Consider the following 144179-nt stretch of genomic DNA (forward strand, 5'->3'; position numbering starts at 1 on the left):
GACAGTGTGCGGGTGCTGCACTCCTCCTGCCATGACAGAACATGCACACATCTTAGCAGACATGCGTGCCGTCAGTGTGACAATAGCTGCACAGTGCACAGTTTTCATTACACTTGCTTTATTTTTATTCTCTGCTGTTGGTTGCAACTAACCTATTTCCCAGTTTTTCTTCCTCATACAAGCAACCTCTAAACATAGCACCGTTTCTATGGGAACATACATTAGCATACAGATTCCAGGAACAAGTTATTTGAAAAAGTTCAAGATCGTCAGATTAATACATCCAAATCTGAGCTGTGACCCAGATTTTATATTTTATGAATTAATTTGACTTAAAAATTGAGATCCTTACAATTGGTTGAAAATTGTTTCTGGGCGTAGTTAGTTTTCTTTTTCTAGCTGAGTTGATTCGGTAAAATTTTTACTTTCTTAATGAGAGCCAAAGTTTTGTCTTTTGTTTAAGTTTTATTCAAATAATTAAGCAGATGGGTCTGTTACAAGTAAATTCAGTTCCTTTATGTCTTCAAAGTGATATGTACTGTTGGACCATTTAGTAGCAGATAGCACAGGTACAGGTGATTTTTTTTCCGAAAGCAATTTGAAAATAGTCTCCACTGATGCTCAAAGGTAGGACATAAATGAGCTTGCCAGACAATAACATCTCCATTGATTTTAGTTTCGGTAGTTGAACCTTGGTATGATTCACAGCAGGTGTGTCTGCAACCATTGAAGGTGTATTGGTCCCTTTTATCTTTCTGTAGTACTAAGTTTACACTTCTTTTACAGTATGTTTCAATGTCTTAAGACAGCTAAGGTTAGAACAGAAGGCAAGACAGCTCGTGAAAAAAGATGGGACCTTTGGAAGAAGCAAACCCTCTGTAGAAGCGACATCAGCAAAAAGGTGGAACTCCAAAAGAATCGCGTTTCCAAAGAGCAGCCTGATCTCTTTGGGAGCGAAGCCTGGGAGAGAGCCTGGGAGAAGGGAGCCCGTGAACAATGGAACGTGAGGTGGCTCCACCAGAGAGAAAGCTATCTAGAAAGTATTTCCTCATACAGTTCTTATTCTGAGTACAGAACATTTGGGGTGGTACCTGAAAGCAGGATGAGAAACAGCGTTGGAAAAATCCCTCTGCGGTTTTCATTTTAACTTTATGAATAAGTCGTTGGCTCTGAAAACAAAATCTCTGTTTGAATCTGCCCCACTGTTGAATCAACGTCAGTCCGTTTGAACTCAGAGGCTTCACTTATCAGGACTCTGCATCTTGGCTGGGCTTCTTGAGCCTTCAGTGCAAGGCTTGAGCTAGTCCCCGCACTGTCGCCACACTGAGGATTGTGTTGGCTGTTGGGCTAGGATAGTCTTGGTTCCAGCAACTGCGTTTACTGCCTGCTTTGATGTAAAACAACAGATGACCACGGGCGCCTTGAGTTTTCCACCAGGATCGATCACAACTGGGAAGAAGCAGGCAGGTACTTTGGATGGCTGTGTTTAGGTTTAGACGATGGAGTCTCTAGAAATCTTGGTGCTTGGTTTAAATGAGCAAAGAAATACACAGAATTCATTATAGGTTTTTGAAGGCTAAGGTTGTGAAATGGGGCTGTGGTCACTAGGTACAATTTTGAGAGAAAATTTAGCAAGTTCCTGAGAAATAACCAAAGGCAGGTTAGGTCTGTCTGAGATGTCAGACAACCTGTTGAATTCTTTTATTTATCAGTTTACTGTTTTCTAAAGTAAGTACACGAAGTTCTGTTTGTTACAATGTTTTCACACATGTGCACCATTATATGGTTCTTATCCATCCCCTCCCATGCTGTGCTAAACCATCTCCTCCACTCACCTCTGTCTGGGCTATCTATCTTCCTTCAAATGTCCACCTTTTAAAATGTAATTCTATTTTTTTCCTTTCTTTTAAGATCTCTTTCTCTATGTCATGCTCTCTTCTAATTTCCAGACTTAGCATACACACATATTACATGCCAACACATAGGTGTATGTATGCACACAGATTATTTTGTGTCTAGGTTCTTCTTGCTGTTCATGTCTGAGTCTTTTCCTGCAAATGTTATGACTTCAATTTACTATACAGATGTAATCCAAGTTAATTCTTGAAGGGAGGCATCATTCGACTTTTTTATAACTAAAGGGAAGTTTAATTACCTGTCCCATTGTTAAAGCAGCTGCTTAACAGCAGAGCTACTTGTCTTTCTCCAAATTTTCTCCTCTGCCTCTGGAGGTGCCCAGCTAAGCTGAGGAACAGCACCATAAAGGAACTGTACCATAATCTAGGCCTAGTTAGTTTCAAATTAAATTCAAATTTTATATAAATTTCAAAACTATTTAATTAGTTTCAATCTTAAATCATATACTTAGATTTGAAAAAAATCTAATTTTAACATAAAATTTTATTGAGGGAAAACTATGCTCTAGTCAACTGAATTTCTTTAAAAGAAAACAGCTATTCTTTTCAAGAAAAATGTTGTATTTGTGGAAAAACTTCAGAATCTTTAGACTTGCCATGCAAATGACTTCTCACTGAGACACAAATAATTCTACTGTGCCTCTTGACAGGTTGGCAAATGACACATGAGGACAAACTTCAGACCCACTCAAGAATCTGGAGCCTCAATGTCTGAGTCTCATAATGTTAAGACAGAGGTCTTGAGAAATTGTTATTGTTTAAAACAGATATTTATTAAATATATATATTTGTGTAGTAATTTAAAATATCGTAATTATCTATCATGACAGAGTAAAGGTCAAGAGCTAAAACTTCCTCTTATGGCTTAATATTAAAAATTATGATTTTTTTTTAAATCATGAGGTCATCTGGAGCCAACTAGCTCACTGAATGTCTAAATAACCATTAACTGCACCCAGCACAGCCTTCCTCCTTCCACAGAAGTTGTTGAAACTGCAGTGGCTCATGTCCCTCCTCAGCCTCAAAATACAGAACTGCACTGTCTAGATTTACTGGATGGCTGCAAGCCACCTCAGTCTTACTGCTGATGGAATGATCTGCCCCTCAAATGCACACTTGAAAAACTTAAGTAACAACCAAGCAAACCATCCTCCAACACCAGTTTACCAAATTGAACACACCAGTGTATGAAAGTAGCCAGGTTTAAGCAGAAAGAGGTCCCGGGATAGGCAAGTGCTAGGGAACTACATGGTCAAAACTGTTGAGGAGTTGGGGGGACTCAAGGTCACATGACACACCTTCCTGTGATAGTGACATGATCTGTCTGAGTTTTCTCTGCATTGTTATAAATTCTTTTGCCTGAAACTTGAGGGGGTCATATTTATAAATCTGATCTGAATGTGCACTGGGTCTACTGATCCCAGCTTCATTTAAATTTGGTTAATTTTTGTATCATGAATATGTTGCCTTTAAATACTATTTATTGGCTGGAAGAGGCTCAGTATAAACAGAAGGATGTGAGTCTGGGTACCCAAGATCCAAATAAAAGCTAGGAATGGACAGAGGCATTTTTCTATAACCCCAATACTGGGAGATAGGAGAAGGGTCTGGAGACAGTCAAATCCCAGGGTGTGGATGGCCAGTTAGGCCATGTGTGTTGAAAAGTTCCAGGAGTCATGAGAAACTCTGTGTCAAAAGTTAAAATGGAGAGCCACTGAGGAAGATAACCTGTTGCTAACAGACCATGGGTGGGCACATGAGTGAGTGTACATACACACAGTGTGAACACACATGTACAACACACACAATTCAATTCAATGATTGAAGAAGTTTGATGCTGTTTTGCATTTGACTGCATCTACACATTTCTCTCTCCCGATAGTGCACTTGTCCTGATATGTATACATGAGCATTATCTGTTTATTGAATATATAAGAGCACAGTTATGGAATTTACATTCAAGCCCACCTAACTTCATTATTTAATTTCACTCACTCTTGTCTTCAGTATGTTTGAATTGCTGGGTGGAATTTACAACAGTACTTCTTTTGTATGGTTTCAAGGTTTTAAAAGACTCCTCAAGGACTGATAAGTTCCATATTTGTACATAATTGCATAGTTTCAGTATGTCAACCATAATTTTGTAAAACTTTTGATTTGACAGTTTCTGATCTGATTTCTTCATGATAAACCATGGATGAGATGAATGTAGCCATTCTGTCAAATGGCTCAAGCGTGGTGATGCCTACAGCAGGGCAAGTCTGTGAAGCCTACTGCAGGGCAATTCTGACAACAGCTTATAGTGTGGTCTTATTTGGAGGCAGCGTTGGCACATTTATGATGTCACACATGATGCTCAAGAGGAAAAGCCAATCAGCGGTTGCCACGATCATCATTAATATCATCGTGCTGCATTCCCTTCTCCTGATTAGTCTACCATTCCGCCTCAGCTACTATATCTCAGCAGTCTGGAAGTTTGGATCTTTTACCTGCCGGATGGTTAGTGGTATTATATACGCTCACATGTACTTTACCTTTGTTTTTTATGTGGCCATTGTTACACTTCGGTTGCTCATCTACTTTAAGAAACTCCAAATGCAACAGTTACAAAAGTTCCATGCCGTGGCTCTGAGTATTATTATTTGGATGGCAGGAAGCTTCATCTTTTTACCAATATTTTTTTTACAGTATGGCACAGATCCGAGTTATACAGAGCAACAACGATGCTTTGAGTTTCATAGATCTCTCAACTGCAAGGACATAATCATCACAAACTACTCTATAATTGTCATTATGATGACAACAGTTCTGGTCCTCTTTCTGACCCAGCTAATTGTCATTCTTCGTTTGATAAAAGCCTATTGGCCTGATATGTGGGCCCATCAAGAGTACAGAGCTCAAATCAAGAGTTTTTTCTTCCTGTTGGTCATAGTTGTCTGCTTTATACCCCACCATGCATTCAGGATATATTTTATTCAAAATTATCCCGAGCAAGAAAATTCTAAGTTAATACTGTACAATGAAATCTGTGTTGCTTTAACAGCCTTCTGCTGCCTGGATATGTTATGTTTCATATGTGGCGTCATCCATTAGACCTTGCCCTGCTCTTTCTGTGATTGGTTTATAGGACATCAGAATGAAAAACACTTCAGCTGAATAGATGGCGTGTTGTTATCATCTTTAAAAGTTTCAAGCTCTCTGCTCTTGAATATTAGATTTTTTTATTTCTCTTAGCCACAGTTGTTTTCTTACAAAAACGTAATCAACCCTAGTCATCTACTTTTCCTTTGAGAATGCTTACAGGCCCCAAATGTATCCCAGAATACATTGGATTTCTTAGTTGTACCAAACACATCACTCCTTCCTCTTGCCACTTCATTCAGTATTCACTTCAGCCAAGCTCATCTATTCATTCTCCCCATACTCCTGAGGCTTTTTAGTCCACCAAGTTTTGCTCTGAATGTGTGTGTGTTCCTCCCATTCCTGTCCACCAAAATGTAGATACCCTATAATTATAAATGGGGCTCTAAAATACCTTAATCTATTCAAATTAAGATTGCCTGATTGTATTGGCATTCTGAGGGGAGTATTTCCTTGAACAGAGAGTGGTTAAGGGAATTAGAAGAAACTCTTCCAAGAGACTGTTCATTGATGTGGTTCATCCTGATGAAGGCACAGAAGGGACTTGGAAGCCAGAGGTTACCTCCTGAGCTATCTTCAATATAAAGTAATAAAGACATTGGAAAAGAGAATAAAACAAACAAAACAAATACAACCACCACCACCAACAACAAAAACTGAACTTGGGCTGAGCTTGCCAACAAACTCTTTGGCCACAAACTTTTAAGGCCATATAGCTCTTTTTATAATTTGTTAAGACATCCTGTGTATTCAAGAACTATCATATAATTAAAAGGAGTACCTGTGTCTGCCACACTCAATAAAAGTAATTAAGATAACTAAGTTGGATTCTGTTTATATCATATAGAGATTGACATGGTACTTATTCTTTGCTTATAAAAATGCATCTTTGAAGAATGTATCTAACTAATACCATAATCACTTAATCCTCTGGTGATTAATAGGTGAACATAGCTAATACAAATGAATTTTGGAGTCATGTGGAGATCTAACAAGGAAAGGTGGAGAACTAACTATGTTTAATAATCATTGAACATTGAATTTAATATTTGCAATCCTCTCCATAGGTTCTGTGATAGAATACTAAACATGTAAGCCTGAGTGTTAGTTTTTTGCTTTCCTAACTTAGTGACATCTTATACAATACAATATTAAGACATGGTTGGCATGGCTTGAAATGGAGCATACCATGACAAGGCTCATTTATTGAAAGTTTGGTCTTTATGTTGATGTTCTAGAAATTTTAGGAAGCAAGACTTACCCAAGATGAGGTAGGTCAGTGGTTCTTCCTCTCTCATTATCTGCTTCTTGTTTCCCATAGATGAAGAAGGCTCTTTGCCACATTCCTTTTACACTTATATTTTACTCAAGTACATAATATCAAACTCTGATATAAAATAAATCCTCCTTTAGCTTGTTCTGTTAATAATTTGCTTATAATAGTATAAAGTGATTAATAAAAATGACTCATTGTTTTTTTTGGAGCTTTGGAACTGATTTATGGGTAGAATTTGGAAGAATGAGGAAATGCAGGCTAGAATGGTTCTACAATACAATACTTAATGGATGCTCTACTGGGAGCTCAGAAGACCAAATATTGATAGAGATATTGACTTTTATGAACAGGCTTATGAAGTTTAGGATGAGACTGGAAACTCCCTGGGAATTGTACCTAATGCCATATTATGCTAGTTATGACAATGCCTACAGTTTTTCTATATCTGGAAATTATGTGCCAGACTATTTAAATATGATGAACTAATAAACTTGGTGAATGAAATGTCAAGACAGTATAGCATTCACACAATGGCATGTTTTTTTCCAAGATGCTTTTAGCCAGTTTATAATGAATATTTTGCAAGCCTCTGGAAAAAAAAAAAGCTATGTGTCTATGAGACTTCTTCCAATAGTCCAAAAGAGGTTCTGGGAGTCCAGTCAATTTGTAACAGGTCAAATTACCTACCAGAAGCTAACTCAAGATGCTTCAAGGTCCAATCTAAGCTCCCATGAAGACCTCTAGATATTGGATAGCCCAGGAAATTTAAATGTATGTCCAGAAAAACTAGACAAAAAGCAAGAGAAGAGTGATGATATGCAGTTAGATGTGTTGCTACATTCTAGGAAGATGTGTTGAAGAGTCCAGAGGCAAGAGGATCACAAGTGCAAGGCCAGACTAGCATGGCCATAACTTTAAACGATCTGACAAAGTGATTTAACATCCACAAACACACACACACACACACACACACACACACACACACACACACACACATATCATAAAACCTCTTACCCTGATCTTGTTTTTTGTTTGTTTGTTTATCAAGAGAAAAAGTATATCCTTTCTATATGCTACTGTCCCCACGTGCTCATCCCAAGTGCATTGGGCCAAGAGACCATGGAGAATTACTTAAACTTGAGAGTCAAAATAAACGTTTCCTCCCTTAAGTTATTGTAGTGGGTATTGGTCACACTGATGCAAAAATGATGTTAAAACAAGAGCCAAAATTCCACAGAATGCTAATTCATGGAGAAATATACTTTAGAGAGTTGAAATCTTGTTGCCCAGTATTTATCTCATGCTTTATTATTAAATCACAATATAGATAAATACTTATTTTGTCCATAAAACTTTCATTATTAATAATCTACTTATCAATTATATTTCAAAATACTATAGTGCAAATGTTTTATAATTTTGTCATAAAACAAGATTGATTGATGTAGTCAGTAACACAGAGACGGCTGTGTTAATTTCATGGGTGTTTTAAATTTGATGGGCAGCCTCTAAGAAGGTCGCTAATGACTACTGCCTGCAAATAGTCCCATCACTACCCAAACTCTTCTTCCTCCTCTATTGACTTGCAAATAAAGTTAACATTGCAAAGGGATATTACTTCCCATGATATCTCATTGGTTTCCATCTTTCTCTTTCTCATTTTGATTGATTTTTTTCTGGCAAAATCCATGTCATAATATAGACCTATGGAAAAGGTCATATGGCAAAAAACCTGAGACTTCTTAGCAGTCCTGTGAGTAAGGATGCTTGTGAATCCTTTCCCATTAAACCATGAAATAACTGTGTATTGAGCTGGCCCATTCACTGTTGCTTCATGAGAGATGCTGACAAGGAATGACTCAGTTAAGCCAATTTTATTCTGGTATAGTACTTTGAGTTTTATAACCCACTTGCTAGTCTCTGCTTTATCAGTTTTGAAAACAAACACATCTTTGCTTAGTCCTCAAGAGAATAAGAAGTACACCTGTTACTGCATCAGAAACATGAATTGCAGAGATGTATGTAAATAGTGACAGTACATGAAAGCAGAGCGTGTTAGTTTTGGAAATACTGAGAAGGGAACAGTTGGGGATTGGATAAGAATTGTTAGTCATCCTATGTATAAACCATTAGATCCTCATATATGGTTCCTGAATCACTATCAGTTATGCTGTGGGTTGCTTCTGTCTAAGTTTGTTTTATGTTACTATAACTGGATACCACATACTGGAAAACTTACAAAACAAATATAATTTTGAGAGACAATAAAACATTCTATTCTTGAGTAATGTGTTATGCAGCAACAGATAATTACCACATATATAACTTAAAAATTTGATGCCATGCATCTAATTCAGTTGATAGCCAAATGGGGCCTTATGGGAATCCCCAAACAATGCAAGCCATTGCCAAAACTATTAGGTTACTCTTAACAAACTGACAGCAAGGCTTCATTGTTGAAGATAATGTCTACTCAGCTTATTAAAAATGAATGTCTTGTTGGTGCCTACAAAAGCTCTCAGTTCTATTTTCTAGTGCCTTTGGTACAGGACTCTTGACAGTCTGAAAAGAGAAACATAAACACCAAGCTAGACATAAACTTTTTATTTAAACTGGTGTATAGCCTGTAAATGTGCCAGGGCAGTGGTGGGACAAAGCTTGTAAAAGTAACCACTAACTGATTTGACTTAAGGTCCATGCCATTAGATGGAACCCATACTCAACACAGCTTTGGTGACTAAGAACCTGAGACTAGGTAGCTCAGAGACCTACAGTCAAACTATGTAGTGGTAAAATAACTCCTAATGAGATTCTGCTATACTCATAGGTCAGTGCCTTGTTCAGCTACCAGCAGAGAAGCTTCTTTCTTCAGTATATGGGAACAAATACAGAGACCCATAATCAGACATTATGCCGAGAATGAGAGACCTTGGAATACTCAGGCCTAAATGGAATGTCTCCATCAAATCCCTCCCCTCATTGCTCAGGGAACTCTGTGGAAGAAAAAAATAGCTTAAGGACCAGAGGAGACCACAAAAACCATGCCCTCTAAATCAACATGAGAAAATCTCATATCAACTCACAGAGACTGAGATAGCATGCAGACAACTGTGTGGATCAGCACTGGCCTTCTGTGTATATATTATGACTTTCAATTTAGCATGTTTATGGGACTCTTGAGTGTCAGAACAAGTGGGCCTCTGACTCTTATGCCTTCTCTTGAGCTCTTTTCCCTTTGTTGGTTTGTCTTGTCCAACTATGACATGACACTTTTTGTTTCATCTTATTGTGTTTTATTTTGTTATACTTTTAAAAATGAATGAGTTAATGGATGAATGAATGAATGAATGAATGAATGAAAATCTAGATACTAGGGTAAAAGTTAACAACTGAATTGTCACTTATACCTTTTGGAAGAGGAACGGTCACTTTTCTCCAATAGAGTGACACTAAGTATATCAACCACTCCAGGACAGAATTCATACTAAGGACTAGGTGACCAACATATAACTGAACTACAGAATTGTTTTTTGCATGTGCTTTTATTTGGTTACAGTTTACTGGGTTTTGTATGTTTGTGCATTCTTTCTTTTTGAATGTGGTTTTATTTTGTTTTCTTGATTTTTTTTGAGGGGGAGTGTATTGTCATATTGAGATTTTGTGTTTTTTGAGAAAGAACTTAAACTTGGGTGGGTAGGAATGGGGGAGACAATCTGGAAGTACTTGGGGAAGGGGAGGAACATGATCAAAATAATTTGAATTTGAAAATTGTTTTGAGAATAATGACAAAATATAATCATAAATAATAATCAAAAATAAAAAGACAACATTTTATTAATTCACTTGATAAAATACTTTTACTTGAAGAGATAATCAATATCCATGAGATACTTTATAATCTTTTATTTATTTATACTAAAGTCTTCAAAGTCTATATGTTTAATAAATATAGCATAACCTGACTCAGTAGTCATGTGTCTTAGTTAGGGTTTTACTGCTGTGAACAGACACCATGACCAAGGAAACTTTTATAAGGACAACATTTCATTGTGGCTGGTTCAGAGATTCAAAGGTTCTGTCCATTATTATCAAGGCAAGAGCATTGCATCTTTCAGATAGGCATGCTCCAGGAGAAGCTGAGAGTTCTACATCTTCATCTGAAGGCTGCTAGGAGAAGACTGACTTCCAGGCAGCTAGGATGAGATTCTTAAAGCCCATGCCCACAGTAACACACTTACTTCAAGAAGGCCACATCTCCTAATAGTGTTACTCTCTGGGCCAAGCATATACAAACCATCACACCATGTTTTAGTATCAAAGACAGCCCATCCTCAATATATAAAACATTGGTGCAATTATCTAGCGATCATCGAGACATAAGCTCAAAAAACTTTCTCTACAGAAAGTCTTTGGTTGTCTTATTGTCCCCTCACCCAACACTGTGCCGAATAAATACATCAGATAACTGAGATAAAAATGGTATGATTATACATGGTACAAATAGCAGTGGCCAGCACATCACAAAGGCTCTATAAGTTTCCTATGACTTTTACTCTTTGTATCCTACTTAGTTTTTAGTACTGTGTATAGAGCACTGGCAAAACAACTAGCAGAGGCAAGGGTCTATTTGGCTTACCCTGACACATCACATTCTATCACTGAAGGAAGTCCTGGAAAGGACTTCCAAGTATTCTCATTCTCATGCGGATATGAGCCTGGCTCTGTAGAGGATTTCACATATGGTTATATGGTACTGGTTAAGAATACAGTGACTATAGATATCATAGGATCTAGAGGAATCTAGTATTGATGAATGATCATACTGTCAAATTGCCTTCGAATTTTTTGTTTATATTCATAGATTTTTGATGAAAGAAGCTTCTTTTTGCAGGAGATAGTTGTTAGTGAAGGGACTTATAACTTGTCAACATGTCATATAAGTAGCTGTGAGTGCTCAGCTGTGGATTGGGGCATCTTTATCAATCTCCCTCTATCCAAGGCTCATGGAACATCTCAAAAGTAAGGAAAGAAAGAATGTAAGAACTATGGCCATGGAGAGGACCTATGAAATAGTGACTTATTCTGGATATGACACAACTACTATACACTCACAACAACTATTGTTATCTGAACAAAATTTGCACAAGATCAAGACAGTCAAAGTTCCAGTATGGGTGAGATGGGAGCTTTCAAGACTCCATCCTTGGCTGATTCGGCAGTTGATGGCTGCTAAAGAAGAATCACTCTACTCTAGTGATATGGCTGCTGTTAGATTGCTCATATTCTATTTCATCACCTGTCCTTCCGTACATATGAGCATCACTAGCTGGAATCATTGTGTTACAATTTAAAACAACAAGCAAGGGGGCATAAAGTTGCAAGAGTGTTGGGTGAGGAACACTAAAGGAAGTTAGATGGAGGTAGTGGTAAATGGATAACATCAATATAAAAATAAAAACTTAAAATATTAAAGTACCCTAATACCAAGGTAATTGTTTGGCCAGGTTGATTGCCATTCTACACAGAATAGATTCAAAATGGAAGAAGCAGCGCTGTCAGGCAGCTGGTGCACAGATGAAGAAACTATTGTCCATATGCAGTAGGGTTTTATTCAACTGTAAGGAAATAAGAAATCATGAAATGTTCAGTTAAATGGATGGATTGGAAAATATCACACTGAGTGAGGTAACCCAGAACCGGAAAGACAAATGTCACAATCTCTTTCTTATTTGTAGATTTTTAACTCTGAATCCTGAGATTGAAATGTGTAACTTGGAGTAAGCACAGAAATGAGAGACTGTGGGCTAGATGAGGGGAGAAAGAGCTCTTGAATGGGGCACAGAAGGATACAGGTGCTGTGAAGAGGGATGGTGGGGACAGAGGAGACAACTGAGGACCAGGAGGAGGGAAGATAGCATTGAAGAAGGAGGAGGATGGATAAATAACACTAACAATGTTTGAAAAAGCCATTGTGTAACATTTTACAGGCTTATTTGAAAAAAATATATAATAAACCTGGAGAGGTAGCTCAGCAGTTAAAGCACTAATTGGATTCAATCAGCTATAGATTTTACACACACACACAGAGAGAGAGAGAGAGAGAGAGAGAGAGAGAGAGAGAGAGAGAGAGAGAGAGAGAGAGAGAACATAAACATATATACACCCCTCTTTGGTATGTGTGTGTTTGTAATATAGTAATTATAAAAGGTCACAGATTTGAGAGGAGCTCTTGAAGGACTTGGGGTGAGAATGGGGAATGATACGAAGAAAAGATGGGTAGGGCAGCTAGCACAGTAACCACAAGCTTCTGATTTACCACGGGAGCATGATGAACGGTTTCCTTTTCCAAAATCTTTGGCTGAGCTCCAAAGCAGTTCTGTTTGGCCCAGGAGTCTCATAAGCTTGTTTTTCAGAGTCATTAGCTTTTGACCTTCATCCCATGGGCAGAATATCAGTCAGTCTCTTGATGAGTGTGCTTGAATTGTTCTGATTTTAAGTCTTCTAACCATAATTGCTGTTCCTTTCCTCTATGCAATATTTCTGTCCTGCCTTGCTATGAGCAAGAGCCTGCCCTTCATGCCTGTGTTAGGGGCTCTTTTTCTAGCTGGCATCTTGTTGGATTTGACCACTGTCAGGAGGTGCCATCTAGTGGGAGGAGAAGGACTGAGAATTCTTCTTGGTCCTTACAGTTCAGATGCTGCCTACATCCTTTTCAGAAAACAGCTCCAACTGGCTCTCGTTGGGTTCTTTTACCACTGTGCCTTATCATATCTCTTCAGATCAGATGGTGCTAATCTCAAGATACATCATGTCCCTTGGTGGCTTCCTTATTCACATTTACATCTCTAGAAAAAGCACCATCCTCAAGTTTATCTAATTTATACTATTAATATAATCTACATTGTACTTTTTCTAAAGAAGCAATTCGAATTTTACAGAGTTTAAACCTATGTCTTAAGACAGAAGAAATAGAGAAACAGTTGCCACTCTCTGCATATATGCATGCTCTTCCCTTTCTCCTGCACATAAAGCTGCAAACGGGACTGCATTTAAACAAGGAACAGGACCGGGAGAGGAGCTGAATTTTCTCTGGTTATGAACTCTTGGTACTAGATAAAAGATAGCACGGTCTTTTATGCCTGCCTTGAAGAGGCATCACTTGCTTCTTCCCCTCCCCCAGGGTACAAGACTCTAAAGCTTTAAATCTAGGGTAAATTACAGAGCACTGAAGAATCTAGCATGAAGTTCTGAACTGTCTCAAATATGTCTTCACTCCTGTCTCAGTTTCTTCTTTTTAAAAAACACAGGTAATGAGGGACAGCTTTCTCTCTGAAAGCATTTTACTGTAAAAATGCACATATATTTTATAACTCATTTAAGTTCATCTTTTTAAAATTACAACCTTCTGTTTTAATACTAAATATCTCCACATATCTTAGTTTATGAACTGAGTGCTATTTCCCTCTTTATACTACTACTTTTGCCAAGAGTCCCTTTAAATTACACTTGGGGAATAGTCTTTTAACTTTGGTTTTGAAGAAATCTAAGAAGACATTCTGCTGAGCTCAAGAGACAGGTCGGAGGTTAAAAGCAAGTACTGCTCTTGTAGAGAACCCGAGTTTGACGCCCAGTACAGATGTCAGGTGGCTCACAGACTCAATGCCTCTGCCCACAGATGCAGTTACTCACCTACATGTGCCCACACACACACACACACACACACACACACACACACACACAGAATGAAAATCTATTTTTAAGAGAAAACTTGTTGCATTTACCTTTCAAATGAGCAAGTGGTTTTAGACGTTCTATTTCCATAAGATTTCTCCACTGAGCTCATCAAGCAGGAAGGCCACATAGGTTTAAAAAGAGAAAAACTGCAATAGGAAAACATGCAAGGGCCCAACGTGCACCACAAATGATGTCAACACCACATTCCTGTTGCACGGAGCACGGGAGCATACAAAAGAATGATTCGTTGCTGTGCCAAGGCAGTAGCAAAGAAGGACAGACATTCCAGAGAAAGACACTTGTGTCCCTTCTTTAAACTGCCCAACTATTGAAGCAGTGGTCTTCAAGGAATTGGAATTTACCCAGGAACCTCAAGCTGAGGGAAGGGAGAAACTGAACACGTGCCAGCCACCTGCTTCTCTAAATGAGATTTCACACTGTTCTGGCAACATGTCAGACCACCTTGCAGAAGAGTTTGTAACAAGACAGTAATAGGTCAGTGGTCAGCAGGACCACACTGTGAACAGGACTGCTTAGCTGTGCACACCTCGTGCCCTGTGTTTAAACCTCAGACTCTTTCATGGCCATGACAGTAAACTTGGAGTCATCCAACCTCTATTTTCTCCTCCTCATGTGGCTACATTAAATACATTTCCCTTTTATGCTTTTCTCTCATTGATTACTGGGGGTGGCTAGGCAGACCAAGTTGTAGGGCTGCCAGAACCCAGGTGTTGACCTGAGCAAGTCTGGTGACAGCATGGTACTAATACTATATATGTGGGATATCATCAGCATGAGAATATAAACTATAAGTAACCATATTTATTCATAGTGGGATTGCTTGGTAAAATTCAATGATAAAGATACATGGTAGTTTACTATGAATCCCTTCATTCTAGACGATTTGTAGCAGTGATATTATTCTCTATGAAAATCTTTTCTCAACAACTGTCCTCAGTTTAGTTTAAATATCTTGATGGAAGGTAGCGATACAGAAAGTATCTGACTTTGTCAGTTAGCTTAGATGAAGTTGGAAGTAGTGGACATTTGAATGTTGCCTCTAAAGATTTCAGAAGGTACTTGGGGATGGGATATCAGGGCCAGTGACAATCTACTCAGTGAAGAGGCACCTGCAGTGCTGTTAATGACATACCTGGAAGGAGGACAGTTACAGCACATTATCAGTGAGACATGGGGGTATTTATTCCATATAAATCCCATTTGTTTTATCAGAAATTTGTTTGGAGTCATTTGAGGTTGACAGAAAGCTTGAGGGAGATAGCGGCCCCATTTATCCCTTACTGTCACATATATTCACCCCTCACAACACACCAGCATTCTTCCTCAGAGTGGTACCTTTACTACACCAATGTATCTATACAGCTTTCAGTATTGCTCAAAATCTACAGTTGATATTAGAGTTCCTTCTTGGTTCTATAAATTCTAGGGTTTTTTTTTTTTTTTAACTGTATGATGGCATACATCTGCTGTTATAGCTGCATAGAGAATAGTTTCAATGCAGATAGAGAATCTTCTAGTCCTCTCTATCCATCTCTCCCTTGTCCTAACCCTTGGTCCACTTATCTTTTTTTCGGCCTTAGTAGCTTTGCAGTTGTCAGACTCACATGATTGGAACCATAAAGCCTTATAGAGTATGCTTGAGATTTTTTGGCATCTCTTTGTGGCAGGCAGCTAGTGTCATTCTTTGTTAGTATCAAACAAAAATCTCATCATTTTTTTATGATTATCTACTCACCTTCTGGAGAGTGTCACCTTCCAACCTACTATAGGTATTCTATAAAGGGTTTTATATGGTTGTAATCCTTCAGCTAACCTGAGTACATGCTAAGGAATCTGATTGCTATGTCATATTGTCAAGTGAGTTTTATTTTGCAACAAGCTGCTTACGATGTCTGCAGTTAGCACTTAGAAAGTGACTGTATCATTTCATAGCCCACCAGCAGTGAACGGGAGCTTCTGTAGTCAGAGTCCTGGGTTTTTGCTATTGTAATACTGTGTCCTTGTACCTCATTGTTCCACTAATTTGCATTTTCAGGCTAGCATGTGACACAGAACATTTTTTATTTGTTTGCATTCTAAGTGTCTTTTTATTAAGAGTGTGTATTGAAGTTTTGGGCTCATTTAAGAATAGTTTTATTGTTGATTTCAGAAATTCTTTGAGTATTGAAGTTAAGAATGTTTAATCAATGATATCTAGTATAAATATTTTCCCAAACTTTACTTACCTTTTAATTCTCTTTACAGTAGAAATTTTTTAATTTTTTTTTTTACAGTAGAAATTTTTATGTTACTGAAACCCAGCTTATCAATTTTATTTCCTCTTCCCTTTAGAGACCATCAACTCAGGGCTGCCTGGTTTCTCTCTCATGCTCACCTTCAAGGATCTATTTCTGTGTTTTATGTTTTGGTCTGTGATCTATTTTGAGTTAATATATGTATTAGGTATGGGCTATGGCTCTGCTTTATTTTTTTTTAGTCTAATTGTTCTAGTCTGTTAAAATGCACTCAAAATTTTTGCTTAAGCCATAATAAGCGATCAGGGACATTTTCAATTCTACTTTAGTATTAGAAATTAAGCTTGGGACTATTGTGAAGGGTATTGTTTTTGCTATTTTTTTTCTCAGTTCATTATCATTTTATAAAGGATGGCTACTGATTTGTTTGAGTTAATTTTATATCCGGCCCCTTTGCTGAGATTGTTTATCAGCTGGAGAAGTTCTCTGGTAGAATTGTTAGTGTCGCATATGTATATTCATATCATCTGCAAATCATTAAATGTGGTTACTGTGGGAGGTTGAAATGTTGTACACTCAAAGCCTAATCACAATTTCTCTTTAGACCCTAGATAGCCACCTCTTGCCCATCTCTGTGTTGGACATAGTTGAACATATTGACTAACAGACTAACATACAAAAGCTAATCGGATGTATTAACCTAACAAATGCCTAGTTATCACTAACCCAAAGGCTAACAGTATCATCAGATAGTATTGGGGACCTATAACACAGGCTTCTCCACTTGGCATCAGCCTACATTTCCACAATGTATTTACAGGCAACTTTCATTTATTACCTTGTTGTTCTGTTACTACAAAATTCCACAAGATTATTACTAAATTGGAACATGGAATTTGGGGTAATTTAAATCTGAGTTCCTAGGCAATAGTCAGGACAGTCTAGCATCCTCCAAGCTTCTACCTTCACATTTAACTTTTCTCCGCTCTGTGCCTTGACATTATTCCCTCTTTACTAATACTGGACTTTGCAGAGACATTTTAAGAAACACAGCCATCTTGGAGTTTTATAAGACAAACCTGTGGTAATGACCAAATGAATGATACTGTCTAAAGCCACACACATAAATTTTTAGTTTTGCTTACACGGTGTTCAGAGAGACAGCTAAAAGCAAATGTCACAGGCAATACATTTAATAGATAAGGCACATTGACCACATTGTAAATTATGATTTCACTCAAAGTCCAGGTATTAAAGTTCAGTTGCTCATTTTGAAAGAAATAGATCTCTGTAGGTATGTTTAGTTGAAATTGGAGGCAGACATTTCTATAAAAGTTTTTTCAAAGACATATTTGGAAGAACAGCTCAGCACTGTTCTTCCAGAGGACTCCATTTGACTCCCTGTCTCCACATGGTGGCTCGCAACCACCTGTAACTCCAATTTCAAGCCATCTGACACTTTCTGGCCTCCAAAGGGACCAGGCATGTAAATGGTATATAGACATATGCACATGAATATAATTAAATGTATCTTATTTTATTATAAATAAATACATGAAATAATAAAATAAAATGACCTACAAAGATAAATAGGACCCTCTGCAGTGGCATCTTTGTTGACATCTGGGGCTGCAGAGACTATGTCAAAGGCTAGAAAGAAAGAGAAGCCCAGTCCCAGGCTGAGCTACCAATGTGGCTCTGAGCACCATATTTGCATTGTTAGGTTCTAGAAATTGAAGCCAATTACATATGTGTTTTGTCATGGGATATTCTTGTGGGGTGAAAGTTGTGTCCATGGCTGGACGTTTTAAAGTTACAAAACCTTAGGCTACTGCTACTTTTGGCAAATAAATGCAATAGGGAGAAAGTAGAGTAGAGAGACAGCAAGAACTGACACAGAATGACAATTCTGTGAAGTCTAGAACTTCAAACATAGGCTATCTGAGAAATTATAAAATTCAGGGAAATTTTTTTTTAAGTATTTAAGAAGGTACAGGATTACCAGAGGCTGAGTACAGAAAATAATTGCACCATTTCTTTGGCTGTGCAGTGAAAGAGTGATGCAAAAATGTTGGATAATTTAGATATGAGTAAGTAACTCACTGAATATGAAAGGAGAACAAGAAATATTGCCTTGGAATGCTATATGAGCTCATTTTGTGGCTCTTGCAGATTAGATGGGATATGTTGCAGGGACTCGGTCTCCCGTGTTATCTTACTACATAGTCTTAAAATTTTCCCTTTACCATATTCTTGTCTTTAGAAAGACTTTCTCAGTAGCAATTCACTTTTCTTCTTTTCTTCCCCTTTATTTTCCTGCTCAAGCCAAATAAATACCAATAATAACCTTAACAGCTATATATAAAGTTTAGATTCCAAGCTGTTTTCATCCAAAGAATTCAATGAAGAAAATGAAGTGATTACACACACAGCCAGTTCTGCATGTTCTCAAATCCAAGGGACATCTTACAATTTATTTGACTAAGAATGTAAGAAGGGACGCTATGAGGCTATGCTATTCAAAGAATTGTGTTATCTTCAGCAGACTGACAACATTCAGTTCATGCCACTAATCTGACGGCCTTCTGGTAGACCTCACCTTTTAAAAGTTCCTCCACCTCTTGATAGTAACACTGGCTGAAGGTCAAGGGCTCATCTAATTTGGGGAGGTATTTAAGATCCAAGTTATAGAAATGACCTTATCGGATGAATCTTAGAATGATGTCACTTCAGCTTCTCCTGATAGACTGCTATTCTCATGATGGTCCTTTTCTTCTGATTCAGTCATCTGTCACTTTAAAAAGTGTGTGTGTGTGTGTGTGTGTGTGTGTGTGTGTGTGTGTGTGTGTGTGTGTGGTGGGAGTCTGGGACTATGGGTATGTGGATGTCTATGAAGGCCCAAAGCAAATGTCAGATCTCCTGGGAGCTGGAGTTCCAGACATTTGTGAACCTCCTAATATCAGAGCTGAATTCCAGTCCTCTGGTAGAACTGTAAGTGCTCTTGATTGTTGAACCCTCTCTCCAGCCCCATATCTGTCATTTTTAATTCAGTTGCATTCAGTGGAATTTCTACCTGGTCAGATATTGACTACTCTGTGCCTTTTTTTTTTCTGGGATGTAGTTTGGTCCTTTTAGGTGTTGTGTCTAAGATTTAATAAGCAGGTTCACAGCATTATTTAATTTTGGGTGATTAATTCTCAAGTGTTCATCCAGTGGTATTTGAGTACTCCACCCCACACCCACTAAGTTAAGTATTTCAGTGTGCCTGGTGGGAGTGCACACCACTCTCAGCTCTCTGTGAACTGTGAGTGGAGTTTCTACTACACTTCTGTATTCTCCTTCCTTCAGCTTGCTGGGACCCAGCAAAATGTGAGACTGGAGTAGGGAGGAGTGAAGGGAGAAGTGGAAGGAGAGGAGTGCAGAGGGGATGAGTACAGGAGAGAGGGGCTCATGGAGAGGAATGCAGGGGAGGAGTGCAAGAAAGGAGTGCAGGGAGGAGAAGCACAGCAGGATGAGTGCAGAGGGGTTGAGTGCAGGGGGAGGAGTGCAGAGGAGGGAGTGGAGGAGGAGGAGTGGAGGGGTACACGGGTGGAGTGCAATAGGAGAAATGCAGGGGGAAAAGTGCAGGGCAGGACTGAAAGGGGAGGAAGGTACAGGGATGAGGGCAGGGAGAGGACTTTAGGGGGAAGAGTGAAGGAATGAGGGGCTCATCTTATTTTGAAGCTATCTCTTGTTGATCATCACCCTTCTTTGTTTATATCCATTTAATGTCTTAAAAACCAAGGTTTCTTGCATTTTATCATTGTTTTTAGTAGATTTGTCTAGAGACCAAATTCAACTCTGTTACGCTATCTTTGTGATTACCAAAACAATTTAATACAGAACAATGTGTCATGGGTATTCATGACCTTTTTTTATTCTGTGGAAAGAGCAATTTGTCTTAGATGACATAATGGTGTTAAGATGACCTAAAATCAAAGGCTGTAGTCAAATGTTGTCTTCTTTAGTGACCAGTGATTCAGTGTGACAGGACATTTTCAGCAGCCATCCTCTGAACAAACATCCCCACAGTCTTCTCCCTCTGCCTTACGCCTCACCTCTATTCTAGTTTTACTGGTTGGTATAGAATCCTTTGTGAAATGACGCTCTTGAAAGTTTTTAAAAGAATATAATTGCAAAAAGAAAAACTAATAAAAGTAGTTTAAAGTGATATCTTTGCAAAAAATTGATAATTGCTGAATATTCATCATAAGCTGGGTATTGTAAATTTCAACCAGTTAACCTTCACAGAAGCCACCAGCATTATAATCTGAAGCAAAAATTATTGGTTGATGGAAGGTCAGGAAATTTGACCAAGCTGATAGAGACACTGGACTGGCATTCTATGTGGCCTCACAGCGACATCATAGGAAACATGTCTGGAGGCAGAAAGTTAGCAGAAAGTAACCTCAAATGTATGGAGGTCAAATGATTGGTTAGCATTGTTCCCTACTGAAACAAAAAAGCAAACACCCAACCCTCAAGGTATCTTTAACTTCTACTGGAGCAAAACTCGGCAGGTTTCTTTCTACTAGCAGTATTTGTGTTTTCATCAAATGACACAAACATTGTTGAATTCACCTGATAAATGATGTGTGTATTCAAAATATACAAAACATATGCAGTAGAGACTATATAAATATATACACATAGGAATACTGAAGATACTGTGGGAGGATGAAATTATGAATTGGCAGTCACACTGAGCTGTATCCATTGATGACTGAAATTATTTTTGCTTCACAATTGCACATACAATGTTATTTTTATTTGGTATTTATATGAGCATAATGTGGATGCCTTAATCTTTTAAAATGTATCCTGCCTTTTAAAGTAATTTTTAAATAATTGGGATTATAGATTGGATACAATACAGCTTTTATACACAGATGTGTTTTTAATAGGTAGAATTTGTCTACCACAAGGATCCATCAAGGTATCTTTTAGAGAAAAATTTACACAAATGTAGTAGGAATAGTTACAATGGCTAAGGTAGACTGTAGAGAGGTTGGGTTTTGTTTGTTGCTGTTTTGGATCTTGCTGGAAGAAACGTTTTTCCTCTCATCTGAGGCTGTCCCTCCATCTATGCCCTCTCCTCTCTGGTCTCCTAACTCATCAACGCCTCCTCCAGTGACTGCTAAATCAGCATTCAAAGGGTCAAACTGATGCCACCTTATTAATATCTAGACAAGCCCTCTACCATCTCCTTTCCTTGGCGATGGGTTCTTCTCTCCCTCCCTCCATCACTCTTTAGATTCTAGAAGGCACTGTCCATTCTGGTTCTATTCCCTACCTTTACATTCACTCCCTGGGCAGCTTTCTTGTGTGACTCAGCTGCACACACATCAATGCTGTGACCATTTTGTTCAAGCTACATGGGTCTCACCTTGCTGTATCTGACTAAACTTAACCGTGGACCATTCCTGACCTTCCTAATCCTGTGTCTTTGTTTGACTGTTGCTATCACCTCTTTCTGCTCCTTTTGCTAGCTCTGGTGATTTCTTGTAGTTTTCCTTCACAATTTTTATGGATTCTATCTGTTCCTGAATATTGATGTTCCTGGTTACTCTCCTGCATACCCTCAATCCTCCAACTTCACATTTCACTTCTCTATGCCTTTTACTGCCCTCCCAGGCCATGTCAATTGCTTGCGAGTCTGCAACTTCAGCCTGGACATTTTTAGCTTTGTAAACCTGCTTTCTTCAAATTCTCTGGGCACATAAACCACTCTCCAAAGTTAAAGAAGAAAGTTAAGCTGCTGGAGAAAAGGCTCACTGGTTAAGAGCCAGCATGCTCTTCTATAGGACCAGGGTTCAATGCCCAGCACCCACATGGCAGGCCAACAACACCTGTCATTCCATTTTAAGGATATTTAACACCTTCTGTCCTAGCTGGGAACTAGGCATGCATGTATACTAGGTATAGAGACACACTGGCAGACAAACAGCCATACGCATAAAATATAATAAAAAATTAGATGTTATCATTAATCTCGCTTATCTGAAACATGAGACATTATCACCACATTTGCATATTTATCATAAGTAATGGTCTCCTTGGCATCTTTTTTTTTTGTGAACCAGTGAATTTATTTATTTTTTTTATTAGATATTTTATTTACACTTCAGATGGCATCCCCTTTCCCCATTCCCCCCCACCCCCCTTAGGAAACCCCTATCCCATGCCCCCTTTTCCTTTTTGCATTTATACATTTTTTAAAAATAATGTTAATCATAGGATTTATAAGTTTGGAATTGTTCAATCAGAGGTATAACCCACTGACCAACCTAGGTATAAAAACTATCTTTGACTGGTGGAGATACTTGAACCTCTGCCTCCCTGTCTCCCCCCCTCTTTCTCTCTTTCTTCATCTAGCTTCTCCTCTCTTTCTTCTTCTCCTCTTCTTACTCCTTTTCTTCCTCTCAGTACTCCTCCTACCTTAGCTCCTCCTACACATCACCCTTCCTGTTAAAATGAAACTTTTCTCTCAAAATACAATTAGAACATAATTATGCCAATTTGTACCAGTGAGGTACAAGATAGTCCCAATACCCAGTCCATCCTTTTGTTGACTAACCAGCTCCTCTGTCATCTATTCTAACTAAAACCTGTAGTTCTGAACCTGGCTTTAGGATGAATGTCAGCTGACGACCATCCACTCAACTCTTTTCTCTTAAGGTCAATAGCTATATGTTTTCAACCCCATCAGAAATCCAGAATGACTGAGTTAACTATAATTTTGGGAAGCACAAATCATAGTTTCTAAAACTTAGCCAATTTATAGAGACCTCTGAACACCTGGACACCTGCTCTACTTCAAAACGTTGGAGCATCTGTTCTTCTGCCTTCTGGCCCAGGATCATCTGACAGACCTTAGTGCTGCAGAATTATTAAGGGCTGATTACTCTGTCTAGGCAGATATAATCAGTCGACTATTCTGCAAGTGTGTCCTTTTCTGGACAGTAATTTGTCTGTAGAAGGAAAGTGGCAATTCTTGCCTAGTGGCTGTCTCACCACAACTGGAGTAACTCCAAGGATGCTCAATTTCTTCTTAGAATTCAATATAGGAAGCTGTCCGGAGCAGACAGGTCTCTAATGAAAATGAACATTAATACTGAAATGTTTGTCATGTCAATTCTAAGGATTTCTGATGTTTTGAAAACCAGCTATCCATGTAAGGTAATCTGGACTGTTGCCTGTTAACTCCACTCAGCTATTTCTAAATAAAACATAGAGAACACCCTTATAATAAACTCCAAGCCATGAATTTGCTATAGTCCCTTAACTCACAGGCTGACCATCTCAAATCAGTTAAAAAAGTTAAAGAAGGACTGGGTCTAAGCTTTGTATTCCTAAATGTGTTATACTGGTACAATGCCTATGGGGGTAATAATATTCATCTCACTCTTATATCACTAAGAAGCTCATGCCAATGAAAATCTTAAAATTTGTAAACAAAGTAAATTGGTGCCATTTAAGAATTTATATCTTCATCTTGATATTAATTATACAGATTTCTACTAATAGGTTATGGCTATGCAATAAACCCTAGTTAATCCTCTCTATTCCGACAAAACCACTACTTTTCCCTAGAGAGACAGCCCAACATTTACCACCTTAGTCCCCAAGCCCAGGGAATAGGGGCGCTGACTCATCATTAGCTTCTTCAAGCTGATTATGGGCGTTGAGATATTAGAAGAGGAGTGGGGGGGAAGAGCAAGTTGACAGTCCTCTGATGCTGTGTCTTCACTGCCTCCAGATGGAATTCCCGGACCTCAGAGGTTTGAGCAGGTCTGCCCAGCTTGCTTGTTGAGTAGATACACCAAGGCTGATCATTCTGCAATATACAATTCTCAAGACAACTTTTAGTATCAAGATAGTTTTTTTTGTTAAAGAGGGCTGATATTTTATTAAGAATGTTGGTTCTAACCGCTTTTCTATTTTTTCCCCTCTTTTATTGGATATAATATTTACATTTCAAATTTTATCCCCTTACCATATTTCCCCCACCACCCAGGAACCCCTTATCCCATCCCCCCTCCTCCTGCCTCTATGAAGGTGTTTACCCACCTACTCCCAGCCCCCCTCCCCACCCTCAGATTCCCCCCCCCCCCGGGCTCAGCCTTCAGGGTACCAATGATCTTGTCTCCCACCTATGCCCGACAAGGCCATCCTCCCCTACATATACAGCTGGAGTCATGTGCTCCTTGGCATCTTTATCCTGCCATCTTTGGGTAACAGAAAACATGCTTGTCTCAAGCTCTTCAAACACTACGTGTGCGGAAATACGAGAGGACATTCAATATCTCTTGAATGTCTCTTGTCAGGAGCTTGTCACACAGACACATCCCAGGTGTGCACCTTGTCCTCAAGCCTTCTTCATCCTTTGTTCCAGCAAACTCAGGTGATAGATATTCTAACTAAATTAAATATGATCATACCCAAGCAATGATAACAAATTTGTATGACCCCTTTAAACAAATCACAGTTCTCATCATTGCAGAATATCATTCATCTTTATCTATTCCATGGTGTTAGTCCATCATGACAAATAATGAAAACAGTCCTTGTGTATGCTGTGGTTTCAATACATCCATTCTTTTTTCTATATTGGATATTTTATTTACATTTCAGATGTTATCCCCGTACCCCATTTTTCCCCTACCCAGGAACCCCCTATTCTACTCCCCTCCTATTTCCCCTACCCTATGCCCCCCTCCTGCATTCTATAAGGCTGTGCCCCCACCCACCTCCCACTCCCACCTCCCTACCCTCGAATTCCCGCACACTTGGCGTCCAGCCTTCATGGGACCAAGGATCTCCTCACCCACTTATGCCCAACAAGGCCATCCTCCCCTACATGTACAGCTGGATCCATGGGTCCCTCCCTATGTGCTCCCAGGCTGGTGGTTTAGACCCTGGGAGCTCTGGTTGGTTGGTATTGTTGCCCTCTAGCTCTTACTATATGTCACCTTTGAACCTAGAGGATACGAATGTCCCATTTAGGGCTGAGCATTCCACTCACTCTGTACATTGACCGGTTGAGACTCTCTGAGTCAACTGCTAGGAAAAGCTTTTCTGAGAAAGGTTGAGAGATGCTCTGGTCATCTATGGGCATAGCCATAGGTCATTAGGGGTCATTTTAATACAATGGTCATTTAGCAAAATCATAACATTCAATTTTTTTCCTTAGAGTTATCTAGCCACAGGTACTTGGCTTCTTCAATAGCATCAGGTATAGATTCTATTTCATGGGTTGGAACTTAAGTCCAATCAGAAAGTGACTGGTTACAACTCCCAAAAACATTCATTTCACAAAAAAATTACCATTTATTGACAAGGAGCCATTTCAAATTAAGTGATCCATATTGTTTTTGAAAACATAATTGTTAGCATCAGAAGCTGTTTACAGTCTCTGAATTCAGCAATGATGTCACCCCTACGTGACAAGAACCCTCTTGCATCGGTTCCCATGGCAACCATCACACATTCCCGGCATGTGCCTCACCTGCATGCCTCACTTGTGTGTGGTGGTGCACGTGATTATGTCACAGCCTGAATAAAAGGCTGAGACTCCAACCCCTCACCCCTTCTTTGTTCCCTTCTTTTCTCCTTCTTTTCCCTTATTCTCCCCAATAAACCTCTTCTCATGGAGTTGCAGCGGACTGGTGTGCTCTGTCCGGATATGAGCTGCCTTCTAACACAACAATAATGTTTTTGCATGTTTAATAAACTACAATATATAAACATAATTTTATATGCTTTGGGGAACAAAGGCAAAATTCCAGTAGCTTGTTTTCTTGCAGCAGTCTGGGCTTGGAATGGCACCCTGGCATTTCAGCAACTTGGGGATGCAGCAGGACTCTCTGTTGTCAACTGCTCCCTCTCCTCTGCTGGCACCCCTGTTTTCTACTTTTTGTTACCTACCGCACAGCAAGCAGTCATTCCCAAATCAATCTCTCCCCATTCTCTTCCAACACATTCTCTGGTTCCTAGCCGGAGCAGATTTTTAAACTGCCGAAATCATCACATCACCATAACGTTATGTAATTCTTCACTGGTTTCATTTCTATTAGAGTTTATTCCAGCTCCCTCAAAGGAACTGGTACCTGCTTGCAGATGAGTATCCTGAGGACCTGGTCCCACCCTGGACCACCTCGCCACACCCTGCTGCAGCAACCTGAGCAACATACAGACTTCCAGACATGGCATGGCCTCTCCGTGAAGAGATTCAACATTCCTGCCCTCTTCAGGAAAATGTGGTGTGATCCCTCCCTACCTTCCAGGAGCCACTGAAACACCTAATGGCTTCCTTTAGAAAGCCTTTGCTGAGCCTCCATTTCCTCAACATCTATTGCCAATACCAATCCCAGGCCCCGCCATATTTAATATGTATGTTGATAATTAATCAGAGATAGGGCCACTGAGATCAGAGGCCCCCCCCCCAAAGGAGGAGAAACTGAGTGAGTTGGGTTTTGATGATGTTTTGGGTATGAGCCATCTTTCTTAAGCTGTCTACATCCACACTTCTTTTATCCTGAGAAAAAGAAACTACTACACGTGAAATCATTTTTATTTGGCTTTCGTGTTACAGGCAGAAAAGTGGTATTATGAAACATACAATGAGTCCAAATATTTTGTATTTTATTTTACATATGTGAAGGGGGAAGGATATACTGAGCACCAAAATCATATATATATATATATATATATATATATATATATATATTGGGTTTGCTGTGCTGGGAATGTATTTTCCTCTACACATGAATTAGTCAGCTTGAGTAGAAAATGGTGATCTTTCAAGCAAAATTCCCCATCTCAGCGGCTGAATGTGCTGAAGGTTTGTTTCTCAAACAAAAGCCAACACAACCATGATAGAAGGGCAGAGACACCTTCTGCCTTCTGCTTCCCAAGGGGATAAAAAAGGAGAGACTGTGAAGGGAGCACGATAACATGAACAGATGGAGAAAACAAACATCATTTCTATTTAGACAATCTTATGTGGTCAGATGTCGTGCGGTGTGCAAAATTCGAATTGCTTAGACCCCAGTGTGACCAAGAAGGATTGGACATGTGCTGAAGAGATAGGTCAGTGGTCAAGAGGACGGCTACTCTTCTAGAGAACCTGGATTTGATTTTCAGCACCACATGGTTGCTGGGAATCATCTGTAGCTCTTGTTTCATGGGATTCTGGCTTCCGGGGGCAGTTCATGCTTTGAATGCATAGACATACATGCAGACAAAACTCCCATACACGTGAGGTTAAAAAAATAATTTAAAAAAAAGAACATAAAGGAGTTGGTTCCTTTACCAAGATAACAATAGGGAAACCTAAAGTCACAACAGTGGGAGTTGACTCCGAGGGGAGGCAAGATGCTGTGCCTCTCAACAGCACCTCTTCCCAGGCAGAAGTTGACATGTGAGTAAAGATATGCTTGGTCCAGTGTGAGATAAAGCAGTAAATCTTTCAAACAAATGCTGTTACTTGGACTATTTTCTTGTCAGTTTGGGGTCTCAGTTTCTACAACTATGAGATGTTCTTTGCACTTCTGAGAACTCAATAGCAAAAAATGGCATAGATTCAGAATAACTTTTTCCCATTCAAAAATGCATTCTGAACTTATTTAAGTTAGTAACTCATGTCTCCCAGGGTTGTGGAAGCCATCTTTAAAAACTTTGCTTCCCTAGGCATAAGAGATAATTGAACATAGTTGCTTTTCAAGAACACCCAATGAGGGTCACCGTTAGCAACTTTAATTGATGGTGAGTTTTTAGAAATTGTAATCAAAAAAGTGAGCATGTGTTTGGCGATTCCTACTGAAAGAATATGTGGTATACAGCATAATGGCTAGCTAAGAGCAGTTGAAGAAAGCATTTCTAAATAAACCAGTATATACAATAATAGATTTAAACATAGAGTGTACAGTATATTGCATATTTTGAAGAGAAAAATGATACAAAAAAGACTGATGCCATGAGGCTAACCTGATGAATGTACTGAGACACTCCAGCAAGCAAGCAAACCAACAAAAACTGGGACCCTGGGGCTCAGCATCACTGGGTAAGTGAACTGCTAGAAAGCCTTTCATCCTCCAACTGGTAACGTTATTACCAGAGCCGCAACAGGATAATCAATGCAAAGCGTGGTGTAGAAACTCAGAGCTCTTCACATCTTTGGTATCCCAGGTTGCCAGTGATCTTCAGTGTACTTCTTCAGAGCTCTGGAGGCAGCATGTGGTCAAATATTTGTGGGATTTCCTCCTGGACAGCTTCCGTGTAGCCACAGAAGTGCATGCTGCCACCTGATGGACATCCTGAGAAGTTGCAATTAAGTGTTTCTAAGTGTGACATTCAACCAGAAGAGACAATAAATAGAATGTTTTTACAAACCTGCAAATGTGGAAAATTCATATACAGACTTTAGGAAGAATACATTAAGGTGAAAGGATTGAGATTTTGTTGAATGAGTTAAATAGCATTAGCAAACAGAGAATTCTCAAAGCTCTTACTGTTATAGTTATTTTAGGAACGAGGGGTCCGTGAATCTCTGTGAAAGTTTTGTTAGAATACTCACGTTCAGTTAGCACAATAATTGGTAATCTGAGTTTTTTTCTTATTCCACCAAGATCCAGCCTAGGCTTGCTGCTTCTGTGGACAGTGCTCTGCTGAGCTCTGCACGCCCTCACACACTTTTTATCTTTTGAAGTCATGCTCTGTCACCAGGTTTTGTCTCAAGAGGAAACAACCAAAGAAAATAGGAAAGAAGCAAGCACACATGGCCACTCTAACAGACTTCTTGATTTAGTCCTTTACGATACAGATCTCACAAACATGTGGCTATGGTAGTCACTGGAGCCTGGGGAAGGTATCACTGGGGGGAGAATGCAGAAGTTGGGCAGCACAAAGGGAAGTGGAAAGCTGGTGTTTTATCCTAAATCCTTCCACTTCAAACCTTCTGCCCTTTCTCCAAAGACAGAAAAAAATCTTTTGAAGAAAATTAAGTTAGATCAGTTTTGTTGTTGTTGTTTTTAAAGACACTCACCATGATGTTTCTGGAAAGATGGTGGGAGGGGGCAGTGCTATTAAGTTGGGGGGGGGAAGAGTTCCTGGAAAAGTGAGATGACATGTTGGTGTAGAAGAAAAACGAGGTAAAGTTTATCTTCATGAAGTTAAGATGTACCTGGAAAAGATGTTACGGACAATCACAAAGAGTGGTAGACAATATCAAGATGAACATTTCATAGGCACGCCTTCCACCGCAAAGACAAAATGCTCCTCTTCGGTGTGTACACCACACTTCTAATCTCTAACCACCGCTCAGCAAAAGCACCCTTTAGTGCCACCTTCTTCTCTTTCTGCATCATTTATGTTGCTTTTGATTTGTTTCTTTAGAGGAAATATGATTGATTGCACCAGTAACAGCATCATTTTCTGTGTCACTGTTGCAGATATTGCAGGTCTCAGAAAGGCTTCTCTGACCCATTACTTAGTACGCACTGCAACTCCATATGAAAACTAGATTCCTGCAAACATATGCAGTTACATTTTACTCTATCCATCTTTTGACTTGCTTGGCACATGGAATGTGGGAAAAAGGTATTGAGAGAATAAGTGTATAAATAAATAACACAGTTTTCTAAGGTGAGGCTTGAGTAAGGTATAAATTGAGTACACAAAAATGTCACAGCATCCTCTTCTTCTTCCTTCTTATTTAAAAACATACCTTGGTAGTTTCTTGGTTCAGTACATGCAGATACCATTAGTAGCACGTAGCACTGCACACATATTGGTGTAATACTTAGTGATGTGGAGATACCATGTTTTAATCACTGTTCTCTTGTTGATAATACTGGAATAAGAAATGTTGGAATACATACACCTTTGATAGTACACAGCCTTTGGAATGGATCCTGGTCCAAAGGAAGCTTCATTGGTAGGGAAACTACGGACTTGAGGTAAAGTCTACATAATAATTGAGTACTGGGTTGATGGATCTTAGTCTCCATGATGATTGCATTATGCCTAGAAAATACTTAATCTTGGAACTGAAGAAAGGGTGTATGGGAACCCGAATAGCATTTTAGCAACATATTTGTAAGTCTAAATATTTAAATGGTTAAAATGACAATTCTGAGTCCAGTGCCTCGGTGGGAACAGGAGGAAGGAGCCGATGAGGATGAGATCATCAGTAGATTAGCAAAGGTGGCGAATCATCTCAGTAGGAAGGAAGGAAGGAAGGAAGGAAAGAAGGAAGGAAGGAAGGAAGGAAGGAAGGAAGGAAGGAAGGAAGGAAGGAAAGAAAGAAGGAAGGACTGTTCCTGCTCCAATTTGAGGGATTTGTAGGTTTACTGTAAGACGTGGTTGATCACGCGTGATTCAAAGCCTAGGAGAGAGACTTCCGGTCCGCTTTTCGAAGCCTCCCTGGGAACTTGAAATGCTAAGGTGCACTAAGGTACGTCGATGGGGTCTGGGTAGCGACCCTGCACAGGCTCAGAGACTGCAGCTCAGTAGTGGTCAGCGGAGGGAGGGATCTTAAGGAGGTGGAAACTTTCTTTCCAGAGCTATGCATCAGGAGTGAGGGAGGATTTTTAGGCGCCAACTGCTCTTGCTTGGGCTTGGTGTCCAGTTCTACCTGCTGCGAGCAGGATCCTCGAGCCTCCACCACAAGGAGGGAAGGGCTGGCCGGCCTCGAGGGCTGAACGTTGGCGTCCGTCCTTGCCCTTCATCTTTCAGGGGGTGATGCCAGGCATCCCTCATCCCTTCCTTTAACTGGACCTGCTGGGGAAGAAGGCACAGCAGGAGCCCTGCCACCTTCAGCCCAGGCCTGACCCAGCAGTCCAGGTACTGAATTTCAGAAGGTCAAAATATCAAGGACGATAGACACCAGCAAGAGAGCCCATTTAAATTGTCTTTAAAGATCCCAGTCTACCAGAGAGGGCCCATTTCTCTGTGGTGTATAGCATCTTTGTTGGGATGCAGCCTTAGGAGCTAGTCCTTTCTTTCACTTTAATGTCTTCCACTATGCATCCTTGAGGTTAACATCATCTGCGTTGTGCTCCAGAGAACAGTAGTGATTTTGTTCTAAAACCTTGATAATATTGGAGTAAGCATATCTAAAAGGCATGTTTACCACCAACTAATATGTTCTGCTAAAGGTGTAGGAAACTAACAGGCACACACACACACACACACACACACACACACACACACACGACCGCATGCAGTATGACTAAACAAAAGCCCGCAATATTCTGGCGTTGCTTTGGTTTGTTGAAAAAATCCCTGCCCAGCATGCAATAGTCTGCCTGAGACATTGAGTCCTCTCTAGAGGCTAGGCTGAGCAGGCCAGTGTTTTATAAAGGGAATTGGATAGTACTTTAAGATGTGGTTTGAGTATACAAAGAGAACATTGCTTAAATTCCCCCTATGTTTTGTTTTTCTTTTCCTATTCCATGCAGAAGTAGACAATGGCAAGCAAAAAGCGTGAAGTCCAGCTACAGGTGGGTTCATCGTGTCAGCAAGTCTTCTTCTGGTGCAGTGACACTTGCTACATCTTACTGTATTTTGCTTTTTGCAGTCAGTGGTCAATAGTCAGAACTTGTGGGATGAGATGTTGCTGAACAAAGGCTTAACAGGTATTGGGGCTCTTTGCTGTCAGTGTTCCGGTTTATTTCCAAGCATCTGGAGACCCCTTGCGGAATTCAACTCCCTGTTTCAAAGCTGCCTTCCTGCCTTCCTTCCTGGGTTCTCTCACCTGGGATGGGAATGTGCCAGCCTCCAGATTCTTTGACTCTGCCTTTTGATAAATGTCACCATTTTCCAGTGATTGATGTTTACCAAGCCTGGTGTGGACCCTGCAAAGCCGTGCAAGCTTTATTCAGAAAACTAAAAAATGAACTGAATGAAGATGAGATTCTTCATTTCGTTGTTGTAAGCTTTTTGTTTTTGTTCAACATGTTTGCCATGTTTAAAGATCTCCCTGTACTTTAAGTATTTTCTTAGCTTAAGGAACCTGCCAGTCTTCACTCTAAACAATACTGGCTTGGCAGTTTTACTATATACTTAGTTCTACTAGGTTTGAGAATTAGTATGATTTTCATCTAATTCCCATGATGCTGAGATAACTCATCATGACCAAAAAACTCAGAAAATATAACGATGGACATATGTCTGTTGATAGTGCCACATGGCATGGTAAATATGTGTCTCTGAGTTAAGATTATGGGGGACTATTTCCTGGGTGTCATGGAGTAGACCGCTGGGAACCCATCTATTTACAAGTATTTCAAAATAAGTAATTTCTCTTTCAGCTGTTAGTTATCAAAAGTGACAAGAGAATAAATATCACAGCCAAATTCACTTGACTCAATTGTATTGATTATTCAATCTATACCCAGTAATTATATACAGTTCAATTTATAGCCAGTTAACAATTGGTTAGAATCTTATTGTCCAATATGCCTTTATGCACAAACAGAACACATGAGAACTATCTAGACCAACTGTAGAAATGCATTTTCAATTTTAATTATTTAAATTTGAAAATTGAGGGCTGTTGTAGCTAGTTCAGTGGGCAGTGGTACTTGCTGGCAGAAATGATGATATAAGTTTGATCCTTGGGACTCAAATGATGGAAGCAGAGAAAGATTCTCTCCTTTTCTCTGTCTGTTTGTCTGTCTGTTTGTCTGTATGTGTGCCTGTCTGTCTCTCTCTCTCTTTCTTGGTCTCTTACACACACACATAAATTTTAAAAATTATAAAACTGATGTTACTAAATTAAATTATTGTGAAATTTAGTGTTTGAGACAATTTGGCTATGTGAATCTACATTTTATTGGAGTTCAATTATTGATTAATAATTATTTATTTAATACCAATCATTAAGATATGCTTTGAATATTAAAATTTTATAATATAATCATTTTCAAGATTTACTTTATATTGGTACATATTGAACAGGTAGAGAATACATTTTTACTATATAGATGCATACCTTAGCCAGCTAGCTGTAAACTGCATAAACAGATAACTGGTGTGTGCACTTTTACTCTAGGTCCCTAAACTACATAGTCTATGAGGCAGACACAAAACCTCCACCCGTGGGATCTTATAGGTGTAGGCCTTCTCTGTCTTTTAAGTGACCCTTGTACAGTTTGCTTCCTGACTTCACCTATCAACTAGGCCTCTCCTTCGGCAGAAACATTCTGTTCTTCTTTTCTTTATGTTTTTAAGTTGTGTGGACATGTTAGTCCGAATATATGTATGTCTCTCTGTGTGTCTCTTTGTGTGTATGTGGGTGTGTGTATGTCTCTCGGTGTGTCTATATCTGTCTGTCTTTCTCCCTCTCACCCTCTCTTTCCTTTTGTGTGTGTGTGTGTGCATGAATGTTGACAGCAAGTGTCCCAAAAGGACAGAGGCATTAGAGACCCTAGAGCTGGCATTATGTGTAATTGGAAAATCATTGCTTTCCTAACAAAGCAAGTGAGAAAGTCCCACCCCTGACTGAAGTACATTATTGAAAAAGACATTCTGTTCTGGATGATGGACAGTGACCTGTTGGGGCGGGAGGAGCAACAAACATTCTTTGGATCCAGGATATGTGGGCTGGAAGGGAGGAGTGATGGCAAGACCAGGCAGCAAGGGAGGTAGAAACAGAAGTGAGTTTGACCAAGGAGAGCACTTTGGTAAAAGAGAACACTGAAAGGTACCATTGGCTCCAAATAGCACAGGGCCTGAGTTGCTAATGCATGCTGTTTGATCACATACAACTATCACAAACCCAGAAATGTTGCAGTCCCCAGAAAAGTTGTGCATGTTTCTATTACCATCTGAAAATAGCATACAGAGTAGTGTGGATATTGCTTTCTCATTATTGTATAACATGTTTACGATATCCTTCAGGCTGAAGCTGACAACATTGTGACTCTGCAGCCATTTAGAGATAAATGTGAGCCTGTGTTCCTCTTTAGTCTCGTAAGTATAGCATTCATCATCTCATTATCTGGTCTACATGAAGGAGCAGGTAGCACTGAAAATTACCATGGGGCTGTTTGCTGGTGGTCGTAATTGCACAGTATTTGCCTTATCTCTATTTGTCTAATAAGAAATTTAATAATTCACCTCCCAAGAGCTTGTTAAGACTAGCACAACAAGCTGGTTAGAAAAAAAAAGACAAATAAGACTGCATATACCAGCATGAGGGACCATTCTCAGAGAGCTACAAGAGAGAATTGGTTTTAAGTGTTCATGGATTTGTGCAAAGGTGTCTATCTAGTCATTCTTTCTTATGCATTTTGATTCCATCTGCATGTTCACAAATGTTCAGAAATAGTTTATTCCAGAGCTGGTATCATTGTTTTCTACCTGGGCTGGAGGAGCCATCATTTTTCTTCTTTACACTTCCCTATACTTTACCTATATTTTGTAATAGGTGCACAACTGTAACAGGCAACAATATAGTAAAACTTATTTTTTAAAACCAGTCTAAAGTTAAGTACTCAACCATGTGGTAGTCAAGAGAAACTTCAATGGAAGCATATAACACTCGGGTAACCTTCTGCTGCAGGATACTTATCTTTCGATAGTAGGAATAATTATTAATAACAAATCTTGTGTATAAGCTCTCAATCCTATTGCATAATACACTTGCAGATATTTAAAGAAATGAATCATTGAGTTAGTTGAGTACAAAATGCATCATGTTCTTGCATTATGTTGAATGTATACAGTTTGATGTATAGACTTTTCACCTTTTAAAGACATATGGTCTTTGTAGAGAGTGACAGTTTGATGCCACCTAGCCTCCATGGAGTTTAAGGAAACAGAATAAGAAACTAAGCAAAGGAGAGAATTGCCTAGTTTGGAACCTGCCTGCAGCCTGAAAGTAGCAGGTTTTGGTTTCTTGTTGTGTTTTTGTTTTGTTTTTCAGATTTCATCAGACTCTGGAGCAAAACAGTTGCTCTCTCTTTCTCTTTCTCTTTCTTACTTCCTCTCACTCATAGTTTAGTTGCTTTCTATTCCTTTGTTACTTAGAATCCGTTACTTTTGACAACTTTTCTTTTTCTCCCACCTAAGTCCTGACATTTCATATCTTAGAGCAAATCCTGCTCATAACCGCACAGTTTGGCATGTGGTGCAAAGTCTGATTTCAAACCCAAGCCCTCCTGTTCTCATGGGGGTTTCACACACCCCCATTCTGCCCTGGTTGTGAATTCTTTATTCTCCTTTCCATCAAAGATCTTTCCTTCCAATATAACCTCCATCTACTAAGCTCCATGTTCACACCTCAGACATTTTTTCTCTGAACATACCACACTGATGACCACTTATGGAAGAATAATATTCCCACACCACAAAGCTGTCCTCCAGCTGATTGGTCATTGACTTAAACACTTATATACACACACCTCTTTTATTAGTCAGCTTTTCTAGGTGACAAAAACTTCATTCTAACAAGTGTCAGTGGGAGCAGCTCTTCTCAAGAGAATGATCAGGCTGCTATAGAACTGAGAATGCTTAGACCTATAACTGAATTGCAGACAGAATCTTCTCTTGAACCCTGCAGTCTTTCCCAGAAAGAAAAATACCCTCCACAACTTAATTGGGAAGCTAGAGACAGGGCTCAGCAGTTAAGTCCACATTAATCACCACAGTGCTTCACAACCACCTGTAAATTCCACTCCAGGCTGACTGCGCGTATGTGTGCACATGCATGGATGCACACACACACACACACACATACTAAAATATATGTTCAAAAAAAGAACCTTAGTCATTGGCACAGTATGAATTCCAGTGAAATTATGGAGGAGAGCCTTCACCTTCCAAAGTACCTGAGCCCCTATATGCTCTGCGTTTCTCTGAGTGTTGCAACCATACATGCTGGTTTCAGACACAGCTTCCCAGAGTGTTTCCTCACTTGCCCTGTCTCCTTGAGGTCCTTCACCCTTGGAATCTGTTACTCTTCAGCATATTATTTTTTCATTTCCCCTTCTTGTTTTCTTATTAATCTTCCATATCTTAAAGTAAGAATCATTTACTGATATAGAGTAATACCTCATCTGGTCTCCCTGTTTAGACATGGTCTTATAGAGATTCTGAGTGTTCTAGGCCTCTCTTAGCTGTCAACTCTTAACTGTAGTTGCTATCCCATGTGTCTCTGTACTTTTGTGGGTCTTTGAGTTTTTGATTTGTTATTTAATAGGGATAGATACAAGACTTCTCATTCCATGCCATCAGGTCTGGTCCATGTCCATAAACTGATGTTTTGTACGTACAAGGTGAAAGACAGACAAAAATGATGTGGCATCCGCCTCAGTTTTCATTGTCAGTCTGAGATAACAGTCATCTATCAGGAGAGGCTTAATTGAGGAATTACCTAAAGCAGATTGACTGTGGATGTATTTGTGAGTGCTGGTCTTGATTAATAATTGATGTAGAAGGGTGCAACTCCCTGGAGTTGGCACCATCCTTAGGCATGTGTCCTAGGCTTGCTGGCAAGCCAGCTAGCAGTGTTCCTCTATGGGTTCTACTTCAAGTACCTACCCTGATTTTCCTCAGCGATGGATTATGATAGAGAAGTATAGTCCAGATAAGCCCTTTTCTCTCAAAGTTGCCTTTGATCAGTGTGTTTCATCACAACCAACAGAAAGAAAACCAGAACATCATTTGAGCAAATTAATAGTCCTATATAGAATCCATCACATTTAAAGCAAGGATGAATGAGGCAGGCACTCCTGTTTAGTGGGAACAGGGGACCACTCCTGTAGGATGAAAACTTGCTGTAGGTGATGGAGTACAGCCAAGCTGAGATGCAAGGAGATGGAGACACACCCCTGACCTCCATAGAAGACAAAGTGTGGAACTCTAATTGCTGGAATTAGCAGTCAAAATTCCCACCAGCACTACCTTCAAATGGCTGATTACAGTAGCTGAAAAAGCTGGGGTGGGGGAGTTGGGGGCAAGAGAAGGCAACTTAGTTTGGAGTAAATGATAACTATTGACTTATTATGAAAATGAATCTTTCTTTATACTTCCTCTTGTAGAATGGTAAAATTGTTGCGAAGATTCAGGGTGCAAATGCACCACTTATCAATAGAAAAGTTGTGACCTTGATAGATGAAGAGAGGAAAATTGTAGCAGGCGAAATGGCTCGTCCTCAGGTAATATTCTTGGTGAATGGCTATTATAATGTCCTAAATGCATTGTATTTGATGTTTTCCTAAAGTATTTTCCCTAGCTATATGTGTTAGGCCCCTTTATGTCATTGTGATAAAATACCCCAAATAGTTAGCTGTTAAAGAAGAAGATTGTGTTTTGACTACTGGTGGCAATCCATTGTCTTTCCTTCCTGTTGTTTTAGGGCTGTAGCAAGCTAGCACACCATGACAGGCAGCTTATAGTAGACCATGTTGCTTTACTCGTGGGGGCCATGAAGTGAAAAAGAAGGAGAAGAGGAAGAGATCCTTCAAGGATGTGTCCCCAGTGAACTATGTTTTTCTAATTAGGCTTTACTTTAAAATTTTCCACAACCTCCCAGTACCATCACAGACTGGGGCTTCAGCCTCTGACACAAGAGTCTTCAGTTTTTGTGAAGTATAGCACTCTATAGCTAGCAAGGTGGTGGCATGCATGGTACCAATGTAAAACAAAGGGGTCTTTGTGTTTTACATTCTATTCCCTGCCTTTTGTTTACTAGAAACAAAATTTTTAGACACCCTTCCACTATTCCACTAAAGTAACTGTTTTACTTTAATTTCTCTTTCACAGTATGTTGAAATTCCACTAGTAGATACAACCGATGAAGAATATGGGGAAGTACAGTATGAAAGTACTGGTAAGTAACAATGTAACAGTCCAGCTACTGTTTCTGCACATGCCCCTTCACTACACTACCATAGCAACAAAGAGCTGCTTCATCAGCAGTCAGTCTGTTAGTCAGTACAGGGCTGTTTCAATTCATAATGATTCATACATTGCAAGACATGGCTCCTTTTTTGATTTCTCTTGCCTCCTTTTCTGGTTCAAGACCCGTCAAAGCTTACCCGGGAACATGTGTGTCTATCTCCTGCAACTGATCTGGGCAACCAGTTTCTAGTCCATTTTTCACCTCCTAACTTTTAAAATTTCTCCTTTAAATTCAGTAGTTTTTACTTACATCTCAGTTGAAAATTTTATGACTTTACTGGATTCTCTATGTGTTCAGGTATGTATCTGTTTAACTGTGTGCACGTATTCATGTGCTTGTATTATACTCATGAGAGCTTGCACACTCTTGAGTGCATATGTTTATTTCCTGAGGGGCAGTAAAGGAAAAGAATTACTTACACCCTGTGAACTGATGTGACAATTAGTGTTAACTGTCACTTTGACAGAATCTAGAGTCACCCAGGGCAGAAGTCTTTTTAGACCTGTCCAGGGCTTCCTTGATCAGGTTATCTGAAGTGGGAAGACCACTTGTAGGTAATGCTGTTCCCCAGGTTGGACCCTGAAGTACATAAAAGGGGACCAGTAGCTGAGCAGCAGTGTTCACTCATCACACTCTGCCTCTCAATTCTAGTGTGATATGACCACATGCCACCTTGATTTCTTCGCCATGGGAGCTGGTTTGTTTGATCTGTGAGCCAAAACAAACCCTTTCTGCTAAAAGTTGTTTCTGTCAGGTATTTTACCATAGTAACAGGAGAGGTAACTAAGATACAGGAAGTCTGTGGTAAGAGAGCACTTTTTAAATGGTAGGTCTGTTGGTTCGTCATTTGTATTTGTACAGTGCATAGCTGAAGCTCCAGTCATTGTTAATACTGAGTGGTGGGATATAATTCTAATGTGTGAGAATTATTTCAAATCTACATGCCTATAAATTTAAATTCTGTCTCCTTAAAAACCCAGACATTATTAATTCATATTTTTATGGCCATACCTCTCATTATCTTGTATCTGAACCAAAATAATAATAATAATTAATAATAATAATAAAAAATAATTTTTTAATTTTCTCTTAGTGGAAGTTTACAATATGGCAATTATCAAACCTGATGATGTACTGTTGAGAAAAAATGTAGAAGTTAAAGAAAGAGTAAGTAATACTTATCAAAAGTTATTTAAATTAGTTACAAAATAATAAGATAAGATAGAACTGAATTGCTATTCCTAACTCTTGCTAAAGGAGTTTGATTATTCTGTCTTACAGAGATTCCCATCTATCCCTCCATCTTTCTTGAATTAATTGCTTTGCCACCATCAACCTACAGAAATTGTCAGGATTTTAGATGTTATGTGAAATTGTTATAAATGTTCTTTTTGTTTAGCTATTAGTGACACAATATTGTTGTAAACACACATTAGCTTGCTTTTTACCTTGTACATGGCACTTTAAAATACATGATAGTTTAGAAATTCATTCAGTGCTTTCCTTTAGACACATACTCAAACACACACACACAGTTTATAATATGCATTATATACAGATAACTATAAGATATAATTAGTGACTACTGTCTTTTTTCTAATATTTCTATTTGGTATCTTAAAGTGTACATTGTACTGATATTGTTCCTCCTGTTTGGTTAGATTTTATTTCTATGTGTTTTCTTTTTGTAACAATATAATAAAGTATTGCAGAGCTTTTGTGGATCCCACCAGCAATCCAATAAGACAAGGAGACTTTTATATAATTTAACATTTTAGGACTTTCACTGGGGCAGACTCTCAACTAGCTTACCTAGATTTATTTTCTACAATGTGGCTAGTTCTTTACCTCTCTGATCTACTCTGGTCTCCATTCCCTTCTGTATCTGCTTCAGATCTCTTGTACCAGCTTGTAATCCCACCAACAATGGAGGAGTGTTCCTCTTTCTCCATATCCTCACCAGCATCTACCATCACCTGAGTTTTTTATCTTAGCCATTCTGACTGGTGTGAGGTGGTATCTCCAGGTTGTTTTGATTTGTATTTCCCTGATGACTAAGGATGTTGAGCATTTCTTAAGGTGCTTTTCGGCCATTCGAATTTCCTCAGTTGAGAATTCTTTGTTTAGCTCTGTACCCCATTTTTTAATAGGGTTATTTGGTTGTCTGGAGTATATTTTCTTAAGTTCTTTGTATATATTGGATATTAGCCCTCTATTGGATGTAGGATTGGTAATGATCTTTTCCCAATCTGTTGGTTGCTGTTTTGTCCTATTGACAGTGTCCTTTGCCTTACAGAAGCTTTGCAATTTTATGAGGTCCCATTTGTCAATTCTTGATCTTAGAGCATAAGCCAATTGGTGTTCTGTTCAGGAACTTTCCACTGTCCAATCATAACTAAATTATAAGTATTAGATCCAATATCTACAGTAACTTTAATCCATTCCTAAATAGGTGCAAATCTAGCCTTTTAGGACCTAATGGCTTTTTGCACTCAGCATTCTGAGTGCAATTCTCAAAAGCTAAGAACTCCGATAAAGTTTCTGTGGTATTTGGATATTATATTGCTTTATTTACAGATAAATTAATCTTTGTAAATAGTCAGGAAAAGATTTGTCTGAACCTTGGAATAGCTTTGTCAAAGATACATATTGTTTTCCCTATTGTTCAACCTTATCCAAAGCACTTAAAACTACTATATGACATCGCTCTAAGTGGCATATTTAAACATGATCTGCACTCTTAGTTCAGCATATCGACCTTCACCTAGCACCTGATTTTTGACAATATTCATGCCGCTAGTCCAATTGCATTTCTCCATATCTGAAGCCTCTTCTTTCCACCATGTTAGCCATCGTAGTTGAAGGCCAGCTTTTAGATTGCTGACATTAAATCTTTCCAATCTTTTGGAATTATATGGTTTTGCTTGGCCCAGTTATTAAGTATCTGCTTCACATAAGAGAATGCTTGCCATTGGCCATCACTGCTTTTTAAAATATTTTTAGATCTAGCACTATTATGGGCTTCCAACCAAATTCTTCATAACTTTGTGGATTTATCTCATCGGGAGCTATTCTCTCTCACTGTAACTGGAAAAATCATTGTAGGCTTTCTTAAGGGCCTAGACTGCTATCCTGTAATCGTGCCACAAGGTGGGGGTGTAGGCTGTAGGTTGGATTTTTCTGACATGAGAAAACCCAATTTAAAGATTCTATAATTTTTGTTCTATTGCCTTTAATTTAGCATTCCATCTTTTAGTCATTTTCTTGTCTGAGTCTGCTTTATTTTGACCTTAGAGAGGATATGGAAAACTGTAACTATTACTGAACAAAATATAATCATTTCCAGGGTGATAGTCAAAACAAAACTACATGAGGTTCAAATGCCCTCTGCTTTAGTGTTTTCCATATTTTAACACGAAAATATTTTCTTCTTTAATCTCTGTAACTCTCTCCTTTCTTCAGAGACTTCACATTATTTAATGAAATATTTTCTAGAACTGTTTATAGTCAATTTCTCTCCTTCCTCCAGGGTCTATACAGATATACAAAATGACACTATCTTTTTCTCTTTTGCTTCTTTTAAACTTAATATTCGTTTCCGTATCTAAGTATCTCTAAACTCTGTCCTCCGCTAATTGCACGTTTGTGCAGACATTACCAGTTCAGAAGTCTGCTAGCATTTGCCAGAGTCACTATGAGTTCCAGGTGCTCCTTGCTTCTGCTATCTGGCTTCAGGTCCAGCTCCCCACTGGCCACCTCTGACTCTAAAAAGCAGCAGCCAGCACTTCTGCAGGCAGCATACTGTGCCCTGCCAGACACAGAGACTGTGGTGTCTGAAGGACTGTAGGTCCAGCACCAGACTGCAGCTAGCTAGCTGGCAGCTGTGGTCAAAGCTGCTTCGCAGTGAGCTCAGAGTGAGGTCTCTAGGAAACCATTCAACAACTGCTACTGAACCTGGGGACTCTTGTCTGTCTCCCATGTCTGGAGCTTTTGGCCTGATGCCTGAATCTAGTGCCTAAGCTTAGATTTCAGGCCACACTTTAGTGTGCCAAATAGTGTGGGACTTTCATGGATCTTACCACGGTTCAGTAAGACACAGAGACTTTTATATAATTTAAAGTTTTAGACCTTTCACTGGGTCAGACTCTCAGCTAGTTCACCTAAACTTACCTTAATTTTTCTGCCACGTGGCTAGCTCTTTACCTCTCTGGCCCACTGCCATCTCTCTTCTCTTCTATGTTTGCTTCAAATCTCTCATGTCTGCTTGCCTCCCACACGTCACTCTCTGCCCTAAGTCTCACAGGTACTTTCTATCCAAGCTACTTTGCCATCAGCTCTTTATTACAACTCATCAGCAGCAAGACAACCTCTGATACATCTCTAAATTGCTTTGGGCAGGTGAGGAAGTGTGAATATTTACAAAATAAATGGGCGATAGAAATAACAATATCAACATCCTACCAGCACTAAGCTCCCTGTCAGTACAGAATTAGCAATGGAAAATACAGAGACAAAGCTTCATACAAAGTAAAGAAAGATGATCCCAACATGTTTTCCATGATATTTTGCCAGGTTTGTCATCAGTGTCTAACAGCACTACCGATTTTTATGTTGATTTTGCACACTATGTCTTTGCTGAAGTTCGTCAGCTCTTTATTTTCTAATAGAGTACACAAAGTTGTTTAAGTATAGCATCATGTTATTTACATGACTTCCTTCCTATTTGTATTCCTTTTGTTTCTTTCTCATGTCTTCTTACTTTCTGTAAGATCTCCAGCTGTAGATGCCTAACACGAGGACTGATAATGGATCCTCTTGTATTGTTCCAGAGTTTAAAGGGAATGTTTTTACTCTTGCTGTAGCCGACACACAGTTGGGCTATAGGTTCATCATGGATGGTCCTTATTATGTTTGGATGTGCTCCTTCAGTCTCTAGTTCCTTCAGGGCTTTTCTTTCTGAAGGATTTTCAACTTTGTCAAAACCTTCTCAGCTCCTATTGAAGTGATCATGTCTAGCTTTATTCTATTTCTGTGCTAATTTACACTTACAGATTTGTGTCCATAAAATAAAACTTGTATCCTCCAGTGAAATCAACTTGATCATAATGTGTGTTTTCATAAAGTATTTTTGAATTCTGTTTGCAAGACTTCAATTGAGTATTTTTTTGTTTATAATCACTGGGAAATTATGTAGGCTGGTTTCCATGTTGTGTCCTTATCCTGCTTTGGTATGAGGGCGATGCAGGTTTCAGAGAGTGATTTTACTAACAGCTCCTTCCTTTTCTATTTTATGGAAGAGTTAGAGGGACATTCATATTTGCTCTTCTTTAAAGGTCTGGCAGAATTTAACAGTGAATTCATCTAGACATAAACTTGTATTTTTGAGAGGTTTGTGTGTTCCTGCTTCCACTTTACTGACTTACAGATCTATCTAAATCTTAATTACTAATTTAGGTCTTCTTTCTCTTAATTATTTTAACAAGATATTTTCCCATCTTATTTTATCAAAGAACTGAATCTTTCTTTGATTGACTGTATGTATTATTGTTTTAGTCTTTAATTTAATAATATCTAACCTGATATTTATTATTTCCTTACTAACACTGAGATTGTTCTTTGAGGTACAACTGTGAGATATTTTCTTGAGAATTCTCAGATACTTCTTTTTTTCCTGCATCAGATACTTGTCATGTAGAAATTCATAGCTACAAAGTTTCCTCTTACACCTGTCCTAGCTATAGCCCAAAGGAGTTGGTGCATTTTGCTTTTATCATCATTAGTTTCTAGAGACTTTCAATTCCCTGTTTGGTTCTTTCAATGACTCAGTAGCATTAAAGTGTGTATTTTTTAATCTCAATGAATTTATGTAGTTTTCATACTATGGGTTTTTATTTTAATGGGACTATAATCAGATAAAATATAGTCAGATAAAATATAGAGAGCTGCTTTTTTTGTTTGTTTGGTATTTTTGTTTGTTTGTTTGTTTTTATACCACTAACCTATTTTATTGCAAAGGGAAAAATGATTCAAATTAATTTAGAAAAACTATTTTAAAAGAACAGATTAAATACAAAACAAGTGGAAGAAATGATCTTTTTTATGTCTGACAATGCTTCACAGAATGCATACATTAAAAATACGTAATGACATTATGATAATGAGAATTCACCTTTAAAGTAAAGATAAGAAAAGGAAACAACATTTCAGGAGCTGTGAGAACTTCTTCAGTTATAAATAAGTTATATTCTATTACACATGAAAATATTTCACCTTATTTAAAAGGAGGGGAAATAGTTTACACTCAGTATACAGTGTAAGTATGTTTTAGTCAGTATTTGTATTCCTGCACAAAACATCATGACCAAGAAGCAAGTTGGGGAGGAAAGGGTTTATTCAGTTTATACTTCCTCTTTGCTGTTCAACACCAAAGGAAGTCAGGACAGGAACTCACACAGGGCAGAAGCTTGGAGGCAGGAGCTGCTGCAGAGGCCATGGAGGGATGATGCTTACTGTCTTGCTTCCCCTGGTTTGCTCAGCTTGCTTTCTTATAGAACCCAAGACCGCCAGCCCAGGAATGGTACCACCCACAATGGGCTGGGCCCTCTCCCCTTGATCACTAATTGAGAAAATGCCTTACAGCTGGATATCATGAAGGCATTTCCTCAACTGAGGCACCTTTCTCTGATAACTCTAGCCTATGTCAAATTGACACACAAAACAAGCCAGTACAAAGTATGTCGTATAAGTTTCTTCTGAAATAAAGAATGTCATGAAAATTTCTGTGGCAATAACAACTTATTGAATTGCAAAATGCAAAAGAGAGACAAAAACAAAACTAGAGATTTTTTTAGGAATTTCACAGTAGGACAGAGCTAATCCCATAAGACTGCCTTTCTAATCCTGTAATTGTCTTGGTCTTTGGTCATTCGCTTTAGGATTTATCCTCTAGAGAATGGGCTTAAACCAGCTGCTTTTTAAATGTTTGATAAGTCTTGATTTATGGCCTAGAATGTGTTCTATTTAGAGACAGTTCCATGTACTGCTGAAAATAAGGTGTTTTGTATTCTGTATCTGTCTGTTACATATATGTTTACTTTGAGGTTACATTGTTGATTTTTCAGTTTGGATAAGAACATTTTTCAGTTGGAATAAGGAAATTGAGAGTGGGGTGCTGAAATCACTTATATCATGTTTAAACTGACCTTTGAACTCCATTAGTGTGCATTCCATAGTATCTAATTTGTAATTTGTAATATGTAATTTGTGGCTGAGCATTTGGTTCATATATATTTATTGTTGGCCATCTTAGATATGTAATGTCTTTAAGAAATCTATTCTGACTAATTTTGGTTTGGTATATACCCTATCAGATATCTCTATTGCTATGTCAAGTTGTTTTCAGTTTCTGCTTGCTTGATAAATTGTTTCTTATCATTTGATTCTCAATCTGTATATGTCTTTACTAATGAGGTGTGTTTCCTGGAGGCAACCTGTTATGGAATCTAGTGTTTCACTTGAGTTAGCCTTCAAAAATGGAAACATGGGAACAGAAGAAGCTAAAATAATTTTGAGTATAGTTAAGAAGTACTTTTAAATTTCTATCTTATGGATAATTCAGAAAGTGTATATATATACTTTAATATATTCATATATATGGATTTATATAGGGATTTTTGGAATTGTGCTTTTATTTTCCTCATTCTTTTATGTTAGCATTTCAAATTTTGAGGTAGTCTACTCTAATAAAAATATTGTGAAATCTTTGAAGTTTTAAAAATATGGATATCTAGGGTGTATTACAGGATACATTTAATGCATTTCTGACTCACTTCAGACTATGTGGATTTTCTTGTGGCCTTTATCTGAAAGTATTAAAATCGAGGTAGTTTAGTGAGTTCTTAAGAAAATAGCTCTAATTTGTTTTACATGTTTTCCTTTGTCATGTTTGCTTCTGATCTGAATTCAAGATAATCAAAGAGGGATTTGTCGTAGAAATGCAGGATAACATGATTCTCCCTGAAGAGGTAGTGAGGGAATTCTACATTCATATGGAAGATCAGGTAAGAAGCTTTTAAAAATCCACTGTGTATATATTTACACACACACACACACACACACACACACACATACACACACTAAACTACAATGATTGGTATAAATTTAGATTTCCATTATAGAGTAGAAAACTGTTAATTCTAGCCAATTGAATAAATTTTGGTGTCTCAAAGATGTCCACAAATTGATATGCCAAAGATGATATCTCTGGGAATATCTCCAGTGTAAACAGTAACATCAGGGAAAGATTTCAGTAGTTTGTTTTGTTGAAGACTCCTTTCTGGTATGTTCTCTGGAAGTGATTAGCCAGTCTTCTATCGATTTTCAGCCTTGGCTAAATACATAGGGTTTTGGGAATTGTGCTTTTATTTTCCTTTCCTAATTTCACATTATTTTATGTTAGCATTTCAAATTTTGAGTAGTCCACTCTAATTAAAACTATTGGGAAATCTTTGAAGTTTTAAAAATATGGATATCTAGGGAATATGTGTGTATGTACATCTGGTATGTATGGATGCTGTAACCTGCTATTTATGTGAATCATTTCTTTGAAACTGTATTCCAGCAAGTTTTCTTCTTGAAAGAGAATGGTTTAATGTTTCCAAAAAATTTTAAAGTGTGTATGTGTGTGTGTGTGTGTGTGTGTGTGTGTGTGAGAGAGAGAGAGAGAGAGAGAGAGAGAGAGAGAGAGAGAGAGAGAGAGAGAGACTTGGAAATCAGGAGACCTGTCTTCAATAAACACTCTTTTAATATGTGGCTATTTGAATTTAAACTTATTGAAACTAAATCACATTTTAAATTGGGGTCTTATTTACAGTATGTACATTTCAGGTGCTCAATAGCCATATCCAGGAATATTGTTAGGAAGTGCCGTGTATGTTACCCATAAAGAGTCAGCACTTTTAAACTGATCTAATACTCTAGTTATCCAAGTTTCCGTGTGTGTGTGTGTGTGTGTGTGTGTGTGTGTGTAGAATTTTGCCAGTTGTGTCAACAATATGCACGTATTTTTGTGAAGCACCACCCTAGGCCTGTTACCAGAAGTTGTTGTGTTTGCCAGATTTCTATCACTGTGTTCAAACATAGCAGAGAAGGTCAACTGAAAAGGCGGAGTTTCATTTGGGTTCATGATCTGAGACATTTCATTCCATAGTGGCCTGGAGCCATAACCTTGGTGACTGTGTTAAGACAGAATGTCATATTCAGGAAATCATAGTGAACTGAAGTTGCTTCCTTCCTGAAGCCATGAAACAAAAAGTGGTAGAGAGGAGATGTCAGGGTTCTGATAACTGTTTCAAGGTGATACCCAGTGATCTTACAGCCTTCCACTTAAGGGTTTCATTGCTTTCGGTAGCAATCACACGTTTGTGACCAATCCTTTAGTACATGGCCACTGGGAGACATATTGGATCCAACTGTGACAATTACTGAACTAGAAATTTTGGGATTGAGCACCAAAAAATCTCTCTTGTCTCTGTCTCTCCTTTCTCTGTATGTCATGTGTGTTAGTTCTTGGAGTATTTTGTACAATATATCTAACCATTTCCTCCCTTTCTCCAACTCCTTCCAGATTTACCCCTGCTTCCCTCCACACCCAATTTTGCGTCCTTTTTAAAAAGTCAAAAAAAATCAAAGAAAAGAAATAATTAAAAAACAAACAAACAAACAAACAAACAAACAAAAACAGAGAGTGCCAGGCAGTGGTGGAGCATGCCTTTAATCCCAGCACTTGGGAGGCAGAGGCAGGCGGATTTCTGAGTTCAAGGTCAGCCTGGTCTACCGAGTGAGTTCCAGGACAGCCAAGGCTATACAGAGAAACCCTGTCTCGAAAAACAAAAAAAAACCAAACAAACAAAGCAAAACAAAACAAAAACAAAACAAAACAAACAGAGAAAAAGGAAAAAAAGCCATTAAGTTTGATTGTGACATCATGCATAAGACCTGCTTAAGCTGAAGCCAGACAAAGTTTCAGCATGGAGATGGGAGGAGGTCACAAAGTCTCACCTTTAGTTAAAGAGCTATTAACAATGACAAAGGAGGATTTCTGAGTTCAAGGCCATCTGGTCTACAGAGTGAGTTCCAGGACAGCCAGGGCTACACAGAGAAACCCTGTCTCAAAAAACAAAACCAAAACAACAACAACAAAAAAAACCCCAAAATCATTTTCTCCTGTCTGTAAATGTCTACTGTGCAAAAATGTCCCTGCAAGGAGAAGGTTTGTAAAGACAGCATAACATTGCTGATGACCACACAAGGAAAGATTTTACTGGCTTTTGTTTGTTTGTTGTTTTTATTTTTCACAATGGCTGCTATTGTAATGCACTTGCATCAGGAGCCTGAAGGAAACTTTCTCATTGTCTTTTGCAGCCTGACTTTGAAGAGTTTGTATTTTCTATGACAAATGGCCTAAGCTGCGTGATCATTATATCTCAAGGAGACGACTCAGAGGTTATTGAGGAAGAAACTCTCCCTCAGATTGATACAGAAGAAGAACCTGACAATTTAGAAGAGCCTCACGTTAGGTTTGCACCTGTGCTGGTAAAGAAGAAACGGGACAGGTAGCTAAGACAAGCCCTTTATCACGTACAATCACTAGGTGATGGCATATGATGCCCAGATGTCTCAAAACCTAGTGTTTTTCTATAGGTACACATTTTGTTTTGGTCAACCTTGAATATTATATATTCAAAAATGGGGGATTTCCTTGAATATTTATGACAAGAAAATTAGAAAGGGCATAACTTCCTTGCTTACTTTTCTAAGCCTGGCACCCAATCTGGTCTCATTCTCTCAGGTTTAGGGTTTATATCCAAACCATGCATGGCCTCAGCCATCCCTGTCCACTCTCCTACACCAACCATTTCCTTTTGTCTCCTAAGCTCCCTGTTTTACTTAAGACATTTACTGGTATAAAATTGCTGGTGACAAAATGAATATACATTTTAGTAATCCATATTTTAAGTATTTCAAAATGAACAAGCAGTCTTCAGAATGTTGGCTTTATGTGTTACCGTTTGTGACTTTTACTCTGCTAAAGACTAAGAGCCAGAGTTTGATACAAAAGTCTTCCAGGACACATCTGAAGGAGTTTGGTGAGGACGAAGTTATTTTGATATTTGAGCCTGGAGGCCCTGTGGCTAGGTCTGCTGCTGCTCTGTGTTCCAGTGCTATTGCATTGTCTGTCTGGCGTGCTCAAGATATTTCCCCTTTCCATACAAACTGTGGGATTTTTTTTCTTGTGGTTTCTGGTTATTGCATATTTCCTAGGTAGCAGATCACTTGAGACTTTGTTTTGCCATTGTATTGCTGGGCCCAGAACCCAGAGCCTTCTTCATGCTACTCAAACATTCTACTCCTGTGCAAGGTTATGATGTCATTCAGTTTCAAGTTTTAAAGCAGGATAGAGCAAAACAAAAGGGAATTCAGTGGATGCCAAAGGATGGGGGGAGCAGTGGGATTTACATTCAGATTGGTAATGTGTGAGCAGAACAATGTGGTGTATTATGTTATTAAATTCTAAGTCATTCAATAACATAAAAATTTCAAACATAGCTCTTACACCTCATTTCATAATAATCTTAGATTATACTTTGGGTTTTGGCAGTTTGCAGGAGTATCTGGACCGACAGCATCTCTCTGATTTCTGTGATGTCGAGGACGATGTGGTGAAGGTTTCTAAGTTCATTGATGTGTTATTCCCTAATTTTAAAACCATGAAAAGCATGAATGTACAAAGGACGCTAGCATTGCTGCATCCAGAAGTCTGTGAGGAAGAGAAAGGTAGGAAGTGAGTCACAAAATAAGAACTGGGAGGGTAGGATCTGAATATTGATTCATCACTTTCTAATAATATAAGGAATCTTTAGCTGAAGAATTTACAAAGCATGGTCTAACCTGTGATTTTGCTGGAGTCTGTCTCAGCACTGTCAATCAATGCCTTAAAAGACACAAGGAGACAGGGCAACTATCTCATATCTGCAGTCCCTTGGCACAGAGCTCTGGGAAAGCCAGATCACTAGTGTGACTTGAATAAGATAGGGTACTGGGTCTATTTAATATAAAAATCAGAAGATAAAAAAAGCATGCATAGCATGCCTGGCACTCAGAGTATAATTTTTATTTGGTTATTTGTTTTCCAGTACTGGGAACAGTGCCCAGGCTCTCACTTGTAGGTAAGCACACTGACACTGAAAAACAGCTCCAAGTCCCATCCCTACGTGCTGGTCATTTAAAACCACATCCCATCATCACAGCAGAGAAAATTCTCCAGAGTGAGAATGGAGGTTCTCCACAGTTTCACTCATTCATTCATCCATTTATTCATCTGAACACACCATTGCACTCATATGGGAGTTTTGATACAGTATTAGGTATATAATTATAGAACACTGTACTACTGTAACGCTAGCTCTATGTGTACTGGGATTAGGGAATTTTCTTTTGTGGGGTATAGGGTGGGTAGTTCATCACATGCCGGAATGCCAAATGCTTATCATTACTTTTGGTCTTTAATGCCAAGAGGATCCCTCCCAAGCTGAATTGTAACAACCACCAGTGTCTCTAGACATTGCTGGTCAAATTCCCTGAACAGGACTGAGAATTGTTGACAGTGCATGTCACCTGCCTTGGGTGATATACTTCCCATCTGTGTGCCTTGATTTCTTTTGGTTTTTCTCCTTAGACAAGCTGATATGTCTGTGTGATTCTGAGCTGATGTTGTACAGTAGTGACACACCATATCTTAAAGCAAAAGGTTCAGTTTCTGTAACATTAGGTGCAAGCTTAACTGTTGATGTGCTTTTTCAGGTTAAGGAAATTTGCATGTATTATGTGGCTTAAAGCAAATTGTCCTTGTTGTTAATGCTTATATCTTTATTTTATTTTGCACTGCTGGGGATTAAGTCTATCTTATTATAAATGAGTGTTGTCACTTTGTAAACAACTTATTCTTTCTCTACGGCAATTACATATTTTACTGCATTTGATAATATGGTGGATTACTTTAATTTTTGAAGAGTGTTTGTACTTTCTTTTATAATCATTTGGTTTGAGTGTCAAAATAATGCAGGACTCATAAAACAAGAAAAAATAGTCTTTCCTCCCATGTTTTAAGGAAGAGGTTGTATCACTTGACATGCTTCGTAAATACTTTCTGAGATTTGTTAGGGAAATCACCTGGGCCTTAGAGGTTCTACTGCCTTTATTTGTTTGTTTGTTTGTTTGTTTTGTTTATTATTTGTTTGTTTTGTACTTTTGGATCTTTGATAATGAATATGTCATTTTTTAAAAAATTAATAGACTTTATGCTTTGAAACAATTTTATTAAATGAGTGACCGAGCTTCTAGCTCTCATGTGCAGAGCTGGGTCCTGCTCTGTTTTCTCGTAACCATCTTGTGTTATTGTGATATATTCTGGTTAATATTGTAATATTATTGCTATACCTGAATGAAAGTTCATAGCTTTTTATCAAGGTTCACTCTCAGTTTTGAACATTCCAAAACATTCCAAGTGTTGAGACAATCGTACGACATGGTTTATCCGATTGCAGAGGTCAGCACTGACCCTCAGGCCTGCAAGTACCCATGCTTCTCTTTCTTGCACATGCTCTGCCATATCTGAGCTCTCTGCTATCCTTTTAGTTTGTATTTCCAGAAGAATGCCGTTGAAATTACACAGCATGTGGCCCTTTCAGTCTGACTTCTTCCATGTATCAATACCCATTAGGATTCCTCTTGTCTTTGAAGTTCCATAGCTCATGGCTTTTTATTACTTAATAATAATATTCAGTTGCAAAAGTGCGATGAAGTTCATCAGATGATTTATTAAAGACCCCTTTGCCCAGTTTCAGTTTCTTTCATTTTCATGAATGAACTGCCATAGACATTACAGAGGTTCTTGTATTGATACAAGCTTTCAATTTAATCAGGTAAATAGCTGGGAACCTGATTCCTGGATCATGTATAAAGTTGTATTTACCTGTGCAAGAAACATCCAGAGTGCACTTCAATGTAGGGTTACTATTTTCTATTTTACAGTCACCAAGTAAGAACTCTTCTTAGTGTGCATCACTTGTCAGTCCTTGCATTGTCCACTTTCATCTGACTAGTGGATACACAATGATACCTTACCGATGCCCTTATTTGGGGTTCACCATGATGTGTATGTGGCTAAGCATTTTTGACACACATACTAATGATGCCTATATCTTCCTGTATGGTGTGTCTCTAGATCTTTTGATGTTAGCTACAGGAGCAGATACCAAATGTGTCTGACCCAATGACATGCTGAATATTTCAAATAATAAAACACATGCTCTATTTTAATCATTTTATAAGATCTTTAGTGCCTTAGTGCCGAGACCTGCACAGCATCCAGGTCACCAAGGAAGGCAGCAAGATTGGGATCTGCGCTGATAGCAGCAGATGCCCCTTTCTCCCCATGGCTGAGAATGGTGGGCAATTGACAGGGTCAGCAGAGCTGACAGAACAAAACTTAATTATCTGGGCCTGGCAAAAATGCCTGGCAAGAAACTCTGAAGTTTTTTTAACCCTTAAGAGGCTGACAAGAAAAAAAGGAAGAGAGAAAATTCTGTACATACATACTTGGCCAGGCCCAACCATCAATTTCACAAGTGCACATGCATACTTGTATACATACACACATATCTACATACTTTATTATGTGCATATATATGTATATATGTATTATTGTAATACATATTCATTTGGTGGATGGAGCAGAACCCCAACAACACTTTATTTTTTTCTCTCTGACCTTTTTATACCTTCTTAGATAAAAGTCCTCTATAAAACTACCCTACTGATAAAATGTTACACAAAAAGGGAGTTACAGAAGATGTTCATAGTAAGTTAAAAACAGTGTCTCAATCTATAAGGTCATTATAAGTTCAAAGAAACAATTTCACATGGCCTGGCTCCCTTTATCATAGTGCACAACTGTGGCTTCATTCTTGGACCTGACTTGATCACAGATTTGTCCTAAGCCTGTTTCTCTTCTTAATGCAATATATGAACGCTCATTGTATTCTTTGTTATGCAGCCTTTACTCACTATTCTCTGAAGAGGGAGCACATTGTATTCTTGATTCTAACTTTATTACTTTTTCTGGAAAAGCAACTAAAACCATCTCCTTAAACTCTCTAAAATTATTTGAATCAAATCAGGAATTTTATAAAGTTATAAATTCATCTAAGCAGCATTAATTCATGAAAGTTCATCTTCCTGTTGATCTGCAGGAAATTTGCTCAGTTGGATAGGCTATCACACAGTAAGTAATCACACCAGGCATTGAGGGTCTCTGGTGTCCACTCACACCAAGCCACATAACTGAGGAGCGCGGCAGTGACAAACATGAGAAAGCACAGCAGTAGAAAGAGGCAATTCAGGACTAAGTTTCTGGATCCATTCCTCAGCAGAGTGCACCCAATGCAGCCAGACTAGAGGTCTGGGCTGTCTCCAGGGAGCTCACTTGTCCGCTGCAGCTCTTTATGAAAGAAGTCTGCCACTCCAGCGTGTATCCCAAGCTTTTGTTCTCTTCTTATTAAACTTTCTGATTGTTTTGTATATTTTGAAGATGTGGCTTATGAATATTTTCCCTCAGATTTTGTTCAAAGATTTTGACAGTAATATATTTCATAGAAAAATATTTTAATATAGTTCAACTTAAATGTCATATTACCACCATTTACATTATTATAAAATGATTAGAGATGAAACTGATGAATGCATATAATTTATAATTGGTTTTTATTCTTAGCTTCTTATGCCTCTTTTTCTGTCTTTTTTTTTCTTTAAATGAGCTTTTAAACAAAGACTTTTCTTTCTTCCCTTAGCATATTGTGAGAAACTAAAATTTCTCACAGAGTGTGTATGTTAACAGGGTCTTTAAGAAAATTGTTCATGTTAAGTAAGATCATAAAGGCCAGTCTACATGGGAATTACGGTCATGACTCTACAGAAAATACTGTTCTGATATGATGAGACATGATCAGCTGCTCCTCTCCATTCCACTACCATAAGTCTGATCATAGGACGTGTGACCCACAAGTCCATAGGAAATGTCCACAAATCCTTAGGGAGCCAGAAAGGGAGACCTCAGAAGAAGTCAAATGTTCTGGCATCTGTATCTTGCACTTCTTTATGAGCTTCTAAACTTATAAGAAAACACATTCTTGCTGTTAAATCCACCCAATCACTGGTGTTTTCTCACAGAAACACAAGCTGATCAATGTACATTTCAAATATTCTTTGACAATCACATTCTAGTGACTACCTTAAAGTCTGAAGTTTCTAATACTGTGATAATTTTTTAACTTAAATTTATTTGTAATTTATGTGTCTGAGAATTTTGCTTCCATGTCTATGCACAACCTGTATGCCTGGTGCCAGTGAAGGACACTACAGGGCATCAGACCTTCTGGTGAACATGTGGGTGCTGGGACCTGAACACTGGTTCTCTGTAAAAGCAGCAAGTGCTCTTACCTGCTAAGCCATTCTCAAGACTTGAAATAGTAAGTATAATTTTAAGGGGTAGTTCAGATACCAGGCAATTCCCAGTGTGTACAGTCTGCCACTTCCATCAGCAAATTCATGTCTCCAGCATAAGTGCACTATACTAAATACTGACATGGAATCAAGAACCTGAAAAGTCAAAGAAGGATCTTCTGCATCCTGTTATTACACCATCGCTTTACTCTCTCATGCCCTCTCCTTCACAATGTAGACATACTTAAATTTCTAAGACACTGTTTTCCTTCATCCTGAAAGAATTCTTCAAACATTCTCGCCAAGTCTGATCTACTGAGGAGACATGCCCTCTGTGTGTTGTAGAGAATGTTTTTTTTTATTTGTTCTTTACTTTTGATGCCTTTTGAATTCCATCAGATTTAGGATTCTAGGTAGATGTATGATTTTAAGAACTTTAGTCTTTCCTTTCTTGCTGGCATAGTGTCTGAGGGAACAATGGCGTAGGTCTTATCCTATTCTGTAGGTAAGTTATTTTGGATCTTTCCTTGAGATTTTCTTGTTATTTTTTTCCTACAATTTGAAGACAGAATGCACAGGTGTAAATATTTTGAAATTTATCATATTCTGTTTTCTCCAGTTTGCAATAATTAATTAAGCAAATTTTAGCTAATAGCTATAATATAATATAATATAATATAATATAATATAATTCTCTCCCCAGGATACCGAGTTCTTTCTTTTTTTCTGATACTACCATTATGGGTTTGTTTCACTGCAGAGGCCTATTCTTTTCTTCTTTGTATTTCCCCACCTCATTTCTCAATTTCTTTGATTTTCTTTACTCTTAGTAAAAGCCAGACAAAATGTATCACTAGTGGGAACTGAGGCAATCAGGCTTTTAGTTGTGTTTTTGTTGATGTGTTCAGAATCTGGGTTGTGTTTAATACTTGTTCATGAAACAGGTGCTTGAGCTTTTCTTTACTTTAATTAGCTAGATTTAGTTTAGTTAAGTTTCTCTAAGAACTCTTTACATGGAGTTTATATCTGTACTTTTCAACTGGAAGCCATTGCATGCAGGGGGCTTCTACTGATGTTCTTCTGGAAGAAGAGTCACTTGGTTATCTTCTAATAAAAGCTAGCGTTCTATTGGACCTGAGTCCCTGAACAGAACAACTTGAAGTCTTTCTTAGACATAACCTGTCACTTATGTAGGAAAGGGGGAGAGAGTGGGCTATACTTATTTGACCACCCTTTCCCTAGATGGGGTAAGTCTATGATAAATTGGTTTCCTGTAAAAACCTGTTTTGGAGAATTTTCAGAGTGTATTTCAAAATGATTGATTTTTTTCCTTTGGGAATAATTTGATGTCTTCAGTTTTCCTGTACCACCTGCTGTCTAGTCTTTCTGTGGCCATCTCAGATATCAGTAGGATGTTTCAGTGAACACTGTGTACAAATATATTGAGAGATACAGCCTTATAAATAACATTTATACCACTGGTAATAAGTTGTTAAACATTATTCTATTTTAGCTGGGTGTGGTAGTTAACTCAAGAAATCCCAGTATTTTGGAACCCAAGGCAGGAAGGTTACCATGAGTTCAAGGCTAGCATGGACTACGGAGACTGCTCAGACTTTGATGCCCTGCCCACCAATACAATGGTTCTACTCTATAATTAGTATTTTCTAATCTCTTATGTGTGTGCATGTAGGAAATGATATAAAGGTCTCAAGTATTCACTACTACTGAAAGACTTCTCCTAATTGTTCTGTTTCCCTTTGTCCCTGATAGAGCAATTACAGACAGAATAAGTGCTCATATCCAAATCTAACTTGGTGCATCAGTGGCTTTTCCTAGCATTAAATATAGAATAGGTAACTCATGCATAGCTATACCAAGAAAGGGTATCCTCCTAGAATTTGTTGACTACTTATAATAGAACCTTTTAGGAGAGTTATCTCATGTATTCTGCGAACGTCATGGACCTCCTGAGTTTTATTAGACTTCTCTGCTCCCCAAGGGGATATTAGTGGTCTAGTCTTATGAAGGTCTTGTATTGGCGACCACTGTGCTCTATTCAGAGGTAGCAATGGCCATGTCATGTATGGATGAGAGTGGCACAGCTGGGGATCTTGAGAAGAGTCCACTAAGGCTGACAGAGTAAGGGAACAAGCACAGTAACATAAACAATAACAATCCTTTCTTCTTATCTCCTCTATTTCCTCGGAGACATCACAGCTCCTTCTCTACATTTCCCACCGAAGCTTGTCAATCATTTCTATTATCATTTGGTCCCTTCACCAGTGATTAGCACAGAGTATACAGTCTTAAAAGCAAATAGAGTCTGAACATCTGTCTTTTAATTGCTGCACTTATGACATTTAGATTAAATGTCATTATCAATTTAGAATTGTCTCTTTCCTCTTTCCTCCTTTCTTTTAGAATCTGCATGATTTTCAAGTGCCTCATTTTAATTTAACTGCATATTTTAAATATGTTTGCATAATTTATTGTGGGGCTTTTGTGAGATCCAGCTTGAGGTTTAATTAAGATGTATATTTATATATTTATATAATTTAAATATTTATATAGTTATATATTATATATAATATTTATATAGTTTAAAGTTTATATATTTATATATATATTTATATAGTTTATATTATAGTTAAATATATATTTATATAGTTTAAAGTTTATATATTTATAAAAAATATATAAACTTTATATTATAAAGTTTATATATTTATATAGTTTAAAGTTTATATATTATAGTTTATAGTTTATATATTTAATATTTATGTAGTTTAAAGCTATTCACTTTTTACTGGGGAAGTCTCTCAGGTAGCTTCTCACTTAACCTGACTTCTTCCCATTCCATTTCTCCACTTGGTTCTCACTGCCTCCTTCCAGCTCCACCCCATCTCCCTTCTGCTTCCTCCCTCCATCTGCATCTCTCTGGGTTTCCCTGCTTGTCCACCTGACGAGAAGTTCTGCCCAAACTTCCTGCCCCAACTTTGGCTGTTAGATTTTTATTGTGAAAAGAGGCAACTTCCCCCAGGCAGCTTTCTTTTAAAGGCAGGTGAGGAAGATCCTGCTAACTGGGTGGTGCCAGATCCAAATAGCAATTGAAAAGAAAAGGAACTCATTTCATAGCCAAGAAATACAATATTTGGGGGGTCACACCAACATCTCCCCCTTTTAGTTCAAGAAATGGCTTTATCTCTAACAATAGAAAATTATATACAATTAGGAGAGAACTATCAAGGTAAGAATTATATTTATAGCGTTTAGTCTTTCTGTACTTGGCAACTTTGGAGAAAATATTTCAGTATCTACCTGGAGTATTTCCGTCCTTTTATATAATCTTAAATCATTCTCTTATCACCACTTAAACTTTCCCATCCTCTAATCTTAACAACTTGCATTGCCAACCTAAAAACACTTTCTTAAACCCTAAAACTTTTTTAGATCCTTACAATTGAAGTTTTTATGTCTTTTAACCTTTATAAACTTAACATCTTTTTTTTTTAAGTTTTTCTCTTTTAAATCTGGTAGCAAGAAAAACTGTAAAACTATAACTCTCTGGCCATCAACTCTATCAGACACTTGAGAAGGATAAATTTTATCTGAATAAACAGTAAGTGCAGAGTTATCAGCTTCCAAATTTAAAAAAAAAGTGATAGTGACTTGCTGGCTACCTGGACAGTCATCCAAGTTGCCTTTATGTCAGAGGGGCATCCTCCTTCAGCTGCCAGGCTCAGAAGATCTGACAGACGTTTGTGTGAAGTGGGAACTTTGACAGGACTGCCCTACCTTGTCTAGGCAAACTGGGACAATCAACTTCCCGGTTTCCTATGTGCGCACAGTTTGGACAGCTTGCTGTCAGCATTCAAGGTAAAGGATGGTTTGTAGCCCAATGGGCAGCTTTGCCACATTTGAAGTAAGCTCCAGGTGGAGGGTCTCCTGCCAGTCATCGTCTTTGGAAGAGATTGGGAGTGCTGCCAGGAGTTGATGTCTCTCTGTCAGGAAAACCTTTCATTATTACAACATCATAAATGCCATATTCTGCAGATCTCTGAAGCGCTTGAGGACCATCTATCTAAAGCATACCTAATTAAACACACTTGTCTGATATTGCTTAACTTTTAAAACATATATAGGAAGCTAAATGAAGCTTATTCCAACAAACAACTATATTAGAACCTAGCATGACCGCAAGTGTAGTTCTGAACACAATAAAGGATGTGATTGTTTATAGTTGACTGATCACTAACTTGTATTTCTTAATGATATAACAGTTTGCAATTGTAACATTTATAAGACAAGGACTGTATAATAAATTTCTAAATGAGTTGCACATGTACATATATCTTAAACAAGAGCTGAATCATATATACAGTATTTCATAGCAAATATAATCTTAAATTTCTATCATTATACAAAAATCCATACATATCTAAAATGTTTGAGACTTACTGTATTCTAAGTCTTAAGAAAACCATAAAACTCCAGCTTTCCTTTCCCTTTCACCCCCTTTCTCTCTGCTCCCACCCTTAACACTAGATAGGTGAGCATGACCACTAACAACTTGCAACTAACTGCCCCCACCCACCAAATGACAAGAAACATCCATAATCCACAGAGTGACCAATAACCAGCCACCCCACCTCTAGGGAATGAAGGTGTATGTTCTTTAGAATGCGTTCTACTGTCTGAGGGTGATGACATCTCTGGGCATCCTAAGAAAATTGGGATGCTGGCTACATCCTGGGAGAGCTGGTGTTTGATTTGATGTCCAGGAGGTACAGGCCTAGCTGAGGCACTCTGAGAGGCTAAGACACCTTAATGTAGCCACTGTGAGGCTATCATGGATACAGTTTTTGAGGAAACAGCAGCTGAGACAACCTGTGAGTCTGGATCACCAGGGCTAGCTGCTTTGTCTTCATTTCTATCTGGTTCTTTGTTCTGAAAGCACACAGACTGTTAAAGGTAGGCACATTTCTGCATTAACAGATGTATGGGATGTACAGTGTGTACAAATCACCTGAAGATGATTCTTTGCTTTATATTTGAGCACGTGAAAGACATCTGTCAATCTTTATAAGTCTGTTTGGACTACATAACTGAACTGTAATAATGTGTTATAAATCTCCATCTATGTTATATGAGAGGATGGCATAGTAATAATAATAAGCCATGAGGACCAGATGGCAAAAACAATGCGTGGGCTGCTGCAGAGACATCCATGTTTCAGCCTGTCTCCCAAGCTGTTCTTACGTAGTGGGATCCTCATTTGTGTTACCTGTTCTGTTGTTTTCCTGGGTGTCTTCTTCCTTACTTTCCATGTCAGCAGCCAACATTTTCAGGAGTTCTCTTCTGGTCAAATATAATCTTTCAAGAAATCTACAGTTTTCTGTTTCCTGTAAAAATATAACCATATCCTCTCCCCACAATGCAACACATTTCCTGACTACTCTTATGAAGTTAACACAGCCTTAAAGTATATAGGATGATTTAATTCAGCAGTCCTTTCTAAAATCCAGTGTTTTTCAGCAGTTGTACTACCTGTCTCATTGACATTTAAAAAATTTTAAAGTTAATATAGCATTATGTAATCTGTCTCTGGAAGATCTCATATCCCCCTTCTGTTTTTTAAGCATTTCCTTTAAAGTGCAGTGAGCTCCTTGTACAGTTGTTTGACCTGACAAATCATAAGATACGCCTGTAATGTGCTTTATGTTATAATGTTTAAATGTCATTGCACTTTACTGGATTCATATGCCAGATGACATTAGCAGTTTTAATCTGCAAAGGCATTACTAAGATAGATATCACTTTGAATAAACATGTAATTACAGAATCAGCTTTTTCAGAGCTCGAAGCAAGAAGGTCATTGGAATCCTGAAGAGGTATCAATTGTGTAATGTACATACTTTATTTTTACAACTCTTCAAAATTAAACACATTCACAATGACAAATATAGGAGAACTCTGTGGGGTGGTGTACTCTTCTATATAGTAAGCTACTAGCTGCTCTTGAACCAGCTATTCTAAGGCCTGTAATGTTTCCTCATTAAAAAAATATATCCAAAGAGTCTTGTTATGTAACCATTTTAGTGGTAGAGTAGTTGGTATCTATCAGTAGTGGCCCTCCTTATAAATTTGGAAAGCCAACTCCTGCCATGGACAGCCTGATGGTCTGTAACTAATTTTTACAATATGTTTCAATACTTTTATCAGGAATATCTATTTTACAACTTGTCACTGAAGTTGGAGGAATGCTAATTTGTGTTTCCCACTGCTGCAATAAATCTCTTCCCCATAAGTTCATGGCTATATCTATCACATATGGCCTTCATGGTCCTATACATTTAATCAATTTTAGACTTTATTTTACCTGAGACAATGTCTCAATCCCTAGGAACTGTGTATTTACCTTTTGAAGTTTCTAAATTGGATTCCAAGAATATTGTAAAATTATTGTTATAGCTGTTTCAGTATCTACTAGGCCTTCAATCTCAATTCCATCTAATTGTAATTTCAACTTTGATCTCTTATCTTTTATTGTAGTTTACCAAAGTACCTGTTTCCTGGTATCTTTAGCATTTCCTGTTCTATCCATCAGAGTAGTTAAGCTTAGAGCAGCACTGTCTGTTACATCAGGCATTATCTTTTCTAGTTGTTCTCTAGAACAGTCTCTCCTTGGTTGACATGGTATAAATGGTTCATGTTCGTTTTTGGTGAGGCCCTAGTGAAGCCCCTTCAACCATTTCCTGATGGTCTGAATTACCTCATAATCTCTGAATGATCTGCATTCATAAGCCCTGTGTCTACTCCTTCCTTCGCATTAGAAAAATTTATCTTTAAAAACTGTTTGTCTACAGTCCTTTAAGAAATGACTTGTTTTTCCATAGTCAAAGCATTGGACATGTTGTGCTCTCATACCTTTTATAATTGCCTGTCCAATAAGAACTGAATAGTAAACATTAGATCCAACATAAAGTAGTTTTAATCCATTCATAAATGGGTGCAAGTCTGGCCTTTAAAGGTTTAATAGCATTTTTGCATTCAGCAGTAGCATTCTCAAAAGCTAAAAACTCAATGAATACTTCTCTTGTATCTGGATCTGATATGGTTCCATTTACAGCCAAAGTTAATATTTGTAAAAAGTCAGTAAAAGATTCATCTGAGCCCTCGGTTATCTTGGGAAATGATTCAGATTGTTTTCCCTGTTGTTCAAACTTGTCTCAAGCATTTGATACTACTTTATGACATGGCTCTAAGGCTGTATCATCAAACATACTCTATATTCATAAATCACTATGCTAACCTTCCCTGCAACTTACCCTTCACATGTTACTGCCCCTAGTCCTATTACTTTGTTCATAGCTGAAGCCTCCTTTCTTTACCAGGTCAGCCACTGTACTAGAGGAACAGCTTCTAAAATAGCTGATATTAAGTCTCTCCAGTCTTTTGAATCATATGATTTTGCATGGCCCAGTTATTAAGTACTTGTTTCACATAGGTGACTGCATGCAATATGTAACCATTGCTTCTTTAAATCTCCCTAGACCTATCATTTCTATGGGCTACCATCCACATTTATCAGAACTTTGTGAGTTTCTCTTGGCTGGAGATAATTGTCTTAAGGTAGCTGAAGAAAATTATTGTAGGTTTTCTAATAGACCTAGAATGAAATCTTGACATAAAGTGATACTATAGGCTTTAGATCAAATTCCAAGAGATTATCTTGAGAAAATTCTTTATTCTGATTTAAAAGATCCTTCAATTTCTCTTCTATTGCTTGTAATTTAGCATTCCACCTCTCAGTCCTTTTCTTATCTAAGTCGGTTTTATTATGATCTTTCTTAGAGAGGACATAGAAAAAGAGAGGACATGATGGAAATGCCATTTCAGCTTTTCCATCTTTGCTCACTGTTGCCTCTGTTCTACTCTCCTGTACCTGGATCCTTTGGTACAGATTTTATGCCTGTAAACCTTGTCTAATCTTGATCTGGCCCCCCTGGCACCCCACCAGGATCTCAGGCCCTAACCCAGATCTCATGCCCCTCCATGAAATCTCTCACCTGGACTTCTCATTCCTAACTACAATTTAATGGAGCTTTCCTGAACAAGCCTCCCCACTATTTTCCCTGCCCTCCAGAAGTTGCTACTCTCCTTTCAGTTTCCGAATGGTCAACATCCATATAAGAAACCACATACAAATGAGATTCTTAAGTACTTGTTTTTTTTTTTTTTTTTTTTTTTTTTTTATGATTGGCTTGTGTTGCTTAACACAATGATCTCTTCCTCCATACACAGTCTTGTAAGTGACACACTTTTATTCTTTTAACGAATAAGTATTTTCTGTGGCATGTGTGCTGCCTTGTTTTTCCTATCCATCATTCTATGGACAGATGTTTCTGTATCTTAGCCCTTGTGAACAGTGCTATAATAACACAAGAGTATGCTTGTCTCTGACAAGCTGATTTCATTTCTTCTGCATATATACCCAGGAGTAGAATTCTGGATCATAAAGTAGTATTTTCACTTTTTAAAACAAAAGATGCATTTTTAAAATTATGTTTATCCTTTATATGTCTGTGTATGGGTTTGTGCATGTGAGTGAATATGGTAGAGAAGGCCATCGGTACAGTAGCCCCTGGAGTTGCAGTTACAGATATTTGTGAACTGCCCAATGTTTGCTCTGGGATGTGAATCATGGGCTTCTGCAAGAGCAGCACATAGTCTTAACCATTGAGCCATCTCTCTGTCACTCGGAACCCCTCTCCAGGATGCCTATATCAGTTTACATTTCCAACAGGAGAGCCAGGGTATCTTCCACAATCTCAACAATAGTTGTGACTTTCCTAATCAGAAAAAAATCCCCACTCTTCAATTATTTAAAAAATGAGTTAGCATGTATGACCCCGATCTGGTTATCTAGAGGGTCCTGCTTCTGCACTTCCCCCCAAGACTTCAGCAATTTAACACAGTTAAAACACATTTTCTGTATTAAAAAAAAAACTTTAAAGACTGCTTGAAAATTCATATTAAAATGGCCTTATGTAAACATTATTAACCATTTAATAATATTTGGAAAACAACAAATTTAAAAGAAACAATAGTTTATATAATAGTTCACTAGCAGTTTGAAAACTTGCTTTTGTCATTTACACATAAAATAACGTATATACATACACACACAGACAGAGAGGAGGAAAAGAGAGATATTTTAATATATTTCTTATCAGTTTAACATTACAATGTAAAATGTAAAGATTTGTTTCTTTATTCTTTTACAACAAAATATTTATATTAATGCATCATAAAAATCTATATAGCTCATGTTCTTTGGTGTGTACATGTGTGTGGTTACTTGCATGCCTATGTGTACAGGTGCATGTTGTGTATGCGCATACACACACATGTATGAGTATGAGTGTGTTACACAGAGAACAACCTCAGCTGTCAGCTGTCCTTCCTCGGGCACCATCTACCTTTATTTGTGAGACAGTGTCTCCCACCAGTCTGGAAATTGCACAGAAGGCTAGAAAGTCTGGCCAGTGAACCCCAGGATCCACCTGTTTCTACTTCCCAGTGCTGGGATCACAATCCCTGGATTTTTCTATGGGTCCTCTGCATGCAAAGGAAACACTTTACTAACCAGGCATTCTCTCTAGCCCTTCAAGTTCTTATATACTGTTCTAGGGTTTCAATTTTTGAGAATTAATGTGATAATTAATATGTTTAATTATCATTTGCTATATTTCTAATCCATTCATAGAAGTGAAAGATTATTGTGTCTAAGCAACCATTTATAAGGACCATTATATATGTTGGCACATTTCTTTTTGAAGTTTACTGTTGCTATGTCTCACTCTTGAGGAATATTTAGAGTTCCTCTTGAGATATGTTACCTTTTAGCATCAGAGTTGCTGTTGTTGTTACTATTTGTGATTTTGGAAAGTGAACCTAGGACCTGATGCATGCTATAATTTATCTCTATGACCATTTACAAGTTATTTGGGACATGTAATTCTCTTAGTTAAATATAAAATTAAGCATTATTCTATAAAATTTATTTATTTAGCTCTATATTTCCTGATTGATTGACTGACTTCAGTGCTATAATTCTATGAATGTCACCTCTGCTGTGAAAGAACTCTCCACCTGCAGAGATACCCCTTATTTTCTTCCAACATCACTTTCTCCCCCAAGGCTGAAGTTTTCTGTAACTACAGAGATATACTCCAATATGTTAATAATCATAATCCAATGACACACAAATTTATCCCCAAACCTCCACTGGACCATAGTACCCTTAGCGAGTACACCACATCTGTGTTCTCCTGCAGTAACACCTCTTCAACTGACCATCTCCAAAGGCTTCCCAACCTTTTTACTCCTTAATCTTCCCATGTACGTTCTACCTACTCCTGGTCATACTTGGTGGTCAAAGTCATGACAGATGCCTTTGCTTGGGGCTCACATGAGCATCAGACTCCCATTACTGGCCAACTGAGACATTCCATTTTTTCTAAAGAAAACAAGTACACTCCAGTTAGTGCCAACAACCTCACCCCTTTGAAGAATTTATGAAATGTTTTTGCTTAAACAAAATCAGTTTTTTTTTCTTTATAAATTTTAATAGGAGCTGCAAAATAACAGATTGCTGTCATGGTTCAGGGACCTTAATGCTGCCTGAAGCTGCTGGGATAATGATAAAGGGGAAAGATTGAAATTGCTTCTCAGGCATCCTAATCTACTGATCCTTGGTTTGATTCTAGCCTCAGTTTTTGTTTTTTGTTTTTTGTTTTTGTTTTTTTTATCATTTTTAGGATTGTATTCTTAACAATTTAATAGTGCCGGACGGTGGTGGCGCACACATTTAATCCCAGCACTTGGGAGGCAGAGGCAGGCAGATTTCTGAGTTCGAGGCCAGACTGGTCTACAGAGTGAGTTCCAGGACAGCCAGGGCTACACAGAAAAACCCTGTCTCGAAAAACAAAAACAAAAACAAACAAAAAACAATTTAATAGTGACAATCCATAATATTTCTTTTTCAATAAAATTCTATTAAATTTTGGTATTTTATTGTTCTAGGCCACTTCAAGAAATTCTAAAGTAAAGCCCATGTGGATTATTTAATTTAGGCAACACCAACATATTTGGGGTTGGAGTGTTAGCATGCTATGTGAGAATAAGAACCTCTGCTCCCATTTCCTAGAGAAAAAGTCAGGTCCATTCTTGTAATCTCAGCACTAGAAGGATGGAGATACATGCATCTCTGGGGTTCACTGGTCAGCTAGCCTTAGCCTACTTGGTGAGGGCCCAGTCTCAGTGAGACATCCTGTTTCAAAAAGCAATGTGGACAGCTCCCGGGGAACAGTGCCCAAGTTTGACCTCTGCAGACATGTGCACATATAGTCACATACACATATGAACACATATACGTGCTTGAACATACATGATTGCACATACACACACAAATAAAATTATCATATTAATTTTTCTCATTTCAAAAAATATAATGAACCTCTATTCAGTCTATATGTGTATATATATATATTTTCTCTTTAATGTGATATATTTTTTATATTCCTTATTAATTTATATTTTTATGTAGAGTCAAATAATTTGCTCCTAAGTATTCCCCCAGCAAATAGTATTTTTGAGGTTGTTGCTGTTTTAGTGCAAATACATCTATTTAGGATCTTTCTATGTTTGGATTGTTACTGGCTTCTTTCTCCTATTTTTAGTTTCTATGTAAGAAAGATAGTACATTTCTGTATTTGTTTTTCTTACTGACATTAAGCACAAGATTCTGATCAAGGCAAAGCAAATACATCTGATATATTACCTCTCCCACAATAGACAGATCATAAATTTACTAACCTATGTAACAAATAATTGTTAGGTAAGACTAACCTAGTGAGCCTGTGGACTAACCTGCATATTTGCAGCTTGGTTGTTACAAGCTTTACAGTCTTGTAACAAATGACATTTGCTTCTCAAGAAATTGGCCATCATGGCTCTTATACTGACTTGTGAACAAAGCTGTGGGGAAGCCATAGCTGTTTCAGCTAATGAAACTGCACTTACCAGAAGTTTGGTGGCTGGTTGTCCTTGTGTATGCCTCTCTTAGTTTATACTTTGAGTCAGATGATTGGAAAAAATAATTACTAACCACTCATAATACTGTCTGGGATCTGGGTAAAGATTTATATTTTTGGTTTATCCAGTGATGTCTACAGACTCCAGCATCATGTTCTTAACTGTTAAAAGCAGAAAGCAAGTGCAGAGCAGGGAGAGTTTCCTAGGAACATCTTTCATAACATTTCAACATATTTTTTACAGTCATATACCACAGCTGGGCTCATTTACATACTCAGGAAGAAGGCAAGACACTTCATCTTCTGGTCTTCAATTGAGAGAAGCAGGCTAGTGAGAAGGAAACGGAGAAATAGTTATAGATATTCAGTCAACAAGCTTCTTCTCAAATAAACAAGTCAAATAATAGCCTTCTATTTATAAAGATTTATACTTGAATTGGTTAAATATTTAGGTAGGTATCTTATCTTAGTTTTTTTGTTTATTTGTTTTGTTTTGTTTTTATTGATGTAGAAAAACACCATAACCAAAGGAACTCATGAAAGCAAGTGTTTAGTTGGGTTCTTGCTTAGCGTTTCAGAGGTGAATTTATGATCATCATGGCAATAAGCATGGGAGTAGAGGCAGGCATGGTGCCAGAGAAATAGTTGATAAAGTTGAATCTGATCCAAAAGTTGGAGGCAGAGAAAGAGCTAATGAGCAATGGCAAGAACTTCTGAAACTACAAAGCCCACCCCCAGTGACACGCCTCCCCCAACAAGGCCACACCTTCTAATCCTTCACAAACAGTTTCACCAACTGCAAGCATTTAAATATATGAACCTACGGGGGCCATTTCCATTCACGCCACCACATAGCTGCAAAGATACAGTGCATACAGCAAAAGAAATTATTTCCTGAGGCTTCTTTGTATAGGAGTTTGTGAGTAATTACTTTGTGATCAGAAACATTGAAGCAACATCATAACTGATACATTAAGAAGTGTCCTTCATCTTGAAGCCTAAGAAGTCATTAATGTGAACTTTGACATTTCACAGGACTGTTAGACACCTAAGATAACTTTCACAATGCTGCACCATATATTGTGTTTATAAAGAGAAATCTGCAAGTTTGGAACTGACTTTGTCATAACTGTTTCTATTTAGATGATGTGTTGAAAGTTATTCAAAATGAAGGGTTCACCATACTGATGCAGAGGCAAATAGTATTATCAGAGGAAGAAGCAAAAACAGTGTGCAAGATCTATGAGAACGAAGAGTATTTTGATACTCTTGTAGGATACGTGAGCAGGTAAGGCAGTGTTCAGGGTTAGAAAGAGTTGTGATTATAGTCTTCTCATTTCAACCTTTCTTAAGATTTCTTTTTTTAATTAGGTTGAAAAAACTTATAAATTCTATAAACAAGTTCTTGGTCTACGTCATTGTCAGTCTCATTCTCTGCTCAAATATGTTCTTCTCTCTTTCTGAAATATTATTAGAACAAATAATAGGTCCCATGGACATGGACACATACCAGTTTCCACTAAAGTAGGATGCAACATTCCAGAGTGAGCAGTATCACCAAGTCCAAGCAGAGCACTGTCTGACCCTTTGAACAGTCTGATTACTGTTTCGGGGGCTTTGATAATCTTTCTGTGTCACATGTCCTGGAAAAGAAATGAGACCCTAGAAAGTTGCCTTATATCTAGAGGACTAAGCCATATGCACCTGAGGCAACAGTACAGCAAGGTTACATAAATCAACCAGAGAATGGCAGCCTGGAAGAAACCACTCTAAGGAACTGTGGTCCCATCTTTTCCTCCCATCTTTCTTCTCAGCTTATCTGAGTATGCTCTTGAGTAGATGCTGATATATAGTATTATTGGACTTTTTGTATATGATTTGACATGCTCAGTCTGATGGTTGGCTGTGAGCATCTTCATCTGTATTGGTCAGGCTCTGGCAGAGCCTCTCAGGAGACAGCTATATCAGGCTCCTGTCAGCAAGCACTTCTTGGCATCAGCAATAGTGTCTGGGTTTGGTGTCTGCATATGGGATGGATCCCCAGTTGGGGCAGTCTCTGGATTGCCTTTCCTTCAGTCTCTGCTCCACTCTTTTTTCTCTGTATTTTCTTTAGACAGTGGCAATTCTGGGTTAAAATTTTGGAGATGGGTGAGTGGTCCCATCCCTCAACCAGGGGCTGTGCCTAACCTCTGAATATGGTCTCTACAGGTTCTCTCTCCCCTTTGTTGGACATTTCAGCTAATATGATCCCCATTGGGCCCTGGGAGCCTCTTGATTTCCTGGTATCTGGGACTTTCTGTTGGCTACCCGCAGTTCCCCATCCCCCATTGCTACACACCTCTGTTCAATTTCCTGACCCTCTGTATATCTTCCTTGTCTCCTCCTATATCTGATCCTGCCCCCCTTTTCTCCTCCCCTTCCTCTCCCTCCCAAGTCCTTCACACCCTCTACCTACCATGATTATTTGCTTCCCCCTTCTAAGTAGGACTGATTTTGTTTTTCTAACAGTAATCACTCTTATGTCCTTGCTCTACTGAGGGAAAATGGTGTGGAATATTGGAAAGAGTTAATCGGGCCAAAAACTATTGAGGAAGCCTATGCAGCTAATCCACAGAGGTATCACTTACATTAATTATGATTTTCCATTTTTTTCCATGCAAAACAGTTTGGTTTCTTTTGAATTCTAAGACACAGGAAGCACAATTTTAGTGTGAGACAGCTTCTTGGGAAAGCACCTGTTCCTGGTGGAGTAATTGGAGGACTGGTCTAACAGTGGCTTAAGGATGGCCATTGTTTTAAAAGATAATATGGGGTACTTGACTTAGCTCTCTCATCTTTATTTGCTGGAAGAAATATCTACCATGACCACAATTTATGACAAATTACCCAGAGAAAATTTGTAATCATAGCTGCAACATCTTTAATTGATCATAAGAGTTTTGAAATGTGGATAAGAAAAATTAAGGTTAACCTTAACACTACTTTACAGAGAACTTTAATCTTACCAATCAAGATTACATAGCTAGCCAGGATTTTTCACTACTGGTGTCTCTGTTCTTTATTGTTTTCCCTTGGTCATATCTATTAACAATGAGACTTTAATGTTCACCTATTTTCTTCCTAATATCTGCTACCTCCCTGAAAGAACATAGTGTACCCAGTCAGCTGCTAATTGCTTCCTTTTGTATAATACTTCAATCTGAAATGGGTGCAGTTGCTTGATTTGTTTTTTTTTTTTTTTTTTTGCTAACATAAACAGTAATATATTACATTAGACTGCTATATTACATTCAATTTTTAATTTAGCCCTTTTTTCTTTTCTAAGTTTATGTGTACAGTTTGCTTCAGGAAATTTTCCTATCAACCAGTTCTATGGGAGCAGTTCAAAAGCAGCAGCTGAGAAGGAAATAGAGCATTTCTTCCCTCCTCAGAGGACGCTGGCATTGATTAAGCCTCATGTGACTCACGGAGAAAGAAGTAAGCATCTGCTTCATCTTTAAGCCCTGACATTTTGTCTTCTGTTTGATTCATTCTACAGAGAGATGACCCCACTAAATTTTCTAATTGGAATATTAATTTTTTCAATTTCTTCTTTATTTTGGTTTTTGTTTCTTTTCAGTGTTCTTTTTTTTTTTTTTTAAATTAAACTCAGTCTTTAAATCCTGACTTATCTTCATTTCCCCACTTGGTTGTGTATATGTTCTTAGACACATTACTCAAGCACTTATTTTTAGCTACATGGAGTTTATTTAAATGTTTTTTTCCATATCTCCTTTAGATTCACTAAATTATTTAATAAAATTTATGATTGATCTTCTAAATTCTGCATTCTGGGTTCTGCTGTAGGACTAGTGGGTTTGATGGGAAATTTACTGCTTTGGCCATTTGTGTTGTTTTTGTGATTTAACCTAGGCATGTGTATTGTTTTTTCTTTGCTTGTGTCTGACATGATAGTCAAGCCTTCCTTAGATTGGGCCAGTACGAGAGAACTGTAACCCAGGCTAGTTCGGGTAAAGCTGGCTAATGACTGTTCAACTGGACCAGGGAAGATGCTCCCAAGCCGCGGGTCTAACAGGCAAAGGAGATTCACATATAAAAAGGGTTCAAAGACTCCAGTCTAGAACTAGTATTGTGGGTTTGCAGATGTCAGAGGGCTTTAGTGAAAGGTGCTGTCTTAGTTTGGGTTTGATTGCTGCAAAAAGACACCATGACCAAAGCAACTCTTACAAAGGCAAACATTTACTTGAGGATGGCTTACAATCTCAGAGGTTTAGTCTATCATCATCATAGCAGGAAGCATGGCAACATGTAGGCAGACATGGTTCTGAAAAAGGACCTGAGAGTTCTACATCATAATCCAAAGGCAGACATCCACAAGACTGTCTTCTGTGGGCAGCTAGGAGACTAGATTCCACACTGCCCAGAGCCTGAACATAGAAAGAGACCTCAGAGCCCACCCCCACAGTGGCATACTTCCTCTAACAAGGCCATACCTTACTTCAACAAGGCCACATCTCCTAACAGTGCCACTCCCTATGGCAAAGCATTGAAATGTATGGATCTATGGGAGCCAAACCTATTAAAACCACCACAGGAGCCAAAGGGAAGAAGTGACTTTTCCAAAAAAAGGCAGCCCTGACAAAAAGATAGATCTGGGACCTAACTAGGAAAGGTGGTCCTTGGGCAGTAGGTCTGGAACTAAGCCTGGAAAGGCAGCTCAAGCAGAAAGAGGCATTTTATTGATTAATTATTGAGGAACATGGGACTAGCTCACTGTGGGTGGTGCCAAGCCTGGGCAGAAATAGCAACTGAGTGAATAGTGTTCTTCTAGGTATTCTTCTTCAGTTGCGGCCTCTTGAGTTCTTGCCCTAACTTCCTTCAGTGATGGACTGTGGTGTGGAAACATATGATGAAGCAAATATTTTTATTCCCAAGTAATTTCCAATCACTGTGGTTTGATTACAGCAATATAAACCCCAGCTAAGACCAGAAATTGGTACCAGAGAGTAGACTATTGATTTGACAGAACTGACCATAACTTGGGGAGGATTATGGAAAGACCTTTGAATTTGGGGCTAAAGAAACCATCAGGGGCTCAGAGTTTAATAGCCTGTTCTTTGGTATCTTGGCAAATAAGAATGCAGAACAATGTGAAGTTTCAGCAGGAAAGCAACAATCCTACTGTAGCTATTTGTATATTTTGTGTTAAGAATCAGTAATGTATGGTTAGCTATAGCTGAAAAATCAGATGTAATAAACAAGAACCCAGCCCCACTAACGTAAAACCTTGGCATTATTGCGACAACAGATGCTGGTTAGTTGGTGCAAGGAAATTAGCAGTGATTAAGAAGAGCATTACTGAGGTGAAATCTTTGGGGAGGTGCTTCCTTAGGGTCAGCACAGAGAATCCATGGTCCAGAGGTGGCCAAGGCTGTACTTTTTTGGCAGCTGAACTTGGTAATGTGTCATGGTTTCAATGTGCTTGGCCCTGGGAATGGCACTACTTCGAGGTATGGCCTTGTTGGAGTAAGTGTGTCACTGTGGGTATAGACTTTAATATTAATACCCTAGTCCTAGCTGCCTGGAAGTCAGTCTTCCACTAGCAGCCTTCAGATAAAGATTTAGATCTCTCAGCTCTGCCTGCACTATGCCTGCCTGGACGCATTCTCCCACCCCAATGATAATGAACGGAGCCTCTGAAGCTGTAAGCTAATCCCAATTAAATTTTGTCCTTTATAAGACTTGCCTTGGTCATGGTGTCTGTTCACAGCAGTAAAATCCTAACTAAGACAAAATGTTTAAGGGTCTCCTTGGTGTTAGTGATTCTGAAGGCATGAAGGGGTCATGAAGAGCTGAGGCCTGGCACTATGAGAGTCTACTGGTAAAAGTGCAGCTTCAGTTGCTGTAGAAGCCTGAAGATGGAAGAGGTAATGGAGAGAATTTGAGGCATGGCATCATGTTGCAAGATCAGAGTCCCTGAAAGAGAACAGGAAAAACTATTAGTGAAAGTGCAGTCCAGTTGTAGCAGAGACCCTAGCATTCCAGAGATGTCAGTACTGTGGAACAACCACTAAGGACAGTATCATGTGTGGAGTGGCTGGGGTTGAGCCTATGAGACAAGCTGCTCTGGGCTGCAAAATGCAAATCTGAAGTAATATGTTGTAGAACTCAGAAGACTGTGAATAGGTTTTAGACATTAAGCACTGAGACTCTCCCACTGTTTAATTTTATTTCGCTTTACTTTAATTGTGACTGTGACCCAATTCTTCCCTCGCAGAATAAAAATGTATTTTATCTCATTTCTTAATTTTGGCAGGAACTCACAGCTGACTTTGAGCTTTTAAAGAGACTTTGGAGTTTATAAAAACTTTGAAGTTTTAGAGGAGCTGGATATTTTAGAGAGGTTTAAAGTTTGAGTCTTAGGATTTTTTGTTGTTGTTGTTTTTTAAAGACTGAGTTTTTGAAGACTTGGAGCTTTAAAAGGTAAGGTGTTTGATATTGTGATATTAATGTTAACATGACACCTGGAGGACAGAAAAGAACAGAAGAAGACAGAGAGGTTTAGCATTGAATAGTGATGTATTTGTGGGTCAATTTGGCAAGTGGGTAATTGTGCTGAGTTGTGTCTTCTCAGCTTGATACAAGCTAGATTCATTCAAGAAGAATGAACCTTCATTAAGAAAAATACCACACTGGGTTGGACTGCAAGCAAATCTGTAAGACTTTTTTATTGATAGTTGTTGATTGGTGTGGAAGGGCCTAGTTAACCATAGAAAGCACCACTCCTAGGCAGATGGTCCTAAGTTGTATAAGAAACTAGACTGAGCAAGCCATGGGGAGCAGGCCAGTAAGAAGCATGTCTTTATGGCTTCTGCTTCTTTTTCTGCCTCTTGAATTTCTGCCCTAACATCCTTCAGTGATGAACTGTGATGTTGAAGGATAAAATGAAATAACTCCTATTCTCCCCAAGTTGTTTACAATCATGATGGTTTTTCACAGCAGTAGAAATGCCAACTATGACATTCTCCTTATTAGCTTTGTGACACCAGTTTGCTCTGACCATGCCTAACAAAAAGGGCATCATTTCTAAAGAGGAATGGGGTCTGAAATTGGGATGTAAGGTAAATAAATAAGTGAATAAATAAATAAATGAAAAAATTTCTGTGATTCCAAAGAGAATTGTTTCTTGGCTTGTGGTTTAGGTACTATACACATTATTCTTTATGCTATCATTTTCCCATAATCAATTTATAGGATTGTATTATTTCTGATGTATGCTTTGTACTCTGTTCACATTTATTATTAGAGGCCCCCTCTGGGGATATATCCTGGTTATCCCTGCTAGTAGGAAAGGTCCAGCCTTCTTCAGGTTCTCTGTAGATTAGGTCTCACACACCTTTCCTCAAAGCCCAGCACATCTGAATGATTTTTATTTGATGTGAAAAAAATTATTTCTTTTTTTCTCTTCTCCCTTTCCCAATTCCTCTACATCGTTCATGTTCCTCCCTCTTTCCTCCTTTTCCAGAAAGCTCCAAATCTTTCTGTAAAGGTAACTTTTATTCTCCTGTTGTAATCATTTCTGGGAAGCTTACTGTCTCTGTCTGCTAACCTAGACTTAGTCCTCTGTACAATCTAATCTAGGCCTAGATGTTCTCAGCATCTGATACTTGTTGCTCAGTAAGCTCATTCTTTCTTTTTCTTTCTGAACTCTGGCTGGCTGGTTCAACTCAGCTGTTCTGGCTTAAACTCTTCTCTCAGTTGACTTATTCAATCTGGCTTTTCTCTTGGCCTCTTAATTACTCTGCTTGGCCTCAAACTAAATCTAGCCATCTTTTCTAATCTTCTGGCTCCTTCTCATTCTCTTGCTCATTCTGATTTTACCTGTGTTTAGCTTGTTCTCTCTTCAATCTGTCTCTGTAAAACTGTCCTCGAAAAGCTATCTCCTCCCTCTCTGTGATGCTCTAGCCTCCCTCTCAACTCCACTGCACCACTTCATAAACTCTACTATATTCCTGCACTGTACTCTCTTCTTCCTGTATTGCCTGGCTCTCCCTTAAGTAGCTTCCCTTTCCTCTCTCTTCTCATGAGAATTGCGTGTATCCTATTCTGTCAAATATTTTGCTGATTCCTCACTATGTCTACCACTCAATTAGATATCACTTTCAAACATGGGTACTTACTTCTACAAACTAACTTTACCTTCTTTGTTTGGGAATAAAGGAGAGTAGTAAGGTCTGAGCCATATCTTAGCTAGAAATAGGCTCAACTATCCTGTAACATCTTTTAGTTGGTTCCCCTTGGTCTGGTGAATGCAGACTGCATCATTCAGGCTGTTGGTGAAATTCTTACAGAATTTCTTGCATTGATGCACTCAGCAGTACCTCTATGCTTCAGGCAAGAATGTTTGCCTTGGTTCTTCCCCTAGCACTGACCACATAAGATATTTGTAGGCATCTGGGGTGTAAAAATGAAACTATGTCTTCATGCTTAGCATGCTAACAGATCTCATTTTCCATTTGATACTCTTAGTTGATCAAAGTGGAACATCCATGCTAATATCCTAAAGGTCTTCTGGCTGTGAACTTTTAATTTTCATAATTTTCTATATATAAACCACAAGATGCAAGTTGAACTATTATGTTCCTCTGGTATTTTTATATCCTTGAATGTACCATCAACATGAAATGAATGGTCTACAATAGTACCTTATGTTTGTTTCCTTAGTGGAAATCCTGAAGGCCATTAAAGAGGCGGGATTTGAGCTGACTCTGATGAAGGAAATGCACTTGACTTCAGAGAATGCAAGCAAAGTTTATTTCAAAATAACAGGAAGAGATTTCTATAAAAATGTATTGGAAGTCTTATCTTCGTAAGTTTCTGAACTGCAGTTGTTTATACTGTAGAACTGGCAATTGTATATTATAGAAACCATGAAAAACAAATTATTTGTAGCAACTTTTTATCTAATATGACTCATGAAAAGACACCTTGTTAACATTTAAATTCTTTCTTTCTTTCTTTCTTTCTTTCTTTCTTTCTTTCTTTCTTTCTTTGTTATTTTACAATTTCTTCCCTTTTCCCTTCCCTGCCTTCTCTTCCTCTTTGGATTTCTTTAGTTCTTTACACTACATGTAGCAGCTGTCAGAGTTAAAGTTCTTGCTTAGCCAATGCAGAATTATGCTAAAAATCTCCTTATTTGCAAAATGGAGAGAAATCCATAAGACCTAGTCACAGGAAGTGAAAGAAGCCAGAATCTGTATCATGCACACCAAAAAAAGCAGAGCTCTGGGTGAACCTGTAATAGGTAGATTTTTTTGTATGTTACGTGAGAGTTCATGTTTCATTTAGAGGATTGTTTGGAGGCTAGGAAAAAGAGGTGAGCAGGTTGAGGAAAGTGATCAGGGTGTTTACAGCGGTGAAGTCTTTGCTGACCAACTAGTGGTCATCCAAGTGGTAATGCAATGAGCTGAGGTAAGACATTTTTCATAACTTATACCAGCTAATCACTAAATAGAGTACATCTTGAGAATAAAGGTAGTCTGGGCAATGTGGCTTTCTGTAGTGGAGGCAACCTCTAAAGGACAAGACAGTGGTTCTCAATCCGTGGCTCATGACCCCTTTGGGGGTACATATCGGCTACCCTGTGTATCAGATGTTTGCACTGTTATTTATAATAGTAGCAAAATTATAATTAACAACAGTAGTAACAAAATAATTTTATGATTGTCACCACATGAGGAAATGCATTAAAGAGACACAGCATTAACAAGGTTGAGGACCACTGGACCAGAGGCTGAAGGATGAACATGAAACAAAAGCCTGGGTCCATGACAATGTTCGTGTGGTCCCCAAGACAGTAAAAATATGAATCCATTTGCATAAGTCTCTTTGATCAAAGTACAAGACTCAAATAACACAAAATGTGTGAAAAAGTAGAAAGCAAGGACAGCACACGATCATATTGATTAGGGAGATGCACCAGAATCATTTTCTTTAGCAGTACGTGTAACCCATGCCCTTCAAGCAGCCTGCCTTCTAAAAGAATTGCTATTTGCAGGGGCATGTCATTAATCCTGGTACTGACCAAGTGGAATGCTGTCGCAGAATGGAGGCGAATGATTGGCCCAGTAGACCCGGAAGAAGCAAAACTGCTCTCCCCAGATTCCCTCAGAGCCAAATATGGACTAGACATTTTGAGAAATGCTGTCCATGGGGCATCTAACATGTCTGAAGCAGCAGTCAGCATTGGTAATGTGTTCACAGAGGCTAATTTTGAGGATTAATACTAAAGAACAAATACTAAAGTAAGTGCTATAAACACTTTAACAAATTTTGTTTTCCTTCTTAATTTTAATTTTGAGATTATAATTATGACATTTCATATGTCTCTTTCCTCCCTCTAAACCCTTCCACATACTCATCCTCACTCTCCTTCAATTTAATAGTCTCTTTTTCTACTAATTCCTATTGCATGCCTATATATGTTTCTAAATATAACATATTTATATTTGTGTTTACATTTACATTTATTGGCTGACCATTGGGCTCTGAACAGCCAATTGATGTAAGACAGAATCTCACAGCAAACTCGCTGATCTTCTGCTCCCCTTTTCACAATGTTTCCTGGGTCTTAGTTTCAAGAGTATCTTGTAGATGCATCTATTGGGAGCAGGCTTCACAACTCTGCATTTTGATTGGCTAGCTATGGTTTTCTGTAGTTGTCCCTGTCTGTCACAAAAAGAACTTTCCTTTTTGTACCAGGCATGGTTTCCATTTGGTTAAGCAGTTTTTAGATGTGCCCACCCATCTCTGAGGTCTATGAACCACATCAATGGCAGACATGCTGTGATAACCCTAAGGATATAGTAGTGGCATGCTATGTCATGTGTGATATGACATGGGAAACCAGTGACACTTTCCATCAAACCTGTTCTCCTGCCTTATGTTTAAAAGTAGATATTAAATGTATGCTGTATTGGGGCTGGAAAGATGGCTCAATTGTTAAGAGTTCTGACTGCTCTTTTAGTCCTGAGTTTAATTTCCAGCAACCACATGGTGGGTCACAACCATCTGTGGTGGGAGCTGATTGATAAATAAATAAATAAATAAATAAATAAATAAATAAATCTTCCTTACAAAGTAAGCAATCTAACCAGTCTCAATCAGAAGATTCAAAAGATAGTTGTGACTTAGAAATTACTACACATTTTGTGATAGTCACATCAGGTAGATGATATCTAGAATTGATGATAAATCATGTTATAGGAGGTAAGAAGTTTAAGAAGATTCCTGTATGGTAATATCAGCAAAATGGTGAACATGTGCCTGCCCTCCTCATGGGACCTAAAAAGAATATAACCACAAACTGTCAGAAAGACATGTTTCAGGAATTTTGACAGTAAAGATTTGTAGGAACCTGAAAAATGATGATTCAATGTAAGGGCATTATAAGATGGTCTGGAAGGCTGGGAGTTGCACTCTCAAGGTAAGACCTGAGTCTCTGGTTCTAAAGAGAAGGGCAGAGTTTTGCAAATTATTTTGTTTATCTGCTTTCATAATTCTGGATGGCATCTGAATAAGAATTGCACATATATTTTACCTAATCTGAAAACAAGTCAACTGGAAAGTGAGAGTATTGCTTGGAACTATTGATTAATAACTAAGAAATCCACAGTTGCCCAGGGCTAAAAATTAGGGCTAAAATGCATATAATAGATTGTCTGAAGTGAGGAAAGAGTTAACAGAAAGGATCTTTAAGAAATTAGAACATGAAAAAGTGCTAGTATATCTTAGGTAATTTAGAAACGTTTGCAGATACCCAGAGTAGTGTATACACTTATAAAAGAGATGAAAGTAAATTTTTGCTACTGGCTGATCTGCACACTCAGTTTAAGCAGGAAGTACTGACAGAAGCAAAAGTAAATCTAAATATCTTTACTATACATTTGAGTTTAAGTACAAAAGTAATCTGTAGATATGGAGTAATATGTAGATATTGTGTTGCTGTTGTTGAAGCTGGCTTTTAGGGAACACTGACAAACTGATACTAAGTAAATTTTCACCAAATCCAATAAAAAAGCATATAGGTAAGTGGGAAGTAATTCTATGTTCATAAACTCAAAAAACCCTACTATTATTTGAATGAGACTATTAACCAAAGTGATCTATAGACTGAAAAAGTAGGGATTTTGTGCAGAGACTCTCAACCAATGAGTTACCATCCCACCTCAAGTCCAGCAGGATAAAACCTCATCAAAAGATACAACCAACAACCTAATTCCAAACGCCTACATCCCATGGTAAAAACAATATGAAAATACTAGACAGTATACACCCCAACAAACTACTAATCTTATAGTAATGGTCCCTAACAAGTATACCTCAAAGGAAACTGGAGACATGGAGTTCAAAAGAACAATTATCAACACACTCAAGGAGTTCAAGAAATCAAGAATAATCACAACCACAACTGATCTTCCTGAAAAAATTCCAAAAAATAAAACTAGAAAGAAAATTTCTAAAATCTCTTTACAAAGCCAGTTTTAACTCTAGCACTCAAACCACACAACAAAGCAACAAAGGAGAACTAGAGATACGTGACTCTGATGAATGTAAATGCAAGAATCCACAAGGCAGATCATGAAAACAAAATATAGACACAAATTAAAAAACAAAGTCAAACCTTGCCTTTATCTCAGAGATTAAAAACAACAATAACTAATCAAAAAAAACAAAAACTCCTGGGATTGATAAACGCTTTCAGCAAACTTGCAGGATACAAAATTACTATACATAGCCTTTCTATATACCAATGGTAAAACAATGAGATGGAAATCAGGAAAGCAATCCCATTTACAATACACAAAATACAACTTACAGTAAATCTAATCCAGGCAGTAAAGGACTTGTATGATGAAAACTTTAAAACTTAGAAGAAAGTAAGGAAGACACTAAAAGATGGAAAGACCTCATAAATATGCATATCTTGAATAGCAGATTCAAACCTAAGACCAAGTGATCACAGCAACTTAATCTTTTCTTTCTTTCTTATTTTTTTGACAAAAATACACACTGGAATAAAGATGTCTTTTTCAACAAATGATGTATGATAAATTGCATGTCAACATGTAGGTGAATGAAACTTGATTCTTGTCTCTCATCCTGAACAAAAGGCCAACTCCAAGTGCATCAGTGACCTAGAACTGAAACACCCGGAAGAAAAGGCATAACGCACACTACAGAACAGGCAGACTTAAGAAACTCCTAAGTAGGATTCTTAATGCTCATGAAATAAGACCAACAACTGGCAAACAGTACTTCATGAAACAAAACAGCTTTTAGTACAACAAAGAAAACCACAGTGCAGAGGTAAATGAGAGAAAACTTTTACTTGTTGTACATCTGACAGAGGATTACTATCTCAAGCATACAAAAAACCTCAAAAACAAAAACATCAAGTAATAAAGTACTTAATAAAAATGAGCTACAGGTTTGAACACAGAATTCTCAAAAGAAGAATGATTGGCTAATTGATACTTTAAAAACACACACACACACACACACACACACCAGACTTAAGCATTTTAAAATCAAAAACTACTTCAAAATTTCACTTCACCCCAGTCTGAAAGGTTATTAATAAAGTAAATATTAACAATTGCTGACAAGGATGTGGGGAATGCAAACTGATCCAGACACTGTGGTACAGTGTGATTTCTTAAAATGGTAGAGTTAAAACTACTATAAGATTTCATTATTCCACTCCTGAACATATCCCAAAGGACTGTGTATCCCACTGTGGAGACACGCCCTCATCCATGTTTACTAATGCTTTATCTAAAGGAGCAAGAGAATTGTATCAGCTTAGATGTCCATCAGCTGGTGAAAGGATACTGTGCATACAATTAAATTTTTAGGTGTAAGCAAATATGAAAATTTCAGACAAATAGGTGAAATTGGGAAAGATGCACTGAGCAAGGCAACCCTAACAGAGAAAAACAAACGGATGTTCTCTCCCATATGTTAATTTCAGCTTTATATCACTAAATTTTTTGTGTTTGATTTAGAGATTTGTAGATGACAGAAGTCGAGAAGAGTCACTGGGAAGCAGTACTTTAAGAGAGATGGGATAGTAGATCAGATTATAGGCAAAATGCAAGCAGAGGGTAATACTGGGACTGGAAAAATTTTAAATTGGGAGAGGATGGGCAGATAGTGAAGACAGAGCAGGATTGGAAAAAACCAAAATGAAGAGGCCTGAAAGACCTTAATAATAAAATCTTATAACAAAAACAAACTGCTCTAAAAATCAGTCTATAACATTGCCATTGTATCTTTTTTTAAAAAAAAATTATTTTTATTGGATATTATATTTACATTTCAGATTTTATCCCCTTACCCTCCTTTACCCCCACCACCCAGGAACCTCCTATCTCAACCTCCCTCCTAATGCTTCTATGAGGATATGCCCCCATCTACCCCCCCACTCCTACCTCCCCACCCCCGAATTCCCCCCCACTAGGTGTTCATCCTTCATGGGACCAAGAATCTCCTCTCCCACCTATGCACAACAAGGCCATCCTCCCCTCTGTAGATTGCTTTCGGCAAGATAGCCATTTTTACTAAATTTTTCCTGCTAATCCACGAGCATGGGAGATCTTTCCATCTTCTGAGATCTTCTGCTATTTCTTTCTTCAGAGACTTGAAGTTCTTGTCATACAGATCTTTCACTTGCTTAGTTAGATTCACTCCAAGATATTTTATATTATTTGTGACTATTGTGAAGGGTGTCATTTCCCTAATTTCTTTCTCAGCCTGTTTATCCTTTGAGTAAAGGAAGGCTACTGATTGGTTTGAGTTGATTTTATATCCAGACACTTTGCTGAAGTTGTTTATCAGGTTTAGGAGTTCTCTGGTGGAAGTTTTGGGGTCACTTAAGTATACTATCATATCATCTGCAAATAGTGAAATTTTGACTTCTTCTTTTCCTATTTGTATCCCTTTGATTTCTTTTTGTTGTTTAATTGCTCTGGCAAGGACTTCCAGTACTATACTGAATAGGTAGGGAGAGAGTGGGCAGCCTTGTCTAGTGCCTGATTTTAGTGGGATGGCTTCAAGTTTCTCTCCATTTAGTTTGATGTTGGCTACTGGCTTGCTGTATATTGCTTTTACTATGTTTAGATATGGGCCTTGAATTCCTGATCTTTCCAAAACTTTTAACATGAAGGGATGTTGAATTTTATCAAATGCTTTCTCAGCATCTACTGAGATGATCATGTGCTTTTATTTTCTTTGAGTTTATTTATGTAGTGGATTACATTGATGGATTTCTGAATATTGAACCATCTCTGCATTCCTGGGATAAAGCCTACTTGGTCATCATGGATGATTATTTTGATGTGTTTTTGGATTCGGTTTTCGAGAATTTTATTGAGTATTTTTGCATCAATATTCATAAAAGAGATTGGTCTGTAGTTCTCTTTCTTTGTTGGGTCTTTGTGAGGTTCAGGTATGAGCATAATTGTAGCTTCATAGAACGAATTGGGTATTGTTCCTTCTGTTTCTATTCTGTGGAATAGTTTGAAGAGAATTGTTGTTAGGTCTTCTTGGAAGGTCTGATAGAATTCTGCACTAAAACCATCTAGTCCCAAACTTTTTTTGGTGGGGAGACTTTTAATGACTGCTTCTATTTCTTTAGGGGTTATGGGACTGTTTAGATGGTTTATCTGCTCCTGACTTAATTTTGATACTTGGTATCTGTCTAGAAAATTGTCCATTTCATCCAGATTTTCCAATTTTGTTGAGTATAGGCCTTTGTAGTAGGATCTGACGATTTTTTTAATACCTCAATTTCTGTTGTTGTGTTTCCCTTTTCAGTTCTGATTTTATTAATTTGAGTAATGTCTCTGTGCCCTTTGGTTAATCTGGCTAAGGGTTCATCTATCTTGTTGATTTTCTCAAAGAACCAACTCCTGGTTTTGTTGATATTTTGTATAGTTCTTTCTGTTTCCACTTGGTTGATTTTAGCCCCGAGTTTGATTATTTTCTGCCTTCTACTCCTCTTGGTATATTAGCTTTTTTTGTGTGTGTGTGTGTGTGTGTGTGTGTGTGTGTGTGTGTGTGTGTGTTCTAAGGCTTTCAGGTGTACTGTCAAGTTGTTAGTGTATGCTCTTTTTCAGTTTCTTTTTGTAGGTACCTAGAGCTATGAGTTTTCCTCTTAGTACTGATTTCATGGAGTCCCACAAGTTTTGGTATGATGCATCCTCATTTTCATTAAATTCTAAAAAGTCTTTTCTTTCTTTCTTTATTTCTTCCTTGACCAAGTCATCATTGAGTAGAGCATTGTTCAGTTTCCACGTGTATGTGGGCTTTCCATTGTTTTGTCATTATTAAAGACCAGCCTTAGTCCATGGTGGTCTGATAAGGTACTAGGGATTATTTCAGTCTTTTTGTATCTGTTGAGGCCTGTTTTGTGACCAATTATATGGTCTATTTTGGAGAAGGTACCATGAGGTGCTGAGAAGAAGGTATATTCTTTTGTTTTAGCATGAAATGTTCTATAGATATCAGTTAAGTCCAATTGGTTCATACCTTCTGTTAGTTTCATTGTGTCTCGGTTTAGTTTTTGTTTCCATGATCTGTCCATTGCTGAGAGTGGGGTGTTGAAATCTCCCACTATTATTGTGTGAGGTGTAATGTATGCTTTGAGCTTTAGTAAAGTTTCTTTTATGTATGTGGGTGCCCTTGCATTTGGGGCATAGATGTTCAGAATTGAGAGTTCATCTTGGTACATTTTTCCTTTGATGAATATGAAGTGTCCTTCCTTATCTTTTTTGATTACTTTTGGTTGAAAATCGATTTTATTTGATATTAGAATCGCTACTCCAGCTTGCTTCTTGGGACCATTTGCTTGGAAGATTGTTTTCCATCCTTTTACTCTGAGGTGGTTTCTGTCTTTTTCACTGATGTGCGTTTCCTGTTTGCAGCAAAATGATGGGTTGTGTTTATGTATCCAGTCTGATAGTCTATGTCTTTTTAATGGAGAATTGAGTCCATTGATATTAAGAGATATTAAGGAAAAAATGAATGTTGCTTCCTCTTATTTTTGTTATTGGAGATGAGATTATGTTTGTGTAGCTATCTTCTTTTGTGGTTGTTGGAAGATTACTTTCTTGCTTTTTCTAGGTTGTAGTTTCCCTCCTTGTACTGGAGTTTTCCACCAATTATCCTTTGAAGTGATGGATTTGTGGTAAGATATTGTATAAATTTGGTTTTGTCATGGAATATCTTGGTTTCTCCATTAATATTGATTGAGAGTTTTGCTGGGTATAGTAGTCTGGGCTGGCATTTGTGTTCTCTTAGGGTCTGTATGATATCAGACCAGGATATTCTGGCTTTTATATTCTCTGGTGAGAAGTCTGGTGTAATTCTGATAGGTCTGCCTTTATATGTAACTTGACCGTTTTCCCTTACTGCTTTTAATATTCTTTCTTTGTTTTGTACATTTGATGTTTTGATTATTATGTGGCAGGAGGTATTTCTTTTCTGGTCTAAACTATTTGGAGTTCTGTGGGCTGCTTGTATATTTATGGACATCTCTTTCTGTAGGTTAGGAAAGTTTCCCTCTATAATTTTGTTGAAGATATTTACTGGCCCTTTAAGTTGAGAGTCTTCACCCTCATCTATACCTATTATCCTTAGGTTTGGCCTTCTCATTGTGTTCTGGATTTCCTGGATGTTTTGAGTTAGCAGCTTTTAGTATTTTGCATTTTCTTTGACAGTTGTGTCAATGTTTTCCATGGTATCTTTTGTACATGAGATTTTCTCTTCTATCTCTTGTATTCTGTTGGTGATACTTGTGTCTATGACTCCTGATTTTTTTTTCTAGGTTTTCTATCTCCAGGGTAGTCTCCCTTTGAGATTTCTTTATTGTTTCTACTTCCATTTTTAGATCCTGGATGGTTTTGTTTAATTCCTTCACCTGTTTGGTTGTATTTTCTTGCAATTCTTTAAGGGATTTTTGTGTTTCCTTTTTAAGGGCTTCTACCTGTCTACCTGTGTTCTCCTTAAATTCTTTGAGAGTGTTGTTTATGTCTTTCTTAAAGTCCTCTATCATCATCATGAGAAGTGATTTTAATTCTGAATCCTGGTTTTCTGGTGTGATGGGGTGTACAGGGCTTGCTATGATGGGAGAACTGGGTTCTGATGATGCCATGTAACTTTGGATTCTGTTCCTTACGTTCTTGTGCTTGCCTTTTGCCATCTGGTTAACTCTAGTGCTACCTGCACTCACTGTTTCTGACTGGAGCCTGCCTTTCCAGTTGTCTTGCTTATGTCTGAACTCCTCAGGGTCCAGAAGTCTCTGCGATCTTTTAATCCTGTGCTCCAGCTGTTCTGAGTACAGTGTCTCCTCTAGGATGTCTCAGAATATGGTGTCTCCATGGTAGCAGACAAGCTCGGTTTCCACTGCTCTGGATGCAGTGTCTCCTCTAGGATGTCTCAGGATAAGGTGTCCACTGCTTTGAGTGCAGTGGCTCCTCTAGGATGTCTCAGGATATGGGTGCCCACTGCTCTGAGTTCAGTGGCTCCTCTAAGATGTTTCAGGATACAGTGTCCACACAGGAGTAGACCAGGCAAGTGTCTGCTCCAGGCAGCAGGCCCAGCTGAGGGGTGGAAGTGGAGTGGTATTCTGCAGGGGCAGGGTTTGGGTTTCTGCTGGGACCTGAGCACTCCCTGCCCCCAGTTGTAGCTCTGGGGCAGGCGTAGGGTAGTGTGTGAGTGTTCTTACCTGCTGCTCTGTGTTCAGTGGTCCCTCTAGGATGTCTCAGGATAAGGTTTCCACACAGGAGCAGACCAGGCAGGTGTCTGCTCCAGGCATCAGGTCCAGGTGAGGGGCAAAAGGGGCCCATTTTATCTTATGAATGTGTTTTTTTCACTTCACAGAAGCTCAAGGAGGTAATGAAGTTTTCATCAACATAAAACCACAAGGCACAACTGTCTATGAAGAGAAAAAGGAAAATTGCTCCGAGGAAAACACAAATGGAGATGAAAACTTGCATGGCTATGCATGGTAACAATAAAAAACTGTAACCCCCAAACAGGGTTGGGTGTTTATTTTTCATCAAGGACCTAAGAAGGATTCTATAAAGGTGCACTGCAGAATACAGCAGAAACTGAGGAGAAACACAAGTAGGAGGAAATCAGAGTAGATGCAGACCTTAGAATGTGTTAGGCTGAACACAAGTTGGTAATTGTCCTGGTCAGCAGGACATTAACAGGGGTCCATGGACGTCACCTTACAGAGAGCGGGGGGGGGGGGGGCAGGCAAAGATGCAAAGAACCACTGCTTGTCTATAGGCAGATCAAACTTTTAATTTTACTTTTTTCACACAGGGGTTATAGACACAAAAGGGCAGGATGTGGGGAAGGGGATGATGCAGGAGTGTCAGTGTTCAGGGGGATACAGATATCTTCCAGAACAGAGTGGCAGCTAGGTGAAGGTTCAGGGGACAGATCACTATGAATCCGCCTATGATTCACTTGTCCTTATCTAAGTTGGTACTATCCACCAAGGCTACCTATCTACAATGTCTATGATGACTCAGCCTGGCAATTTTCCACCAAAGCTGCTTGTTTACAATAGCTTCTAGCCATCTGTTTCACTGTTTTTACACAGAGACCCAAGGCTTTGTGTTAGCAGGCATGTATGTCAGGCCTATGGCTGTTTTTAGACCTTCAGTGTATAAGCAGGGCTGCCCTCGACAGGTAATGGATTTGAAACTAAAGTTTCCAGCCAGAAAACCTAAGAATTTGGAACATATATAGAAACACTGATTATTTTTCAGATTTTAAAAGATTTGTTTTATTTTATGTGTGTGACCATTTTGCCTTGCACACATGCATACATACCATGTACATACCTGGTGGCAGAGGACAGAAAAGTGTGTTGGCTCCCCTTGAACTGGAGTTATAGGTGGTTGTGTGGGATTGCTGTGATCCAAACCCAGGTTGCCTGCAAGAACAAGAGTTCTTAACTCTGAACCATCTCCCCAACTCCAGAGGCTTGCTTAATTTGCACTCTCGCTATGGGATGATGCAGTGCACACCATGCTCCTAGCCCCTGTAGTATACTGCTGACCCTATCTGCAGAGAAAGGAACAGAGTGGGAGTTTTCATTGATTTTATCTTTTCCTCTCTCAAGTGACACTGAAGTATCCATTCATGTAGTCAAGGACTCCCACATTTATAGCCAGGCTCATGTGCAATTCCCAGCCACCAGATGTCACCTTCTCAATCCACTCAAGAGTTTGTTATGCCTGACAAGTGAGCTAGGAAGTTCTCCTACTTGTTCCATCAGATCTTAGTGATAGATTACTCACTTAAAAACTGTAGTGTTCCAACACTGCTCGATACTCCTGAGTGATACTTGTGAGGGGTTATTGAGTATGTAAAGTCTAGTTACATGAGAATTGTTAAGAAAAACATTTATTTTGAAAAAAATTCCAAGTGATTTTTATGTAATTATTTTTAAGAATATCACATAAATACTGTATTTACACCACTGTATTTACCATTCTCTCTTCTGCCCCCAACTCCTCTGTGTTAGCCCAACTCCATCTTAAATTCATAACCTCTTCTTTAATTTTTGTACACACTTACATATAACCTGATGGCTCCATTTGATAGTACTCTAATATATATGTATTTTGGACTGACCACTTGGATAGCATACCAGGGTCCTTGTCCCTGGAGAATACTGAATATCTCTTTCCCAAAAGCCATTTAACAAATGTACTCTTCATCTAGGGTAAGCCTTCTAAGACTTCCCTCATAGATGTTGGCATATCAGTTGATGCAATTTTTCAGGTCTCGTTTAGCTGACCATATTGTTGTGATTTCATCATTACAGATTCATTGTTCTAAAATGAAGATAGTTTTCCAGCAGACTTGTTGGTCCTTTGGCTCTTAGCAAGCATTTCACTACCTCTTCTGAGATGTTCCCAGAGTTTTCAATGTAGTGATTGTGTCACAGATGTATCAGTTGGTGTTGGGCACCCCAATCATTACTTATCTGCATTTTGACCAGTTGTAGCTTTCTGTAATGGTCTCCATCTTCTGCACAAAGAAGCTTTATTGGTGAGGAGTAATAAGTTCACTTATCTATGTGCATAAATAAGTTAGAAAGTGTACTGACTTAGGAGAGTGGCAATAATAGGAAGCCTCAGGAAGGAGGCTTCCAGGTCAATTCCAGCTCAATTCCTCCAAATCCTAGGTCTGAGATTTGTAGTGTCTTCAGCATTAAGATATTGCTTTCAAGTTCGGGAAGGCAACTAAGGACACTGAGAATAACCTATAATGTTTGTGGAGTCACTTGGACTTTCCTGATTACAAGTGGAAAGCATGCTTTCTCTGGCATGGAGGTTTTTGTTAGACAGTCAGTAGCTTATGGAAAAAAGCATTATCACTCCAATTGTGATATTTTTATTTAAATCTATATTATATATAATATATTGATTAGTAGATATGTATTTTCAAGTAAATATAATTTTTTTTCCTGTGGCCTTTTCAAACACTATTAGTGTTATTTATTTCCATTATTTCTCTATCCCTCTGTCTTAGTCAGAGTTTCTATTACTACACAAAACATCATGACCAAGAAGCAAGTTGGGGAGGAGAGGGTTTATTCAGTTTACACTTCTACATTGCTGTTCATCACCAAAGAAGGTCAGGACTGGAACTCACACAAAGCAGGAGTCTGGAGGCAGGAGCTGACACAAAGGCCATAGAGCGCTGCTGCTTACTGGCTTTCTTCCCCTGGCTTGCTCAGCTTGCTTTCTTATAGAACTCAAGATTAGCAGCCCATGGCTGGCACCACCCACAATGAGTTCTCCTACCCTGAATCACTAATTGAGAAAATGCCTTTCAGCTGGATCTCATGGAGGCATTTCCTCAAAAGAGTCTCCTTTATCTGTAATAACTCCAGCTTGTGTCAAGTTGACGTACAAAACCTGCCAGTACATCCTCTATGTTACTCTCCCTTGCCCCATGCAGTCAAATGTCCTTTCTTCCTGTGTTCTACTATCCCCTGGAAATTTTATATTTTCCTGATTTCTGCAATCACTCCATGGTATCTCATATCCAAAGATTCAGAACTAGTGTCTTAATTAGGGTCACTATTACTGTGATGAAAGCAACTTGGAGTGAAAGGGTTTATTTGGCTTATATATCATGCATAACAGTCCGTTGAGGGAAGCCAAGGCAGGAATTCAAATACAGCTTGAACCTGGAGCCAGGAGTCGATGCAGAAGCCACAAAGAGTGTTGTTCATTGGTTTGCATCTCATGCTTGATAAGAAAGTCTTGTATGGAGACCATTTCTCAACTGATGTTCCCCCTCTGAGATGATTCCAGCTTGTGTCACATTGATAAAAATAGGATCTATGAGTATAAGAGAACATATGGAATTTATCTTTCTGCATATGGGTTACCTCATTCAGTGAAGTTATTTTCTAGTTCTACCCATTTACTTGCACATTTAATGATTCATTTTTATAGCTGAACAGTATTCCATTATGTATATGAATCATATTTTCATTATCAATTCATCAATCAAAGAACATTTAGGTTGTTTCCATTTTCTAGCTATTGTGAATAGAATAGAAATGAACATGACTGAGCAAGTATTTGTAAAATAGAATGCTGAGTTATTTGGGCATATGTCAAGAATTTGTATAGCTGGGTGGTTATCAGGAGCCATAATAGGACAAGCTAATAACTAGCAGGTGATCATCCTGAGATGGTCTGCTTCATATTAATCCACTACAGATTTTCTTTTATAGGAAAGGCCTAAGAGAATTCATTTTAGGGAAGATTACTGCTATTAATATGTTTTTCCTGTTATTGTTAAACGTATATAAAAATCACTCGTTATTAACCCATTCCTTTTGAGCATATCTCTGCAGATCTCCAAAGATGTACTGTCTTGTAGTGATGGTATATAGACAAATAGATGACTTCTTATGTCTTAATTATAATCCTATGTCCAGTCCAGCAGGGCATTAAACAGAGTCTGGGGAGATCACCTAAGAGAGAATGGGGGGGGGGGAACGGGCGAATGCAAAGAACCACGGCTTGTCTATAGGCCGATCAAACCATAATTTTTACTTTTTCACACAGGGGTTATATACACAAAAAGGCAGGATGTGGGGAACAGGATGATGCAGGAACGTAGGTGTTCAGGGGGAGTACAGATATCTTCCAGAACAGTGTCAGCTGGGTGGAGGTTCAGGGGACAGTTCACTATGACTCTGCCTGATTCACTTGTCCTTATCTAAATTGGTATTATCCACCAAGGCTACCCAAGGTTTATGACTATCCATATAGACCTATGACTACTTGTTCCTATCCAGGCTGGTAAATTTCCACCAAAGCTGCCTGTTTACAATATCTTAATAGTTATCTGTTTCAGTGTTTTTCCACAGACACCTGAGACTTTGTGTTAGCAGGCTGACTTAGGCCTATGGCTGATTTTAGGCCTTCAGTGTATAAGCAAGGCTGCCCCTGACAATCCTATAAGAATTGCTAAAATTACATCAATGATAACTAAGCTCTTTTATAGTGAGACTGCTATTAGATTCTTTTCTGGTAGTCAAAACTGCAATGAGAACTCTGTCAGTCTCCCATGTGTTACCAGTTAATTGCTCTTAGATAGTAGCCAGACTTGCTCCTATTCAGAGCACATTCCAAGAGGTCCTAAAACTATTAATCAAAGGTCTTAAAAAGGGAATATAATGATTTATTATAGGTGCTAGGAAAGAAGATAAAATATTGCCTGGGTTTATCTATACAAAACTTCACTAATACTGTGTTTTTAACCTTCTATGAACCTGTGGAGCTGTGACAGATTATGGATGTCTAGCCAGATAATTACTCCTAATAAGTATGCATGTAAAAATTCTTTGTTGTAAACTTCTATTTTGATTTATAATTTGAATTTTATATGTGAACTTGTGAACTTTTTAATGTGTGATCATGTTTTAAGTGCTTAGGACAAAGAGAAGTGTCAGAACTGAGCAGAGAACTGAGCTGAAGAGAACTTTTTAGACAGAACACTTTTTAGACAGAACTGAATTCAAGATCTTAGAAGTATAAGCATAGCATTGGGAGAAAAGGCTCTGAGAGTAAGAGCATTAGTGTGACCTCAGAGCAGGAAGAGAGAGCAAGATTAGAAGGAGAATACAGAGTGCAATAACTTAGAAACTATAGGGTAACATGAAAAAACTAAGAGCAATGTGCAGAATGCAGAGGGAAAGAGGAAAACAGAAGAAGCTGCAGAGAGCAGAAGGAGTAGGCAGGCTTCTCCTTACCATAGGACAGAACAGATCCTTTCTTAATAACAAGGCAGGCTTAGTCGCATTAAAAGGAACAAAGCATTTTTTTTCTTGTAAACTTGGGTTTAATTCATTTAGCATTAAAAGGGTACAAGCTTTTCTTTCTCTATGCAATAAATATTGGAGCTCATTTTCCATCCAGAATGAGTGAGTTCTTTCTGCACTGGTGCTTGGTCTTTTGCTCCATATGCATATTTAAGTATGGATGTGTGTGTGTATGTGTGTGTGTGTAAGTATGTAATTTTGAGAATGTATGTGTATGTATGTGTGTAAGTATGTAACTGTGAGAATGCATGCAAGCTGGGTTCAACTGGTTTGAATGGAAATGTATAAATCCTCATGTGTGAATATGTATTCATATACTTATGATGTGAGTTTATGCATATTTGCTTATGTAAAAGTTTTTTTCTCCTGCAAGTGTTATTCTCTTCTCCTGGTTCATTAGAAGTTTATTGCTCTAAAGATGCCACTAGCCCCACAAACAAGAGGCATCTGGACAAAAGAGAAAAGGCTCTAGCAATTAATCCTTTACTTTATCTTCTGCTGTTTTACGATGAGGTGCTAAGTGCTAGAGACTATAATGTCTGGCCTCAGAGGAACACAGAAGGCAGGTCAGCTACAGTAGCATAGTAACCTAGATTTAGATAAGTAAACGTTTTATCATTATACAGCAACCCTAAATACCTCATAAGACAAAGACTTACCCTCCAACAACACTCTTTCCCCTCTGCTGCCTCAAGAACTGACAAGAAAGAAGACCCTGTCAGGGCTGTCCCTCAGCAGGTAATATGGTTGATTTACTTTTGACTTTGTAAGAATTCTCCATATTGATTTCCAGAATGGCTGTTATCAGTTTGGAATCCTACCAATAGTCAATGAACATTCCCATTTCCCCAAATCCTTGTTAACATTCATTATTATTATTATTATTTTAATATTTTAGCCACTCTAACTGGGATGAGATGAAATCTCAAACTAGTTTAACTTTGCATTTCCCTAACAGCTAACAATTCTGAGTACATTTAAAAAATTTTTTTTAGCCATTTTTTTCCTTTTGAGCACTCTGTATTCTGATCTATAGCTTTGCTGGTGCTGCTGTTTTAAGACAAGGTTTCTCTTTGTACCCACAGTTATCCTAGAACTCACTTTGTAGACCAGGCTGACCTTGAGCTCAGAAATCTGCCTGCCTCAGCCTCCCAAATGCAGGATTAAACGTATGTACTAAAGGTATGTCTGGCTAAATATAGCTTATCTTTTAATTGAGTTGTTTGCTTTCCTGAGTCTTTATTGAGTTCTTTGTATATTAAGGATATCAATCCTCTATCAGACACACAGCTGACAGAGTGTCTCCCACTCATAAGATACAGAATCAACAGATAAGCAGTCCACAAACAGTCATAATGGAACAAGTTAATAAATTTTTGTAACAGGGTTTGAAATATGAACTTGTAAGCACAGTATTTTAATCAATCTTTTCAAAGATACAAAATATCTGGTTAAGCAAGATAATGAAGAAAATTGGAATTCAGACATATGGATCAATATAACTGAAATATGAATCCACATCACTACAGCTATATGATATTTGATTAAAATGCCAAAAAAGACACACTGAAGAAAGCATCTTCAGCAAATAGTGCTGGGAAACTGGATGTCCACATGTAGAAGGATGAAGTTAAACCCATATCAATAACCCTGCACAAAAAAACAACATCAAATATCCATTTTTGTCCAAAAGCATCACATATATTTTAAAAGATTCTTTTTTTTAGTGTGGCATAGTAGCACGTGTCTTTAATCACAGCGCTTAGAAAGCAGAGGTGGGTGGGTCTCTGAGTCCAGGATCACAGCACTTAGAAAGCAGAGGTAGGTGGGTCTCTGAGTTCAGGATAGCCTAATCTATAAAGTAACCTGCAGGATAGCCAGGACTACACAGAGAAACCTTACCTGGAAAATAAATAAATAAAATATTTATTTTTATTAATGTGTATGTGAACATACATCAATTCCAAGGGAGGCCCGATGAGTTCCCAGAGGGTATCAGATGCCCTGAAGCTAGTGTGACAGGTCACTGTGAGTCTCCCAGAAATCATTTCTTCTGCATTAAACAGCAAATGCTCTTAACTGCTAAACCACCTCTCTAGATCCCCAAGTACATTTTAGAAATGTGAATCATCCAACACATTTCTGTGGATTGTGCTGAGAAACAAGTATAATCAAATCTTCAGCTTCGCCACTTCCACTCCACCAAGTTGGGTACCACTGGCTGGCCTCTGCTTCAGGTGGCCTCTGCTTTAGGTGGCTGTTCAGATGCTTATTAAATCATTAGTGTACTGTAATTGCCTGAAAGGTGATTCAGAACTTTGAAAACAGGAGAGCTTCCCTAAAATTATTATATTTTGCCAGCAGATGGCAAGCTATGCTCAGTCGAATATATACATGACTCTGTGCAGAGATTTCACATGCCTCACAGAGAGGAAAAGGCCATTTCATCTTGGGCTGTTACTGTGAGATATTTTGTTCTTGAGCGTTTCTTTTTGTTTTGTCAGCTTTAAGTAAGCTAGAGTCCTCTAAATGAGGGTTCCCCCAATGGACAAGGGGACTTCGTCATATTGGCGGGTGGCCAAGTCTATGGGGCTTCGTATTGATTAATGATTGATGTGGGAAGGACCAGCCCACTGTGGACAGTGTCATCACTGGGAAGGTGGTTGGAGGTTACGTAAAAATTCAAGCTGAATGTTGTCCTCTGAGAAGCTCCACCCAGCAGCTGATTCAAACAGATACAGACAACCACAACCAAACAGTAGATGGCGTCTGGGGACTGGAAGAATCGGAGGAAGGATTGCAGGCCAAAAGGGGATAGATAGGAACTCCACAGGAAGACAAACAGAGTCAACTAACCTGAACCCTTTGGGGTCTCAGAGTCTGACCCACCAACCAAAGAACATACACAGGCTGCACCTACGCCTCCCTGTACATATGTAGCAGATGTGCAGCTCAGTCTTCATGTGGGTCCTGACAAACTGGAGTGAGGACTATCCCAAAAGCTATTGCCTGTCTGTGGGATATGTTTGTCTAGTTGAGCTGGCTTGTCTGGCCTCAGTAGGAGAGGAAACATCCAGTCTCACAGAGACTCGAAGTGCCAAGGTTGGGGAGATACCCATGTGGGGCTCCTACCCACTCAGAGGAGAAGGGGAGAGTGGAAGGATTGTGAGAGGAAGGGGGCAGTGAGTGGGATATAAAGTGAATAAGAAAAAAATTAAATTAAAAAAATTAATCTGAGTAACCCATGGAAGAGAAATATATTCCCCTCTTGCTTCTGTATCAGTTTCTCCTCTCCTTCCTCCAGGCCCCAGGCTCGAATCCAGTAACCTGCTGAGCAGTGTTCTCATGCAGCCTACCTGCAGTTTTGAGAAGTCCGTTATTTTACAACGTATAAAAAACTGTTTCAGCTCACTAGAGCTTTTCAAATCTTTGCTAACAGAAACTTTTGAAACCTCTTGCTCTCTGACCTGCCCTTGGTGTGACATAATTGTGGTTTTATAAACCCTACTCTGCCTTCCTCCTGGGTGGAGAGTCCTTTTTGGCACCAGCCTGCTCTCTACTGCTGACACATGAAGGACTCTTAAGCTGACCTTCATTGAGGGGCATTCTCCTGTTTCTGAAATGGGTACAACAATTCCTGATCTGTTGGTGCTGTAGAATTGGTTGTCATTAACAGGAGACCAATACTAGTGGAGGAAAACCTCTCTTTACAGGCATGATTGATACTGTTAGCTGGGGATGAAAAACCCAGGGGGATTGATAAGAGACCAGCATCTCTGGGCTGAAGTCTTCTGGAAGAATTTCTTCAGGGTCAGTGCATAGCTAGGGTCTAGAGGGGGCCAATGCTGCATCTCAATCTGGCAGCCAAACCTGGTGATGTGTACAAGTTTTGGTGATATGAGAGCTGCAGAACTGAATGGGTCATGCAGAGCAGCACAGTGAGAGGCCATGAGAGAGACCATTAGTGATCATGCAGCATCAATACCAGCAGCAACCCCAGAATTGATCAAGTCATGGGGAGAAACTGAAGCTTAGCACTGTATGCCAGGGTTGGAGTCTCTGCAGAGAGGGCATGGTGAAGGTACAGCCTCAGTTTTAGTCAGGGTCAAGGATTTGAAGGGGCCCAGTAGCAGGCATGGTTGTTTCCTTTTGTCTGCTTGTCAGTTTTTGCAGTAACTTGAAGCCATGGGCTACTGTTCTCTTGCAGAGTCCTTTTGGTTTCCCAGGTCTTTCTAGCACTAGCACCCACTCCCACTTTGATCTCCCTCCTGCCTTCAAAGTGGATCCAGGGCATTGACATCTACTGGTGGGTGAAACAAGGATCTACCGAAGAGCAGTGTTCATAGTAACAATGCAGAACCAGGCCTTCTTAAGCAGGCATGCCTCAAAATCCTGCCCCTTAGCAGGCTGTCCTTAGCCTCTTCAGGAAGGTGACCCTGAGGCTGAGATCAAGCCCAGACCTGTGTGTTGGGAGCCATACCCTACACAGCTGTGTGCCTCACAGGAAGCTAGGGAGAGACAGAGACTTCTGAGATTTAGCCCTTGCTAGTCCAAGGACCAATGGCTGGGACACTAGTCTATGCATCTCCTGCACCCCAGCTACACCACTCCCTACTGCCTAGCTTTTGCTCCTTTGTAAGTCAGCCAGTGGTCTTTTCCATCTCTAACACTTTCTGAGAAGAGCTTCCCGTGACCTGGTAGTGCCCACCCTGTCTCGCTCCCTTCTCACCTCCCCCTCTCACTTCTTTCTCCCTGTCTCCTGACCCCTGTTCTTCAGTCCACCACTTTGGTTTCTCTTCTTGATGCAGTGGCCTGTGAGGGAGAACAGAGTTCCAGAGGAGGCTGGCCTGGTTGGGGGCAAGGTTGGAATGTAGCTGGGGGGGAGGGATCCTAGACTTTTCCCTTCTATACTTCTGGTGCCTGGGAACTACAGGCCTATCTCAGTGCCAAGTCAGGTACTCTTGGTGGGCAGTGCAGAGGCTAGTTAGGGTGCCTGCCTCTGTTCACAGAAGATGCTGTCCTCATGCCCTGCCTGAGCCTTGTACAGCCTGTCTGCCCATGGGCTCTGTTCCACTGAGCTGGCATCTGGTTCTCTGGCCATCTCTGTTCCTCCCTTATCCATTCTCTGGTGCAGGGAAGGTGTTTGTAACTACATTGTGTCTGTTATCTCAGCTATCTGGTACTATTGTGGAGACAAACCTCTCCACTGCTCAATACATAAAGGATGAGGATGAGGTGGGGTGGGATGGGGCTGGCAGGCAGTTTTTAAAGGGCCATTGCTTTCATAACAGCAGGTTCAAACCCCTCATTTGTCCAGGAAGCAGCTGATTGTCCTGGGTTCTAATAGCTTCTGAGTTTCCCAAATTAAACTACTCTGCTGTTTCAAGTGCTTGCAGGTAAATTAGCTCTGTTAATCCCAAATCCATCTGGCCCCAAAGCCCTTGGTCCTGTGAAGGTTTAATGCCCCAGTGTAGGGGAATGTGAGGGTGGGCAGGTGGGAGTGGGTGGGTAGGTGGTTGAGGGAACACCTTCATAGAAGCAAGGGAAGAGGGGATGGAATAGGGGGTGTCTTGGAGAGGGAGACTGGGAAAAGGAATATCCAATTAAAAAATAACCAGAAACTGGAAAAAAAAAAAAAAAGCTCTGGGGGTAGAATTGCTTTTGTGTTGGGATTAGGCTATCTGACCTGGCTCTTTCAACAGATGTGATTCTCTGAGGTGTGAGACTCCACTTAACCACTGAACTTTAACTCTGACAAAGGGAAGAGTAGAATTTAGAGATTCACATGCTTTCTCAGAAGTGAGACACTGGTTCTACCACCATTCCACAATGCTTGCTTGTTTAAACAACTCCTGGGGCTATTGTGGGCAAATCTGCCTGAAATACAGGGATAGTATTTGGAGTCTCATAGTGATCTAGCATGTGGTCTTCGCTTGCCCTCTCATAGAGAGTGAGTGATTACTGTGATTACTGCACCAAATTTCGGGATGGATTGTAAAAGTAGGATGTGCAAGGCTAGTGCACTTTGTAATGAATCTGGCCAACTATTCTGAGGACTCTTCCTGGGAATTCTGGCCCTGATACTGTCTAATCAGTATCAGGTTAGCAGTGGCAGCAGCTTTTGGCTGGCCACTAGGTGGCAACTGTCCTATGATGTCTCCGTGTCTCAGAAAAAAACACAATGTCATTTATTGCAAATTAGCCTCAGACTGGTTGTTCTCCTAAGAGGTCTTCCTCCTTGTGGCTTTTCTAGAGGCCAAAAGCATTCCTGCACTGCTAGTAACCGCTTCTGCTCTTCCTTCGATAACTGTAAAGAAACTTGGTGGGATTTCCATTCACAAAGTCAACAGGATGATCAACGTGCCTAAGTGTTGGGTTTAGGCACGTTCTCGACAGTCTGGTTAGGAATGTGTGTATGTTGAGAGGAGATGTCTTCTGAGATTCTTCTTGAACAGGAACTATGCCCCATCAGATTTTAGCAGGTTAGATTAGAGCAATGATTTATTGAAGCAAAGTTCTCTTTGGAGCACAGTAATATCTCTAGCAGTGCAGTGTATACACAGGGGTATTCTGAGGAAAGGGGTGACTGACAGTGAGGGCAGTGAGGGCCAGAGTTGGCTGATGTGAGAGGGTTGTAGTCACTGAGAACAGGTTGTGAGAAGGGCCTAGTGAGCATGCCCAGATGGGTTGCCGGAAGAAATCTGCCTTAAGGCAGGGCTTCTCTGCTTCTAGAACTGTCTTGGACCCTAAGTACAGACTTCTTGATCACATTCTTTAGCTTTTGTGATGTTCTTAGGGTGAAAAACTGGGAGACTGGCCTTCAAATGTCATCCCATCACTAGCTCCTCAACAGCAGAGAGGGAAAGACTTGTTCTCCTGTGCAGCTCTGGCAGGCTGGGCTCTTCCTTGGTTTGTGTCTGACACTAGTATTGATGGTAGAGGCACTGATGTTGATGGTGGAGAGGATGCTTGGCCTCTCAGTTACTCTTTGTTCTTGAATGGTAGAGAATTCTTTCATCCTGAAGGCTACACAGTGGCTTTATGCTTAGAGTTTTGCCTTCAATTTCTCTTCCTTTGGTGGAGTAAAGTTAATAGGCTATAGTTAGGACAGTCAAAGAATTTTACCTGATATCAGCAACCAAGCTATTCTGTACTCCTTATTGTGCCCAACTTCCTCTTAAATCAAGAAACAGAACTGAAGATCTTTTTAAGAAATCAATGAACCAAGATTCAAAGCTATGGTTGGATAGATAACTCTTGCCAGCTTGGTGTCTGCATGGAGGTGGCTCATAACCACTGCTCCCTATGGTGCTCAGTTAGCATTGGTCCAGGAGTTTATACCTGGGTCTTTATCTATACTTCCAAATAAACTTTAAGGAGCTATCTATACCAAATGCTTTGTGTGTTGTGTTACCGGTAGAGTAGAGTATTTTTCATAACTTCATTTAAAATTAATCCCCAAATCCCAAGCAGCTATGTCTGGTGCAAAGACACCCCAAGACATTAAGGGTTTCTGTGTAGACAAGAAAAAATAGACATTAGTGCAAATCTTATTAGTGGATGGCTATGCATTAGAAAGGAGAAGAGTTGGGGTATCTTAATTGCTAAATAGTTGGGTAGATCGGCCAGTCACTGAAACATTTGCACATTCTCTTCTACAGACAGTTGATTGCACCTAGGGATTCTGCATCAAGCTGATGAACAGTGATCAACTGGCTAGGAAATTCAACTGAAGCAGCAAACACTCATCTGGCAGCTATGCCCTTGTCTGCCTACCAATCCAGGAGGAACTACATGGCAACAACAATGACAGTATCTGTTAATCCTTTGGGTCTAGAAAATATATCCCACTCATCCCATCTCCCACTGGCACTGGGCTTTCTGGATCTGATTGAGGGAGTAGAATGAGCTCTCCATTCACCCACATTTATATCATCCAGGTTCTCTTTCCTGTCTTTTCCCAATGTGTGTGGTTCCAGGGATCTCTGGCTTGTGCATAATTTACAGTAAGGCGATTGTGTTGGGGAGACAATTGGGGAGGGTAAAGAGGTTGGACTGGGAAAGGGGATTTGAATTTTCAACCTTAAAATATTGCAGACATGTTTTGGGGAGACAGGTGGGGTTGTAGCATTGTGGTATTTTTAATATTCTTGGCCCAAAGAGTGACATGGATGTGGCTTTGTTGGAGGAGGTATGGCCTTGTTGGATGATGTCTGTCATGTGGGGGTGGGCTTTGAGACCCTCCTCCTAGCTGCCTGAGGGCAGTCTGCTCCTGGCTTCCTTTGGATGATGATATAGAACTCTCAACTCCATGGGTGCCTGAACACTGCTGTGCTTCCAGCCATGATGATAATGGACTGAAACTCTGAACCTGTAATCCAGCCCCAATTAATTGGTCATGGTGTCTCTTCACAGCAATGGAAACCCTAAGACAAACTAGTTTCTACCAATAACTGATTCTCCTTAGCAGGTAGGCTAGAGCTCAGGGGCATTTGACTTTCTCGTGGCTTAGGGAACTATTATATTTACTGTAGGGGAGAAAGCTTCTTCGCAACCCTGCTTGAAATCCTTGACAGAAACACTGTCACTTATCTACTACTGAATATTTATACTGTTTACTGAGAACAATTGAGCTGTCTGTCAGCAGCTGACAATGCTCTGGCTGGGTCAGAGAAATGGGATGATCCCACTTGTCTCTCTGCAGTTGCCAGATTATTTGTCTAAACTTGAACCCCCATTTCCCTCAGGGATCTGACTGTCTCCTCCCCAACACTGGAATTTCAAACACTGCTGGTCAGGCTCAGCTATTATACATAGATTCTAGGATTCTAGAATACATATAGGATTCTATGTATAGCTATTATACATAGATTCATAGATCAAATTCAGGTCTTTATGCTTACACAGCGAGCACCCAGCTGACTAAACCTATATCCCAGACCACTATTTAGTGTTTTGTGCAATATTCACTATATAATTTCAGTTAAATATTTGGAATAAATATTACTTAGGTTTATAAAGTTATTCCCCAACACTTATTGCAGTTTACACTAAAAATAGTTTTACAGAAGTATTTTTCCTCCTTTTCCACAGTGTGATGAATTTTTTTTCTAAGTCTCCTCTATCAATCAATCCTTTCATGCTAAAAGGGTGAATAGGCTATAAATAGTTTTCATGACTTGTCCAGAGATCTCGGAGTTTAGATGCTATGTGAAATACCTAACCAGATTTCCTTAAGAATCACTGGGTCTGTTTGATATAGCAGGATTGCATTTTTTGTATTCTATTGATGTTGTTGGGTTTCTTCAGCCACTTGAGATCATGCTGCAAGCAAAGCTAAAAGCTCCAGGAGCCAACTAGTATGTACTCAGTACTTCTCCATAGAACTGTTTCTCCTCTTGACCATGTCCTGTTCATCTCAGTGTATGTCTCAATGACTATGATTATGACATGTCACTTAACTTTCCAGTGACCATCAGGGACAATGACAAAGCTATAATTTCATGTGTAGAGCATAGCCAAGTGGCCTCTGCTCCTTGTATCATGGAAACAGTGAGTAAGGTGCATATGGCATAGCACACTGTGAACCAGCTTGGGCATCCTGGCCACCATAGCTCCACAGACATTGTGTGGAGGCTGTGAGTACCTGCAAGTGCACAGAGTCTAACCTGTCCTATTCATGACTGGAAGAACTATGATGCCCTGGAATGAGATGGCCCAGCTTTTTTGATGGATTATCCAAGATGTCTCCTTGGTACCTGAATCATATAAGGGGAAAAAGCATACTATTTGTGGGGAAGCTCCTGGGTCACTGGCGAGAAGCATCTCCAGGATGGTGTGGCAGCCAGATGACAAGAACACAGACATTGACAGTCTGCCTCTCTTTACTTGTCATTTTTAGCTTCATTTTCGAAGTTTCTGGTTAAAGACAGAATTGAAAGTCTGACAAACACACATTACCATTTCCCACATCCCATAGCTCTAAGCGTTTCAAAACCCCATTTATCATTCATCGGAAAAATCTTTCTGCAGACAACAAACACATGAAGATCCTTTAAGTATCATTCTTTCTGCCTTTGTCAAAAACATGTTTTCAATAACATTTAATATATCGCTAACTTCCTAACAGAAGTCAAAGGATATCCAATATTTTTGTCAAAAAATTTTGTTTGACATAGTATGCGAACTTTATAATGTACATATTGAGTCAAACTCTCGAAACAGAAGGTCATGTAGTATGTACACAGACCACTCTGAACACAGGTACCCTTCTACCAGCTTTCTGTCTTGTAATTTCCATACCAGAAAACCAACAAGTAACAGGGCTCTGTGGCTTAAAGCAAAACACTGAAGCTATCATTAAGAGAAATGTTGTAAGATGTGTCTATAAAGAGAACCACAGTGGGTCCTTAAGGCAAGTGGTGTGTGGCCTTCTGTAGGCTGTCCCAGGCACTACCGCCTTATCCTGTAAGGGTGTCTCCATCATGGAAAGTAATTAGCTTGTACTTTTCTTCAGGTTTGACTTTTTGGGGGCACTTCTAGCTTTGATGTTCTTCTTAGGACTGGCAGGTTTGGGAGCAGGTGGCCTTCCCTTTGGCTTTGGGGGGTTACTGCGACTGGTGCGGCTGGCTGTTTGCTTCTTGTCCTGAATTGTTCGCTGCTGTTCCCGAAGCCTCTCTTCCCACTGCTGGAGGGCAATTTGTAAATGTTACATGTCACCCTTTCATGCTCTTCAACCAATACCAGAACTGACCTGTGAGTTTTCATATTTGTGTAGTTCTTCTGTAATGTCGTGGCAATTACTGTGAATTCCCTATGCTGGGCACTTATGCATCCAGTGACTGGAAAGTGCTCTGTGTGCAATGAAGTCTCAACACTCACAATCTCAAACACTCACAACAGATACTCTGAACACTGTTGTCACAAGCAGTAAATGAGCATTTAGAGGCTCTTCTCACAGACCCATAGAGCCATTAAAATTGTTTTGCCAGAATTCAACGTTCTCCAACTGTTTCTAGAGCTCAAGCCTTACCTGCGTGCCTCCTAATGGCCAGCCTCAATATAGTATCTTTACACAACAAAGCTTTCTCAAATAACGTTCCTATTGCTAAAAGCAGTAATGGATGTAGTCTCCCTTCAAAGCCAGTGATTTAATGTATTGAAGAATTACCTAGATCTACAACAAGATAAAACCATTCTTCACTGAATTCCAAGATCTCATGTGCAGAATGCTGACTGTGCACAGCATTGTGCTCCATAGATGTCATGCCTTTTGTTGACTATACGTACCTACAGATAGGTTTAGTGAATACATTGAGCACAGTAAAAGATAATATCAAGAATAAAATTATTGCAGCCATGTGCTATAATAAAAGCGCTCTCCCTCAAAATGTCTTATTGTATTGTTTTACATTGTTCAACTATGATAGAATGCAGAAAAAACAAACAAATAAACAAAAAAAACCCCTATGAAACACAGAGAAGCAGATAGGGAGTTGCTGTAACCACGAGTGTCCAGAGCACTGAGGAATGAGTCACCTGACAGATAACCAGGTTTTACTCTGAACAAAAGTTTGGTATTCATTCATTCATTCATTCATTCATTTGTTTGGTTGGTTGGTTGCTTGGTTGGTGTGTATATGCTCACACATGTGGAGTGTGGAGATCAGAGGTTGAATTCATGTCTCCACTGATTTTTCAATTACAGTTTTTGTCTAGGAAACCAGAAATGCAATTCTGCTAGAATATTGCCTCTCCTAACAGTAAACACACTTGCCAAGTAGCTTCTGAGTCTCTGATAGGAGTGTGTAGCACAGGTCTAACAGTGACGCTTGGTTCTATTTTGTAGGCATGCTCAGTCTTTAGCTGTCTTCTTCTTAAGTGAATTCTTCACATACCCCCGTGCCTTGCCTAAGTATTTTATTCCTACACACTGAAAAACTGAGTAGGAATGATTTCTTTCCTGCAACTAAAATGTAAATTCTCCTTATGTCTCAATTTATTTTGAAGAGCCAATGTCCTTTAGAAATTTCAAACCAGTTACCATTTTAAGTTGCAGATGATTTTCATCTGGGCTGGGTAGAATTTTTTAACTCTAATGTAATTATCAATACAGCAATAAAAGCACCATTGAAATTATACATTTGACCACAAATAAAGACATGCCTTACATTATTTTAAATGCAATATAGTATGGTTACTTGTGGTATGTGTTTTAGAAATATTTGCATACCTACTAATATATGTTGATTCTAACCTTAGTGAATACAAAATTTTTATACTCTTCGTTGTATTAACTAAGATGCAAGACAATAAAGAAACAAAAAGGCCCAATTTAATCTGAAAATAACTGCCTTATAATTGAGTACAACTGTGTCAATGGTGAAGTTGAACAATAGTTTCTGATAACAATTCCAAGTAAACTGGGTGTGATTCTCAACTGCAAATTCAAGCGGCAGATGCTCTTGTCATTAATTGGACCCTTTTCTTGGCTTGAAGACATCTTGGAAAAAGCCCCAATCTGTAGAATTTTCTAACCTTAATATCTACCCAATCCGGCCATGTTGTTAATTATACTTACTATGGACCTTCTACTGAGTTGATCTCTCCATTTTTCAACTAAACAATTTTCAAGAAGCATCATCCTAAAAAAAGTAATTTTGGCAATTAATTTTTTATTATAAAGGCAAAACATCCATACAGAAAATCATACTTGTTTTCAAATAACCCTTGTCCCTACAACCTGTATATCCACTGTTAAAGACCTGTGGATTTTTCTTGTTCCTATATGTTTTTCTGAGCACACTGAATATGAAGACTATACTTTACATTATTTTCATTGTTATATTTCTTTTCTGGGATGATTAGAAAGCCACAAACAATAGACTACATGTAGTACAACTGTGGATATCTACTTAGCTGTTCTCCACTCTTTATGTATTGTGTTGAATATCCTTGCACAGAATAGTATGCACTGGCTTATTGTTTTCTTTAGACAGGTTCTAATAGTAGAATACTGGGCCAAAAGTGTGTGTGTGTGTGTGTGTGTGTGTGTGTGTGTGTGTGTGTGTGTGTGTTTGAGAGGTAATGCAGCAGTTAAGAAAACTGGTTGCCCTTGCAGAGGATCTGAGTTCAGTTCCCAGCATTAACAAAGAGTCCAACAAACCACTGTTACCTCTAGTTTCAGAGGACATAATGGCCTCTTCTGGCTTCCATGGCAACTGCATACATATGATACACAGACATCCATATGGCAATACAGCCCCAACACATAAATTTAAAATGAATAAATTGTTTAAATAAGGGAATTTCAATAGAGTACAAATTGTTTTTTAAAAAGCCTCATTTTTATTTAATTCACTACCATTAAAATACTAATTAAAAGTAGAATCTATTGCTCATTTGAGCTTTGAAAATACAAAGGTACATTTTACTGTTTATTTTCTATTTATACTTATGGAGATTTTTTAAGTAGATTCATGCAGACATTTTGCATTGTGTTCTTAACACGTTAAATGCTAATTTTAGAGAACAATGTCTCCATTTTCATCATATCCTCTACAGAGGCATATCTTTTTCTATTTGCTTTTGTGACTGTTGTGCACAAAATATAGTATCATCTAGCAACAATGTACACCAGCATCTTCCCTTGCACATTCTTGCATTGGTTTTGTGCTTACAAAGCACTTTGTCTTTCAAGGGTCATATTTCTAATCATCTACTTTTGTCCTTTCTGACCATGGTTTTAAAATGGTCACCTATTCACCGGCTTTTTTCAGCATACCTGTGTCTTCAGCTATTTGAAACAGACACTGAGGCAGGAAACTGACAAGTTTGAGGTCTGCCTGGGCTACAGAACAAGTTCAAGGTTAGTTTTATGACATTGTCTTAGAAATAAAAAGGAAGCTGTGGGCTGAAGTTTAACTAAGCATTGAAGTACTTGGCTTACCATGTGCTTAAGGGACTAGGTACAATTCTCAATACTGGAGATTTAAAAAAGAGAAAAAGAGAAAAGCATTTCCTTGCATTATCTTCATGACGATTCTTGAACTACTGGGATCCAAAAATAGTAGCTTCATGACAGTTTTATGCCTCTCATAAGATAGATCTCTAATTACTTTCAAAATCTTCTTTACATAAACCCCAGACAAATAGAGAACTATTTGCACTGGATGAGCCTGTAACCCACTCGGTTTCCCAGAAAGAATCTAGTGACTAATAACCTAGAATGTCCCTAAATGAACCCTTGTCTGCTACAGCAACATAACGCAAGAGTACAGAGCACTGTCAACCCTTGAGACAGTTGCAAGTAGAATAGCTTGAAAGCCAAGAGAGTGCAGTGCTCTGGGGAAGGGCGCTGTGATGGAATACACAGCTAGGCACAGAAATTAGGACACTTTAAAAAGAGGCGTTTGCTTCTCTCTTTTAGAGGAATGGAGTCTTGGGCTTTATGAAGAAGCAACATACAAGCATGAATGTGAGAGAATGAAAGAAAGGGCCTGTTATACAATAATACATATTTTTTTTCTAGATAAAAATTACAGTAAGTTATGGGGTCTGTCCTAGGATGTGAGCTGCAGAGTTCATGTCTTCATTCTAAGAACGGTACTGATGTGTGGGTGTGTGTGTGGGGGTGTGGACAATATGGGTAGAACAGCGTTTCCAGCTGATTATTTGATTATACTTTGCCTTGTAATGATTTAATTTGATAGTTATATATTCTCAGATCCAGGAACCAATTTAAAGTTTCTATGTAAGTTTGTGTGTGTGTGTGTGTGTGTGTGTGTGTAAAATGTTCTATGAGACTAATACAATGACTTAAAATAACTACTCTTACTCAAAATAATTTACTTGTGGATATATTTTAAATCAGCTAACGGATTATAAAATAGGTTTTTAAAGATTCTTTTAAAGTATTTTTCTAAATTCTCTTTATGCTATTAATTGGATTATATTATTCATATTATGAATAAACCGATGTTTAGGGAATACAGCATCTCAGAAGAGACATTTACTAAAATATTTTTAAACGACAACTAGTATTACTTTGTTCTTTAAAACCATGACTGTTGAGAGAGACTCATGCTTCAAATGCAATTTCTCTGCTCCCTGCAACCTACCTTGAACGCCACTCATAACACATGATTAGGACATCTTGATGGGGCAGGATGTGTGGGCACTGGCAGGAGGAATTGGTGATGAGAGGGACTTGCGTTCGAGGGATAGGTGACAATGACTTGAAGATTTCTTTTACATCGACCACAGTTGTCACCTCATTGCAGCCACTCCTCTGGACAGCTTTTATTTTGGCATGAATCACTGCAATCGAAAACTCAAGTAAGTGCTGTTATGGAAACCTTTTGGAGAAACTTTTAGAGACAGTGTTTTGAGGCCAAATCCAGAGCGTCTCTTAAAGTGTTATTTCTGTGGTTAAGACCCTGCTCAAGCAGCCCCAGTGTAGGTGGTAAGCCCACACGACTAGATGCAAAGCATCTTATTGTCGACATTGTCTGAAAAATCAATGACTCACACCACAAAATGAAAAGGTAATTAGAAGGCCATTGTTAGCCTGGAATTGGGCTTATGGATCAACCAGGCATTTTGTAAACATATTTATCTGTTTCTACTTTCCCTCTGATGAGTTGGAGGATAGGTGGATTACCAGCTTTGGAGGCCAAGGCGGAGCTTTTATTTGCTCAGTTGTCCATGCTATGTTTGAATTATTTTTTACAGAGGAATTCATTAGTCATAACTGCCAGGTCCCTAGGGCTCTTATCTAAGCACCAGAAATCCTCTCATAGTTCAGGCTGAGCTCATTTCTAGATATTTGGACAGCCTGAGACCTAACATTAACATATTCCAACTGTAAGGACTCTCTGAAAGTTGCTGTTTTCAGTTCATGAATGTCATATGATTATAATGCAAGTTCTAGGGAGTGGGGATGAGGTTGTATTTACAGGTGGATGCTCAGGTCACCACCTTTGATCAAGTTTTAAGTTCCAAATTCTTTGAATCATGCAGCTACTTAGTACTTCTAGTGGAGTGGCAGATCAGCCCAACACAAGACTGTTTTGAATTCCACCACAGGAAGTTGCTTGAGGAAGAGACAAAAGCACACTAACGGAAAAATTCATTATCACCATGGTACCCCAGAGATAACAGTAGCAGGGAAACTCAGGTTAGACTCAGTGGGGAACCTGGCAGATGAAGCATTAAGCAGAAAAGATTAAGACAATATCTACACAGAACATGTTTCAAGAAAAAAAATTATTTGGAAAAAAATGAATTTTTCTGTAATTGAATTATCCACATTGGTTATTCATGGCTCTAAAGTCTGACAGCCAAACTGCAGGTTATTTCCCAAGAATTCTATATCTCTCTTTGTAAATAATCTAATTTTTTTTTACTGATGCATGATTTCAGTTAAAATATGAAAACCAAGTTGATGAAGAAACTGTATCTTTCCTGTTACTTCTTTGCCTTTGTTATTTTAGGAGAAATTTAAAAGTTAAGAAATGCAGTAAATCATTAAATAGCCCAAGTAGACACATGATTTGGTTTTTTTTCTTTTCATATACATGTGTATGATGTATGTATGTGTCATATGTGTATGTGCATGTATGTATCAGTGCAAGCAATTGAACTGTTTATGACCTCAAGTACAAATCTTTAAAGAACATAGTGAATTGTATTTTCAAATGATGATAGAAAATTAAAAATACTCAAAACTTTTAAAATAGCATGGTTCATTTGTCTTTTTCTCTGGAGGAAGTACTAAATGGTTTGTTCAAGTAAGAGAGGAGATCTAACGATCTTTAGCTGTTAGTGAAAAAAAAAGACACATGGGCATGCCTTCATCCTCTGGTCTTCAGATGAACAAATCCTGGTCCAAAGTGCTATTCTTCCTGTAAGGAAACAACCTGAGAAAAAAAGGAGCAGCCTTGGCCACTCCGTTCATAGCACTTTTCACTGAGACCATTTTTATGTGTGTTATTTATCTTGTGCTTGCTTTCATTTACTTAGAAAAGAAGCTTTACAGTTGTTGAGAGGTCCAGAAACCATGTAATTACCCATCCATCATCTCCTCCTCCTTGACTACTATACCCAGTCTCCTGTGATATCAGTGCCTTGCTGTTCCAAGTCCCCAAAGTAGATGCTGTTATCAGAACACTCACCATAGCTGTAGTTTTTGCTCAGGTATGTTGCCAAGGTTGGCTTCACCTTTTTACACTTGCACCGATCTGAAAGAGACATAAAACACATGGACAGTGGGGAGGAGACATCAATCACTCTGGGCAGAAAGCAAAGGAAGCCTGAGGATGGAACTTACCAGGGCTCAGACTTTTACAGTCAGCATCAAAGGACCTTTCTTGCACCATCATATCTGGTGTGATGTCTATCCACTTCACATCTGAAACACAGACAGGGCCACGGGGATGTAGTCAATGACTGGGTCCCCTCATTCAAAGGGAATAAGGAACCATTGGAGGCTACAAGCCAATACAAACATCCAACACAATACTGCCATAGTAAAAATAATGTGATTGTTACCTACCTTTCTCACTACACCTTGAGCATAAGAAAGGAGTCTGTGAGTCAAGAATTTGCATACTCAAACAGAATTTGGTACAAATGAACATCCATGACACCAACTTTCATCAGTCTCATCCCTCCCTCCCTGAGCAACCCTGATACTGGGGTCCCAAGTCAACAAGTTAACAGGTCTTCTATGAGAACCAGCAGACGGTTTCCACATTGGTACCTCACGCTGCAGTGCAGAAACAGCCCACAGCTGCATTATCAACAGAACTAGCATAACTTCCAGGCTTAATGAAGTTGAAGCGACTGTCTAATTTAAACCTTTTTTTTCCCTAGTATTCCAAATAAGAGAGGAGTTTAAAGCAAGGTTCATAGGTCATGCCATCCACCCCTCCCACCCTTAACTCAACATCCTTGTCCCAGTCTTTTTAAATAGAGAATGATCTGTTTTAGGGGAAGCCTCGATAAAAATAATGCATTATTTTATTATCTCAAGTTTCATTTCAAGAAATGAATCCACAGTGCTCCTCCCAGCAAAGCCAGTAGAACAGCATAAAAGAAAACGATGGAGGAAGTGACACGGGATCAGATTAACCAAGATGCCACAGGGCTCTGCTCAGTAACCACAACAGAGACACGGAATGGAGCTTATCCAGGGCGACTACTTTTACAAACTTTACTCCGGGTGGGGAGTGGGAAGTGTAATTGCTCTTCCAGAAAGAACTCCCAATCAGCATGAAATGAGAGCATATTAGCCACTACGTGGTGGGTCTCTTTCAAGCGTCAGAGAACGTAAAAGATTTCTTAGCCCAGGCTATTGTTCCTTAAATAAAACACTTAAATGGGCTATCCTCAAGCAACCTTATTTCCTGTTCCTTCAGGGAGCTCTGGTATGTTTCCCTCCCATGAGAAATCCCTGAGAGGTAATCGCTTTACCTCTCAGGCCCTTTACCTCCCCCATGGCTCAGTGAACTATGCTGTGACAAGAACTGATGGGGTGTAAGCAGAAACCATCTGCTTCTCACATGAATGTGTGGGTCCCGTCCCTAGAATCTCCTGGCCTCCTTGATACCTCCTCTTCCCTTACCTTCCGGAAGATCAGTGACTATTGCCTCGGGAGAGATGCACACTCCACGGTCATAGACGGGCAGCTCGTCGCAGGCCAGGCTCTCTGGCCAGCTGTGGTTGTACATCTTCATGAGGGGCTCGCAGTCGTCACGTGCGCGCTGGCACACAGACTTGCAGGGCTTGATGGGATCGTGCAGGAACTCCAGGGTACAGATGGGTGCATACATGGCACAGAGGAAGAAGCGCAGCACTGAGCTGCAGTTCACGTCCACTAGCTCCTCATATTGCTCGATGGCCAGGATGGCGTTCTCCTGAGTGCTGTGGTGCAGGTGGTTGGGCATCCGGGTGATGTTCCAGGGCATGTGCCTGCACATGGGGATGCGCACAGCCTCGCAGGGCGCTCCGCGCACTCCCAGCGCCAGGCGCAGCCACAGGCATAACGCCACCAGAATGGAGAGAAGCATGGCACTGTCCTCCTGGGCCTCAGTCTCCGCTGGGAGGACCCTTTTCTTCCAGCCCCGCTGATCTCCTTATCTCTTTACCTGGGGGCAGCGGAGTCAGCTTTCCCGATGGAACTCCAGTCCGCACTGATGGGGAGTTCTGGGGGTTTGGCCGTCGACCGACCTTGGGCGCACCCGCACCAGCAGCGCCAGCACTCGGCCTCCAGAGCACCGACCAGCGCGGGAAGCTCCAGTCTCGGGCCCCGCAGCTCGGAGCGCAACGGGCCACGGCCATTGTGGGACCCTATTTATCCAGACGCGTCCCCTGACGTGGGCTCAGCAGCCTTGGCAGCTGCGAGAGCAGAGCCGGCTCCCACTCCGCTGCTCCACCCCCAGACTCTCCGGCAGAAGCGATGACATCAACTCCGCCGCTCCACAGCCAAGGACTATAGTTCTACATTTCCCCCAAAGTCCCTCCTTTTTCATTCTGCTAGTCTTTTTTTCTCTCGTTTTTTCTTCAGATCAAGAAAAGGAGCATCTTGCTTTCAGTCATTTGGGACGCTGGACACAAGCCAGTGCAGGGGAGACTTTGCTAAATCAGTCTTAAAAGTTTCCCTAAGTACGGAGTTGGAGCAACGTGACCCTGTTGTGGCCCTTTAAGTTTGAAACATTTGTTTTTCTTTTCCCCTAGGGGGCGACAGAGGCGTCTCAGTTGTGAGGGTGGTGTGGAGTGGGGAAAGCCTAGTGTAGTAGGTTGTTGGAACTAGCACTGGCAGTTTATAAAAGCCTCCCCCAGCCCGCCCTGACTTGTGCAGAGTTTATTATTGTTGTTGTTACTGATGTTGTTTTGTGGCTGCTGGACTTAGTTCTGGCTCAAGTTTTTAGCAGGCATTTGGCTTGGAACTGCCCAGGGGTGACGGAGCATCTTCGTGTTGAGGAAGTTTCTCTACTCGCTTCTTTGTCTAAAATACTAATTTCTGAACCCAATATGCCTGGAAAACAGAAGAAAACAAAGATTACTTGAGACACCGCATGCTGAAAGATTCTCCCATTTCAACAGCGTAATTTTTAATAAACGGCAGGTCATTTTACTTGACTAAGACCTCACTAGCTTTGGAAAACAAGTGTGCACGTTTACGTTCCTCTTCTTTGCATTAGAAAGAGGCAGCACAATCAATCCTGGTTCACAGAAAAGTGGTGTCACTGTTGTACGTTTACACCAAATGTCTGCCAATCAGACAGCAAGACTTCTGATGTAAATTTGCTGTCATCTTGACTATAAGAAAACAAGTTCTCTGAATGTTAATCTTTAAAGGTATGGTTGAGCTTGAAATCTGGGTTTGCGAAAGTTCTTTTGCCTCTCCAAAGCTGAGACCCACAAGTTAGCTTAGGTGTGAATCTGAATGAGGATTAAAACAGCTGTGCAAAATGGAACCAAACAAAACCAAACCAAACACAACTACTGCTAATGTCTTTATTGTGTAAGGTGTAGAAACAAACACTATGAAGACATTAATGCTCATAACAGGGATGATACTATTTAGAATCTGTCTAGAGTACTTATTCACCCAGACCAGTGGAAAAAGGTATTCTGGTTTCCTACAGAATAATAGGTCTCGAGTCCCAAAGATGCCAAACCACGATAGGAAAATATCAAGCAGAGGGGCCTGACCCAAAAGACAGCTCATGACTTTTCCAGTAGTGGAATCCCAAATCTAATCTAAACCCTTCAATGAACAACAACAACAAAAAAAAATCAGATTAACTTTCTAATGAGAAGAGGGAGTGAGAAAGAGAGAGTGTGAAAGAAAGAGATAGGCAGAGACAGAGAGACAGAGAGAACAAAACTTCCCACCATTTTTCCTCCAAGCTAACATAGACGAGACCGTAGGCTCATCCCAACACTAAAAGAAAGCAAGAAAAGAACTAAAAGAAGGAAAATGTTAAGACAGGAATTTGAGACACGTAGAACCCATTGATTAGCTTGCGGCAAGTTCACTCTCTGCCTGAGGAAGCTGTCTTCCATGTTGTTTGTAACCCTATCTATCGGGCCCATGGATAGTCAGTCTGTCTCTGTGTTTCATAGACGGTTAGACAGAGCTGAGGGACTCAGGAAATTCTTGTCAAGTGTTCTTCCCCTCCCAGCCCTCCAAAAACCCTCCAGCTTTAGCACTAAAGCCATTGTCCTCTAGTTGAGTGCTTGTCTGGGGTGACTCCCCTTTGGACTCTCTGTTCTTCCTTTTCTCCCCTCCTATGCCTGCTGATCTCACTTCACCCTTCACTCTCCAGTCTACTTCAGGTTGCCTCAGTCTCAGAACTTTTGAAACTTAGCCTGGAGAGTTCCTTGGCAAATATCCCCTGGAGGGTGTGTGTGTGTGTGTGTGTGTGTGTGTGTGTGTGTGTGTGTGTGAGAGAGAGAGAGAGAGAGAGAGAGAGAGAGAGAGAGAGAGAGAGAGAAGAATCATCCATCCACCCACCCCCAATTCCCTTCAGTGACCATCTGTATGCCTGTGGCTTCCAAATCTAAGACTTGGGTACTGTGTGCCCAAGTCATACAGAACTGTCTTTGGTTATCTCTGACTGGACAGTCCCCAGTCATCTCTAACTAGCCTAAGTGAAATTTACCTTCCTTCCTTCCTCAGACAGAAAGCTCACTTACCCAAATCAGAAACCTGCCTCCAACCCCAATCTTTCTCTGTATTTTCAAGCTCCATCCCACCCTACCTATGCCCATTGCCTTCACTCAGCCACTCTATGGCTTGTAGTATAGCAGCTTCTGTCCTGACACCCTGCCACTCCGTCTGGCCCTGCATGTTCTCCCTGTGCTTTCTAATGTGCATCCCTTGTGAGGTTCCTCCCTGGCTTCTCGTGGGCTGGTGGCTCCCACAGTCCTCAGTACCATAACAAAAACACTCAATAGTTTTTTAAGGCCCTGAAGAATCAGGCTCCAGGTTGCCTTCCAGATATTTGCTTGAGCTCCAATCCTGGGGTTCTTTAGACTTCACTCAGGAATGCCCAAAACCATTTCCTACTGGCTCACTCTTCTTCATATTCGATATTAAGTGGAAATGTAAATAACATTGTAAAGCAAGGGTCTTAAAAAAGTTACCTCATCTCCTCTTGTTTCTATATTATCATTCCTAACATTACTTAAACACACACACACACGCACACGCACACACACACACACACACACACACACACACACACACACACGTTTTTACTAATGTAAACCCCTAAATACACAAACCTCTGGACTTGAAGTTTTCTCATGTAGGGATAGAGGGAGGAATCTCACTGAATTGTGACTTAGAGACAATTTAAAGGTCTGAGATGGGGAACTGCACAGCGAACACCACAGAAATTTAGCGTCATTTCTTCAGAAAGGTACCACTATGACACTTTTAATTAGAAAAAGAAGGAGCGATTTTCCCAAGGAACAAATTCCAGCAGCCAGAGAACATGCCGCACGTCTGCTTTGCTCCTGTCCTCCATGAAATCACCCCGACTGAGGGTTGCAGTTCTTGGAGAAAAGAGTCCCTTCTCAGCATATTCCCCTTCCACTCCAAACCCTTTAAATGCGATGCCCTTCAGGATGCTAGTGGCATCACTGCCGCTGTGTTTCCTGTTGGCAGCAGAGAGCAGGAAAAACAAGCTTTAGTAAGCCTCTGCCAGGGCAGAAAGCTCTGGGGGCGATTCACGCGGCTTCCCCAGGCCGGTGTCCGGAGGTCCCAGGCCGGGAGAACGGAAAACCGGGAGAGGCCAGGGCTCCTGAGCTGGGTCCCGGATCGCACCTTCCGCCAGCGCGTGCAGAGAAGACGCGCGCGGCTCGCCCACGCCGGGCCTCGGCTCCCTCCCGGGCTCGGCTGACCTCTGGGCGGCAGATCACGATGTCCGCGTGCGCTCCCCGCCGCCTGGTCCAGGGGCCTCGAGGGACCTGGTTGCTGGGCGGTCTCTGGGTCTGGGTGCTGTGCGGCCAGGGGATGGCGGGCTCTCTGGGAACCCCACAGCCATGCCAGGCGCCCCAGCAATGGGAGGGACGCCAGGTTCTGTACCAGCAGAGCAGCGGGCACAACAGCCGCGCCCTGCTTTCCTACGATGGTCTCAACCAGCGTGTCCGGGTGCTGGACGAGAGGAAGGCGCTGATCCCCTGCAAGAGGTAGGCGGCTTAGAAGGGCAAGACTGCAGCCAAGGGAATGCCCCCTCAAGGGCTTGGTACTTCAGCTAGACCCCCAGTGGCTCCCGGCTCCTCGCTACCCCCAATAACTTTATAGGAGTACTGGGGAGTGGCATGGTCTGTCCAGTGAGGTAGAGGTAGGCAAAGAAAGGACTCACCAAGGGCAGAATGGAAAAGCCGGGCATTCGAACTCCAAGTTAGCCCCAAGTCTTAACTGCTGAGTCAGGCTCCTGGCACCTGGAGTCCTCTGCAGTCTAGGGCATGTTTTTTCTAGAAGCCACCTACAAGGGACACACACAATATTGTCTAAAATTTTTGTTTATAATGAAAACATTTTAAATTACAGTGTGTGTGTGTGTGTGTGTGTGTGTGTGTGTGTGTGTGAGTGTGTGTGGCCTGCGTGGAGGCCAGAGGACAACTTAGAGGTGGTTCTGTCTATTTCACCACGTGGTTCAAAGTACAACAGTGTAAAAGGTGTGGGGAAATGATTTTTGAAAGTTTTTCCCAGCTCATTACCCTATTTCAATATGGCCATGTTTGTTCCCGTCTTGATCATTTTTCTCTTTTGAAAAACTAGTTGAAACTCCCATTAGTCCACATGTACTGTCTCCTTAAAACGTCCGTTCGATACATGTACTGCCACCTTAAGCCTGGTATTGGGGCACATACATTGCCACCTTAAAACTCCAATTTTACTTATCCTCCTCTCTTCTCAGTTTATTAGGTTTTTGTTTTGTTTTTTTGTTTGTTTGTTTTTTTGCCTATTTTTAATGACCACAGCAATTACAAAATGGGAGGGCATGCTATCACACATATGCTCACACAAATGTGTGCACATTTACACATACACACAAGCAAACAAATGGTAGTCAGTTTAGCTTTCCATTTTATGTTGATAGAGGACATACTTTTTTAGAATGTCACCTTATTTCTGGCCTCTTTAAGACCTAGTTTCTAATTTAAGATCAGCACCTGTCTCCCTGGCCCAGCCCTGCACTGACTTCCAGCGTGTTTCACGCAGTCACACTGACATCTCTTCATGGCATTTGCACCACAAGGAGATATGATGAACGGCCATGGTATATGGCTCCAGTGAACAGTAAGATTGGTGGGAAATGAACACCATCAGTTTCCAGCACAAAACAAAGCTTGGTAATACCATTTCATCTAAAAGCATTTGCCACTGGAGTGTTGGGCTTCTTGGTTAGAGTAGGGAAAAGAAAGAACTTTCTGAACCACCTGCTCAGAGCGCAAGACCACCCATTACCGAATGCAGGAGACCCACCTTACTCTTGGCTTCTTTCTGCTTCAGGGATTCAACAAACCATGGAGAGAAAATATGTGAAATCACACTGCTTGTACTGAGCACATGTGTACTATCTTTCTTGTCATTGTTTGTTAAACAACACAGAACTTATTTGTATAACATTTATATTATATTTGTTATTGTGAGCAAGCCGGAATATATGGAAGGGTATTTGTAAGGTGCGTGTAATTTTTTTGTCATTCTTAGATCAAGGACAAGAGAATCCATGGATTTTGCTATCCATAGAAGCAATGGATCCAATCTCCCTTGGATATATAGGGACAGCTTTACATTAGCCTGGAAGGTGAGACAGAATACTGTCTTGATGGAAGATTCAGAGATTATGCAAAGACCTTCAAGAACATGAATGTTTTTCATTGGGTCTTAGGGACATCATAATATCCATCATTACAGTGTGTTATGTACTGTACTAGTGCTGAGACTAGGCATGTTTTATATAATTTTGTTTAGGGTTCAGAACATCACACGGTAGGTTGTATGATTTCCATTCACATAGAAACACTAAGACCTAGAGAAATTGACAAACTTTCCTTCTGTCACACAACTGAGAGTTAAGCAAGCTGCATGGATTCTGACATCTATAATATACTACGTTTATATTCATTCATCCATCCACTCCTCATTCAGTAGGCTGTTGTTCATGGCAGATACTGTATCAATTATTAATGGAATGGGTCCTTATTTTAGGAGGTAATAGTCTGAAGGTGGAGTCGCAGAATTTAATTATCCCTATGATGAATACAACTATGATAAACACATGACCCGGGGTTCCTGGAGAAGGTGATATCTCAAATTAGTGGTTCCCAGCCACCCAAGCAAATCTACCAGGAGTGACATACAGAAAAGATTTTGTTAGGGGGCATAAATATATATGTACACCAGGTTTCGTTGGTTGTCATCTGGGAGTTTACAATATTAAATAAGCAGGACCAACATTCTGAGACCAGCGGCCCAGTCACTATGAGGGACAAAAGCACAGAGTGTGTTGAGAGGTCATGCTGAAGGAGTCTGAACAGTTGGAATGCCATCATTAGGTGGCATAAAGATCACTGGATGCATGATTGAGATTTCGTCCTCAGGAGGTTTACAAAAACTAGAGCAACACAGAGAGTGTAGAAGTAAACACTCAAGAGTTCTGTAGCAGCTTCAGATGTAGAGGAAACTGGACAGGTGGCTACATTAGGGAAGTGTTGATAGATAAGGTGGTGATAGATAAGTGATCAGAGGCAGCAGGGTGTGGGGGGACAATGAAAAGTCAAGCCAGTTGCCACTGTTGGCACCTGGAGCTAACTGTTCTGGTGGCATAGAACAGGGATCGCTCTCTTCACTCAGAGTGAGACTGGGAAACTACTCTTGATGTATATTTATGAAGCCCATGCACTGGTTATCTGTTGGTGAGTAGACATGAAGAACATGGGCTGGAACACCAGTGTTCACTGCTGATACTAACTAAGCAGTGTGACCTGGAGGAGACCAAGGGTTCTTTCTCACCCAAAGGGTATCATTACTGTTTAAGACATTTGGCTATGTACTCAGGTACACCTCATCCTGAATCTGGTTCTGAAAGTGAGCTTTTGTTGATTATCATGATTTTTAAAGACTCCGTTTTCTCTTTTACAAACTAGGAATACACAAAGCAACTCATCTATTATAAGACTGTGAGGATTCTATAAGCTAAATATACAAAGCATGTGCTACATTGTCTCATAGTAGTGAGAAGATGTGTAGTAGGTCGTCACAGGTCATTCCCTCACCACCCACCATCATCATCTTGGTGGACTTCATTTCCCACATGCCAGAGTCTCACTGAGAGCTTCTCTGAACTCAGACGCTTGATTGAGCAGCACACACAAGTATCCTCCCTCTGTGAACTGACTCAGTACACAGACTCAAATGCTAAACTATATTTCAGTAAGTTTTATAGCTGGCATAGAGACCAGTAGTCTCAAATCCACAGAGATAGACTAGGTCATGCTCTCCTTGTATTCAAAATTATGTGAGGAGCCAAATTATGACCAGGAGGTTATGAGCAAAGAATTGGAGCACATAGATGAACAGAGGGCCTGGTGATTATCTCTTCTAGGCTCAGTTTTATGTACAACATTGAGTTTTCCACCACAAATAAATGTTTCTTCCCAGGATAATATTTAACAATTGCCAGGTTGTGTGGGCTAGTTTTTTGTTAACTTGAAACAAGTTAATGGGAAGAGGGAAACTCAATGGAGAAAATTTCCCCACCAGATTGTCCTGTGTGGTACATTTGATTGATTGAGCGTTAGTATGGGAGGTCCCAGCTGACTGAGGGTAGTACCACTCCTGGCCATGTGATCTTGAGTTGTATAATAAGTCAGATTGAGAAACCCAATAATTTTTATTGGGAGCAAGCCAATAAACAGTGTTCCTTCGTGTTTACTACTTCAATTCCTGCTTCCAGGTCCCTTCCTTGAGTGACTACCCTGACTTTGATGATGGACTGTTTAAAAGAAAATGTAAGATAAAACAACTGTTTCCTCCCCAAATTGCCTTTGGCCATGCTGTTTTTTCACAGCAATAGAAACTTTAACTAAGACAGAAATTTATACCAGGAGTAGGGTATTGGCTGAGATAGACCTGACCATATGTTTTTGGGAGGACTCTGTTAACATTTGAACTTTGGACTGGAAAACCTATTGGGTGCTTAGAGGTTATTGAGATATCGTGCAAACTTAGAACATAATGTGGAAAGCAGTATAGACAATGGAGGCCTGGCTTAAGAAGTTCTTAGATGAAAGTTTGAGAGTCCCTAAAAGACTCCATGGTTATTCAACTATGTAATAACAACTAAAGTAAAAAGTTGTTTTGCTAGTACAATTGATATTGGTCAGCTGAGGTTGAAGAATCAGCTGTGATTAAAAAGAGACCAGCATTATTGAGGCAGAATTTATTCAGAAATGTTTCCTGAGGTTCAGCTCACAGAAGCAGTGATCCAGAGGGGGCCAAGATTGTACCACATGCTAGCTACCAACTTGAGTTTCTCAGGTTGTCCTGAAGGTGAAGGCATGAAGGAGTCTTGGAGAGCAGGCTTCTCATCAGGAGAGGCCACTGGTGAACCTTTGAGGCACAGGTGGAGCTATGGAGTCCTTGGAGGAGCCCTGGTGATAATGAAAATCATGAGTGAGTCCCAGGTGTCCCACACTGAGCTTTTTTACAGTGTTGGACATTGGTTTTGCATTATTCTGGTTGTCACTGTACCCTGGCTTCTCTTTTCTGAAATAAGAAATATGTAACTTTGCAAAATAGGAGACCACAGTTAAGGGAGTTTGGAATTTTACAGAGACTTTGGAATTTTAGAGAGGTAAGAAGTATTAGAGAGGCTTGGAACTTTGAAAGAATTTTCAATATTTTAAAGAGCCTGAACTTCTAAGTCGTGTAAAATTTTGAAGCTTGTGGGACTTTTAAAAATTGGAATGTTTTATATTATGATAGAAATATTAACATGACATCTTGGGGACAATTAAGAAAAGAAAGGTTGTAGTTGAATAGTGATGTGTTCATGAGTCAAGTTGTAAAGGGTCAATTGAGATGACTGGATTTTTTTCAACTTGACACAAGCTAAAGTCACTTGAGAAGAGGGAACCTCAGTTGACAAAACGCCCCCCCCCCCCGGCCAAATTTACCTGTGGGGCATTCTCTTGATGTAATGAGTGATAAAGGAGGGCCCAGCCAACTGGGGGCCGTGCCACTCCTGGGCAGGTGATCCTGGCTGGTACAAGAAAGTGGGCTGAACAAGCCAAGAGGGAGCAAGCCAGTAAGCAACACTCAATCCATGTCTTTTGCTCCACTTCTTGTTTCCGGGTTCCTGCCCCTACTTCCCTGGATGATGGACTACAAGCTGTAAGCTGAAATAAATCCTTTCCTCCCCAAGTTGCTTTTGGTCATGGTGATTCATCACATCAATAGAAATCCCAACTAAGATGCAGGTGAAGTTGAAGGTAAAAAGATGCCTTTATCTTTACAATTGTGGTGCCTCTTTGCTACTCCCTACTATCCCTTCTGTTGTTCTGGACTCCTCCCACTCTGAACAGTACACAAGCTGTCATCATTCAAGCTTGAGTTAGGAAGTCTCTTTCCTTTATAACTTAATAACTAATTAGTGTGGGCTTCAGACATGTGCACTGTACTTGTAAGGCACAACCTCAGTCTTGCTGGCCTAGAATTCACATCCTCACAGTGCATCCCCATTTCTCTACCTTTGTACCATCATGTGATGGTTTAACAGTATGGATTGTAGAAGGCAGTTGAATGCTTCTTTCCCATGTTTTTGGCTGGGTTTTCTCACAGTCCTGTCCCTTGCCTTAATCAGGTACAGAAAGGAGTGTTTACTATGTGAATACATTTTACATTTTTTTTAAATGTAGATTTGTTGGTACAGACTCAAAATGGTTTCAAATAAGAGCAGTATGGCCAAGCAACCAGATGTTATTTGAAATATGAATGGTTGTCTCTTTGTATTTACTAGTAAGTTGAGACGTAAGTGTAGAGTTGGATAAACTTAAGAGCCTCCTTCCCCATCCAGATGGTTACGGAAAATCCCAATGATAGTTACCAGGGAATGACTAGGATTTTCCAGGATCTCTGTTCCCTGAGATGATGGAAAAGATTAAAATAGTTTATGAGCTTCAGATAAGACAAGCCTGAACCAAGAAAAGGAAAAGTTAGTAATTGATACTATTTTGTTTTCTGGTTCCAACTGTCTCTTCTGATTTCTGGATTAAACTCATGGGGATTATATTGGGAAGGTCGAAGGAAAAGCAGGCTGATGATTTTTATAATTTAATCAATATGGTGATTTTATGTGAGGGGAGCAAAGTAGATGTGAATGTGTCCCACAGGGCATCAGTAACATACTGCTGTTTACCAACAGTCTTCAGATTAATGAAGCTACACATGGGGAGGCAGAGTCACCGAATGAGCACACATGGCCAAAATATTTTAAATTAGGCTGCTCAGGGGCTGATCTTATGTGTTCCACCAGAAATTTTTTATTTATAAGTGATGAAAAGTATGCCACAGGCTGAGTAGCAAATGTATTCTCATTTGGGTTGTGACTATGCCGTGTCTGTCTTAGTCGTTTCCAGAGAACAAAACATTTATCTTCTCTGCTGCTATCTGAAACTGTCCGGTTGGAAACCCTGAGGGAATGATGTCAGACAGCCATAGGGTGTTGAATCATTTCTTTTCAATGATACCTCATTTCTAAGTGTTTTTATTTAGGAGATATGAAATTGCCGACATCACGAAAGCGTATTGACGCTTCTGTTACATCAGGCTGATTGCTTCTACAATGGTGTGGCGTAGATTCTAAAATGTTTTCTACCCTGTCCTTTTATGTAAATTTAAGTTTCTTTCTCTCCCTCTTCTTTTCACTTAAGCTTGTCCTCATGAGCATAAAGAAAAAGTGGCCATTCAGTGCTTTGGCTCTGAGCCCAAAATCCACTTCTCTTCCTAGACACTCCATTATCATATGAATTGAACAGAATTACTTATAGGAAAGCTCCTTTGAGGTCTATTCTTGTGTGTTTGAGAAAGAAGATAATGATTCTTTCCCAAATAATTATCTTACTTTATTTTGAAATTACCTCCTACTTACATTTATGGAACAAAGAGGTTTTCCTTTTAATTTCTAAATTATTCAGGAGTTCATTGACCACCAGTTAGGCACATGGTCTTCAGACACTCCGATGTATGTTTTCTGCAAGCAAGGACATTCATCCTCTGTACCTTCAATACAGCCATGAATCAGAAAGTCAACATTGGCTCTATTTTACTACCTGAAACCCAGATATTTCCAGGTTTTGTTGGTTAACTTTTGGGTGCTTTTTACAGCAGAAGAATACAGTTTAAATGTAAGCATGACATTGGGATACTGTGTCTCTGATCTCTTTTTATCTAGAACAATTCCCAAGGTCTTGCAGCTGGTATTTATTTAAAGATCACTGCCCTGGTGTTTTGTTCAGTGTTCCCCTGGTGTCTCATGTTCAACTTGCTCAGTATGGGGTGTCTCAAAGCTAAGACTGTATTGTATCTGTATAACCATGCTATCGACATAACGTCCATCATATTGCGTCATTGTGAAGTGACACCTTTTCCTTCATAATTATTAAATAACATTGTGGGAAGACACTTTTCTATCTTGTTCATTCTGATTCTTTATCAAATTCTAAACTTACTTATTTGTTTCAATACAGACTCAGGGATCTCATTGTATTTCCTGTTTGTTTTGCCTTCCCAGTTTTCCAGAGGAGCCTCTTCCCGTTGTCTTTGATAGTCTTTAGAACATCTTATTGTTTTGAGGCAGAGTAAGATATTCCACAATCATCTTACTTCCCATGTAATAAGCTGTTTCTCAAGAAGTCTTAGTTACTGATACTGGAGAAAAACACTTGGAAGTTGAAGTCTGTAGTCTAGTTGTGCTCATTCTCTCAGGTAGCACTGCTGACAGGGGTCAGGGGTCATAACACATACACACATACCACATATGCACAAACACATGCACAAGTTCACTTTCATGCACTCATTCACAGATATACACACCTTTAAATCTTTGTCTCTAGAATTCCAATCCTTATCCATGGAAGTAAGTCTGTGGCCCTTTCCATTCCAGCTCAATACAACATGGTGGATTCTCCTCTTGACCCCATCAAGTCTGTAGCTCCCTTCCCACACAATGAGTGAACAAGATCTCATCCTTAGATGCACTGAAGATCAATCATGCACCTAGGGTGTTCCCTCCCCACAGTGATTCCTGCCTCACTCTGCTGAGGCTCGGTCCCCAAGACCAGCCTTACAGAAATGTTTGGGTCTCTTTAATGGTGTTAGTCTATATTGTTCAAGCAGAGGAAGAGAAAAGGCATGTTACATTTTTCCCTAGATATTTGCTTTCTCTTGAATCTATAAATCTGAAATCATTGCAGGCCTAGAGAGAGTATCTGTAAGTCTCAGGGACATAGACTGGCCTTTACCCTGATCTACATGAATTGGAATTTCATTTCAAGACTTTAAGGCTTGGGTATGACTTCTCCTTGACCTGTGTTCCATTTTTTTTTTTTTTTTTTTTTTGTCTATGATAGCTAGAAATGCTGTTTGGTTTTATTAACTCAGGAAAATGTACTACTCTGGGCATCTTGAACCTCCCCAAATATTGATTTGCAATGCTAATGTTTTCTCAAAAAAAAAAAAGGAGACTTTCTTAAAAGAACCAGTTTGCTTCAAGGGGATCTAGAGACCTTGGAGCTCAGGGATTTATTCCTTTTACTAAAGGCATAAAATAGCTGAACAGAGCCAAGGGGAATAAAAGCAAAGCAAAACAAAAAACCTTATGAATGGAAGTCATCAGAAGTGGTCACCATACTGTTGTGGAAACATCTTCTTTTCAATAACACTGAGCTGTTTCTTCATAAGTCTGACCTTAGAGAAGGTGGTCAGGGCCACATGCCCAAAGATCTGAAAATATGCCACCAATTAGTGGTTTATTTTTCCTGGAAAAAATAAGATAGTCTTATATCTCCCAATTCCAGTAAAAATTCCTCATTTCTTCCTTCATAAATTTTTATTTACTCATCTTTAAGGAAAAAAAAATCTCTTGAAGATTAACAGTAAAAACCCCCATTTCCCCCCTTTTATTTAAAGTGTATCTCACACTAAGTCCAATCTCTGTCCTACTAGGCTCTCTCAAACTTCTCCAATCAAACTGTCACACAGTTCCATGGAAAATGTTCTGGACAGGACCAGAAGCTTCAAACACCTCTCAGCTCCTCAGAAGCCCTAAATCTTCTACTCAGTACTCTGCACCTAGAAATGCCTCTTCTACTTGGCTTTCAACATACCACCTACCTAATGTTTCTCATTATTTGAAAATTAATTCTATTTATTTACTGTTCTCTCTCTCTCTCTCTCTCTCTCTCTCTCTCTCTCTCTCTCTCTCTTTGCATGAGTGTGTATGATGTGTGTACATGTTCACATGTGTGAGTGTGGAAGCCAGTGTCAATGTTGGCTTCCTTCTCAGTCCGTCACTGGAGCTCATGGATTTCCCAGACTGGCTGCCAGTGAGTCTCCTATCTCAGCCTCCCCAGGAACTGGGGTTATACATATGTACCACCATGGCCAATTTTTATGTGGATGTTGGGACTCCAAACCCAGGTTCTCATGCTTACAGAGTGAGAAATTTACCAACTCAGCCACTGCCCCTCCTCTGCCCCTCCTCTGCTCCCTCCTCTGCCTCATTTCCTCTTTTTAGTCTGCTTGGTCCTTCTTGCTCTCTGCACTACTAATGAAGAAAAGGCCAGGGCTGAGCATTCCATCCCTTTACTTTTTGTCTGAACCTCTGTCTTGGTGAGATCATGTAAGTCATGGCTTTAAATGTCACCTCTTCATGGGGGGAGGGTCACCCACATGTTTGGTTCCTGTCCAGAGATCTCCCCTGACCTCTGCACTTATGGATCCATCTGCCTGGTTGATGTCTTTCTTTGAAATCTGTGGTCATTGTGAACGCAGCATGTCCAGAATGAATGTGTCCTTTGCATGTAATCAAACTAACCAGAACCAAGCCCAAACCAAAGAGCCAAACACACAAATAAACTGAACTTCCCCTTTCTTCATCTTAGGTTCAGCAGCAATTCTTGGTCAGCATAAACCCACAAAGTCATCCTTCTCTCTTGCCTACTTCCAAAGAGGCAGGATACAAATCCAACCGATTCTGATTTCAAAAGCTACACAGAATCTGATTACACCTTCTCTGTCATCCTAATCTCAACTGGCACTGTCTCCTACCTGGAGTTTTATAATCCTCCTGTTATACCCATAGTTTTTTCTGGCCTGCTCTTTGCAAGCATGATAACCTAAGTGATTGTGCTCAGATAAATGTCTGTGTCATGCGGCTCCACCTGCTTTAGATTCATGCTCTTCTTCATAGATGTTCCTGTGGCGCTTACTCCTGGGTCTTCCATATTTTATCTTTGTGCATTTGTTGCCAGCCCAGGGTCTCAGCAGGTTAATCTACTTGGAACTTCTGTTGATTATTCCCATTTACCTAGAAAGCTTTTGCCATCCAAAACTACTCCAGTCTCTAATGGTTTGTCTGCCCTTTCAGCATCCTCCTATACCTACACCAGTGCCTTGCATAGGCAAGGTATTTGTATTACCTAACCTACTGTTTATTATTTTTGTGGCTTTATCATCAGTCTTGCTTCATCTAAGGTCATGAGGTCAGGGATTTATGCATGGTTTTGCTATCTCTTCAGCACCTTAGAGTAGAACTGGACTCTGGTTGTTTGAATCAGTCAATTAAGAAGTGAGTGATAATTACACTATTTATTCATGATAGAAAGATATCTAAACAGATGAACAAAAACACAATGATGAAGCTTGTTCAAAATTTCTCATTGCACCTAGTTACTACTATGCCCCCAGAATGTTTGAGATTTTTTGTGGTTCATATAGGGTACAACCTGTAGTGGACACTTTGTCACCACTGGCTGCTTTTCAGATGTAGTACATGTGCAAGCTCGCCTAAGCTAACTAGTCTGATTTTGCCATCTCTGAGTTCCTGGCTCCTTCTCATTTCAGATTTCAACCAACCATACCTTCACATGGGGCCTCTGTAATCACACAGGACAAGCCTCCTTCCCCACAGTGCCCTCCCCATGGGACCCTCCCCACGGGGCCCTCCTCACACGGCCCTCCCCATCTCATCCTGTGCTCTCTTCCTAAGGCTACTGTCATTGTCTCCTCAGCTATCCCACCCAGCCTTCATGATGACTTTCTTCTGTGAAATGAGAGGATACCTGTGTGGTACCAGTATACTATTGGGTCCTTGTACTAAGGCATTCTGGGCAGAAAGTAAGTTTCAGTAAATGTGTCAGGTACAGATGCAATAATAAATACATGCATGATATGCAATGTTTATGAGTTTGGTATTATCAGCATTATACATGCTCATGAAAGAAAAATCCAGACAATGGTGAAAGCAAATAAAATAAGGAACATCCCTCCACAGTCTTTCAACCAGAATTTACAGCCATGGTGCATGGTTTTTCCAGTTTCTTTCTATTCCTGTATTTACATTTTTAAAGAGGAAATATAGAGCTAAGGTTTAGCTCAGCTTAGGAAGCCTGTATTATATATGTTTAATCTCCAGACTTATTCTAAAAAAAGTAAAATGGAAACATACAATGTGATTTTTACATTTAAAATTTGCTGTTCATGATCTACATGATAGCCAAGCACTAGCTAAAGACTTTCTTAGGCAATCCCTCATCACGAAACCACCACATTTCCTTACCTGTGTTTTTAACTAGTGTAACTGAGAGTAAAATATATAGTCTTCTATTTTCATGCAATATATTAAATATTTTTAACTTTATTTTGATAAGCTCCTAGGTGTGAAAATTATATGAATTAACTCGCACATTTTAAAAGTTTTCAACAGTTAACCAAATTGCCTTTCATGAAGGTTATTCTATATAGATGCTCCAACGGCAGACTATGAGCATCCAACTTTCCACATCATATCTATAAGGAGTCTAAGTACATGTAGTAATTTGTGGTGCTATAAACAAGAAATAGATGGTCAGAATGGCACATCTGGGGTGATGTCACACTGTTGTGGTTTGGTTCTATCTGTGATGAGTAGGGTTATAACTCACCGTTGACTCTGGAAAGCTGCTGGTTTAACAAGGACATTGATCATTTCAGTGAATAATCACTGACAGATCTTATAAAGAAAGTTTTCTAGTTTGTGGATAAAACATGGCCAACCCAGTGATTCATATAACAGACTGCCTAACATGACATCACCTTCACGTTTTTGAAGTGAGTTTGGATGCATAATGATGCATAATTCTTTTAATAATGTACCTGAGCTAGCAAACATTTGTAGAAATGGCTGTGATGTGTGACCCAGGCCATCTGCATGGGCTCCACAGCTTCTGAACCATTCACTTTGTCACTTTTGCCTCTTGAATCTCCTAGAGTCTCAAGTCTTATTGCTTTGAGTTCCTCAGCAGGATACTGATGAAAGATGGAGAAAAGCAGACTTGTCTTCTGAGGGAGAAATTGGGCTTCCCTAGAACTCCCCAAGCAGAACTCTGGCAGAGAAGCCTTGGTGGGAGTGTGGAGTCCAGTGTGGGAGGATGGGATTTTCACTTCAGAAAAAAAGAATACAGTGGACCAGGAATGATCTCACAGACTCACATCATTGGGAGCAAAGCATGCTGAAGGAAGAACCTAGTCCACTTTAACATCAGTGAAGATGCCCTGTTGGGTTCTAGCCTCTGCACGACTTGGGAGCTCTTCATTTCAGACCCATAGCCTCTCTCTGTCCACTCCATCACATACCCTGTGATTGTGGAGAGTGGAGCTCCTGACAGCTCCAGATCTGGCCTGTGTGCTCCTGGGACCCCAGCGAGTCCATCAGTATGAGATCTTAACTCTCCTAAAGAATTGAAAAAAGGAAGTTTGGGGTCTGATTTTTCTAACATTAGTATGGTTCCTATTGAACAAAGCAGGTATTTATTTAAGTCCCACTTACCACACTGAAAAGAATTTAAAGTGTGTTGTTTGCCGTGTTTCCTTCTATGCCATCCTAGATCCAGCTCCTGAAAGATCAACAACTTCCCTTGGCTCACTACAGAGGGATTTCTGTAACGTGTATATGCTCTGAGGCATCTAAGGAGCTTGGTCGTGTTTTAGGGATACTCTTGTCTCTGTTTCCTTGCATTGGAATTATAAACACCTCATTGAGCTCAGCTTTTTGGAGTAGGTGCTGAGAATTGAACCCTGATCCTTATTCTTGCATAGCAAGCATCGTGCCATCTTGACAATGTCTCCCACCCTAAATTTAGTTCAAATATACTTTTCTCTACCCTCATTTTGAAGTGTCTTTTCTATTACTTTTAAACTTGGTGTCTTCAGGTCATATCTAACACTGAAAATTCTGTCTTGTTTCTTGTTTAAGTTAAAATTTTACAGTTTTCTGGATTGAACCCAAAGTCTTTCATATACTAGGAAACTATTCTGCCTTTGACTATCCCTGTGTCTCCCTATCTTCTATTTCTAGAGGTTTAATCTTGTTTCCTCTGGTTCTTTGGATAACTTATCTACTTGTTTTGGCTCTCTTGCATGCATCTTTTAAATTTCTTATTTTATATTTAACATTTTCACCCATCTCTTTATTTTTAAATTTCTCTTAACGAATACTACCTTGTAAATATCCACCTCTTCATCACCATCATCACCACCATCCACTTCTTCCTCTTGGGATTGGCGTATGCTAACATCACTGCATTTTAATCTTGACTTCCTTTTTTTCAAGTGTTTTATTAAATGTTCTCTCCACGTGTGTATGTGTGAGTTTCTATTTCAGCCTGCTGGGAAAAGATACTTACCTATTTAAAACCTCAGGGCTCACTGCAAGCCCAGCCTCACTGCCCCAATCTCATCCTGTCCCTGTGCCATAGCTGTAGAAAACACTATGCTTCATGGCAGCATGGCCTCTTCCTCGGAGTGTCTGTAATTAGCTTGAACTATTGCCTTGGGGGGAAAATGCAGTGTCTCTCATCAGATGAAAGAATGTTCCTACATGTCACCAGTATCCATCAAGCTGAATTTTTGGAAGAGAAAGCACTTCAATTTCTTGAGCATTTTTTTTTTTTCCTTTTGAACTAGTGTCCAAGGACTGAAGGTCGTCCACCTATGGCTTCTTACATTACACACATAAATTATACTTTGATTTAACTTTACCTCAGACTGTGTTCTTAAATAATCTAATTTTCTTTTGGTTATATGTGATTGGCAGAAAGTCCACAATGGATTTTCCAAGTGTTTTTCTTTTTTTGTGTCTCATCATTACTGTAGGGTGTAACTCACACTTCATGTGTGCCAGAATACAAGTGGCTGTAGCTCAGACTTTCCTCCTGAGAGTTAAGATTACTAATCTATTATATTGCATGTTAAATAAATCCAAGATTTGACCAATAGCTTCCATAAAAGACAAAGTCCTTCTGGGATCAAATTATATCAGTGCATATAATTGTCTGTAATTTAGCCCGTTTGAGGTGGTCATATACTTATGAGTGGGTAAGGAGCCACTGTTTCCTTTGTGGAGACTGGGATGGGACATAGCGTTAGGGGATGGGAATAAATCTGATAGATGAGCAGAGTGTGAGTCCAATCCTGACTCTGATATTCACTACTCAGTTATTATCTAAAATGCACATATTTTCGTATGCTGAATTTGACAGTGTGTAGACTCCACTTCAGGCTTTTTGCCTTTCTCAAGAATAACCCAATTCAAGCCAGAATATAATTTCATTTCAGCTATTCAGGCAGTAGCTAGTTAGGTTAACTCACCACCAGGCTTGACTTCAATATTTTAGAGTCTAGGATTAGTCAAATGCTTGTGCTTTGCTCATTCTGCAAGGAAAGACTCTTTTACAACTTCCGTAAGGGCCAATATGCAGTGTTTGTGATGCAGGGTTTAAGTAATTTATTAGTGATGCTGAATGGGTATCAGAAAGGCTGGTAATAGGAGAGGTTTGCTGCCCAGAACTCTTGGAATGTATTTGTGACACATGTTACTAAGTTTCATGCAAGTTTCTTCAAAACCCCAGGCTTTCCTCTGTTGCTATTCCCTTTCTAGGATGTTGTCTTAAAGTTGCCATCTGGCATGTTGACATACAAACACCACGCCTTTATCCAAGTACATTCAAAGACAGAAATATATACAATAGAATTGGAGCAGCACCCTTCTCTTGTTTTCTAAGAGAAATCTCCATTATTCTTTTTTCAGCTTTCCCTAAAAAAATGCCAATTATGCTTTTAGCTTAAAAGGCATCCAAGAATGAGTTATAGGATTCTCTCAGCTCCCATTTTGAGAGGAAGATGAGGGGAAGGAACAGAAATGCCTGTTGTACTTCCTTTGAAGGTCTTCACCACAGCAGTCAGAAGTTGTCTCTCCATTACTCTATCCCACTACATGAATTAACCTCTCTTTGCTACACTGTCAGTTATTTTACCCGTACAAGTTAAATGAATGATTCATTCATTGGCTATTAGCTAGTGGCAATATATACAAATCTGATTGTATTTTCGCACCAGAGTGATGATGTACAGCCATCTGCTATCCATTGTTTCCATTATCTTCATAAAGGCACTCTGAAATTTGAATTTTTGGGACACTCTTAGATGTTTGAAATGAGAAAACCAAAATTGTAGCAAGACAACCAAAGCTAGTAAATGGTGTCTCTGGGCTTTGTGACCAGTGCTTTCTGCAAGGCCTTTCACTTTTTTTTTTTTTTTTTTTTACAAGATTTGCACCAAAGTAAAATATTAATGAGTGTTCTCCTTCCTTCTAATAGCATAACCTTCTACCACAAGCCCAGCCCGTATGCCTGCTCCATCCTGTCCCTGGGCCATAGCTGTAGAAAACTCCGTGCTTCATGGCAATGTGGCCTGCCTCCTCAGTACTAATGAGGCCATTCCTCTGAGTGTCTGTAGTTAGTGTGAACTATTAGCTCAATAAAAAAATGCAGTGTCTCCCATCAGATGAAAGAATAGTCCTACATGTCGCCAGTATTCATCAAGCTGTATACTTGGGTGCAGACACATGTGTAAGCTTTCACATCTAGTTAAAAACTCTAAAACCTGTCTACAGGAAGCAGTAGTAGCTCATAAACAGAGACGTTTCTAGAGCAATCCCTCTACATGGACCATTTGAATAACAGTGAGTTGAAAACCAGCTTACAATACATATACAAGATAAATAAGAATCTGTTAAAATGTACTGTGATCTCCCTTATGAATATTATATAACTGTTGATTAAAAATTCCTCACTAGAAAATATAGTCCAATAGTGCATTAGACAATCCAGCAGATTCCAGAAACATTCCTCACTAGAAAATATAGTCCAATAGTGCATTAGACAATCCAGCAGATTCCAGAAACATTTATCAGAGGGATGCAAGAACAATTTCTTTCTTTCTTTCTTTCTTTCTTTCTTTCTTTCTTTCTTTCTTTCTTTTTTTTAAATCTTAATACATCAAGAATTTCATCTTAATACAAGGTACACATTAGAATATTCTTAGTTTGATAGAAAGACAATTGATCAAATTCAATAAACATGATTGATAGAAGGTATTTTGCAGGAAATGACACCACTTTCTCACCATGATAAATGAAACCCATGTATTTTGATAATGAGTTCATATTCTTTCTCCCAGTCAGCTGAGGACCCAGTCGCTTCTACCCTGTTTAATGATGCCAGTTTTATAGCTAAAGAAAGTGCTTAGAGGATGAGAGCTAACACAGAGAGGTGAAGACAGATCTTTTTCAATAAAACGATGTAGTCAGCTTTGAAAATAAGAACCAAAACTGAATCCAAGCAATAAGCGAATTCAGTGTGGTGGCCGAGTAGAGAATTAACAATCCAAACATGTAATCTCCATGTATATAAACTGTTAAGTGCTATACACTTAACAGGCAAGAGAAGAATCATTGCATTCTAGCAACAAAAGATAAAAAGTAATTAAAAGAAATGTGAAAAATGTTTTTGGAAACAATTATTATTACTAAATCATAAAAATCAAAAGTAGGCATACATATTTGGAGGGATAGAATGACTGTACATGTAAAAGTATTATTCTTTCAGTAGTAATACATACATTTAACTCAAGATAAAACTGCCATCTTAGGGTTAGTTGATTTGAGCTAAACAGTTCATTTTAAAATTCATTTGGAAAAGTTTGATCTAGATATCTATTCAAACTCTAACGAAGAATAAAACAGTTGCTGATGAGTGCTGTGAGCATTTCTAAATATCCCAGTGTGGCTCTAGTCAGCAGACATGCAACCCAGCAGGATAGGAGAGACCTGAAGTAGATCCAGGGACAGATGGAGATTGAATACATGGTGGGGATTTGATCTCATATCAGCAAGGAAAGATGGACTGTTTGATAATGTTCTTGGAGCAACTGTTACATAATAAAATTACCTTTTAGATAATAGATCATGTATGAAAATAAATTCCAAATTGGTTTAAGGTTCTGAATATAAGAGAACAAAAAAAAAAAAAAAGACACAGAGAGCATGGAGTTATTCCTTTATAAACACCCCATGGATAATACTTTAGGAATGAAAAATTCAGAAGCAATAAAATAGATCTTATTTAAATTCTTTTCATTGTAAAACTAGAGCTAAGAACATCTTAACTAAGACATAAAAGGCAAGTTAATTTTAAAAAACATAGAAAACTGGAGATAAAGTAGACAATTTTGATAGCAGATAGTTGTTTCTCAGAGGGTAAAAAAAAGGCAAGATGTTGCTTTGACAGGTGATGGTGTGCTCAGCTGCCCTGCATGAATGAAGACCACTTCATTCATCCCAAGGGGGGCACCCAGAATGTGGAGAGTCCAGCTTCTCTAGTGTCATGTGTTAATGTGCCTGGGACCTCCTAGGCTATGCACTGTGTTAGCTTCTCAAGCATTATACTTTAGGTTTGTGTCATCTTTTGTAAGGACTCTTCTCTTCTCCTTTTATAAAGATCTAAAACATAGCCTTGGGTTTCTTATTCACTAACCTGCTTATCAGATGGGCACAGATACAATTTTGGCAGCATCCTCTTTGGGCAGGACTGTAAAGAAAGCAGGCACTCATGTGTTGCTGGTAAAAAGTACAAAACAGCACAGTCTGAGAGAAATCTGGTAATGTTTAAAACAACCACTGATACTCTTACCTTTTGATCTGGGTATTCTGTTTCAGATGATGTTGCATTTCCTAAACAGAAGAGAACAAAGTTATTCATTGTGGTGCTTTTGTCCATGTAAAAATGGTAACAAACCCGAAAAAAGATGGAAGCTGATAAGAAGTATTATCCATAAAGCATGTGGGGAAGAAGGGGAGAGACTGGGGTAGGAGAGAGATTTTTTTTTTTTTTTGATATGCTTCTCTAGAACATTTTAAGTTTCAAAATATGACATTTTCACATTTAAATAATAAAGTTAAATTAAGGGAGGAAAGTGTAAAGTTTCTAAACTTAGAACAAACTGAAACAAAGGAAGCTAATGGTTATTAATCTAGAACTGTAACTGCACAGGGAATTGACTTATTCCATGTGAACATTTTAGCACTGTGTTGACTCCAAACCCCAACAACTCCAACTAAGGATACAATCCTGTGATGAAATCATAGCTTTATTTCACACTATAATTTTCAACAGCTTTGATTATAGTATAAAACTTGTACATCACTTTGTTAATAATTTTGGAAACATTCTTTTTATTTTAATAGAAGAGATAGAGAAATAAAAGAGCAATGAAGAAAACCAATGATATTAAATTTCAGCTGGAAATAGCAACATTAATTTATGATTTTGTAAACATAAGAGGCTGTGATTGCTGAAAGGCCATCCCAGAATAACATCTATTGCCCCACACTGGTCCCATCAAGTCTGATCAGGAGAGCCTACGGTGAGCCTGGGATATCTGCTATCACAAAGTCACCAAGTGTTCAAATATCAATAGTATTATGTGAGCAGATACTGGCTGGAAGGAACTCTCAGTGACTAAACAGGAGATGATGCTTGTACACTTAATATATAGGGGCTTTGAGAGTAGAGAGATTCTGCACAGACTAGGCAACATAGATGTCATTTCTTCTGCTGTTAGTCTTATTAAGTCAACCTCTAGTGAAATTATTCAAGAAATGATTTTATCTAAAATTTCTGGGTCAGGGATGTCAAGGTATCACAACAGATAAAGTCATTTGGCACCAAGCCCAGCTACTTCCTTTTTCTCACTGGAACTTTGACGGTAGAGGAGAGAAGCTCCTCCAGCAAGTGATCTTCCTCTGACCTCTATGGGAACATGGACTAGCACTTACAAACTATTTCTCTCCTCATACACTTGCAAGCTGCACATGAGCAATAAATAAGATAAATACATCTGAAATATTTAAAAGCACCTTATGGGTAACTGAAGTTAAGGCCAACACTGGATAGCAGGATATTCCTAGCATCATGAAGTATTGCTTATCAATGATAGCTAGTTGCTCATGAAGAGATGGGTATTATCACATATCTTGGTGGTCAAAGTTAGCAACCTAACAGTGAGAAACTGAATTAGCTGTTTTCTCATGTGACAAAGCTGGAAGCACACCTTGCCACTGATGTGTTTCTTCCAATCATTCTAAGCCAACATCTTCTCAAGCCTCAGACACAATATCATTTGTGTGTGGCGAGGGTGGGGGTGGGGGTAGGGGGCAGAAACTAGAGGTACAAATTTAATAACATCCAAGGAAGCTATCAGGGAAATCCAGGGAAAAATGCAGTAAGGTAACTGTATACTTTAAGGGTGCTCAGTGTAGCTGTTCCATGGGGAGCCCGCTTGTCACTAGTCTCTAGAATTGGTCATTGTTCTAAACTTTGAATTGCCGTGTTCCATGCTCCCACCACGATGCCCTACTTCATAGGTACCAAAGCAGCAGGTCCTCTGGAGCTGTGAGCCAAGCCCACGTTTCTTCCCCATAAGTTGTTGACTCAGACCTTTACCTGAAAGCTGATTAAATAGAACACTTGGTTTGTACTCTCCATGAAGCCTCAGTTTCCTCAACTCCATCAGAAATGAGCCCTGGTCAAGGGCGGTACAAAGTCACAAGCCAAAAATAAAGCCTTCTAAGAACAAAGGAAGGCAATCATCCTCTAGGGGAGTCTCTGAGCACCTCAGAAAATAATGCAGCTGTTGGAACCCCAACCAGCTAGTTCTTTCTTCTTGCTACTTTGTTCTTTAGTTTTACTCATTTCACGTGGGGGGAAATCATCCCCACAGCTTCTGAATTCACATATGACAGTTCATTTACACAGAGAGGCTCACCAGTTGGCCCTCAGTTCCAATTCTACACATCCAGGGCAATCTGAATATGGCACACTAGGTCCTGTATTCTCATGTAGGGCAGTCAACCCAAGTGAAGGTGTCAAGGTCTGTATGGGAGATACAGATGCTAGGATGGATTGGATGTTGGTGTGAGTGGGCTCAAGAAGCTATCCACAAATACATGGCATGAGTCCTTCAGGGGACAGTTATCACAATTTGAACACCATACACATAGGAAAAGCATGACGTGATGCTAACAGTAGGGAGAAATGATTCTGTTGTATAGCTCTGAGGGTACACACCAGAGTGTTGGGTGGTCAACTTATCATAAAAAGCACCATAGGATAGGATTTACTTACGGTCAGAGATTCTTGTATTTATTCACTGGCTGTGTCTCAGATTTGTTGCTGACATTTCTAAATTCAGTCAATGAATGGTTAAGCTTTGTTGTGTTGGAGACTTAACAGATTGTGAGATAATGGATAATATGGGCTTATTCTGTGTGGACCCTACGTGCATTCTAGAAGATATTAGCTCTGTTTAAAACGTTTATATGTGTGGTGCATTGTAAATATGTGGTGTATGTATTAGCAAGTGTACATTCATGTGTGCGTGCATGCATGTGTGCTTGTGGACGGGTGTATTTACACATATGGAGGCCAGTGGTGAACCCTGGGCCACTTTCTTTGGCCACTCTTCACTTTGATTTGGGATCAGGTCTGTCACTGAACCTGAAAACATGCTGGCTATTTAATGAGCTTCAGGGATGCATCCATTTCATTCAGTACTGGAACTGCAGGAATCCTTTGACATGCCCATTTTTATGAAGATGATGTGGATCCAAACCCAGGTCCTTATGCTTGTCTAACAAGCACTTTGACCACTGAACCATCTCTGTAGCCCAATATTACCTTCCTTTTAAAACAGTATTTCATAAATGCTCAGTTTCTTTTATTTCTACATTCATCCCCACCTTTAAATGCATGTCATATTTTCATTCATTTTTCCCCCTTATAAGCTGGTTCTTGCTTTTCTGGAATAATATGTGTGTGTGTGTGTGTGTGTGTGTGTGTGTGTGTGTGTATTGAGGTGATGATCATATTTCTATACCACCTCATAGAAACTTAAACTATAATGCTAATAGTGATATCTTTGAAAAATAGATAACATTATTAACGTTTATTTTGATGAAAATAATTTCAAACACAGACTTGGACTAGAGAGCCTACATCCTGAATGAACATGTTTTGTGACACCTGAGGCTCATCAAGCAAAGATCATTATCAGTCACCCATTTTCCTCGTGGTACTGGGATGGAACCCAGGTGTTCTGCCACTCAGTTATCCTCCCAGCCCATAGTGAGCAGTCTCCCTTCACTTATAAAGAACATTCTATAAGGTCTTGGCTTCACTTTGAAATGACTTTGTATGCAGGGGCTTTCCAAAGAAGCAAAATCACTTAGCTTTAAGAGGCACAGCATAGCGTACCTAGAGATTTCTGGCTCAGATATAGGCGTAAGGCTCAGGATTACTTCTTTCGCCCTGCAGGTGGGGTATGTATGAGGTCACTAGAGGAGATGGAAAGTGTGTAGGCACGCTTGCTGTGTTAGTCATTTACTCTAAAGGTTCCTTGGCCTTTGTCCTTGCTGTCCTAGGCTCATCAGGCTATACACAGAGTGCCTTCCATCTCATTCATGAAGGTTATCTAGGCAGTAGGTGCAGGAATTTTGTCTGTCCATCTTCAGTGAGTTCTGACTTTCAGGATATTTCTGTAATTCCTTAATTTAATGCAACAAAGGTGAAGCTTTTCCTTTGTCCTACTAAACAAGTCACCATAAGCCTGCAGTGAAGCCCATATCTCCCCCTCATTTCAGGGGCCTAAGCCTGAGGTCAAGCATGTTCACCTTGAATACTCAAGTTTAACTTCTAAATTCTAATTCTTCCACAGTTGGGTGGTTTGGTGTGAATAAAGTTTATAAAGAACAAATGATTTGCAATCTTTTAAAAATAACTTATATGATACTTTATATCAAAGGTCTTTGGGTTCTATGTTGATGAAAGACATGATTATTTTTAACATAAAAGTCCTTGACTATTTTCTTTGAATCCACGTTTCAGATTGTTTGAATACATTTTACTCTATAAGGATGGAATGATGTTTCAGATTGAACAAGCCACCAAACAGTGTGCAAAGATCCCCTTGGCAGAACCCTGGGATCCTCTCGACATTCCCCAGAATTCTACCTTTGAAGATCAGTACTCCATCGGAGGGCCTCAGGAGCAGATAATGGTCCAAGAGTGGTCCGACAGGAGGACAGCCAGATCCTGTAAGGATGGGAAGGATTCCCACTCTGCATCTCAGGGTATATGCTGAGGAATTAAGTCCCTTACTGAATGTAGTTGTTGGGGAAAGTCACATGCTTAGATGAGGTTTTAAAGTCCCTTGTGTACTTGGCAACTACCATTTTCTTAGTGGGTTGTTGAAACACCTCTCTCTTCTAGTGTCACATGCATGCCTCTGTCACTTGGATCTAACAGGATCACCCTTTGCTATAGTCTCTTCATGAAATCCATGAGGTCTGTGACCTAAAGGATTTTTTTTTCCCAATAATACTCCTGAATTAAGCGCCAACATTTACTTCCCCACCTTTGCTTCCTAAAACTTCTTTGTCCAGACCTGCTCTATTATTCTAACCACAAACACAAACAGGCCTGCTTTGATGCAAACCACTTTTCATTATGAAGTTGTTTTATAGAGTAGGCATTCAGTCTATAAGAAACAATATGGTATTTAACCAAAACCTTAAACATAAAATTGCCATATGGTTCAGAGCATCCAACTCTGAATATATGATGGCAAAAAATGATGGCAGAAACTCAAATAGCTATTTGTACATCCTTATTTATTTTGGTTTCATTCCTACAATCAAACTGTTGGGAACAACTCAGATACCATCAGCAGATAAGTAGATAAATAAAATGTGATACCACAGTAGAGTAGTTTCCATCCTTTGAAAGAAAGAGAATTCTGGCATTTGTAGTAATATGAATAAGACTTGAGGCTATTATGTAAAGGGAAACAGGCCAATCATAAACAATAAATACTGTGTGCATGAAGTTCCCAGATCTATCAGACAGTCAGTAGCATGACTGTTGCAAGCTATGAGAGGAGAGGAAGATAAGAAACCACTAACAGATAACAGTCTTCAGTTTGGGCAAGTTGTAAGGTAAGTGATGGCAATTGTTATAAACCAAAGTTAACACCTCCATAATGAGTTCTTGAACAAAGTTAAGAAGTGCATTTTATGTTAGTTGAACAATACCACAAAACAAAAATGTTCAGGAAGTTTGCCTCTCTGCTCTCTGAAAACATCAACTGTTTTCCTCTTTAGATGAAACCTGGATCGGTGTTTATACAGCCAAGGATTGTTATCCAGTCCAGGAGACCTTCATCAGAAACTACACTGTGGTCCTGTCCACGCGGTTCTTTGACGTGAAGCTAGGCATTAAGGACCCTTCTGTGTTCACCCCACCAAGCACTTGCCAGACAGCTCAGCCAGAGAAGATGAATGACGACTGCTCCTTGTGAACTCGAGGGAGCAGACGGTCAGCTCTTAGTGACCTTGTATGGGAATAGATTAGAGACTAGTTTGAAAGCAACTCTTCACTGGAAATAAAGCTAATTTTAGGAAGATAGACTCTATGTGGACTTGCTTGTGCATCTGACTGTGGCTGCTCAGCTGTATTTTTTTTTTTTGAAGGAAACTGTTTGGGGTCATCCTTTCTGTGAACAGGTATGTAATCAGTGCCGCAGAATAGGAAAGGGTGGGGGTAGGGTCAGCACAAGGAGTTTGCCTCTGCAGGGTAAGACTTTTATTATTGCCAATAAGAATCGAAGATGATAATAAGATATAGAATAATTTTGTTCAGTTCTCTCCTTGCAGAGAAAGTCCCTTGCTTGTCTGCACCAGGATAGCAACAGTTCCCCCCTGACACCATGTGGTCTCTGGCTACTATGAGATGACCCTTTAAGATTCTTTCCAGACTTGAGTTTTGTGGCATGGCCCACTGGATGTAGGCCTTCCTCTGCAAGGAAGTAGAAACTTGTAATACAAAGTAATGATTCCTCTGAAGGGAAAGGAAGTTTGAAGTGGGAGGCTTGGACAATCTTAATATTTACATGTGAGATGAAGTGAGGGGCATGTGTGCTGCTTTGTGTGCAAGAGTTACTGACCACTGTGCTGAACCTTCATGTCTTTTCTAGTGGGCAAACAGGCTTTCAAAACAGCTCTGAACTGGGAGGCCCCCAAGGAAAGCTTAGAATTCTCTGCTACTCTAATCCTTTAAGTATTAAATGCACTAGGCTAGTAGCCCTTGCCTTTCCTTTCCTTAAACTCTCTTTCACCACAACTGTGTCTATATGCCGTCTGTTCGTGCTTCCAACGTTAGCTCACATGTGACCTCTGTGAGCTTCTCCCATGCCTGAATTCATTGCACCTTGCAGCTTGGCATGCCTTGCTCACAATGCTCATTATGCTCTGTGAGGATTTCCTGATTATTAGAAACTGACCTCTGCTATCCTGGGTAAGAACCCCTTGAGTACGGGTACCATGTTCTGTTTACTTCAATATCTCCAGCACCAAGCAAGTGCCTGGCACGCAGTTGTGCCCTTAACATTTGTAGAGAGGAGCTCTCCAGCTCTGTCGGTGTATAGTTTCCTCATCTATTAAACAGGGTTGGTTTTTCTGGTTGCTATGGAGACTTGTAGTAATACAACTTACTATTCTAGATTCTTCTATCACTGTGTTTCATTTGGTCATGTATCATCTTTTGTTATTAAGAGAAATGTGTGATGCTTGCTTTAGGCTATAGCCATCTACATTGTAATTTATCTATACAATTAAACAAATTTTATGACACCCTACAAATTGTTCCTTAATGTGTTTGTTATTGTAATAAATGCAGATAAACTGAATTATACGGAAGATAAAATTCTTCTGTAATAAGTAAATAAAGTACTTCCCATAATCAAAACAATATCAGTTATCTTCAGAGCCTACTAAGTCTCATCTTCCATAAAGTTCAGTTTTCAGTTGCCTGGGTCAGACAGAAGCTTCAAAGGCCGTATTGATCTGTTTTCCTGAGTAAGTTGTCACTACTAATAGGGATCCCAGGTGACATCATAGTGCAGTTCTTATAGCTACCGCTTCTATCCATCTCCTCAGCTACCAATAGGTCTGGGTTCATGGCATCCTTGGCTTTGGGAGCAATAGTTACACCTACTACCTTTTCTCTGGTCTATTTTCTAGAAACCATTCAGTTCTCACTTACCTGTAATGCATTCATATTTATAATTTCATTATATATATTCATAACTAGCATCAAGCTGCTGTCCCCAACAGTAGCTAAGCTGATTCCTGAAATCACAAAGGAGAGTGAAGGCCAACCAAAGACCAAGAAGAATGTCACAGCCACATTCCAAGAATTCCAGCCTATAAAGAAATTGTGACAGTGCCTGCCTTTTTCCCATATCCCCACCTACAGAATGCCCTTTGTCCAGTCGAAACCATATATCTCTGCTCAGCCCCGTGACTCTGGGCACATCCCTGTCCATATCCACAATCAAAGCAGAAAATACAATGTATCTTATTCATGGACATAGAAAATGATGAGCGTGTCTTCCTTTTTCATTTGACCCATTCTAGCAATTAAACCCTATCACAGAAAGTAATAATAATAATAAAGCCCAGAGAAGGTTTTATGTCTGGTGAGGAACTCATCATGGATCCTAGGGCTCTGGGGTGCTGTGTTTCTCTGCCACCTAAACAGCCAACAGAGTCCCACAGCACAACAAACAGGCCTTTTGCACCAGGCTGGTGGCTCTCACCACTTTATTTGAGAGATGATGTCTGGGTTACATCTAAGTATCAGGAGGGTTTCTTTAGTCAGCAGGTCATAGAAATATGCCAGTGATCATCCTCAAAATGAAGAGGGATATTAAATAGGTTAAGGACTATACCTAATAAAAGGACTAGGCAGTGCATTTGGCATTTGGAGGAATATTCACACCTGTTACACCTTTTTTGATGTGTTTTCTAGAAACCATTTTAGAATGGAGAAAATACTCACTTTCTGCATCCATGAGTAAGACAGAAAATTTCTTTCCTGCTTTGAATAGTGATATAATTTGGGATGTGTCCAGGGTCAGAAGTGGAGTAGAATTCTGTAGTTTGGAATGGACAAAAAGTATTCTATTCCTGTAATATGGCATTGGACCCTGAAGTTTCTGCCTCCTTATTCTACACTGGAACAATTTACTTTTTCCAAGGCAGGTTTGCAGCTTTTAAATTGCTGTGAATGTTGCCTGGATTAGGGAGTGTACCTGGAAGTGTTCAGAGTCAGTTCTGCTTGGTCAAAGAAGGTCCCAACCTAACAGAGCCATTGGCTGCTTTCTACACTGGTATATAGGCATTAAGATGCCCACCTGGATCTTCTGGTTCCAATAAATTCCTTAATAAAACAACTTTCTCATCAGAAACTTTGGTACTTACAACTTAAAATTGGAACTTGGGACACACCTACAAAGTTATTCAAATATTTAAAGAAGGCCAAAAGTTGCATCTCTAAGGAAATGCCCTACAAAGCACACACAGTTTCCTCCCACTCTAAGTCCACATCACCCAACAGTGTGCCCTCCCCCCACCCCCAGCCTTGAGCAGGCCTGAGAGACCTTGTTTACCACAACAGACCAAGTGATAAGGATCTAGGTAGAGTTACCCACCTTGGCTGCACAGAACACAGAAGCAGAACTGCCCCTGGGCTTGCCTTGAGACATCTCTGGCCATGACCTAGAACGGATTATGGATTATCCCACCCATCTCCGGCTGAAACCAGGAGGGGTTGTGGGTTGGGCTTGGAGTTTATTATAAGGGTGTTCTCTATGTTTTATTTAGAAATAGCTGAGTGGAGTTAACAGGCAACAGTCCAGATTACCTTACATGGATAGCTGGTTTTCAAAACATCAGAAATCCTTAGAATTGACATGACAAACATTTCAGTATTAATGTTCATTTTCATTAGAGACCTGTCTGCTCTGGACAGCTTCCTATATTGAATTCGAAGAAGAATTCAATGGAATGTCAGTTAGGGATGTCTATCAGCCAGCTTTTGTTTTATTGTCCTGAGTATTACAGAAATGTGGTATTCTAAAAATAGCTTTCAAGTACTGGAAGAAATGAGTCAGGCTTTAAGCAGAAGCAAGAGGGTAGTGGGCTTGATTATTGCTGGTATAATAGCTTTAATTACATTAATTCCTAGCACTACTGCTTCTGTGATTGATTTGACGCAAGAAGTTAAGACAGCTACTTTTGGTAATCATTTAGCAAAATATGTCACTAATGTGTTGACTATACAAGAGGATTTAGATAGGCATTTGGAAGAATGGATTGATGTTCTTTATTCTATTCAAATTATTGAAAGAAGGTTCAGAATTTAAGAGTAAGGAGCCATCTCGAGTGTCATGCCAAATACCATTGGGTTGGATTCATGTTAGTTCTAAAATTTACAGTGGTAGTCATTATAATTAGGAAAACGTTTAAAGATAACTGCAGTGTATTTGGCATAATTCTAACATCTCTCTGGATGTTTTAACTTTATGTAGTGAGCTTATGAATTTCAAGAATGCTTCTCTGCTGAGAGTTGATGTGGTAGACACTGCTGAAAAAATTACCCATGGCCTAACGTCAGTATTTCTATTTTGGTCAAGCTTCAAGAATGACATATACAGATTGATTATGCTAGCCCTTTTTGTCCTGGGAATACTTTTATTCCTGCCCATCGTGTTCAAGCTTGTCTTTAACAACATCAACATGATGGCAGCCAAAGTACATGGCTTGAACCTGAAAATGGATCCCCAGACAGAATTATTAAATTAACAGGCTGACAAGCCAAGGACTGGTAAGATTCTGCACAAAGCCTTACCAACTTAAGATAGAAGTGCATTGTTTTTTGATAATGCATATTCCATGATGGGTAAGGAAGGCATTCTTCTCAGAACAACCTAAGACAGGCTCAGTCTTGTTAATTAAATTAAAAATGGGGAGAGGCAGAAAGCCTTTGGGGCTGCTTGGCAAGAATCTGACATGGGCCAAGGACAAGAAGATGGGCAGGAATATGACATTGGCCAAGGACAAGGAAGAAGGTAGGAATCTGACATTAGGCTAGAACAAAGAAGTAATTTCAGACAGAAATCTAAATTTTGGGCTAAAACAAGGAAGTAGGCTTCAGACATGAAAATGACTTTGGGCTAGAACAGGGAAATAGGCTCAGATATTTTCATCATCCTGATAAGCCCTTAGAAACAGTGATCACAGGAGTGTTCATTGAATTTTGTTTATTGCCTTGCTTGTTCTTTGACTATTTGTGTTTATTGTCTTGCTTGTTCCTTGACTATTTGCATCTATTATATTGCTAGACCCTCAACCTAGAACTGATCTTAATACTTACATTTAATTAAAATGGTATAAAAGCAAAAAGGAGGAGGGGGATGGAATGGGGGTAATAGGGAGGGGAAATGGGGAAAGGGAATAGCATCTGAAATGTAAATAAATAAAATATACAATAAAAAATTGACTTTAAAAGCAAGTTTAATTTTATAGACATCCTGGAATCAGTCACCATCTCTTTTACAAACATCACTAGGATAGTAATAATAAAAAATCTTATCTTATTTGCTTTAGGATAGAGTTACTAACGCATATACTATGTGAAGAAAATACTGTTTCATAACTCATTGTGTAGTTCATGCATGAATAGTGACACTTATTTCTGTAATATTTAATTTTAAATACATACTGTTTTCATTTGAGAAAACATTGACATACGACTTTCAGTTCATTTCATATTCAAAGTTGGAAGATATAGTTTAGTGCCAGCAGTTAAAAATTAATTTACACTGAACATATTTAAGCCATCTGAGTATATGCATCTATGTTCTGTGCTGTGGTTGTGATTGTGCAATTGCCAGTGGCTTACTATGTATTTAATATATAGCTGCTCAGTTGTATAGCTAAGTGTTTATTTCCTCCACCAGGGTAGTATCTATTGGAAAAAATATAAGTTTTTCTTACTAAAACATGACTTCTATAATTTCCATACAAAAAATTACCCATCTAAGCAAATGTTAGATATAAAGATTGCTACTACATGAAGTTATTTTTCAAACCCAGCAAGCATTATTGAATAACCTCTTTGTAGTACTTGTTATATTAGTCTGGGTTTTTTCATTAGTAGGATGAAGTAGCTGAGGCATGCTGCTTAGGAAAAAAAAAAAGAGTTTTGTTTGGCTTACAATTTTTGGAGAACCA

At 39.3% G+C, this 144179-nt stretch overlaps 4 protein-coding genes across 5 annotated transcripts; 3 read left to right on the top strand and 1 right to left on the bottom strand.

Annotated features, from left to right (window-relative positions):
* Positions 1–1113: 1113 nt before the first annotated feature.
* On the top strand, positions 1114–5842 carry LOC117713334 (putative G-protein coupled receptor 141). Its single transcript, XM_076938828.1, has 2 exons — positions 1114–1467; positions 4081–5842. Exon 2 carries the CDS (start codon positions 4110–4112, stop codon positions 5007–5009), a length of 900 nt encoding a protein of 299 aa, XP_076794943.1. The 5' UTR covers positions 1114–1467; positions 4081–4109; the 3' UTR covers positions 5010–5842.
* A 25165-nt stretch (positions 5843–31007) lies between these two features.
* Positions 31008–86026, top strand: Nme8 (NME/NM23 family member 8). The gene is made up of 17 exons (XM_034510923.2): positions 31008–31205; positions 31823–31864; positions 31942–31999; positions 32188–32294; positions 34266–34337; positions 37409–37525; positions 38133–38199; positions 39365–39438; positions 46239–46331; positions 48694–48884; positions 49931–50106; positions 68076–68220; positions 69441–69548; positions 70258–70409; positions 75657–75801; positions 76990–77236; positions 85875–86026. Exons 2-16 carry the CDS (start codon positions 31832–31834, stop codon positions 77213–77215), a joined length of 1764 nt encoding a protein of 587 aa, XP_034366814.1. The 5' UTR covers positions 31008–31205; positions 31823–31831; the 3' UTR covers positions 77216–77236; positions 85875–86026.
* A 15205-nt stretch (positions 86027–101231) lies between these two features.
* Positions 101232–111044, bottom strand: Sfrp4 (secreted frizzled related protein 4). The gene is made up of 6 exons (XM_034509648.2): positions 109991–111044; positions 108695–108775; positions 108540–108605; positions 106485–106683; positions 103946–104009; positions 101232–102052 (listed from the first exon to the last, which is right to left on the bottom strand). The coding sequence occupies exons 1-6, from the start codon at positions 110433–110435 to the stop codon at positions 101861–101863; spliced, it is 1047 nt and encodes a 348-aa protein (XP_034365539.1). The 5' UTR covers positions 110436–111044; the 3' UTR covers positions 101232–101860.
* A 2889-nt stretch (positions 111045–113933) lies between these two features.
* Positions 113934–139742, top strand: Epdr1 (ependymin related 1). Of its 2 annotated transcripts, none has more exons than XM_034510912.2 (3): positions 113934–114570; positions 136933–137141; positions 138207–139742. In XM_034510912.2, the coding sequence occupies exons 1-3, from the start codon at positions 114302–114304 to the stop codon at positions 138401–138403; spliced, it is 675 nt and encodes a 224-aa protein (XP_034366803.1). In that variant the 5' UTR covers positions 113934–114301; the 3' UTR covers positions 138404–139742. The 2 variants fall into 2 exon arrangements, with proteins under 2 accessions (XP_034366803.1, XP_034366802.1); XM_034510911.2 differs by having other exon boundaries at positions 113993–114570; positions 136933–137177.
* The last annotated feature ends 4437 nt before the right edge of the window (positions 139743–144179 follow it).

This window comes from Arvicanthis niloticus, chromosome 8, assembly GCF_011762505.2.
Source record: "Arvicanthis niloticus isolate mArvNil1 chromosome 8, mArvNil1.pat.X, whole genome shotgun sequence".
NCBI classification, from domain to species: domain Eukaryota; kingdom Metazoa; phylum Chordata; class Mammalia; order Rodentia; family Muridae; genus Arvicanthis; species Arvicanthis niloticus.

Bases quoted from the DNA above. Each gene is read 5' to 3' on its own strand.
- LOC117713334 (XM_076938828.1), top strand. From the start codon at position 4,110: ATGGATGAGATGAATGTAGCCATTCTGTCAAATGGCTCAAGCGTGGTG.
- Nme8 (XM_034510923.2), top strand. From the start codon at position 31,832: ATGGCAAGCAAAAAGCGTGAAGTCCAGCTACAG. The intron at 37,526-38,132 runs GTAATATTCTTG...TCTCTTTCACAG, and splicing joins GCGAAATGGCTCGTCCTCAG to TATGTTGAAATTCCACTAGT. The intron at 50,107-68,075 runs GTAGGAAGTGAG...GTTTCTATTTAG, and splicing joins AGTCTGTGAGGAAGAGAAAG to ATGATGTGTTGAAAGTTATT.
- Sfrp4 (XM_034509648.2), bottom strand. From the start codon at position 110,435: ATGCTTCTCTCCATTCTGGTGGCGTTATGCCTGTGGCTGCGCCTGGCG. The intron at 108,606-108,694 runs GTAAGTTCCATC...TGTCTCTTTCAG, and splicing joins CTGTAAAAGTCTGAGCCCTG to ATCGGTGCAAGTGTAAAAAG. The intron at 106,684-108,539 runs GTGAGTGTTCTG...TTTCGATTGCAG, and splicing joins GAGCAAAAACTACAGCTATG to TGATTCATGCCAAAATAAAA.
- Epdr1 (XM_034510911.2), top strand. From the start codon at position 114,302: ATGTCCGCGTGCGCTCCCCGCCGCCTGGTCCAGGGGCCTCGAGGGACC. The intron at 114,571-136,932 runs GTAGGCGGCTTA...TCCACGTTTCAG, and splicing joins GCGCTGATCCCCTGCAAGAG to ATTGTTTGAATACATTTTAC. The intron at 137,178-138,206 runs GTATATGCTGAG...TTTCCTCTTTAG, and splicing joins TTCCCACTCTGCATCTCAGG to ATGAAACCTGGATCGGTGTT.